Raw genomic sequence first — 125,178 nt, forward strand, 5'->3', positions numbered from 1 at the left:
ACCACACATGTTTATGTTTATTTTGATTACATTATTTTCTTGAAAAAATAGCAAAGAGGGCAGATTCAAACTTTTATTAGGGGAGGGGCTTGTTCACATTTACTAACTCTTTTTTTTTTATTATACCTTTTACGTTTTTTTAGGCTCCATAGGAGGCTGTAACATGCAATCTTGCGATACATGCATACACTGTTCAATGCTGAGCTGTGGCTAAGCTTTGGCTCAGCATTGACCAGTGTTATTGGTGCTCGGATCCAGGGGGTTAGAAATTGGCCTGTTGGGAATGCTCTTATGGTGGAGCCTTGATGCGTTGATGTTGCATGTAGCAGTGAGCTTATTCTTAATTATTAGCTTTTCTTAATTTTTTTGAATGTCCAAAAAATCTCTTGTCTGTGGACTATATTTACCGTATTTTTCGCCGTATAAGACGCACTTTTTCTTCCCCAAAACTGGGGGGGGGGGAAAGTTGGTGCGTCTTATACGGCAAATACACCCCCTATCGCGGCGGTCCCTGCGGCCATCAACGGCCGGGACCCGCGGCTAATACAGGACATCACCGATCGCGGTGATGCCCTGTATTAACCCTTCAGGTGCGGCAATCAAAGCTGACCACCGCGTCTGAAGGGAAAGTGACACTAACCCGGCTGTTCGGGACCGCCGCAATTTCACCGCGGCGGTCCCGAACACCCCGACTGAGCTGGGTGGGTTAGTGGGTTAGTGGGTTAGTGCTTACAGGACACCGGGAGGGACCTTACCTGCCTCCACGGTGTCTTCTCCGTTCAGGGCTCCCCTGTATGGCCGGTGCTCTTCTTCCTCGTCATCACGTTGTGGCGTACGTGCGTCGGTGTGCGTAATGACATGATGGCGGCGACGGAGAGCGAGGATACCCGGCCGGCAGCAGAGACGTTCCGGAGCGACGGGGACACGGCGACAGCGATGGAGCGGCATCCAGGACAGCGGTGACGGGTCCGGAGCGGCGGGGACACGTGAGTATTACCTCCTATGCAGTGGTCTTCAATCTGCGGACCTCCAGATGTTGCAAAACTACAACTCCCAGCATGCCCGGACAACCAACGGCTGTCCGGGCATGCTGGGAGTTGTAGTTTTGCAACATCTGGAGGTCCGCAGGTTGATGACCACTATTGGGTTCAAAATCTAAATTTTTTTAGATTTTGCACCTATAAATTGGGTGCGCCTTATACACCGGTGCGTCCTATAGGACGAAAAATACGGTATATGTAAAATGCATGTGGATCTTGTTTTGATTCAAAGACCCTGAGCTGGGGCAGTGACCTGCATATGATGAGGAACAGGCCGCCTCTATGGCAATGCCTACCTTTTGCAAGTATAACTTGTCCTTGAAAGTAAATCAAAAAAACATGCGTCAGAATGTATTAACAAAAAGTGGTGTCCGACACGTCTTCCAATGTATCTCTATGGGAGAGCATTGGTGTATCTCTGGCTCTCCCATTGAGATACATGGAGAGGTATGTCAGCCACCGCTTAGTGCTGCGGTCGACAGTATACCGTACACAGAGTGGAGGCTGCTCTGTGCATGGAGAGAGCCGCAGGGTTGGGCAGGAGATCACAGGTGGTCTGGCACCCTGGGACCAGACACTCATCCCCTATCTACAGGATTCTGTAAATAGGGGATAGGTACTTATGTACTAGAGTTCCACTTTAAATTGTTAATTGGTTAGCCAGTCAGAATGAAATGTCGGTGACTAAATGGGATAAGGGGGGTTCCATTGTTGTTTGGTCCCAAAAAAATACATACCTTATTCTAGGATTTTTTTTTTTATATATATTTGACTACGATACAGGGGTTCATGTAGTTCACAATATAGTGTCTGTACCTGTGATTATTGGTGGTCTCACAATTCTGATGTGATCTTTGCCCAGATTTTTATTTTTAGCAGCATAGAAAATTTCTGTCTTCTCAGGTTTTCCAAGGTTGCAGTGCGGCTTTACATAGAAACATAGAATGTGTCGGCAGATAAGAACCATTTGGCCCATCTAGTCTGCCCAATAATCTGAATCCTATCAATAGTCTCTAGCGCTATCTTATATTACGGATAGCCGTGTGCCTATCCCTATCTTATATGAAAGATAGCCTTATGCTTATCCCATGAATATTTAATCTCCTTCACTGTATTTGCAGCGACCACTTCTGCAGGAAGGCTATTCCATGCGCCCACTACTCTCTTAGTAATGTAATACTTCCTGATATTACTTCTTGTGGTAGTTTTTCTTCTTTTAAATCTCCTCTCCTCCTTTACCGTGCTGATTACCTTTATGTATTTAAAAGTCTCTATCATATCCCCTCTGTCTCTTCTTTCTTCTATACATGTTAAGGTCCTTTAACCTTTCCTGGTAAGTTTTATCCTGCAATCCATGTACTAGTTTAGTATCTTCTCTGAACTCTCTCTAGAGTATCTACAGTATATCAGTATATCCTTCTGGAGATACGGCCTCCAGTACTGCGCACAATACTCCAAGTGAGGTCTCAACAGTGTTCCGTACAGTGGCATGAGCACTTCCCTCTTTCTACTGCTTATACCTTTCCCTGTACAGCCAAACATTCTGCTAGCATTTCCTGCTGCTCTATTACATTGTCTTCCTACCTTTAAGTCTTCTGAAATAATTACTCATAAATCCCTCTCCTCAGATACTGAGGTCAGGACTGTGTCAAATATTCTATATTCTGCCTGAGGGTTTTTACACCCCAGGTGCATTATTTTGCACTTATCCACATTAAATTTCAGTTGCCAGAGTTCTGACCATTCTTCTAGTTTACCCAAATACTTTTCCATTTGGCATATCCCTCCTGGAACATCAACCCTGTTACACATTACATCACTAGTCAGGTGTTCAAAGGAGCCTGTCTAGGGACAGTTAGTGATTAGAAAGATAGAGATATACAGTGTAAAAAGAGAGAAAAAGATAAAGAGATACAGATTAGAAAGAGAGACCTTGTGTATGTATGTGAACAGGAGTCAATCCCCATGCAACAAAATCCATAGGGTCTCCTATACAGGAAAACAGCAGATAAGAAAACATCCTTCTCACAGCCTCTGAAGGGCTTATCTTTTGCTACCACAAATCCAAAGCCTTTTTCAAGGCTCATACCTGTATATATATATATATATATATATATATATATATATATATATATATATATATATGAATTGAGTAGTGTTCCTTAACCAGCTACAGTGGCAAGTGCCGTGATCTGTATCTAGCATGTAGTTCTGGTGCATTTCATTTTGTTCTGCAAGCACCTTCAGTACTCATTGTGCTATCAGCTCTGCCAGGCAAAAAGCGTGTTGAAGTTACATGTATCTAGCCTGTAGTCTCAATACAGTTGTGTTGCATTTTATATTGTTCCACAAACACCTTCAGTACTCATTGTGCTGTCATCTCTGCCAGTCGAAAACCGTGTTGAAGTTACACGTTTCTAGCATGCAGTGTTAATACAGTTCTGGTGCATTTCATATTGTTTCACAAACACCTTCAGTACTCATTGTGATGTCATCTCTGCCAGTCAAGAAGCGTTTTGTAGTTACACATATCTAGCATGTAGTGGTAATACAGTTCTGGTGCATTTATGATTGTTCTGCGAACAACTTCAGTACTCATTGTGCTGTCATCTCTGCCACGCAACCATCTTGTTGACTCCACAGCCTTCAGGCAACTAATGGGGTGTGCGTAGCCCAGGTGGCACGTACCTAGTCGCTATTGTTTTGCAAAGAAAGCTGTCCCTGCTTTGCACAATCTTGTGGCGGAGAGGGTGGGCTACTCCATGAACTTGCCTTTGTGCAGAACAGTGCATGCCACGGTTGATATGTGGAGTAATAGCTATGGCCAGAGGCTGTCACATGTATTGGTCTACTATACGTAGTCAACTAATAAGCTTGTAATGTTTACTAACCCTATCTAATTGAAATTAATTTGCACGTATCATTGTGTTTGTTACTCATTTATGTTTATAACCTTGTAATCAATAAACCTACATATTTTTATAATACCTGTGCATTATTGCATATTGCAAAACTGCATCCTTAGCATCAATGTCATCCCGTAATAAAGAACTTGATATCTGAGGAAATAGTCGGACTCATGTTATGAATTGTATTAATTAGGTTTGTCCACAATTCACCAGGTCAAAATTTTGATAAATTTTGCTCATCTTAACCCCTTAAGGACCCAGCCCAAATATACCTTAAGGACCCGGCCATTTTTTGAACATCTGACCACTGTCACTTCAAGCATCAATAACTCTGGGATGCTTTTACCTCCCATTCTGATTCCGAGATTGTTTTTTTGTGACATATTCTACTTTATGTTAGTGGTAAAATTTTGTCGATACTTGTTTCATTTCTTGGTGAAAAATTCCAAAATTTGATGAAAAAATTTAAAATTTTGCATTTTTTTTTTACTTTGAAGCTCTCTGCTTATAGGGAAAATGGATATTCCAAATAAATTATACATTGATCCACATACACAATATGTCTACTTTATGTTTGCATCATAAAGTTGACATGTTTTTACTTTTGGAAGACATCAGAGGGCTAAAAGTTCAGCAGCAATTTTCCAATTTTTCACAAAATGTTCAAAATCTGAATTTTTCAGGGACCAGTTCAGTTTTGAAGTTGATTTGAAGGGCCTTCATATTAGAAATACCCCACAAATGACCCCATTATAAAAACTGCACCTCTCAAAGTATCCAAAATGACATTCAGTAAGTGTGTTAACCCTTTAGGTGTTTCACAGGAATAGCAGCAAAGTGAAGGAGAAAATTCAAAATCTTAATTTTTTATACTCGCATGTTCTTGTAGACCCAGCTTTTGAATTTTTACAAGTGGTTATACGATAAAAAGCCCCCTAAAATTTGTAACCCAATTTCTCTTGAGTAGGGAAATACCTCATATGTGTATGTCAAGTGTTCGGCGGGCGCAGTAGAGTGCTCAGAAAGTAAGGAGCAACAATGGAATTTTGGAGAATGAATTTTGCTGAAATGATTTTTGCAGGCATGTCGCATTTAGGAAGCACCTGTGGTGCCAGAACAGCAAAAAATACATAGTTACATAGTTAGTACGGTCGAAAAAAGACATATGTCCATCAAGTTCAACCAGGGAATTAAGGGGTAGGAGTGTGGCGCGATATTGGGGAAGGGATGGGATTTTATATTTCTTCATAAGCATTAATGTTATTTTTTTCCAGGAATGTACCCACATGGCATACCATATTGGAAACTACACCCCTTAAGGAACGTAACAAGGGGTACAGTGAGCCTTAACTACCCACAGGTGTTTGACGACTTTTTGTTAAAGTTGTATGTGTAAATGAAAAATAATTTTTTTTACTAAAATGCAGTTTCTTCCCTAAATTTTACATTTTTACAAGGGGTAATAGGAGAAAATGACCCCAAAAATTTGTAACCCCATTTCTTCTGAGTATGGAAATACCCCATGTCTGGACGTCAAGTGCTCTGCTGGTGCACTACAATGCTCAGAAGCGGAGGAGCGCCATTGAGCTTTTGGAAAGATAATTCGTTTGTAATGGTAGTTAGGGGCCATGTGCATTTACAAAGCCCCCCGTGGTGCCAGAACAGTGGACCCCCCCCCCCACATGTGACCCCATTTTCGAAACTACACCCCTCACAGAATTTAATAAGGGGTGCAATGAGTATTTACACCCCACTGGCGTTTGACAGATCTTTAGAACAGTGGGCTGTGCAAATGAAACATTGTATTTTTCATCTTCACGGACCATTGTTCCAAAAATCTGTCAGACACCTGTGGGGCATAAATGCTCACTGTACCCCTTATTACATTACGTGAGGGGTGTAGTTTCCAAAATGGGGTCACATGTGGCGGGGCATTGTTCTGGCACTATGGGGGCTTTGTAAACACACGTGGCCTTCAATTCCGGACACATTTTCTCTTCAAAATCCCAATGGCGCTCCTTCTCTTCTGAGCATTGTAGTGCACCCGCAGAGCCCTTTACATCCACATTTGGGGTATTTATATACTCAGAAGAAATGGGGTTACATATTTTGGATGGGCTTTTTTCCTATTTTCCCTTGTGAAAATGAAAAATTTTGGGTAACACCAACATTTTAGTGAAAAAAAAATTCTCTTTTTTCATTTTCCCATCCAACTTTAATGAAAATTCCTCAAACACCTGTGGGGTGTTAAGGCTCACTATACTCCTTGTCACGTTCCGTGAGGGGTGTAGTTTCCAAAATCGGATCACATGTGGGTATTTATTTTTTTGCGTTTATGTTAGAACTGCTGTAAAATCAGCCACCCCTGTGCACATCACCAATTTAGGCTTCAAATGTACATGGCGCTCTCTCACTCCTGAGCCTTGTTGTGCGCCCGCAGTGCATTTTACGCCCACATATGGGGTATTTCCGTACTCAGGAGAAATTGCATTACAAATTTTGGGGGTCTTTTTTTCCTTTTATTGCTTGTGAAAATAAAAAGTATGGGGCAACACCAGTATGTTAGTGTACATTTTTTTATTTGTTTACACTAACAGGCTGGTGTAGACCCTAACTTTTCCTTTTCATAAGGGGTAAAAGGAGAAAAAGCCCCCCAAAATTTTTACTGCAATTTCTCCCGAGTACGGGAATATCCCATATGTGGCACTTTCCTTGAAATACGACAGGGCTCCGATGTGAGAGTGCGCCATGCGCATTTGAGGACTAAATTAGGGATTGCATAGGGTTGGACATAGGGGTATTCTACGCCAGTGATTCCCAAACAGGGTGCCTCCAGCTGTTGCTAAATTCCCAGCATGCCTGGACAGTCAGTGGCTGTCCAGAAAGGCTGGGAGTGGTTGTTTTTCAACAGCTGGAGGCTCCATTTTGGAAGCACTGCCATACAATACGATTTTCATTTTTATTAGGGGGACAGTGTAAGGGGGTGTATATGTTTTGTTTTACCATTTATTTTGTGTTAGTGTAGTGTAGTGTTTTTAGGGTACATTCGCACTGGCCAGTTACGGTGAGTTTCCCGCTAGGAGTTTGCGCTGCGGCGAAAAATTAGCTGCAGCCCAAACTTGAAGCAGGAAACTTACTGTAAACCTGCCCGTGTGAATGTACCCTGTACATTCACATGGGGGGGCAAACCTCCAGCTGTTTCAAAACTACAACTCCCAGCATGCACTGACAGACCGTGCATGCTGGGAGTTGTACTTTTGCAACAGCTGGAGGCACACTGGTTGGAAAACCTTCAGTTAGGTTCTGTTACCTACTAACTCAGTATTTTCCTACCAGTGTGCCTCCAGCTGTTGCAAAACTACAACTCCCAGCATGTACTGATCACTGAAGGGCATGCTGGGAGATATAGTTATGGAACAGCTGGAGGTACGCAACTACAACTCCCAGCATGCTGAGACAGCTGTTTTGGCATGCTGGGATTTGCAGTTTTGCAGCATCTGGAGGGCTACAGTTTCTAGACCAGTGCACAGTGAACTACAAACTGTGGACCTCCAGATGTTGCAAAACTACAAATCCCAGCATGCCCAGACAGCAAACAGCTATGTGGGCATGCTAGGAGTTGTAGTTTTGCAAGATCTGGAGAGATATAGTTTAGAGACCACTGTATAATGGTCTTAAACTGTAGCCCTCCAGCTGTTGCAAAACTACATATTCCAGCATGCCCAAACAGCTGTCTGGGCATGCTGGGAGTTGTAGTTTTGCAACATCTGGAGGGCTACAGTGTAGAGACCACTTTACAGTGGTCTCAGACTGTAGCCCTCCAGATCAACTTACCGGCTTCCGTAGGATCCAGGGAGCCGTCCTCTTCTGACACACAAGGTCGCCGCCCGCCGATCACCGTCGCCCGCAGCCTCCGGATGGGTAAGTGATCTTAGGCGTTCGGTCCGGCAGGACGGGGAAAACTAAATTTAACCTCCCCCGCCCCCGATCTGCTATTGGTGGTTGCGTCTAGACCACCAATAGCAGGGATAGGAGGGGTGGCACCCCTGCCACCTCACTTCTATACCTTCAGGGGGATCGTGGGTGTCTTAGACAACCGCGATACCCCTTATATTTGGTATGACCCGGAATCGGCGCAAATCGCAAGTGTGAATACACTTGCGATTTGCGCCGATCGCCGACATGGGGTGGTCTTATGACCCCCCTGGGCATTTGCGCGGGGTGCCTGCTGATAGAAATTCCCACGGGCGTATGGATACGTCCTGGGTACTTAAGTACCAGAAAGCCAGGGCGTATCCATACGCCCTAGGTCCTTAAGGGGTTAAAGGGGTACTCCGCTGCCCTGTGTCGGAAGCTCCGCTCCCCAGCGTCCGGAAGTTTATTGTTCCGAACACTGTGTGCGGGCTTCCCCGTTCAGGGCTGCCCCTCGTGGCGTGATGGCCATCGGGCCCCCTTCCCATAGACTTTCGCTGAGGGGGTGGGCGTGACGTAACGAAAGGGGCGGTCGTGATGTCACGAGGGGCGGCCCTGAACACGGAAGCCCGCACACAGCGTTCGGAACAATGAACTTCCGGACGCTGGGGAGCGGAGCTTATGACACAGGGCAGCGGAGTACCCCTTTAACAATTTAAAATTTTTCATAATTAAAATTTTTTGATGACCACAATTTATCATTCATAATTGAGTTATCACCGCACAACAGGGCAATACATGTCTTTTACGGTCCACGGGGTAAACATCCAGAACTAAGCTCCATCACAACGAGGCCAGGGAATTGTAATGACACCTCCATGGTTGTGCCGATCAGATTCAACTGCTGACAACCCGCATATACTCCAGCTCCATGGGCATCTTGCACCCCACGGGGAGGAGCATAGCTTATTCTCCTCCTCCCCCCACCCTCCTTTCATCGCTGCAAGAAGATTGAAAGCCAGGGCTGCTGGCCAAATTCAAATACATTTCTTTGGATACCTGCTACCTCCAGCTAGGCCTGGGCTGCCTAGCTGGGGCAAAATTAAAATTTATTGTGTTTGCTTTTGCAAACACCCTGCTGCCAGCCAGGGCTTCTTGCCATATTAAAATAGTTTTTTTGGCAAACCTGCTACTTTCAGCCAGGCCTGGGCTGCCTGACTGGCTGGGTAACAATTCAAATAGATTTTAAAGGTTTCTTAACCTACTGCTGTTTGCAGGCTGCTATTACTTCCTCTAGTGACCCACTGTGACATGCTGAAGGTTGCTATTGCAACCTCCTTCCCACCCTCCAGCCAGCAAGGCCTGGGTCACCTGGCTGGCCAAATTCAAATTGATTTTAATGGTGTCTCAACCTGCTGCTTTATGCTGACTACTACAACTTCCTCCAGTAAGCCATTATGTCATGTTTTTCTGGTAGTTTCAGCCATGTCAACGCATACACAACCCATGCATGTCAGCATCATCAGTCCAGGAATCATACAATTGTATTTTTTGTATTTTTAGTTGTCTACTACTAGTTACATCAATCTACCATCACCCTACTTCCAGCCAGGCCTACACATACACAACCTATCATCTACTAAAAAAAAGGAAACATTTTTGGCATGCCTGGAAAGAGCCACTGCGTCTTCCTGTGCTTCCGTGTGCATATTAACACCAGCAGGCATCTACCGATAACCATGGATACTTTATGCCGCTTTATTTTAGTGTGAATAAGCCTAAAAAATGGCCGAGCTTTAATAGTTACCATGGATTACTGCATGTCCCCATAACTGTGCCTTAACCCCTTAAGGACCAAGCCCATTTTAACCTTAAGGGCCAGGTCAATTTTATTTTTGCATTTTCGTTTTTTCCTCCTCGCCTTCTAAAATCCATAACTCCTTTATATTTCTATCTACAGACCCATATAAGGGCTTGTTTTTTTGCGTGACCAATTGTACTTTGTAATGAAACCTCTCATTTTACCGTAAAATGTAGGACGAACCCCAAAAAAGGGTTTTGTTTTCACACTATACACTTTACGGTAAACCTGACATGTGTCCTTTATTCTGTGGATCAATACGATTAAAATGATATTCATGGTTAGATACTTTTATATTTTTGTACCGCTTAAAGAAGATCTAAAACCAGTCTAAAATCAGTAATCTAAAATCACCCTATCTAAAATCACCCTATTTTGACAACCTATAACTTTTTCATTTTTTCATATATTGGGCGGTATGAGGGCTAATTTTTTGCGCCGTCATCTGTACTTTTTATCGATACCACATTTGCATACATAAAACTTTTAGATAATTTTTTATTAATTTTTTTTTATAAAATGTGACAAAAAAGCTGCATTTTTTTTACTTGTTTTTATTTTTTACCTTTACGCCATTCGTCATACGGGATGATTAACATTATATTTTGATGGCACGTACATTTACGCACGCGATTCCAAATATGTTTATTTAAAAAAATTACGCTTTTTGGGGGTAAAATGGGAAAAACGGACAATTATCATTTTTTGGGGGGAGGGGATTTTTCTTACTTTTTTTTACTTTTTCTTTTTACATTTTTCAACTTTTATTTTACACTTTTTATGTCCCCATTGGGGACTATCTATAGCAATCCTTTGATTGCTAATACTGTTCAGTGCTATGTATAGGACACAGCACTGATCGTTATAATCGGTCATCTTCTGCTCTGGTCTGCTCGATCTCAGACCAGAGCAGAAGACCCCAGGAGACGGCTGGAGCAAGGTGAGGGGACCTCCGGCTGCCATTCTGGATGATCGGATTGCCACGGCAGCGCTGCGGGCGATCCGATCATCCATTCAAAGTGCCGCACTGCTGCAGATGCCGGGATCTGTATTGATCACGGCATCCTGGGGGTTAATGGCGGACATCCGCATGATCGCGGATGTCGGCCATTACCAGCGTGTCCCTGGCTGCTACTAGCAGCCGGAACCTGTCGTGTATGACGCGAGCATTGGTGGTCATACAAAGGACGTAAATGTATATCCTGGTGCGGGAAGTCCCGTCAAACATGTTTAGGGGCTTATTTCATTGCTGGTTCGAACCAAGCCGAGCCGAACTCTTGATTTCTGAAAAGTTTGGCGAGTCCCGCGAACTGAACTTTTCAAAAGTTTGCTGAACTCTAATGTTAACCATTTTATTGCCTGCAGAAGTACCCACTCTGTGCATAGCAATATCTGTCATTGTGGGCCTTATTATGTGGGTAAGACAAAGAGACATTTTTTAAAACATATACAAGAACACTTGCATTCATTGGGTACAGGTACTTAAGTCCCTCTGACTTGAAATTTGCTAGGCTTTATAGAATCTTGGGTGCTCGCGGGTCACAAAACTTGTTTGCTCCAGTAAGAGGCCAAATGGATCATCTGGCTTAATGCCGTGTGCCCTTTGGGGTTAAATGAGCAAAAACGATCTAAGCCAGTTTCTGAGTACTCTAAGCCAGAGTCCAACACCTCATCCTTATTGTAAAATATCTGTTTTTAACAGTATTTCAGTATTGATTGTATATAGGTTGCTATAGTTTTTTCTTCACTTACCTTTATATAAGCTTGATTTGAATGGGGTGACGCTAAAGGGCCGTAAAAAGCAGTATTGTGACCTGAAATGCCTCGTCCACATCTGTGCCAACACTCTTCCCGGCCTACTAGCCAAAGTTTGTTTGCTGCCTGTCTACATAAAGCTGCAATAAAGCATATTATTGACACACTGATCGGTGAGTGCTACATCCTTTCTTTCTTTTGAATGTCATATGAATTGACTATTCTTGTGTTGAATGTTTAGCACCCCATTATAGCATGATTTTCGGCTAGTGCTTACTCTCCTGTATGGACGAAGGAATTGCATACCTCCTGTGCTGATATGATTTTTCTTTGTTGTGTTTATTGAGAAACAAATAATTGCATATAAATGCAAATTGGTTCATAACCTTTACCTTCACAGTGAGGACATTCATTGTCCAACCATCTGAAACTTAAAGTTTGTTGTTCAAGTTTGTTGTTCACTCTTACTGTAAATGGATGGGAAACTTAATAGTCAGAGCTGGCCCTACAATGGGTCCTGCTGGGTCCATTGGACCCAGGCGGCACCTTCCCAGGGGCGCTTCGAGAAGATTTTTGACCCCTTCACAACCCATGACAGACCTTGAGCCTTCTCCATACCCAGCGGCCCCCAGCTGATTCAGTAGCTGGGGTCCACCACTAATAGCTATTAACCCTTTTGATCGCTGCTATTGCCACTGTGAAAGCTGACAGCGGCATCTAAAGGGAGCTTTAAAACATCTCTGGGGGTCTAGTGGTGTGGATTGCCCCACGCAGCATGATCACGAGGGGGAGATCCACTGTAGAAATAGCCGAGGGCTTACCTCTCTTCCTCTGCTATCCATGGCTCTTTATTTGATAGTACCTGGCTCTACCAAATGATCGCAGATCACACAGATCAATTAAGTTCTATGGAACTTCATTGATCTGTACAAGGAATCTAATGAGTCCTCCTGAAAAGTCCCCTAGGGGACCAATAAAGTGTAAAATAAAGAAATAAAAAAAAGGTAATAAAGTGCAAATAAACACATTAACCCCTTCCACATTAAAAGTTCAAATCACATCCATTTCCCATATGTTAACATAATAAAAATAAACATATTAGATATTGTTGCATGTGTAATTGTCCAAACGATTAAAATATAACATTAATCCTGTACAGTAAATGGCGTGAAAGTAAAAAAATACAAATCCCAGAAGCGTTTCACTTTTGGACCCAGGCAGCACAATGGAGGGGGATTGTTATTTTAGACACCAATAAATTATTAGACCCACAGACAAGGGAGGGGGAATTGTTATTTTAAACACAAATAAATATAATGAAGAATGTGCAAAACAATTAAGTGACTCAAACACGTATACACAATTACAAGGTAGCTAGTACTACCATAAACATTTTTAGGTAATGTCCCAGCAGCATGAGGAGAACATATAGTGGCTGAATGACACAGCCTAGAGGTGGCGACAGCATGAGGAGACCATATAGTTGCTGAATGACACAGCGTGGAGGTGTTGGCAGTATGAGGAGACAATATAGTGGCTGAATGAAACAGTGTGGAGGTGTTGTTAGCATGAGACCACCATATAGGGGCTGAATGACACAGCCTGGAGCTGGCGCAGCATGTGGAGACAATAGGGCTTTACAATCCCTAAGATTAAAAGATTAATTTTAAAATTTAAATTAACAATTATTTATTGCTACCATAAAATGTTTTAGGTGATGTCCCAACAGCATGAGGAGACCATATAGTGGCTGAATGACACAGCCTGGAGGTGGCTGAAGCATGAGGAGACCATATAGTGGCTGAGCGACACAGCGGGGAGGTGCCGGCAGCATGAGGAGACCATATAGTGGCTGAATGGCACAGCCTGGAGTTGGCAGAAGCATGAGGAGACCATTTAGTGGCTGAATGGCACAGCCTGGAGTTGTCTGTGTAATGGAGCTGGATATGGATCCTCTAACCTGTGCGGCTGATGACTCGGACCGTATCGGGGAGCGGAGTCTAAGGTGTCACTGGTCTTCACCAGAGCCCACCGCAAGGCAGGATGGGCTTGCTGCGGCAGGCGACAACCAGGTCCCTACCCCTGACATGGCTCGACCACACAAGTAGCTGGGCAAGGCGAAGTACCAGAGGATAAGGCAGTAGTGTAGTCAAACGTAGCGGGAAGGTCAAGGCAGGCGGCAAAAGTATGGAGTCAAATAACGTAGCGGGAAGGTCTGGATAAACGAGTAAGGCAAACAGGCAATAAGGACTGCTTAATCTCAGGCTTGGGGCACTGAAGATCCGGCAGGGAAGTGTGGGAGGTGCAGGGACTTATAATGGGGTGTCAGGTGCAAACACTAATTATGGGTGCACTGGCCATTTAAATTTCAGAGGTCCGGCACGTGCGCGCGTCCCCGTCCCCTAGGGCAGGTGCACGTGCCAGAGCTTTGAAATTTAAAGGGCCAGTGCGCCCATAATTAGTGCCGGAGCTGAGACAGAGAAGCAGCAGGGCGGGGTGAGTGATGGGCTGGGATTCTCATGCAGGCTCATCCCGCGATGCAAATCCAAGCCCCGCTGGCAGACGAGGACCCCTGGACACTGCACTAACGGCTGGAGCTTGCGGCCGGAACACAGTGCGTGACAGGCTAAAGCATGAGAAGACCATATAGTGTCTGAATGGCACAACCTGGAGTTGGCAGCAGCATGAGGAGACCAAATAGTGGCTGAATGACACAGCCTGGAGGTTGCGGAAGCAGGAGGAGACCATATAGTGGCTGAACAGCACAGCCTGGAGTTGGTGGCAGATGGGGAGACCATATAGTGGCTGAATGAGACAGCCTGGAGGTGGCAGCAGCAGCATCAGGAGTCATGAAAGTGACCCGGTGACAGAGTGGTGCAGTGAGTGGCAAGACCAGTACCCGGTGACGAAAATGGGTGAAAAATTGGCTGATGTGGAGGAATGTTTGTGACTGGGTAGCAGCACCTTAAATCTGTTTGGCACAATCCATATTTGTGAACTGTTGGTATGGCACCATGGACAATCTACTCTGATGCATCAGGCATTGGTGGTTGGAAATCCTGGCTGATCCATGCCTGATTCATCTTCACAAAGGTCAGTCTCTCCACATTTTTTCGTGGACAGACGAGTTCTCCTTGGGGTGACTATGGGACATGGTAGAGGATGAGAAGATGGAGTTGCACACTGTCGCAGGACCAACGGCCTGAGAGCATGGAGGCGGATGTGGCGTGACCTGTCCAAGTTGCTGTTGTGGCTGTGCAAGAACCACATTCACCCTGTGGGTTGTAAAGGACATGTATTGTCCCTGACCATAGTTACAGCTCCACACGTCGGCGCTGCTGTGCACTTTGATACACTTTGGCAGAGTGCGGTGGTGGGTGTTAATACCAGTACCCGGTGACAAAGGTGGGTGAAAGAAGGAAAACTTGGCATCAGATGTGTGGCATCAGGCGGGTGGCAGGATCAGAATAGTAGCAGGTACTAGACAGGTAGGCAGAAGAAAATGGTATTTTTTTGTCAAAGTGTTGGTGTGCAAAAGTAAGTATTGCGGATATGCATTACGTAAAATTTAACTTTTCTTAGGATAAAATACATGGACCCCAAATTTTTCTGAAATCTAACAATAGGAAAGGTGTGCAAAAACACTATGTGCCACCTACACCACCAAGTATTGATGTGATGCAAAGACCACTAAAAGGTGGAAGGGAACAACGTATGGTCCATTGTAACAGGTGGGGGTAAAAACTTCCCCTGTAAGGCTCTACTCTCGCATTATTAATTCCCTTATTGGCAAGTGTTACTCGTCCCTAAAAGGGCGGCCCCACACAGGAACCTCTGCCTATTTCCACCTAAAAACACTGCCATTTCCCATGGTTTTTAGTTGAAAACAGGGAGAGCTTCCTGTGTGGGGCCGCCTTTTTTAGGACGAGAAACACTTACCAAGAAGGGAATTAATAGTGCGAGAGTAGGGCCTTACAGGGGAACTTTTTACCTCCACCTGTTTACAATTGACCATACATTGTTCTCTTCCACCTTTTAGAGGTCTTTGCTTTGCATCAATACTTGGGGGTGTAGGTGGCACATGGTGTTTTTTGCACACCTTTCCTTTTGTTAGATTTAAAAAAAAAATTGGGTCCATACATTTTATCCTCCGAAAAGTTAAGTTTTAGCTAATGCATATCCTCAATTCTTACTTGTGGTCTAATGCAGAGGAATTTCTGTGGTAGCACAATGAGAGAGTCTGGAGGTGGTAGCATCAGCATGAGGAGACCATATGGTGGCACAATTACAGAGCCTAGAGGGGGCAGCATCAGCATGAGGAGACCATAGAGCAGCACAATGAGAAAGCCTGGAGGTGGCAGCATCAGCATGAGGAGACCATATTGGGGCACAATGACAGAGCCTGGAGGTGGTAGCTTCAGCATGAGGGGACTATAGAGCAGCATAATGAGAGAGCCTGGAGGTGGCAGCTTCAGAATGAGGAGACCATATGGAGGCACAATGACAGCTGGAGGTGGCAGCAGCAGCATGAGGGCCATGCCAACTGAGGGTTGAGACTGAGGAATCCACCAATTGTTGACTGGAAGTGTCGGATGTCACTTCGCATAAAGTGGTACCAAGTGAACCGATCAATCCCAGCTGCTGGGTTGCTGGTCGAGACTAGTGATGTCACGAACATAACATTTTCGGTTCGCGAACCTCGAACGCAAACTTCCGCAAAAGTTTGCGAACCGGGCGAACCGCCATTGACTTCAATGGGCAGGCGAATTTTAAAACCCACAGGGACTCTTTCTGGCCACAATAGCGAATTAAAAGTTGTTTCAAAGGGACTAACACCTGAAGTGTGGCGTGCCGGAGTGGGATCCATGGCAAAACTCCCGTGGAAAATTACATAGTTGATGCAGAGTCTGGTTTTAATCCATAAAGGGCATAAATCACCTATTATTCCTAAATGGTTTGGAATAACGTGCTTTAGCCCCCTTTAGACATCACATAGTCAGATTCCCCCCTTTAGACAGCACATAGATTCCCCCATATTAGGCATCACATAGTTATATTCCCCCATGTTAGTCAGCACATAAGATTCCCCCATAGTAGGCAGCACATAGCTAGCGCCCCCTTTGAGGCAGCACATAGTGGGATTTGAACCCAAGGCCCCAGCACTGCAAGGCAGCAGTGCTAACCTCTGAGCCACCATGCTACCCTTAGCATACATGTAATATCCATGGTTGCTAAAATGGACAGAGATGTCAGCAGAGAGTACCAGAAAAATTAGGCATGTACACATTCCTGAAAAATTGGGTATTGTTGCAGCCTCTTCTTTAACAGCGGCCAGAAAAATTGCAGCACCATAACAAGTGCAGCAGCAGAGGCCAGAAAAATTAGGCATGTACACCTGGCTGGAAAATTTGGTATTCTCGCAGCCGCTGCTGTAGCAGCGGCCAGAAAAATTTCTGTTTGTTTCGCCAGGCAGAAAGTGCCCTAAAACATTGCGGCTTAAACCCTAGTTGGTGGCGGATAAGTCACGCAAGTCATCCGGCATTCAAAGTTCAAATACAGCAGCGTGTGGACCATTTTTAGCCCAAGGCAGCTCATCTGATCAGGCCTTGTTCAGTCAAATGTATCGCCCAGTGTCAGTCCCTTCGGGATCCATCCCTCATTCATCTTAAGAAAGGTGAGGTAATCCAGACTTTTTTGACCAAGGCTACTCCTCTTCTCAGTGACAATACCTTCTGCTGCAGTGAAGGTCCTTTCTGACAGGACACTGGAAGCGGGACAGGCCAGAAGTTCGATCGCAAATTGGGATAGCTCAGGCCACAGGTCAAGCCGGCACACCCAGTAGTCAAGGGGTTCATCGCTCCTCAGAGTGTCGATATCTGCGGTTAAGGCCAGGTAGTCTGCTACCTGTCGGTCAAGTCGTTCTCTGAGGGTGGACCCCGAAGGGCTGTGGCGATGCGTAGGACTTAAAAAGCTCTGCATGTCCTCCATCAACAGCATGTCTGTACAGCATCCTGTCCTTGCCGGTGTGTACGTGGGAGGAGGAGGAGGATTACTTTCCCCTCTTCCCCTGTTAGATCCCTGTTGTGCTGTGACATGACCCTTATATGCTGTATACAGCATACTTCTTAATTTATTTTGGACCTGCTGAATCCTTTCCTCCTTGCTGTAATGTGGTAACATGTCAGGCACTTTATGTTTATACCGGGGGTCTAGTAGTGTGGACACCCAGTACAGGTCATTTTCCTTCATCCTTTTTATACGAGGGTCCCTCAACAGGCACGACAGCATGAAAAACCCCATTTGCACAAGGACGGATGCCGAGCTACTCATGTCCCGTTCCTCGTCCTCAGTTATGTCAGGGAAGATATAATCTTCTTCCCCCCAGCCATGTACAACACCACGGGAACCAGATAGGTGACAAGGAGCACCCTGGGATGCCTGCTGTGGTTGGTCTTCCTCCTCCTCTTCAAAGCTACATTCCTCCTCTGACTCCTCTTCCTCACAATCCTCTTCCAGCATTGCCGCAGGTCCAGCAATCGATGCTGATAAGGCTGTTTCTGGTGGTGATGGTGTCCACAACTCTTCCTTTTCATGCTCATCTACTGCCTGATCCAGCACTCTTCGCAGGGCACGCTCCAGGAAGAAAACAAACAGTATGATGTCGCTGATGGTGCCTTCGGTGCGACTGACCAGGTTTGTCACCTCCTCAAAAGGACGCATGAGCCTACAGGCATTGCACATGAGCCTCCAGTAACGTGGCAAAAAAATTCCCAGCTCCGCAGATGATGTCCTAGCACCCCGGTCATACAAATATTCATTGACGGCTTTTTCTTGTTGGAGCAGGCGGTCAAACATTAGGAGTGTTGAATTCCAACGTGTCGGGCTGTGGCAAATCAAGCGCCTCACTGGCATGTTGTTTCGCCGCTGGATATCTGACAAGTGCGCCATGGCTGTGTAGGAATGCCTGAAATTGCCACACACCTTCCTGGACTGCTTCAGGACATCCTGTAAGCCTGGGTACTTGAGCACAAAGCGTTGTACAATCAGATTACACATATGTGCCATGCACAGCACATGTGTCAACTTGCCCAACCTCAATGCCGCCAACAAATTTGTTCCGTTGTCACAAACCACCTTGCCGATCTCCAGTTGGTGCGGAGTCAGCCACTGGTCCATCTGTGCGTTCAGGGCCGACAGGAGCTCTGGTGCGGTGTGACTCTCCGCTTTGAGGCAAGTCAACCCCAAGATGGCGTGACACTGCCGTATCCGGGATGTGGAATAGCACCTGGGGAGCTGGGGGGGTGCCGGTGATGTGGAGCAAGACGCAGCAGTGGAACAGTACTCGGCCGAGGATGTTATGGAAGAGGATGGAGTAGGAGGAGTAGAGGAGGTGGCAGCAGGCCTGTCTGCAAGTCGTGGCGCTGTCACCAACTCCTCTGCAGAGCCATGCATTCCATGCTTGGCAGCCGTCACCAGGTTTACCGAATGCGCAGTGTAGGTGATATACCTGCCCTGACCATGCTTTGCAGACCAGGTATCAGTGGTCAGATGGACCCTTGCCCCTACACTGTGTGCCAGACATGCCATAATTTCCTTTTGCACAATGGAGTAAAGGTTGGGGATTGCCTTTTGTGCAAAAAAAATTTGTCCGGGTACCTTCCACTGCGGTGTCCCAATGGCTACACATTTTTTAAAGGCCTCAGACTCCACCAGCTTGTATGGTAAAAGCTGGTGGTCTAGCAGTCACGACAAGCAATCTGTCAGACACCGGGCTAGGGGGTGACTTTGAGACATTGTCTTCTTGCGCTCAAACATCTCCTTGACAGACACCTGACTGTGGGCAATTAAGCAGGAACTGCTCAAGGCGAGAGACGGAGAGGCGGATGGTTGAGAGGGTGCAAGGAGGATGGCGGCTTTGACTTTGTGTGTTGCTTGTACTGACGTGTTGATCCCATAGGCGTTTGTGATGTGACATCATGTGCCTTCGCAAAGCAGTTGTGCCTAGGTGGGTGTTGGACTTCCCATGACTCAGTTTCTTCTGGCACAGGTTGCAAATTGCCATGCTGTTGTCAGAGGCAGACACACAAAAGAAATGCCACACTGCTGAGCTCTGCGATGACGGCATTCTGGTGGTGGCAACAGCATGCGTTGATTGGTGTCCCGTCTGGCTGACCCCGGATGCCGATGCATGTTGTCTGACTGTGCCAATAGCTCCTTGCGACGACCTCCCCCTGCTTCCAACTCGTTTCCTCCTCCTCTCTGTCTCCCCATCTGAACTTTCCCCCTCTTCTTCTCTTCTAGCGGGCACCCACGTGGCATCCACGGACACATCGTCATCATTAACACCTTCACCGCTATCTGACACTTCAAGAAAGGAAGCAGCAGCGGGTACAACATCATCATCACACCGTACGTCCATGTGTGTAATGCTGCCTGACTGAGACATATCCCTGTTAACTACATCCTCTGGCAATAATGGTTGCGCATCACTCATGTCTTCAAACTGATGTGTAAATAACTCCTCTGACGGATCAAGTAAAGCTGCTGTGGTGCTAGCGTTGGTGGTGGCGGCGGCAGGCGGGCAAGTGGCAGCATGAGAGGTGCCCGAAGCTAAGCTAGAGGAGGAGGACGGTGCGTCAAGGTTCCGAGCTGTAGTAGATTCGGTGTCTTGTGATAGCCAGTCAACTAAGTCCTCAGAACTTTGGGGGTTCAGGGTACGTGGCCTCTGAACACTGGCCATTCTAGGGCCAAAGGGAATCCCAGCACCACAACGGCCCCTGCGGGGTGGCCTTCCTCTGCCTGTCATTTTTTGGGTTAAATTTGCACAAGTGGCACACCAAATGGGATTTTCACTAGCCTGCAGCATGCTGAATGAGGGTAAAATGGCATCCGTGCAAGAGGTAGGAGGGTCTGGAAGGGAGGGTGTGCTGCTGATTGGCTGTAATGTGTCTGCTGACTCTGACTCACAGGGTCAAAGTTTACTGCAATGTTAAAGTATAGGGGGCGGATCGAACTTCGCATATGTTCGCCCGGCAATACGAACGCGAACATGCTAAATTCGCCGGGGACTGTTCGCCGGCGAACAATTCGCAACATCTCTAGTCGAGACACGACCGCTAGCTGACACTGGGAGCTCAGTACCTGAACTTGGGACAACTGACATGGAAAAGGACTTAGTTAACAGTAAATTTAGCTGTAGTGACCAGTGTCGGGCAGCTGCTGCCAAGGCAAATACAATCATGGGGGCATCAATAGGGGCATAGATGCCCACAACAAGGAAATAATTCTACCGCTGTAAAAATCACTAGTCAGACCACACATAGAATACTGTGTACAGTACTGGGCACCAGTGTACAAGAAAGTTATAGTGGAGCTGGAGAGGGGTCAAAGACGGGCAATCAGAGTAATACGGGGAATGGGAGGACTACAGTACCCAGAAAGATTATCAGAATTAGGGTTATTTAGTTTAGAAAAAAGAAGGCTTAGGGGCATCCTAATAACTATGTATAAATATATCAGGGGACAGTACAGAGATCTCTCCCATGATCTATTTATACCCAGGACTGTATCTATAACAAGGGGGCATCCTCTACGTCTAGAGGAAAGAAGATTTCTACACCAGCACAGACGGGGGTTCTTTACTGTAAGAGCAGTGAGACTGTGGAACTCTCTCATGGAAAAGGTGGTCGTGGTTAGTGTTGAGCGGCATAGGCCATATTCGAATTCGCGAATATTCGCGAATATATGGACGAATATTCGTCATATATTCGCGAATATTCGCATATTCGTAATATTCTCGTTTTACTTTCGCATATGCGAAAAGTCGCGTATGCGAAAATTAACATATGCAAAAATTTACATATACAAAATTAACATACGCGAAAATTCGCATATGCGAAAATGTGCATATGCTAATTTTCGCATGCCAATCTCACACAGTAGTATTAGAGCCTTCTTTACATCACACAAGCTGGAAGCAGAGAGGGATGATCACTGTGATGTGTACTGTGAAAAAAAAACAAAAAAAATACGAATATTCGTAATTATGAATTTTTAGCGCTATATTCGCGAAATTCGCGAATTCGTGAATATGCGATATTCGCGAATAATATTCGAATTGCGAATATTCGCGAGCAACACTAGTCATGGTGAACTCGATAAAAAAGTTCCAAAGGGGTCTGAATGCATTTTCAGAGAGTAATAACATTACAGGTTATAGATAATAGATTTATAGGGACAGAACGTTGATCCAGGGATTTATTCTGGTGCCATATTTGGAGTCGGGAAGGAATTTTTACCTCTAGTACGAAGGTTTTTTTTTGCCTTCCTCTGGATCAACTCAGTTTGGACTCATTAGGGATATAGGTTGAACTTTGGACTCTGGTCTTTGAACTCTGTTACCAGTTGTTTCTTATGGAAGCCAAAGAACTTGTTCCACAGTGTATGAATGCATGTTAAAGTTTATTTAGAAGTGAGATTACAAGTAACAGAGATTTTAGAGAGATAAAGGAGCAAGAAATAAAATAAGGTTCTGTTCACACTGAAGATTTCCTTCTGGACAAATCCTGGACATAGATTCTCAGGGCAGCAGGCGCTCCCGTTGCTAGCACAGTGCAGACCTGCTCTGTCACCATTGACAGCTATGTAGCACCCACAGAATTCCTGCAAAAGAATGAACATGTTCATTCTTTGTAGCAGAAATTCTGTAGCCTAGCTTTCACAACGGAAATTCATCTGCACAATTTCCACAGCAGAAATTCCATTGTAGAATTATTGACAGCAACGGGAGGCTCCTGTAAAGTGAATTCCACACTTGGAAATTCCAGGCAAAAATTCTTAGTGTGAACGGGCCCAAAGGCATGCACACTGAGTTTTTTTCCGTATGGGACAGTCACAAAACCTCGACCTTTTAAGGACGATTTCTGGCTGTCTGCCATTAGGGAAGTCTCCTTACAATTTATGTAGCACATTAACAATTTTGCATGAATAACATATAATCAGCTTTGCATGCATTATCTTGTCTAAAGCAATAAGTCTACCTAGAAAATATCAGCATGGAACCATCACAAACCTTCACCAGTTCCAGGGTACATCATTGGACAAAACAACTAAATTTAGTCTGGAACATCTAGTAAGGTTTATGTGATAAACTCAATATACCAGGAGAGCATATTAATCCCCCGACCTATGATGGCCCCGACATACGATCATTTTAACATACGATGGTCTATCAGAGGCCATCGCATGTTGAAGGCAGCATCAACATACAATGCTTTTGTATGTCGGGGCCATCGCATAAACGTCTATCCGGCAGCACAGACTGCTTCAGCTGCTGCCGGTTAAAGGTTTAATGTGCCCTGTGTGGTCCGGTGAGTGTCACTCATCTGTCCCGACGTTCCGGACCGTCCGCTTCGGGCTCCGCTGCATGGCCGTCGCTCTCCTTCATTGTCATCACGTCGCGGCGCACGCTGTCCCATCATCCAATAGGAGCGGCATGCGCAGAGACGAAATGACAGCGATGGAGAGCGACAATCCAGGACAGTGGTGATGGTCCGGAGTGGCGGGGACACCCCTGGGACGTGATGGCGGCGATGGAGAGCGACAATCCAGGGCAGTGGTGATGGTCCGGAGCGGCGGGGACACCCCTGGGACGTGATGGAGGCAATGGAGAGCGACGATCCAGGGCAGCGGTGACGGTCCGGAGCGGCGGGGAAACATGAGTAGAACTTTCTATATTATTATTGCACGGATCCCTCAACATACGATGGATTCAAGTAACGATGGTTCATTTGGAACAAATTACCATCGTATGTTGAGGGATCACTGTACAATATATTAGATGTATGCAGATATATTATACTGTATGATTAGCAAAAGCAATATTGATAATTTTTTCTATCATTACAATAGTAATATATTTAGAACTATATGTGAATAACATTGGTTTTTCCTAATTTGTAATTGTAGTCATCTCTTTTATGTATTTTTCTGGTTTGCTGATGTGTCACGGGCCGTCAGGCTCTCATTGAGGTTTACTCTGTAAAAGAAAAAACAAGAGAAGAATACAAAAAATTAACTGCAGTGTATCTGGTTGTATTAACACACAATGCTGGGAACAATTCAACATTGTCACCTAATAATTTAAATATTATGATCCTGATTTATCCAAATGTGTGAGGAAAAAAAACTTTTGACGTTTTCCATAACAACCAATCACAGCTCAGCTTTTATTTTACCAGAGCTCATTAAAGGGGTTCTCCGTTGCTCAGCGTTTGGAACAAACTGTTCCGATTGCTGGAGCCGGCGCCGGGAGCTCGTGACGTCATAGCCACGCCCCATCATGACATCAGGCCCCACCCCCTCAATGCAAGTCTATGGGAGGGGGTGTGACGGCCGTCACACCCCCTCCCATAGACTTGCATTTAGGGGGCGAAATGTGACGTCATGAGGGGGCGGGGCTATGAAGTCACGAGCTCCCGGCGCCGACTCCAGCATTCGAAACAGTTTGTTTCAAATGCTGAGCAGCGGAGAACCCCTTTAATGTCTGATGTTTGATAAATGTTGTATTGTTCATGTCCAAAACATGTTGTACAAATAAATATACCTAATCCCTCATTGTTTCATGAAGTCAGAGCACTGATATATTTGTATATGTTATATATTGTACACTTTTAAACTGTCAGTATGACCTCTGAGTCACTGGGGATGGGGCAGAGACAGAGATATCCGGGGACATTTATCATCGTTGCTTTGGTAAGCGAGTTCTGTAGTTATTTTTTTCTTGCTTTGGTTTTGCCTATGTATGACATATTTATTATACTATCACAGGGGGTTGATAAATTTGGCTTACATAAGCAAAAACAAATAAATAACTTCAGAGCACCACTGGGAAACACCACCTACTTTTTTCCCTAAATTTTCTTAACTATTTTTTTTTCTTCTCATTTCAGATCCGTGTATGCAGAGGACTTCTTTGTCTTCAGTGGATTACAATGACCAGTGATGCCCCTCACATATAATGCCCCCATCATGCGCCCCTCACATATAATGCCCCCATCATGCACCCCTCACATATAATGAGCCCCCCATCATCCACCAGCAACACCCCCCCATTCCCCCTACCCCCTTATGGTAATATTATGAGCTGACGGATGATGGGTTGCTACTGCTGATGGGTAGTGTTGCTCGCGAATATTCGCAATGTGAATTTTATTCGCGAATATCGCATATTTGCCAATTCGCGAATATTCGCAAATATAGCACTATATATTCGCAATTCCGAATATTAGTTTTTGTTTTTTTCACAGTACACATCACAGTGATCACCCCTTTCTGCTTCCAGCTTGTGTGATGTAAAGAAGGGTCTAATACTACTGTGTGAGACTGGCGTACGAATTTTTGCATATGCGGAAATTTGCATATGCTAATTTTCGCATATGCTAATTTTCTCATATGTGAATTTTCGCATATGCTAATTTTCACATATGCCAAAATAAACGCGAATATTACGAATATAGCGAATATATGACGAATATTCGTCCATATATTCGCGAAATATCGCAAATTCGAATATAGCCTATTCCGCTCAACACTACTGATGGGGGAAAGAATTAGGTAGGCAGCAGTTTCCCCACATTAGGTAGCACAGTTTCCCCACATTAGGTAGCCTTAGCATAGATTCCCCACATTAGGTAGCCTTAGCATAGATTCCCCACATTAGGTAGCCTTAGCATAGATTCCCCACATTAGGTAGCCTTAGCATAGATTCCCCACATTAGGCAGCCTTAGCATAGATTCCCCACATTAGGTAGCCTTAGCATAGATTCCCCACCTTAGGTAGCCTTAGCATAGATTCCCCACATTAGGTAGCCTTAGCATAGATTCCCCACATTAGGTAGCCTTAGCATAGATTCCCCACATTAGGTAGCTGTAGCACAGATTCCCCAACTGGACAGCGCTACTTACATCTGCCTGCGGGAACTTCCTGGCAGAAGAGTGAGCTATAAGTGACGTCATTGCACGCGCTACGCAGGATGTCGGCATCCCTGTACGGTGCTTGCGATGACGTCACTCACCGCGCGCACCTCCACCAGGAAGTCCCTGCAGGCAGATGTAAGTAGCAGTAGTGCCCTGTCATATGTGCACCGGGTCCCATGTAGCAGTGTTTGCCGAAGTGTGTGAGCAGTCTAGCAGTGTTTTGCCCGAAGCAGGGCTAAATGGCTGAAGAAATCACCTGCCCGGTGCCCGGAACTGCATGTCCCGGGCGTCGGGCGATTCAAATTCCAGATCCCTGGTGTGGGCCACAAATTTTCATTTCAAGCAGGGAGTTTGAGACCCCTGCCTTCCAGTGAGTACATGCTGGGAGTTGTAGTTGTGGCGGGTGGTTGATGCAGGCCAGTGGCCTGGGCAGTGGAGGGCTCCCAGAAATATGAAACTACATTGTAATTTCATATTTCCCGGGCGATGCCGTGACAACCGGCCAATCACGCCACTGCCCAGGAAATATGAAATTACAGTGAATTTCATATTTCTGGGTGCCTGTCGACTCCGCTGCCTCAGCCAGCATCAACCACCTGCTGCAACTACAACTCCCAGCATGTCCTCACTGTAAGGGCATGCTGGGAGTTGTAGTCTTGCAACAGGTAGTGCGGGTGCGAGATGTACAGCGGCAGTAGCACTGGGGCAAGAAGAGCAAAGGCGGCAGGGTAAGATGAGCAGCGGTGGTGGGGAGATGAGCGGCGGTGGTAGGGGGAGATGAGCGGCGGTGGTAGGGGGAGATGAGCGGCGGTGGCAGGGGGAGATGAGCGGCGGTGGTAGGGGGAGATGAGCGGCGGTGGCAGGGGGAGATGAGCCGCGGCGGCAGGGGGAGATGAGCGGCGGTGGTAGGGGGAGATGAGCCGCGGCGGTGGTAGGGGGAGATGAGCGGCGGTGGCAGGGGGAGATGAGCCGCGGCGGCAGGGGGAGATGAGCCGCGGCAGCAAGGGGGGATGAGCGGCGGCTGGGGGAGATGTGCAGGGGCCCGCGGACCTTTATGCAGCTGTGATTTCATATTTCCCGCCAGAGCCGTGATCTCGGCTCCCGGTAAGAAATACGAAATACTGCTCTCCAAAGCCAGTTTTGTAAGCCAGGTCCGGGCTAGCTTCCATATACGCTGCTTGGAGATGGTTGCAACTTTTTGTGCAACTTTTCCCTGACCACTGCAAAATGAAAACTGAAATTTGCTTTGGTAGGCTAATTTGTAATTTTTAGCTTACAGCCAAAAGTTGCACAAAAAAATTGCTTAAGCGCACATGCGACTTCTTGTTTGACTTTTGTAAGCAAAAAAAAGAGCTCTAAATCCCTTGATCTCCCCCATGGTCTTTCTATATGCTTTTCAATAGAATTGTGTCTTAAAGCCCCCTCCCCCCCCCCAAAAAAAAAATAAAAAAAGGAGAGCGTTTTACTTAAGGAACCAATAGGTAATTTCTTACTGGATGCCTTGAATGAAGTATGGATGTGGAAACTGGAGTATTGGGTCAAGCTTTAACTTCTTAAAGGGGATGCCTGGTTTTTTTTTTACAAATATGCAAAGGCTGCTTACTTAAAAAAACAAAAAAACAAAAAAAAAAAAGAACTGTACATAGCTCCCACGCTCCTCTGCTGCCTTCGGTATTGCTGCCCTGGTCCCCGCTGCTCCCCTCTTTCTGGTTCTACGTGTCAGTACGTCAAATTATCTCTCGGCCAATCATCTCTCAGCCGCATTGATGTCCTTCCTCATCCAGTGATTGGCTAAGTGGTAATGCAACATATTTGGCCACAGCACGGTCTCACCACCAGTCTTCTTCCTTATGTTGGGCCCAATATTTTATATTGCTGTTCAGCCAATCACTAGCTGCAGTAGGACATTACTATGGCAAGAGATTGGCTGAGCAGGAACGTGGCACATTGACCCCCAGAACCAGCAGGGGAGCACGGGAGGAATGTAAATTTTTTTAGGCAGGCATATTTGTAGAAAACACCTTTGTGCCGTATTAACCCTTTAGGGATGAGGACAATTACAAATTTAGCAAATAATCTTCAGCAGTCTTAAAGTTATACAGATTGGTAAATTACTTCTATATAAAAATTGTGATCCTTCCAGTACTTATCAGCTGTTGCATACTGCAGAGGAAGTTGCATAGTTCTTTTCTGTCTGACCACAGTGCTCTCTACTGACACCTCTGTCCATGTCAGAATTTGTCCAGGGCAGGACAGGTTTGCTATTGGTATGTGTTCCTGCTCTGGACAGTTCCTGATATGGACAGAGGTGTCAGCCAAGAGCACTGTGGGCAGACAGAAAATAACTATCCAACTTCCTCTAGAGCAGTGGTCTTCAAACTGTGGCCCTCCAGATGTTGCAAAACTACAATTCCCAGCATGCCCGGACAGCCAACGGCCACAGTTTGAGGACTGCTGCTCTAGAGCATACAGCAGCTGATAAGTACTGGAAGGATTAAGATTTTTAAAGGGGTACTCCGGGGAAAAACTTTTTTTTTTTTTAAATCAACTGGTGCCAGAAAGTTAAACAGATTTTAAAATTACTTCTATTAAAACATCTTAATCCTTCCTGTACTTATTAGCTGCTGAATACTACAGCGGAAATTATTTTCTTTTTAAAACACAGAACTGTCTGCTGACATCACGAGCACAGTGCTCTCTGCTGACATCTCTGTCCATTTTATGAACTGTCCAGAACAGCATATGTTTGCTATGGGGATTTCCTTTTACCCTGGACAGTTCCTAAAAATGGACAGAGATGTCAGCAGAGAGCACTGTGCTCATGATGTCAGGGGACAGCTCTGTGTTTCAAACGGAAAAGAATTTCCACTGTAGTATTCAGCAGCTAATAAGTACAGAAGTACATGAAGGATTAAGATTTTTTAATAGAAGTAATTTACAAATCTGTTTAACTTTCTGGCACCACTGTTCCAAAGATCTGTCTAACGCCAGTGGGGTGTAAATGCTCACTGCACCACTTATTAAATTCTGTGAGGGGTGTAGTTTCGAAAATAGGGTCACATGTGTGGGGGGGGGGGGGGTCCACTGTTCTGGCACCACGGGGGGCTTTGTAAATGCACATGGCCCCTGACTACCATTCTAAATGAATTCTCTTTCCAAAAGCTCAATGGTGCTCCTCCTCTTCTGAGCATTGTAGTTCACCCGTAGTGCACTTCAGGTCAACTTATGGGGTACCTCCATACTCAGAAGAGATGGGGTTACAAATTTTGGGGGGTATTAACCCTTGCAAAATGTGAAATTTGGGGGGAAACACACATTTTAGTGAAAAAAAAATATTTTTTTTACATATGCAAAAGTCGTGAAACCCCTGTGGGGTATTAAGGTTCACTTTATTCCTTGTTATGTTCCTCAAGGGGTCTAGTTTCAAAAATGGTATGCTATGTGTTTTTTTTTTTTTTTTTTGCTGTTCTGGTACCATAGGGGCTTCCTAAATGCGACATGCCCCCCGAGCAAAATTTGCTCTCAAAAAGCCAAATATCACTCCTTCTCTTCTGAGCATTGTAGTTCGCCCGTAGTGCACTTCAGGCCAACTTATGGGGTACCTCCATACTCAGAAGAGATGGGGTTACAAATTTTGGAGGGTATTTTCTGCTATTAACCGTTGCAAAAATGTGAAATTTGGGGGGAAAAACACATTTTAGTGAAAAAAATTTTTTTTTTTACATATGCAAAAGTCATGAAACACCTGTGGGGTATTAAGGCTCACTTTATTCCTTGTTACGTTCCCCAAGGGGTCTAGTTTCCAAAATGGTATGCCATGTGTTTTTTTTTGCTGTTCTGGCACCATAGGGGCTTCCTAAATGCAACATGCCCCCCAAAAACCATTTCAGAAAAACATACGCTCCAAAATCCCCTTGTTGCTCCTTCGCTTCTGAGCCCTCTACTGCGCCCGCCGAACAATTTACATAGACATATGAGGTATGTCCTTACTAAATTGGGCTACAAATATAAGTATACAATTTCTCCTTTTACCCCTTATAAAAATTCAAAAATTGGGTTTACAAGAACATGCGAGTGTAATGAAGATTGTGAATTTTCTCCTTCACTTTGCTGCTATTCCTGTGAAACACCTAAAGGATTAAAACACTTACTAAATGTCATTTTGAATACTTTGGGGGGGGGGGGGGGTGCAGTTTTTATAATGGGGTCATTTGTGGGGTATTTCTAATATGAAGACCCTTCAAATCCACTTCAAACCTGAACTGGTCCCTAAAAAATTGTGAGTTTGAAAATTTTGTGAAAAATTGGAAAATTGCTGCTGAACTTTGAAGCCCTCTGATGTCTTCCAAAAGTAAAAACATGTAAATTTTATGATTCAAACATAAAGTAGACATATTGTATGTGTGAATAAAAAAATATTATTTTGAATATCCATTTTCCTTACAAGCAGAGAGCTTCAAAGTTAGAAAAATGTAAAATTTTCAAATATTTCATCAAATTTGGGTTTTTTTCACCAAGAAAGGATGCAAGTTACCACAAAATTTTACCACTATGTTAAAGTAGAAAAAACAATCTGGGAATCATAATGATAACTAAAAGCATTCCAGAGTTATTCATGTTTAATGTGACAGTGGACAGATGTGCAAAAAACGCTCTGGTCCTAAGATGTAAAATGGCCTGGTCCTTAAGGGGTTAAAGGGGTTATCCAGGAAAAAACTTTTTAATATATATCAACTGGCTCCAGAAAGTTAAACAGATTTGTAAATTACTTCTATTAAAAATTCTAAATCCTTTCAGTACTTATGAGCTTCTGAAGTTAAGCAAATCCCCATAGCAAACCTCTTCTAAACTGGGTGTTTCCCGAGACAGGTGTCATCAGAGAGGATTTAGACAGAAAAGAACAACCTTAACTTCAGAAGCTCATAAGTACTGAAAGGATTAAGATTTTTTATTAGAAGTAATTCACAAATCTGTTTAACTTTCTGGAGCCAGTTGATATATATATATATATAAGTGTTTTACTGGATAACCCCTTTAATTTTAAACAAATTGTTTTCCACCAGAGTGCCCCTTTAAAGGTTACACAACCTAATTAAAGGGGTACTCTGGTGAAAACCTTATTCTTTTAAATCAACTGGTGGCAGAAAGTTAAACATATTTGTAAATTACTTCTATTAAAAAATCTTAATCCTTCAAGTACTTATTAGCTATTGAATGCTACAGAGGAAATTCCTTTCTTTTTGGAACACTGATGACATCACGAGCACAATGCTCTCTGCTGACATCTCTGTCCATTTTAGTAACCATGCAGAGCAGATGCATAGCAGATGCATAGCAGATGCATAGCAGATGCATAGCAGATGTATAGCAGATGTATGCTAAGGGCAGCATGGTGGCTCAGTGGTTAGCACTGCTGCCTTGTAGTGCTGGGGACTTGGGTTCAAATCCCATTAAGGACAACAATAGATAAAGTGTTATTATTATTATTATAATAACGTCAGCAGAGAGCACTGTGCTCGTGATGTCATCAGAGAGCATTCCAAAAAGAAAAGAATTTCCTCAGTAGTATTCAGCAGCTAATAAGTACAGGAAGGATTAAGATTTTTTTAATAGAAGTAATTTACAAATATGTTTAACTTTCTGCCACCAGTTGATTTAAAAGAAAAAAGGTTTTCACTGGAGTACCCCTTTAAATGCTATGGTTCCTATTGCCCAATGGCCTGTATTGGAGCCTGTTAAATTGGGAGGAGAGCTGGAGGACTGTGCAGAAAATAACAAATGTAAAATAAATGTTAGGTGATACACTTAGTATGGAAATAAACAGATTTCAGTATAGCAGAATAAATGGTAATGTAGATGTAGAAAAGTACTTAGGGGGAGATTTATCAAAACCTGTGCAAAGGAAAAGTTGCCCAGTTGCCCATAGCAACCAATCAGATCGCTTCTTTCATTTTGCAGAGGCCTTGTTAAAAATGAAAGAAGCGATCTGATTGGTTGCTATGGGCAACTGGGCAACTTTTCCTCTGGACATGTTTTGATAAATCTCCCCCTTAGTGTATTATGGGATGCCTTGGTAACAAGTGCCAGGTAGCTGCTATTGAGGCAAATAAAAATCATAAGATGTAGAAAATGGGTCTATATGTGCATGGTAAAGAACATGATTCTTCAGTAAAATATAAAATTTTGACACTTACTCGCTTTGACACATTTTGGATAATCCATGTTTCCTTGATTACAGACAATTCTCATATTAGTGTTAGGAGGAGCTTTATATCCAGGTTGACACATAAATTCTGTGGTTTGTCCATGTTCACTGGTAATCAATTTATCATTTTTCCATCTTAGCCGTATATTATTTGTCTTCATGTCTTTTTCGGTTGTAACACATTGCTCTGAAACAGAAAATGTTACCCTACTATTTTAATTTCCTTTCATATAGCACAATGGACAAAATAATTTGCAATAACTTTTTATATAAAGTAGACAATAACATTCTATTTATATCTGTAATATACATTGCTTAAAAATTTGCATTTTTTGGGGGGTGATAAGTGTTCTGTACTTCTTACCTTAAAGGGGTACTCTGCCCCTAGACATCTTATCCCCTATCCAAAGGGGATCTCGGCTGCAGGACCCACCTGTTGCGGCTTCCGGCAGAGCTGGAGGCTCTCATCCTAACACCTCCCGACCACGTTGACGAGAGATTGTGATGTCACGACTCCGCCCCCGTGTGACATCACGCCCGGCCCCCTCAATGAAAGTCTATGGGAGGGGGCGTGACAACCTGTCAAAGCTGTCACGCCCCCTCCCACAGACTTGCATTGAGGGGCGCGGTGTGATGCCACAAGGGGCGGAGTCGTGACATCATGATCTCACATCACCGTGGTCGGGAGCCGAAGCCTCCAGCGTTTCTGGAGGCCGCAACAGGTGGGTCCTGCAGCCGAGATCCTGGGGGTCCCCAGCGGCGGGACCCCGGCGATCTGACATCTTATCCCCTATCCTTTGGATAGGGGATAAGATGTCTAGGTGCGGAGTACCCCTTTAAGAGGTCTTTCCACTTTCCAGAACACTGTCTTGTCCCTGCAGCTATTGCCTGTGTGTCTCTGTACCAAGACAACATACAGTAGGTATGGGCAGGACAAGCATTCTCTGTGCAAGCTTCTGACTTGTCAATGAGTCTGCTGTGTGAGCTGGGGGCAGGTCACAGAGCCTCAGTGCACAGAGCAGCCATTTATCAGCTCTTAAAAGTGAAGAAGGAAGTTCTTGCATGAAATGCAAGTGCATGCAAGGAAACGCCCCCTCCTCCACGGTGCACTGCATGCAGGTTAAGCAAATAAACAAGGGAATTAGAAGCCATGAAAAGGATAAAAAACAGGATGCAAGCACAATGACAGGAGCTTGTAGCTTTTTTTTTTGTGACAGGTACACTTTATGCTAGAAATCAATAGAGTAATGTGAAATGCCATACCCATATTTTTGGGTATTGTTTTCACCCTTTAGCGACATTTTTAGGTTCAGTGGCAGCTTTTGAAAATCATAGCATGCTTTCGCTGTTTGCGGTTTTTTCCCCTCTGTAGACTTATATGGGTGGAAAAAAACTGTCAGAAAAAAATATTGTGCGTATATATATTGGCATGCCCCCGCCCTACCCCCAATACTCTACAAATCACATGACTTGGAATAAAAAAAATGTCACACTAATTTTGTACTTTTGGAAAGAAAATGACGCAAATAATGCATTTTGCCGGGGCCGAAAACGTCACACTGCCGCTCAGCCTATCGGCGGCCGAGTCGGGACTTCGCTGCAGCCGGTGATTGGCTGAGTGCAGTATGATTTGCCGACCACCAGCAACCAGGAAGAGGATCGTGGCGGAGACCGGAGCGGGTTACCGGAGGCACCGGGGGGAGCGGAGGAAGGTATGTATCTCTTTATTTTTTTTACTGTCGGCAGTATGGAGGACAATTTTTCTGGAGTACTCCTTTAAGTATTAGGCTGCCAGCACACACTGCAGTTTTTGAGCCAAGGCCAGAAGTGGATCCAGCAGGAAGTAGAATTACAGTATGCACCAGTGAGACCTGATTGGGAATAGACACAGATATTTTCCTTTTTCAATAGTATTGTGATTAATTTACACAACTGAAAAAGGTAAACATATTGCTAGGTGTCCAGTGATATAAGCCAAGTGTCCAGTCTGCGGTGGTTGAATGGCTATGAAGCCTGGCCCTATAGCCAGTATCTCACTGTCTGTTTTAAATAAAATATGGATGTTACATGTAAAAAATTAGAGTCATTAAGGCAAGCTTTAACCCCTGACCCCTTAAAGTGATATTTGGGATCCATGCATTTTTTATATTGTGCTGAGACTTATGAAAATTAAAAAAAAATTAAAAAAATGCATACAAGCAGTATGGGGGCTGCTATGAAAATTTAAATAAAATGCATTCAAAGCTACCTGGGTCCCCCAGGGCTCCCCCAGTGAAATCTTTAGGCACCCTGGTATCACTCTTCTTCCTCCTTCTCAGGCAGACTTGTCTTGGCATTAAGGTGGCATTAAGATGTTTTAGGGTGAGCCCAGAGGGACCCAGGTAGGTTTGAATGCATTTTATTTAAATTTTCATAGCAGCCCCCATACTGCTCCTGAATATCTTATCAAAGGGAACCTCTCATTTATTTTCAGCATACATAACCAATGGCAGCATGGAATGTATGAAAATAGCATTTTTGGATGTTTGCACTCCTATCCGTAGGTGTAAATAAATTAACTTTCCCATCCATTGATGTCACAAATCAACCTTTCCCATCTACAGAGCCATAAAATGCTAATTTTTTTTTTGCAGGATCAATTGCACCCCTGAGCCACCTATGGGACCCCCTGAACGGGATCTGTCACTTATCTCTGAGCACTCTGGCCCCAACTTCCGTGACCATCTGGCCTTGGGAGTGAGGGTTTTCTCCACCAATCACTGAGTCTTGACAACTTTGTGGCCGGTAATTGTTGGAGCAGGCCCTCACTCCTGAGACCAATTTGTCTCTGAAGCTGGGGGGTTGGAGCACTCAGAGGTAAGAGTCACGTTTCAGTTCTGGAGATCTCGGGGATCCTAGCTGTCAGACCCCCTGTGAACAAACAAGTATCCCATATACTGTGGATAGGGGATAAGTTTTATTCTTTGGACCCCCCCCCCCCCCTTTCTGGAATATACATTATGCTGGGGATTAGTGTTAATGGAGTAGTGTGCCCTTATACATCTTATCCCCTATGCAAAAGATAGGGGATAAGATGCCTGATCGCAGCGGTTCCACCACTGGGGACCCCCGTGATCTTGGCTGCGGCATCCCAGACATCCAGTGCATGGAACGAACTTTGATGACTGGCGATGCAGGGTGGAGGCTCCTGACGTCACAGCCATGCCTCACTCATGATGTCACGGCCATGCCCCCTCAATGCAAGTCTATGGTAGGGAGTGTGGCGGCCATTATGCCTCCTCCCATAGATTTGCATTGAAGGGGCGTGGCCATGACGTCATGAGCGGGGCATGGCTGTGATGTCAGGAGCCTCCGGCACTGAACCCAATGCTCCAAATGAATGAGGGGTGCAGCAAGGAGATCGTTGGGGTTCCCCACAATCAGACATCTAGGGGCGGAGTGCCCATTAAAGGGTGGTAAAGTCCTGTTTAATGCAATGGTTCCTATTGATTAGGGATCGACCGATTATCGGTATGGCCGATATTATCGGCCGATAATCACGATAATCGCACCGCCCCCACCGCACCGCGACCGCCACCCCCTCGACCCGCCGCACCGCACCTCCGACCCACCGCACCGCGTCGCACCCCCCACCGTGATGCTAGGCGGTATACCGGTATGGATTTTTTCCCATACCGCTATACCGGTCGGGCCCCTCCCCTACCCTCCGAGTGAATAAAAAAATTAAACTTACCCGTAATGGGGGTGGTCCAGGCCATCCTTCCTTCATGTAGTGTCCGGGGGCGTTTCGGGTGGAGGGTGGTCCGGTCCGGTCCGGGCTGTCCTTCTTCTCCGGCGGGCCTCTGCTCCACTCCGGGCAGCTCCGGCCTAGTATGCTGCATAGACGCCGCTACACCGTGACGTCAGGTGCGTCGCTGCGCACGGGCGTCACTGCGCAGCGACGTCTATGCAGCGTACTAGGCCGGAGCCTGCCCGGAGTGGAGAAGAGGTCCGCCGGAGAAGAAGGACAGCCCGGACCGGACCACCCTCCACCCGGAACGCCCCCGGACACTACAGGAACGATGGATGGATGGCCAGGAGCACCCTGGCAGGTAGGGGAGAGAAGCGGGTGGTGGCGGCGGCGGCCTATGGCCCCGCAAAAGCCACTGCAGATCATTGATTTAAAGCGCCCGCTTTAAATCAATGATCTGCAGCGGTGTCGCAGGGGGTTAAATAGCCGATAACTTATACCGAAATATCGGTATAAGTTATCGGCTATCGGCCCTAACCTGCACCGATTATCGGTATCGGCCCTAAAAAAACGATATCGGTCGATCCCTACTATTGATCACTACATTTAAAGGGTTAAATGACATAGATTTGAGCACTCTGGGGCGTGGACTATTGACTTGGGGGGGGGGGGACTGGAGGTTTGTGTAGAAAAGTAACAAATGTGAAAAAAATGGTGATAAACTTAGCACAAGAGAATAGGCTTGACTGTTGTGCATTCAATGGTAACAATTAGCAAAATGGAGGTAGAAAAGTCGTTGGGGCATTAGAGGATGGCAAAATAAGCTTGGTAACCAGTGCCAAGCAGCTGCTACTGAGGCAAAAAAAATATATATGTAAAAAAGATTTTGGCACTTACTTGCTTTGATGCATTTAGGAATGTTCAGCTTGTTATTATCACAAACAACTCTCATCTGGGTGCCAGGAGGAACGTCGTATCCCATTTTACAAGAAAATTCCACGGTTTCACCAAATGCACTCTTAATTTCTTTATCCTTCTTCCACTTTAGCTCTACATTATTTTCATCCATATCCTTTTCATCTGTAGTACACGGTCCTGAAACATGAAATAATCATTAATCATTTATTTTTATTTCCTGTCATAAATTTAAAGCCAAAAATGTTGGCAATTATATAAATATTCAATTTCACTATGAAAACTGTTGGTTCATTTTAGAGCCACAAATATATCAATGCAGAAAATACATAAAAAATGAAACGACAGAAATATTCAAAGTAAATCTAGTAATAAATTATAATTATTAACCACATTGTACATAAAATATTCTCTTCACAGTATTAGACAAGGTCAGTATACGAGACTCCAGTAACACAAGTTAAAGGGGTTATCCAGGAAAAAAAACTTTTTTATATATATTACGGTAACTGGCTCCAGAAAGTTAAACAGATTTCTAAATTACTTCTATTGAAAAATCTTAATCCTTTCAGTACTTATGAGCTTCTGAAGTTAAGGTTGTTCTTTTCTTTCTAAGTCCTCTCTGATGACACGTGTCTCGGGAACCACCCAGTTTAGAAGAGGTTTGCTATGGGGATTTGCTTCTAAACTGGGCGTTTCCTGAGACACGTGTCATCAGAGAGGATTTGGACAGAAAATAACAACCTTAACTTCAGAAGCTCATAAGTACTGAAAGGATTAAGATTTTTTTAATAGAAATAATTTACAAATCTGTTTAACTTTCTGGAGCCAGTTGATATATATAAAAAAGTTTTTGTCACGATGCCGGCTGGCAGGAGGTGGATCCTCTGTGCCAGAGAGGGATAGCGAGGACCGTGCTAGTGGACCGGTTCTAAGACACTACAGGTTTTCACCAGAGCCCGCCGCAAAGCGGGATGGTCTTGCTGCGGCGGTAGTGACCAGGTCGTATCCACTAGCAACGGCTCACCTCTCTGGCTGCTGAAGATAGGCGAGGTACAAGGGAGTAGGCAGAAGCAAAGTCGGACGTAGCAGAAGGTCGGGGGCAGGCGGCAAGGTTCGTAGTCAGGGGAGATAGCAAAGTTCTGGTACACAGGGTATAAACACACAAAAACGCTTTCACTAGGCTCTAGGGCAACAAGATCCGGCGAGGAAGTGCAAGGGAGTAGACTAGATATAGCCAGGAAACAGATGGGAACCAATTAAGCTAATTGGGCCAGGCACCAATCATTGGTGCACTGGCCCTTTAAGTCTCAGGGAGCTGGCGCGCGCGCGCCCTAGAGAGCGGAGCCGCGCGCGCCAGCACATGACCGCAGGAGACGGGAACGGGTAAGTGACCTGGGATGCGATTCGCGAGCGGGCACGTCCCGCTGTGCGAATCGCATCCCCAACGGCCATGACAGGGCAGCGCTCCCGGTCAGCGCTGACCGGGGAGCTGCAGGGAGAAAGGCGCCGTGAGCGCTCCGGGGAGGAGCGGGGACCCGGAGCGCTAGGCGTAACAGTACCCCCCCCCTTAGGTCTCCCCTTCTCTTTATCGGGTAACTGCCTCCCCTGGGATGAGGACACCGGGAAAGGAAGGAGGGATTCCTCAACGGCAGGCAGAACCGCAGGAGTAGGAATGGGGAGAGAGGGCAGAGGGCGAGACCTGGCACGGGGCAGTGTGACACCAGGACGAGGGCCATGAGGGGACACAGAAGCTTGCCTGGGAGGGGGGGGAGGGGCATTTCCTGTGGCAGGCAGAGTCCTTAATGACCTTAGGGGGACCGGATACAGGAGGAACCACAGAGTTACGGCAAGGGTTACTGGGAACCGGTTTTAGACAGTTCTTGGCACAAGAGGACCCCCAACTCTTGATCTCCCCAGTGGACCAATCCAGGGTTGGGGAATGAAGTTGAAGCCAGGGAAGTCCAAGGAGAATTTCCGAGGTGCAATTGGGGAGGACCAAAAGTTCAATCCTCTCGTGATGAGATCCGATGCTCATAAGAAGGGGCTCCGTGCGGAAACGTATGGTACAGTCCAACCTGGCTCCGTTGACCGCGGAGATGCGGAGTGGCTTGACAAGACGGGTCACCGGAATATGGAATTTATTCACAAAGGACTCCCGAATAAAATTCCCAGAAGCTCCAGAGTCCAGACAGGCCACGGCTGAGAGGGAAGAGCTGGCTGAAGTGGAAATCCGAACAGGTACCGTGAGACGTGGAGAAGCCGACTTGGAACCAAGAGACGCCACACCCACGTGAGCTGGGTGCGTGCGTGCGTTTCCCAGGCGTGGAGGACGGATTGGGCAATCCACCAGAAAATGTTCAGTACTGGCACAGTACAAACAAAGATTCTCTTCCTTACGGCGATTCCTCTCTTCCAGGGTCAGGCGAGACCGATCCACTTGCATGGCCTCCTCGGCGGGAGGCCTAGGCGCAGATTGCAGTGGAGACTGTGGGAGAGGTGGCCAGAGATCTAAGTCTTTTTCCTGGCGGAGCTCTTGATGCCTCTCAGAAAAACGCATGTCAATGCGAGTGGCTAGATGAATGAGTTCATGCAGGCTAGCAGGAGTCTCTCGTGCGGCCAGAACATCTTTAATGTTGCTGGATAGGCCTTTTTTAAAGGTCGCGCAGAGAGCCTCATTATTCCAGGAAAGTTCAGAAGCAAGAGTACGGAATTGTATGGCGTACTCGCCAACGGAGGAATTACCCTGGACCAGGTTCAGCAGGGCAGTCTCAGCAGAAGAGGCTCGGGCAGGTTCCTCAAAGACACTTCGAATTTCCGAGAAGAAGGAGTGTACAGAGGCAGTGACGGGGTCATCACGGTCCCAGAGCGGTGTGGCCCATGACAGGGCTTTTCCAGACAGAAGGCTGACTACGAAAGCCACCTTAGACCTTTCAGTAGGAAACTGATCCGACATCATCTCCAGATGCAGGGAACATTGGGAAAGAAAGCCACGGCAAAACTTAGAGTCCCCATTAAATTTGTCCGGCAAAGACAGGCGGAGGCTAGGAGTGGCCACTCGCTGCGGAAGAGGTGCAGGAGCTGGCGGAGGAGATGGTTGCTGCTGCTGTAGCTGAGACTGAATCTGCTGTAGCTGAGACTGGAGTTGCTGAGTCATGGTGGTCAAGTACGACAGCTGGTGATCTTGTTGGGCAATCTGTCGGGCTTGCTGGGCGACCAGTGTGGGGAGGTCGGCGACAACAGGCAGAGGAACTTCAGCGGGATCCATGGCCGGATCTACTGTCACGATGCCGGCTGGCAGGAGGTGGATCCTCTGTGCCAGAGAGGGATAGCGAGGACCGTGCTAGTGGACCGGTTCTAAGACACTACAGGTTTTCACCAGAGCCCGCCGCAAAGCGGGATGGTCTTGCTGCGGCGGTAGTGACCAGGTCGTATCCACTAGCAACGGCTCACCTCTCTGGCTGCTGAAGATAGGCGAGGTACAAGGGAGTAGGCAGAAGCAAAGTCGGACGTAGCAGAAGGTCGGGGGCAGGCGGCAAGGTTCGTAGTCAGGGGAGATAGCAAAGTTCTGGTACACAGGGTATAAACACACAAAAACGCTTTCACTAGGCTCTAGGGCAACAAGATCCGGCGAGGAAGTGCAAGGGAGTAGACTAGATATAGCCAGGAAACAGATGGGAACCAATTAAGCTAATTGGGCCAGGCACCAATCATTGGTGCACTGGCCCTTTAAGTCTCAGGGAGCTGGCGCGCGCGCGCCCTAGAGAGCGGAGCCGCGCGCGCCAGCACATGACCGCAGGAGACGGGAACGGGTAAGTGACCTGGGATGCGATTCGCGAGCGGGCGCGTCCCGCTGTGCGAATCGCATCCCCAACGGCCATGACAGGGCAGCGCTCCCGGTCAGCGCTGACCGGGGAGCTGCAGGGAGAAAGGCGCCGTGAGCGCTCCGGGGAGGAGCGGGGACCCGGAGCGCTAGGCGTAACAGTTTTTTCCTGAATAACCCCTTTAAACTTGAAGAATGCCGATTTCCCGGGCACCTGACGCAAAACCGGTGGACCTCCCGAACATCACATGCCATTTATAATGTGTGACAAAGAGGAATCCTGTATCGACACCAAGAGAGGAATTTATCGACTAGCATATACCTGCAGAATTTCTTGTTCGGTGTGTTTTTATTTTCTGCATTGCGCATTTATTTATTTTATATCATATAATTTTGTGTTATTTTTATGTTGTCTGCGTTGGCTTCATCATTTTTCTTGTTGTGCGATTCCAAGGGGCATGGTTAGCAGATACACTGGTTGATGTAGCCAATATATCAATTGTGCAAAAATTATTTTTGTGCAAATTTTTGCACAAATGTGCTCCAGTGACCAGCAGGCGTAGTAATGTGTGTGAGCTTTTCACCCTGTTTTGCACTATCCTCGGGCTTCCTGTCATTAAAGGGGTACTCCACTTCCCCAGCATTTGAAACATTTTGTTCAGAACGGTGGGAGCGGGCTGCAGGGGCCTTGACGTCACGGCCACGCCCCTCATCACATCACGCCACGCCCCCTCAATGCAAGTCTATGGGAGGGGGCGTGGCATCCGCCATGCCCCCTCCCATAGACTTGCTTTGAGGGGGCATGGTGCGACATCACGAGTGGCGAAGCCGTGACGTCATGACCCCTGCAGCCCGCACCCACCGTTCGGAACAAAATGTTTCAAATGCTGGGGCAGTGGAGTACCCCTTTAAAGCAAATTTGTGAAGTGAAGTGCAAAAAATATAAATTTGATGCACCAACTGGGAAAGCCACACACATGCCCAGAAGGTTCTTCATTGCGCCAAACTCTGTGCTAATTACAATTTTGCCCCCAAGTAAACCTGCAGCATTTGCATTTGTAAGAGAGATTAACTACCCTACAATTCTCTAGCTATTCAATGGATTATAGGGTTAAAGGGGTACTTGTGTGGAAAACATTTTAATTAGTTAAACAGATTTTTTAACCCCTTAAGGACTCAGGGTTTTTCCGTTTTTGCACTTTCGTTTTTTCCTCCTTACCTTTTAAAAATCATAACCCTTTCAATTTTCCACCTAAAAATCCATATTATGGCTTATTTTTTGCGTCGCCAATTCTACTTTGCAGTGACATTAGTCATTTTACCCAAAAATTCACGGCGAAACGGAAAAAAAAATCATTGTGCGACAAAATCGAAAAAAATACGCCATTTTGTAATTTTGGGGGCTTCCGTTTCTACGCAGTGCATATTTCGGTAAAAATTACACCTTATCATTATTCTGTAGGTCCATACGGTTAAAATGATACCCTACTTATATAGGTTTGATTTTGTCGCACTTCTGGAAAAAATCTTAACTACATGCAGGAAAATTTATACGTTTAAAAATGTCCTCTTCTGACCCCTATAACTTTTTTATTTTTCCACATACGGGGCGGTATGAGGACTCATTTTTTGCGCCGTGATCTGAAGTTTTTATCGGTATGATTTTTGTTTTGATCGGACTTTTTGATCACTTTTTATTCATTTTTTAATGTTATAAAAAGTTACCAAAATACGCTTTTTTGGACTTTGGAATTTTTTTGCGCGTACGCCATTGACAGTACGGCTTAATTAATTATATATTTTTATAGTTCGGACATTTACGCATGCGGCGATACCACATATGTTTATTTATTTATTTTTTTTACACTGTTTTATTTTTTTTATGGGAAAAGGGGGGTGATTCAAACTTTTACTAGGGAAGGGGTTAAATGAACTTTTTTTTGCTTTTTTTTTGCAGTGTTATAGGTCCCATAGGGACCTATAACACTGCACACACTGATCTTTCATCCTGATCACAGGCGTGTATTAACACGCCTGTGATCAGCATTATCGGCGCTTGACTGCTCCTGCCTGGATCTCAGGCACGGAGCAGTCATTCGTCGATCGGACACCGAGGAGGCAGGTAAGAGCCCTCCCGGTGTCCGATCAGCTGTTCAGGACGCCGCGATTTCACCGCGGCGGTCCCGAACAGCCCGACTGAGCAGCCGGGATACTTTCAGCTTCACTTTGACCGCCGCTTCTAAAGGGTTAATACCACACATCGCCGCGATCGGCGATGTGTGGTATTAGCCGCGGGTCCCGGCCGTTGATTAGCGCCGGGACCGTCGCGATATGATGCGGGATCGCGGCGCGATCCCGCTTCATATCGCGGGAGCCGGCGCAGGACGTAAATAAACGTCCTGCGTCGTTAAGGGGTTAATTACTTCTTTTGAAAAATCTTTACCCTTCCAGTACTTTTTAGCAGCTGTACGCTACAGAGGAAATGCTATTCTTTTTGAATTTCTTTATTTGTCTTGTCCACAGTGCTCTCTGCTGACACGTCTGTCCGTATCAGGAACTGTCCAGAGCAGGAGAAAATCCCCATAGCAAACATATGCTGCTCTGGACAGTTCCTGACACGGACAGAGGTGTCAGCAGAGAGCACTGTGGACAAGACAAAAAAAAAATTAAAAAATAATTGAATTTCCTCTGTAGCATACAGATGCTAATAACTACTGGAAGAGTAAAGATTTTTTTTTTTTTTTACTGCAGTATGTTTGTTTTCAATTTACATTGTGTGTCCTCACCTTAAGGGGTTATAAATATCATCCTATTATGAATTTGTGTGGAAGGGAAGTATCACACAACACCTATGGGTCCCAGAAAACCACACTTATTTTCAATACTTGGTCCCACAACTTCCATCCTGCCTGATAAGGCTGCTACAAACTGGTTGATAATGAATGGAGAGGTGCCCATTCATGTCTACAAATCTCCATTAAAGGGGTACTCCCATGGAAAACTTTTTTTTTTTTGTTAAATCAACTGGTGCCAGAAAGTTAAACAGATTTGTAAATCACTTCTATTAAAAAAAATCTTAATCCCTCCAGTACTTTTTGGGGGCTGTATACTAAAAAGAAATAATAAAAAAAAAAAAAAGAAATGCATTTCCTCTGATGTCATGACCACAGTGCTCTCTGCTGACATCTCTGTCCATTTTAAGAACTGTCCAGAGCAGGAGAAAATCCCCATAGAAAACATATGCTGCTCTGGATAGTTCCTAAAATGGACAGCAGAGGTCAGCAGAGAGCACTGTGGTCATGACATCAGAGGAAATGCATTTCTTTTTTGGATTTCTCTTTAGCATACAGCCCCTAAAATGTACTGGAAGGATTAAGATTTTTTAATAGAAGTGATTTATAAGGTTAAGTTTCCACTTAGTTTTTTTTCTGGCAGTTTTTGGAGATCTGCCACTGCAGTTTTTGAGCCAAAGTCAGAAGTGGATCCATAAGGGAGGAGAAGTGTAAGTCCTTCCTTTATATGTCCTATTCCTTTTGAATAAACTTCTGGCTTTGGCTCAAAAACTGCAGTGGCAGATATCCAAAAACTGCCAGAGAAAAAACTAAGTGGAAACTTAGCCTAAATCTGTTTAACTTTCTGGCACCAGCTGATTTAAAAAAAAAAAAAAAGTTTTCCATGGGAGTACCACTTTAATGTGTATGGGAATCACCCACTCATCTCCATCCTGGAGATAGATGGGCCTCAGAGTTGGGCCTTGGTTCTGTAGATAGTTGTGGGGTCTCTAGTGTTTGTATTTTTTGGGAAGTGTCGTTTTAGGGGTCTGTTTTGGTGTGATGGTCTGGTCCGGAATTTGAATTTATTTTAGGGCCTGATATTGAGTGAACTGTTTGGTTTTTCCTTCGGTTATAATATCACAGTTCAAGGACTACATATGGATTGTCAGACAGTGGCAAGTAGTATGGTCAGGGATTGCCATATTTCCCCAAGGTACTTGTCATATGTAGGGACCAGGTTTCAGGAGGTGTATATCTTATGCAGGAAAAGCTGGATGAGATATGGGAAATCCAGGAAAGAGTTAAAGGGTACCTCTCATCAAATAAACTTTTGATATATTTTAGATTAATGAATGTTGAATAACTTTCCATAGCTTGTTAATGAAAAATATGCTTCTTTCTATTGTATTTTTCCCGATCAGTCCTGTCAGCAAGCATTTCTGACTCATGCTGGAGTCCTAAACACTCAGAGCTGCCAGCCTGCTTTGTTCACAGCCAAACAGGCTGTGAACAAAGCAGGCTGGCAGCTCTGAGTGTTCTCCTTTGTGAACAAAGCAGACTGGCAGCTCGTAGTGTTTAGGACTCCAGCATGAGTCTGAAATGCTTGCTGCCAGGACTGGTAGGGAGACCCCTAGTGGTCATTTCTTCAAAGTGGAAAATTAAATAGAAAGAAGCATATTTTTTAATAACATGCAATTGTAAAGTTATTCTGCCTACATTAATCTATAATATATCACTTTTTTTTTTGATGAGAGGTACCCTTTAACCTGTTCAGGACCCATGACGTATGCATACGTCTTCACACCCTGGGTCTTAAGGACCCATGACGTATGCATACGTCATGGCGTTTTCCGGTCTCTGCCGCTCGCCGGGCAGAGATCGGAACTGGATGCCTGCTGAAATCCTTCAGCAGGCATCCAGGGCAAACGCCGAGGGGGGCCATGTAGGCCCCCCATGTCGGCGATCGCCGCAAATCGCAAGGGAAATCGCCCTTGCGATCTGCGGCGATACCGGGCTGATCGGGTCTCTGGGACCCGACCGCCCGGTAATTTCGCATGATCCCGGCTGTCACAGACAGCCAGGACCATGCTGAAGTATCGGAGCGAGGTGGCAAACCTGCCACCTCCTCCGATCCCCTGCGATCTGTCGGTTAGTTAACCGACCAATCGCAGGAGGGGGGGGCGGTTACTTCCTCCCGTCCTGCCCGGCCCCTGTAAGTCCGGAGAGGACGGGAGGAAGACCGGAGGACGCGGCGGGGGACGGGGGAGTGCTGGGGACCGGCCCCGGTACTTACCTCGTCCCTGAAGACCCGGATCCCTGCGATGAAGACGGCGGCGGCGGCGACAGGTGAGTAGATCTTCAGCCGCGGTCGGGCCCTTTACAGCAATGCACATCGCCGTAAAGCGACATGCATTGCTGTAATAGGACCCTGTAAACTACAACTCCCAGCATGCCCAGACAGCCCTTGGCGTCTGGGCATGCTGGGAGTTGCAGTTTTGCAACATCTGGAGGTACACAGTTTGGAGACCACTGTGCCCTTCCAGATGTTGCAAAACTACACATCCTCAGCATGCCCTTACTGTCCAGGCATGCTGGGAGTTGTAGTTCTGTAACATCTGGCCCTTCAGATGTTGCAGAACTACAACTCCCAGCATGCCTGGACAGTTTTGGCATACTGGGAGTTGTAGTTTTGCAACATCTGGAAGGGCACAGATTGGGAACCACTGTATTAGTGGTCTGCAAACTGTAGTCCTCCAGATGTTGCAAAACTACAACTCCAAGCATGCTGGGAGTTGTAGTTCGGCAACATCTGGCTCTAAAGATGTTGCCGAACTACTACTCCCAGCATGCCTGAGAATGTTTGGGAGTTGTGGTTTTGCAACAGCTGGAGGCACACTGGTTGGGAAACATTGTTTCCTAACTCAGTGTTTCCCAACCCGTGTGCCTCCAGCTGTTGCAAAACCACAACTCCCAAACATTCTCAGGCATGCTGGGAGTTGTAGTTTTGCAACAGCTGGAGGTCCCCCCCCTGTGAATGTACAGGGTACATTCACATGGGCAGGGGGCTTACAGTGAGTATCGGGCTGCAAGTTTGCGATGCAGCAAATTTTGCGCGGCAGCTCAAACTCGCTGTAATCCCCCCGCCCGTGTGACTGTACCCTAAAAACACTTCACTACACTAACACAAAATAAAATAAAAAGTAAAAAACACTACATATACACATACCCCTACACAGCCCCCCTCCCCTCCCCAATAAAAATGAAAAACGTCTGGTACGCCACTCTTTCCAAAATGGAGCCTCCAGCTGTTGCAAAACAACAACTCCCAGTATTGCCAGACAGCCGTTGACTGTCCAAGCATGCTGGGAGTTTTACAACAGCTGGAGGCACCCTGTTTGGGAATTACTGGCGTAGAATACCCCTATGTCCACCCCTATGCAAATCCCTAATTCAGGCCTCAAATGCACATGGCGCTCTCACTTTGGAGCCCTGTCGTATTTCAGGGCAACAGTTTAGGGCCACATATGGGGTATCGCCGTACTCGGGAGAAATTGCCTTACAAATCTTGGGGGTCTTTTTCTCCTTTCACCCCTTATGAAAAGGTGAAGTTGGGGTCTACACCAGCATGTTAGTGTAAAAAAAATAAACTTTTTACACTAACATGCTGGTGTTGCCCTATACTTTTCATTTTGACAAGAGGTAAACGGGAAAAAAGCCCCACAAAATTTGTAACACAATTTCTCCCGACTACGGAGATACCCCATATGTGGGCGCAAAGTGCTCTGGGGGCGCACAACAAGGCCCAGAAGGGAGAGTGCACCATGTACATTTGAGGTGATTTGCACAGGGGTGGCTGATTGTTACAGCGGTTTTGACAAACGCAAAAAAAACAAAACCCCACATGTGACCCCATTTCGGAAACTACACCCCTCACGGAATGTAATGAGGGGTCCAGTGAGAATTTACACCCCACTGGTGTCTGACAGATCTTTGGAACAGTGGGCTGTGCAAATTAAAAATGTTGTACAGCCCACTGTTCCAAAGATTTGACAGACACCAGTGGGGGGTAAATGCTCATTTTATGCCTTGTTACGTTCCTCAAGGGGTCTAGTTTCCAAAATGGTATGCCATGTGGGGGTTATTTTGCTGTCCTGGCACCATATGGGCTTCCTAAATGCGACATGCCCCCCGAGCAAAATTTGCTCTCAAAAAGCCAAATATGACTCCTCTTCTGAGCATTGTAGTTCGCCCGTAGTGCACTTCAGGTCAACTTATGGGGTACCTCCATACTCAGAAGAGATGTGGTTACAAATTTTGGGGGGTATTTTCTGCTATTAACCCTTGTAAAAATGTGAAATTTGGGGGGAAACACACATTTTAGTGATTTTTTTTATTTTTTTTTTACGTATGCAAAAGTCGTAAAACCCCTGTGGGGTATTAAGGCTCACTTTATTTCTTGTTACGTTCCACAAGGGGTCTAGTTTCCAAAATGGTATGCCATGTGGGGGATTTTTGCTGTTCTGGCACCATAGGGGCTTCCTAAATGCAACATGCCTCCCAAAAACCATTTCAAAAAAACGTACTCTCCAAAATCCCCTTGTCGCTCCTTCGCTTCTGAGCCCTCTACTGCGCCCGCCGAACACTTTACATAGACATATGAGGTATGTGCTTACTCGAGAGAAATTGGGCTACAAATATAAGTATACATTTTCTCCTTTTTCCCCTTGTAAAAATAAAAAAATTGGGTCTACAAGAACATGAGAGTGTAAAAAATGGAGATTGTGAATTTTCTCCTTCACTTTGCTGTTATTCCTGTGAAACACCTAAAGGGTTAAAACGCGGACTGAATGTCATTTTGAATACTCTGGGGGGTGCAGTTTTTATAATGGGGTCTTTTGTGGGGTATTTCTAATATGAAGACCCTTCAAATCCACTTCAAACCTGAACTGGTCCATGAAAAATTGTGAGTTTGGAAATTTTGTGAAAAATTGGAAAATTGCTGCTGAACTTTGAAGCCCTCTGGTGACTTCCAAAAGTAAAAACACGTAAATTTTATGATGCAAACATAAAATAGACATATTGTATATGTGAATAAAAAAAAAAAAATTATGTGGAATATCCATTTTCCTTACAAGCAGAGAGCTTCAAAGTTAAAAAAATGCAAAATTTTCAAATTTTTCATAAAATGTTGGGATTTTTCACCAAGAAAGGATGCAAGTTACCACAAAATTTTACCACTATGTTAAAGTAGAATATGTCACGAAAAAACAATCTCGGAATCAGAATGATAACTAAAAGCATTCCAGAGTTATTAATGTTTAAAGTGACAGTGGTCAGAATTGCAAAAAATGGCCGGGTCCTGAGGTGTAAAATGTCTGGGTCCTTAAGGGGTTAAATCTCTTGCAAAACTTAGCTAGCTAGGGACTTATGGTAAGGCCCCTTTCACACTACAGGTATCATCCTGTAAAAAAAAAAACTCCATTATTTCTCCCGGCAAAAAGTCCTGAAAATGTCCGGCAAAAAATCCCATCCATAAGTCTTATTTTCAGACCTGGATATTTATGGAACAGAAGGCAGGAATGGCAGTGGTGCCTTTAATTCAGGTTTTCAGACAAGTCCTGATCAGCACAGGTGCTGAATCCAGCTGTCCACTGGGGGATAAAACTAGATGAAAGCCAGTCTGCTAGGAAGGCTGAGAGGAACCTCAGGAACTGGTCACAGCAGGAAAAATTAACAGCTTTAAAACAGGATTAGATACATTCCTGGAACAAAATAACATTAATGCTTATGAAGAAATATAAAATCCCATCCCTTCCCCAATATCGCGACCCTTCAATTCCCTGGTTGGACTTGATGGACGTATGTCTTTTTTCGACCGTACTAACTATGTAACCTAACCCATAGGTTTGAATTGGACTTTGGAACACTGCAGCCTCAAAGATCAAAACTGTGTGACACGTGGTAGTGGTGTGAGGTGACACCTTTAAAGTTTGTTTTGTAAAGTGGGCAGATCTAGGTCACTTATAAAATGTTTAGGTTTTGTGTCAATGTCAATCCGGCTGTATACTTTGTTTTTTGACAATAATCTGCAGAAGAATCCCTGCATTTGAACAGTGTCAGTGTCCTAGATTGGTGTTTACTGCTGTTTGCCCATTGTTACCGAGCTAGACTCCCATAGGATCCAAAGAGGCGTTCTGCCATTCCCCTGTGCATGTTATAGAGGGGGGGGAGGGGGGGGGTCCTTTGCTTGGGACTCACCACTATGTGCCAGAATAAACAGCTATTCTGACCAATTGTATGGATTGAATCAGTTTATAATGTTACATTTTCTCTGCAATGATTGGCTTCACTGAGTAATAGGACTGCGCATATTTGATGCGCAGGATTTGAAGCTGCAGATTTATGTTCTTTGGGAGAAATTCATCAAAACCTGTGCAGAGGATAAGTCGAATAGTTGCCAATCGCAACCAATTAGATCGCTTGTTTGATTTTTGAAGGCCTCTAAAAAATAAAACAAGTGATCTGATTGGTTGCTATAGGCAGCTGGTCAACTTTTCCTCGGCACAGGTTTTGATGAATCTCCCCCTTTGTGTGCACACTGTGATGAAGTATAATGGACATACCTAGACAACTGGGTGCTTCTTCCCAAACATTTTCCACACACTTAATAACCTTGTTTCCTTTAAGAACATAGTCATTCGGGCATTTATATTCCATAGTTTCACCAGGCTGATAGTTTTTCTTTAGCTCCCCCACAGTCTCTCCGAATAGGATTGCCGGTGGGTGACCACAAACTTTAGCAGTTTCTGAGGGAAAAAAAAGATAATTGAGCGAATATACATGTATATTTGGATATAATAATTGCAAAACATATCAATTTATATTCGTTTTTTTCCCTTAAGGATAACATAATTGAAAGACTTGTCTGTATTGCGTCAATGTCTGTGGTGTTCTACTGCTATGACTTATGATTTTATTTCAAAAATCGATTGCACAATACAAAGACACTTCCTCGTTTCCTCTCTGAAGTTTGGCCATGTGGCTGTGCACATGCTTTCCCACAATCCCAATTACTAAGAGGCTTACTCAGCCTTACATCTGTAAAGGGGTTATCCAGGGAAAAACTTTTTTTTATATATATATATCAACTGGCTCCAGAAAGTTAAACATATTTGTAAATTACTTCTATTAAAAAAATCTTAATCCTTTCAGTACTTATGAGCTTCTGAAGTTGAGTTGTTCTTTTCTGTCTAAGTGCTCTCTGATGACACGTGTCTCGGGAACTGTCCCGTTTAGAAGAGGTTTGCTATGGGGATTTGCTTCTAAACTGGGCGGTTCCCGAGACACGTGTCATCAGAGAGGATTTAGACAGAAAAGAACAACCTTAACTTCAGAAGCTCATAAGTACTGAAAGGATTAAGATTTTTTAATAGACGTAATTTACAAATCTGTTTAACTTTCTGGAGCCAGTTGTGATATATATATATATATATATATATATATATATATATATATAAATAAATATATATATATATATATATATATATATATATATATATAAACGGGATGAGTATTTAACTATAAATACTCATCCCGTTTAGTTGGTCTAAGGCCTCTCATCTCAGCCAAGCCAGATTACCCTGCTCTGTACTGACGAGGGGCAAGAACCCCGAAACAGCTGTCTGCAGATGGGTGCTCTTTCCTTCTGGAGAGAGAGTTCTGGCTTGGCATTAATCCCGATTAGCTTTTTATATTCCGTAACTGGAGCTAAGCTGATATCGGGGGAACATCGCCTGAAAAGGTGATGTAATGAGCTGATTTGCATATTCCCCTATTTATATATATAAATCGTGAAAGGGGTGGGGCTATGACATCACGAGCTCCCGATGCCGGTTCCAGCGTTCGGAACAGTCTGTTCCAAACACTGATCAGCGGAGTACCCCTTTAACTAGTCCAAAAAGACCCAGGCCTAGGGTGTGACTATATGTGGGGGCGGCTGGGGATAGGAATTATCTTAGGACAGTACTTCTCAAAGAGGGGGGTGTCCCAAACGCTAGACAGAGCCGCCTCACCTCACACCTAGGAATGATTTATAACAACCTGAGCATCGCTGCCAGATCAGTGTTATCTAATGAGGAGACAGACACGTCCTCCATCAGCTTCAGATAACATTGGGGATGCTGATGGAGACTCTTCTGATTCAATAATGCAGAGCTGGCGGCGATGATCAGTTTGTCAAAAATTCTATGTGTGAAAGGGAGGTGGCTATCACCATTCACTAATTCACTATGGGGGGAGATTTATCAAAACCTGTCCAGAGAAAAAGTTGCTGAGTTGCCCATAGCAACTAATAAGATCGCTCCTTTCATTCTTCAGAGGCCTTTTTTTTAAAAAAATGAAAGAAGCGATCTGATTGGTTGCTATGGGCAACTCAGTAACTTATCCTCTGGACAGGTTTTGATAAATCTCCCCCTATATGTATAGAGGTCGCCCCCTCTCCCACTTCCCTGCATTCTTGAGGCAGCTTTCAGTGGCACCTCTGGAGTACCCCCCTCCCTACACTTTGTCAAGGACAGAATTGTCATAATCTTACTTTTAAAGTTTGGCTGTTGCAGCCATGATTGTACTAACTGGAATTTACTGGGGAAGGGGTGGATCTTAAAAAGGAAAAGGGTTTTGGTTTTTGTTTGACTGATTAATGGATTCAAAAAGTGGGATCTTGATAAGATTATGGGGGTTCATGAGTTTAGTCAGGCCTAGAGTAGCACAAAACCTTAACCCCTTAAGGACTCAGGGTTTTTCAGTTTTTGCACTTTCGTTTCTTTGCACTTTTCATTTTACCCAAAAATTCACGGCAAAACGGAAAAAAAAATCATTGTGCGACAAAATCAAAGAAAAAACACAATTTTTTAACTTTTGGGGGCTTCCGTTTCTACGCAGTGCATATTTCGGTAACGATGACACCTTATCATTATTCTGTAGGTCCATACGGTTAAAATGATCCCCTACTTATATAGGTTTGATTTTGTCGGACTTCTGGAAAAAATCATAACTACATGCAGGAAAGTGTATACGTTCAAAAATGTCATCTTCTGACCCCTATAACTTTTTATTATTCCACATACAGGGCGGTATGTGGGCTCATTTTTTGCGCCGTGATCTGAAGTTTTTAACGGTACAATTTTTGTTTTGATCGGACTTTTTGATCACTTTTTATTCATTTTTTAATGGGATAAAATGTGACCAAAATACGCTTTTTTGGACTTTGGAATTTTTTTGCGCGTACGCCATTGACCGTGCAGTTTAATTAATGATATATTTTTATAGTTCGGACATTTACGCACGCGGCGATACCACATATGTTTATATATTTTTTTATTTACACTGTTTTATTTTTTTATGGGAAAAAGGGGGTGATTCAAATTTTATTAGGGAAGGGGTTAAATGACCTTTATTAACACTTTTTTTTTACTTTTTTTTTTGCAGTGTTATAGGTACCATAGCACACACTGATCTCCTATGCTGATCACTGGCGTGTATTAACACGCCTGTGATCAGTGTTATCGGCCCTTGACTGCTCCTGCCTGGATCTCAGGCACGGAGCAGTCATTTGTCGATCGGACACCGAGGAGGCAGGTAAGGGCCCTCCCGGTGTCCTGTAAGCTGTTCGGGACGCCGTGATTTCACCGCGGCGGTCCCGAACAGCCCGACTGACTAGCTGGGATACTTTCGCTTTAGAAGCGGCGGTCAGCTTTGGCCGCAGCTTCTAAAGGGTTAATACCGCACATTGCCGTGATCGGCGATGTGTGGTATTAGCCGCGGGTCCTGGCCGTTTCGTCCTGCGTCGTTAAAGGGGTACTCCGGCGGAAATCTTTTTTTTTTTTTAATCAACTGGTGCCAGAAAGTTAAACAGATTTGTAAATTACTTCTATTAAAATATCTTAATCCTTCCAGTACTTATTAGCTGCTGAATACTAAAGAGTAAATTATTTTCTTTTTGGAACACAGAGCTCTCTGCTGAATCACGAGCACAGTGCTCTCTGCTGACACCTCTGCTGCCAATTTTAGGAACTGACCAGAGCAGCATATGTTTGCTATGGGGATTTTCTCCTACTCGGGACAGTTTTTAAAAATGGACAGAGATGTCCATTTTTAATTCTCAACCATTCAAAACAAATAGCAGATGTGTTTTTATGTATTTTCTTCTCTGCTGAACCAGATTGTACATTTTATATGGATTGTAGTAAAAACAATCTATTTTCACCCATAAAACACAGAATCATTTAGAAAGTTGATATACATATGAATCATTTTGCACTTACCTTGATCAGCAAACCACCATTTGCATTTCACGTGTGGTTTTTGATCAGCGGTGTATTCTTTGTGGCAGGAATACTTTACTATCTTGCCAGGTGGAATGTGACTTCTTATTTTCTCAAGCTCTTTCTTGAAATCTATAATAAAAGTAAATTAATAAAGAAATTAATTAAGTCTCAATATTTCCTACATAGGAGAAAAAAAAAGATAAAATCCTAACTTTGCATTAGTGAGTTCGTAAATAAGCGTACGAGTAACCTCCTCCCTTAAATTGATCAGTTGCAGACGTATTGTTCAAAGATGTTTTACCTTATCTTACTTCACATGACGGTTATAAATAACGCTACATGGTGTGAACATATTCAGGTACAGAAGCAGACGATGCTAAACATTTAAATGATAACAAAGCAGAAAGGTTGACTGCAGCGCACCAGCGTATCCAATAAAAAGTTGTAGCTTTATTCCATAGATACAGTAACCGGTACAATAGTCATTGTAGCTATGGAATAAAGCTACGACTTTTTATTAGATATGCTGGTGCGCTGCAGTCAACCTTTCTGCTATCTGTTTGTTGGACCCAGGAACCGGGCCCCTGCGACCGCTTGCACCCACCATCTGTGCTTTACTACACTGGTGTGCTGCTCTTCTCTTCTATTTTGTATCCATCTATTTATCTCATATTTATCGATCTCATATCTATCTCATATCTAGCTATCATCTATCTATCTCATGTCTATCTACCTATCTATCTAGGAACAAAAAGATGACCGCAGCACTTCAAAGTACATATACTCGAGTATAAGCCAGCCCGAATATAAGCCTAGGCCTGTAATTTCACCCCAAAGACCTGGGAAAAACTTATTGACTCAAGTATAAGCCTAGGGGGGGGGGGAGAATACATCATTCCCCCTCCCCCTGTCACCCATCATCCCCTCCCCCGTCACCATCCCGAGTCCCTGTAATCATCCAGACCCCCATTATCCCCCCTTGTCATCATCTAGACCTTTGTCATCATACATACCCCCCTCTCTTGTTCTCTACTCACTTCCCCAGTTGTAACTCTGTTGGTCCTTCCCTAGCAGCCATCCATCGTCGCCTATCTAAGCTGCAGGGACTGTCCGGATTCCAAGGGGAGAGTTGAGCAAGTCCGGGCTGTCCATCTTGACCGGGAGGCCCTCTTCTCCGCTCCAGGCCTACCCCGTACTAGTGACGCTGCATTGATGATGCTGCGAAGGGACGTCCCTGTGCGGCTGCGTCAATGCAGCGTCACTAGTCCGGGGAAGGCCCAGAGCGGTGAAGAGGGCCTCCCGGTCAAGATGGATGTCCCAGACAGGCTCACCCTCCCCACTGGAATTCGGACGGTCCCTGCAGCGTAGTTGGGTGTGATGGACGGCCTGGCCCATCCCCCTCGCCACCCCCACCAGTATGCCTGCAATTTTTTTTCTTCACTCGAGTATAAGCCGAGGGGGATGTTTTCAGCACAAAAAATTACGCTGAAAAACTCGGCTAATACTCGAGTATATACGGGTATCAAAAATAAAAAGTGACTTTTATTACATGAACAGGCAAGTGTACTGGCACAATATGTAGCACTTTATGGGTGTATATACATGAGACTCAATGATGCACAAATATGAGTAGGGGTGCAGATTGTTGATTAAGAATAAGCACTTAAATTTGTTGTGAAGATACTATATGAACATATTTTTATACACTGATGTTTCCATAGACTTGCATTGAGGGTGTGTGACGGCACACAGGGCGAAGTCGTGACATCATGATCTTCCATCCCCGTGGTCGTGAGGAATTAGCCTGAGAGCCTCAAGAGCTTCCGGAAGCAGTTACAGGTGGGTGCTGCTTGCTATATGGCGGGGGTCCTCAGCGGTGGGACCCCGGGGATAAGATGTCTAGGGGCGGAGTTCCCCTTTAACTAAAATGTATCACTTATCCACAAAATAGGCGATAAATGTCTAATCACTGTGGCTCCCTGCGATCTCCAGGACAGAGCCTGGCTAGTTGCCCAATCCCCATAGAAGATCCACCCCCACCCTTGGAGATGGGACTCCCATTTCAGTCAGCAGACGAGTTTGAATACAAAAATCAGCTTACAAGGGCAACAAAAAAAACCATCTGTGTGCACCTCTATGATGTATCAAACAGACTCTAGCCCGTGATCTTAGGCTTTGGTTTCTCTGTTTCTAGCTGTCTACCTCCTGAGGAACCCCACTCTTTATACCTTCTGGGGGGAAATGCATAGAGGTTTTTCTTGTTATTTCACTGCGTCTTACCTTATCTATTGATATTTACATTTTTTGGGGGGGCATTATGTTTATTTCACATCTTGTACATATCTTTTATGTATTTCTTTGATATTGAGCATAACATGATGCATCATCGTAGGATTTAGGTGCACTACATCGGAGGGGGCGCCTGAGGGGGACATAATGGTTAGACCACTATAAATAGGGGTGTCCTTTCTAGGACACAGGTATTTCTCAGGTATTAGACATTTTATTGTATTATTTTTCCATGCCATGATCTAATGACCACTCTGTCGTGGGTATCTGTTTCATTTACTTGAGGCTTGTTTCTGTTTTGTAGTGCGTGTATTCCTATCTCCTATGTCTTTCGTGCATACTCGCCTGCTTGGTTAGCTTTGTTTCTAACATGATATGTATATAATTTTTTGCTATTTACCGTATTTTTCGCCGTATAAGACTCACTTTTTCTTCCTCAAAACTGGGGGGAAAAAGTCGGTGCGTCTCATACGGCGAATACACCCCTATCGCGGCGGTCCCTGCTGCCATCAACGGCCGGGACCCGCAGCTAATACAGGACATCACCGATCGCGGTGATGCCCTGTATTAACCCTTCAGACGCGGCGATCAAAGCTGACCGCCGCGTCTGAAGGGAAAGTGACACTAACCCGGCTGTTCAGTCGGGCTGTTCGGGACCGCCGCGATTTCACCGCAGCGGTCCCGAACAGCCCGACTGAATAGCCGGGTTAGTGCTTACAGGACACCGGGAGGGACCTTACCTGCCTCCTCTGTGTCTTCTCCGTTCAGGGATCCCCTGTATGGCCAGCGCTCTCCTTCCTCGTCATCACGTCGTTGCGCGTAACAATGTGATGACAGCGACGGAGAGCGAGGATACCCGGCCGGCAGCAGAGACGTTCCGGAGCGACGGGGACACAGCGACAGCGATGGAGCGACATCCAGGGCAGCAGTGACGGGTCCGGAGCGGTGGGGACACGTGAGTATTACCTCCTATGCAGTGGTCTTCAATCTGCGGACCTCCAGATGTTGCAAAACTACTACTCCCAGCATGCCCGGACAGCCGTTGGCTGTCCGGGCATGCTGGGAGTTGTAGTTTTGCAACATCTGGAGGTCCGCAGGTTGAAGACCACTATTGGGTTCAAAATCTAAATTTTTTTAGATTTTGCACCTATAATTTGGGTGCGTCTTATACACCGGTGCGTCCTATTGTTTATATTTAAGTTATGTTTTTAAAAGGGTCTTTTGTTGCACTTGTATGTTCACATCTCGGAACTTCAATGCGGAATTCCACTTGGAATTCTGCACAGAAATTCTGCTGCAGCAGAGTCCCGTTGAACTCTGCTGGAGCAGAATTTCCATGCCAGATATTTCTGGCACGGAAATTTCAAATTCTGTGTCTTTCAGCAAATCCGTACGGAATAACGCATAACGAATGGAATAACGCATAATGAATAATGCATAACCTATATATGAGACAGCGCATTCCCGTGTGGTCCTAGCTCTGGCATGTTATACTGGCAACCACAGTCTCCGGAATGTCCGCACAGAGATCTTACATGCAGACATTACAACATGTGAACATAGCCTTAGAGAAGTGGCTTTTTATAGAAGCAATCTAATTGGCTGCCATTGACAACTGCTCTGCTTTTGCGCTGAACAGGTTTTTGATAAGTCTCCCCCATAGTATTTTTAACCAATACCAGCGGTGGAACTGACACAAAGAAAATGGACAGATTTTCACCTTTTCTATGTCTGGTTAAAAATGCTGAGCAAAATACTATGTGTAAACACAAACCCTTAAATTTTAGCTTTAAAATGAATAAAAAATAAAAAATAAAAAAATTCTGCTTTCACATTCTCCTAATGGGACACTGAGTGCAGAATGATGGGGTAAACTTGATTTTGTATATTTTAGCTCAAGGCCTCAACAATGTATTCAGAAAGTCTTAAGTCCCTTTTACTTGTTTCACAATCTGCTCAGCAATTCCTCCTCCATAACACAATGCTACTAGAGTAGACAGAATTTTCAGGGTGAAAATAAAAGTATAAAATAAATATTACCGTATATACTCGAGTATAAGTCGACCCGAATATAAGCCGAGGCCCCTAATTTCACCCCAAAAACCCAGGAAAAGTTATTGACTCGACTATAACCCTAGGGTGGGAAATAGATCACCCCCCCCCCCCCCCCGTCATCATCCAGACCCCTGTCATTAAGACCCTGTCATCATCCCCCATTCATCATCACCGCCTGTCATCATCTCCCCCCTTCATCAATACCCTGTCATCATCCCCCTGTCATCATCCCACACCCCCCTTCATCATCACCGCCTGTCATCATCCCCCCCCCCTTCATCATCACCGCCTGTCAATGTCTGAACAGTGGTCATCAACCTGCAGACCTCCAGATGTTTCAAAACTACAACTCCCAGCATGCCCGGACAGCCATCGGCTGTCCGGGCATGCTGGGAGTTGTAGTTTTGAAACATCTGGAGGTCCGCAGTTTGAAAACCAATGCGGCCTTCGTCATCATCCAGACCCGCCCCCCCCCCCCCCCCTCTTTGGTTTTGTACTCACCTCCCCTCGGCGGGAAGGAAGGGTGAGCTGGTCCGGGCCATCTGTGCTGCAGGGACCGTCCCGTGGGGAGGGATAGTTGCTCTGGGCTGTCCATCTTCTCCCGGGGGGGCCTCTTCTCTGTGCTTCAGGCCCGGAATAGTGACGTTGCCTTGACGACGACGCACAAAGACGTTGAGCATGAACGTCCCTGTGCTTCGTCGTCAAGGCAACGTCACTATTCCGGGGCAGGGCGCGGAGAAGAGGCCCCCCCAGTGAAGATGGACAGCCCGAAATGACTATCCCTCCCTACCGGACGGTCCCTGCAGCATAGATGGCCCGGACCAGCTCACCCTTCCTTCCCACTGAGGGGAGGTGAGTACAAAACAAAAGGGGGGGGGGGGCTGGATGATGATGAAGCCGCAGTGGTCTTCAACCTGCGGACCTCCAGATGTTTGAAAACTACAACTCCCAGCGGCTGTCCGGGCATGCTGGGAGTTGTAGTTTTCAAACATCTGGAGGTCCGCAGGTTGAAGACCACTGAGGGCGGAGAGTTCACTCGAGTATAAGCCGAGGGGGTTGTTTTCAGCACGACAAATAGTGCTGAAAATCTCGGCTTATATTCGAGTATATACAGTAATACTTTCTTTCAACCTATTCTCCTTTTGGTTGACTGCACTGTGTAAACCTGGTCTTATACATAAACTCATGATAAGGTAAATAATGTCTCACCCTCGTCCATCTGTGGAGCTGCACATCCGATCATGGCAGATATGAGCAGAAGTAAGAATCCTGATGCAGACATTCTGAGATCTCCGGAACAGAGCAGAGATTTCTCCAGATTGTTGCTTCTCTCTGCAGAACCGAATGCTTCCACTAGGGAGGTAAAATGGGGAATATATTTATACATTTTTATGAAAGTCAACATCCTTGTTATTATACTGAAATTGATTAAACCATGCAGCACCTGATGTTTGTAAGAGCAGAAAAGTAAATACATTATATAAGGCCTGGGATGAAATAATCATATCAGACTGAGCATACATCATACGGATTCAAAATGAGATTTTGGAATATGTGGGAATTTTTGCCTTTTCATCCAAAGGCGCATTTGTGAGATCAGACCCGGATGTTGGAGGAGAGACACTGGCATATGATGTCCATTCCAGTTCATAATAAAGGTGTATGATGGCTTTGAGGTCAAGGGGTCTGTGCGGCCAGTCAGGTTCTTCCACTCTGAACTCCCCCAACCTTTCCTTTATGGACCTTGCTTTGGGCACTCAGAAAAAGAGGGCCAAACCTAAACTGTTCCCACAACTCTCTGGCACAATGCAGTCAGGCAGGTAGCATTCTCCTGGCAGTCGCTAAATTCTGACTCGTTCATCAGATGACAAAGAGAAATGTGTCACCACTCCACAGAACATTTTCACTGCTCCAGAGTCTAGTAGCACCTTGCTGTGAAAAAAAAATAGTATGACAAAAAAAGACTCCAGCTCACCATGGGTGCCATTAGGTCAAGGAGATACATCTGCAGGGAGCACGAGAGCGGAAAGCCGAGCCATATCCTTGGTGAACCAGCTGATCCAAGTAGGAGAAATGGGGAAGAGGGAACTCCAGCTCCACAGTGGCTAAAATTTTGCCTTTAATGGTACATGTTAAAAAGAAATCCAAAAATGAACAAAAAAGACAAACAGTGCTCTGGTGAGTTAAAAACCCACATCCACCAAGGTGGACGTGGGTTTTTAACTCACCAGAGCACTGTTTGTCTTTTTTGTTCATTTTTGGATTTCTTTTTAACACGGACCATTAAAGGTTAAATTTTAGCCATTGTGGAGCTGGAGTTCCCTCTTCCCCATTTCTCCTACTTGGATCGGCACCTTGCTGTACAACATTGGGCTTGGTGATGTATTGCTTACATGCAACTGCCATGAAAACCTTTACACTATAGAAAAGACCAAGTTGACTACCATTTATATAATTAAAAATTACCTTTTATTAGATTGCACTTAAAAACAGTATCTCAATAAAGTAATGATGTAAGCCAAAATTACAGACATAAACCAGCCAGAGTTACAAAAACAGCTACAATGTTATATTTCCATAAATGGAAATCCTCCATATGTAGTGATGACATTAGTATCAAGTATGGCTCAGAGACTAGGCATCATGGGAAGCACCATGTGGCATGTTCCTGTCCCCATATGGGGATCACTCCCACCCTTATTGTCACTGTAGCTAAATGTTAAGTATTAGGATCTATAGTCACTCACCCATATCAGTAGCTGGATTTGCGCCTGGACCCCGAGCGCGCTTCGCTCCTTCCTCAGGGATGAGAGTCTAAATAGTTGCCGCACTAGCATGCGTGAGTATAGAGGCAACTGCAGTTATAGCTGGTTGGAGCTATATAGTGTAATGCTATGAAAACCTACTGTATGCCTTGAAGCTCCTGACTGGGCACATTTTTTGTCATGACTTTAATTCCAGATGCGATTTGGTCTAGACAGATCCTGAGTCGGTAGAGTGTTGGCAACTTTTATACACAATGCTCCTCAACACTCGATCACTAAAGTATGAGCAGGCTCAGCAACATCAATTAGAAAAGGGGTGCTGCTATACGTATCAAATATAACACAATATCCAGAAGAAAAAGAAACACGTAAAACAGCGCACACCCATATAAGGTAAATATCAAAAAGTTCTCTTTATTAATACATTTATCAAAAAGACAGACAAGATCATTAAAAACACTTAAAAAGGCCAAAAGCAGCCAAAGCACAAAACGGGGTGAGCCCCCTCAACAAGGGAACCCCACCCAGGGCACCTGCCTATTACAATGCGTCAATAAGGTCACTATGATATACACATACGCTGCCACATAGTAATATATTCATCTCAATAGCCCATATACAACCTGTATTCTCATGTAGCATAGGTATGATAAGATGACACAGGACGGTTAATGGAGAAGTTACCAGGAAGGTGCCCCCCTAAAGACCCCACGCGTTCTGTTGCCCATCGGCAACTTCCTCTGAGGAAGGGCAACTTCCCCTGAGGAAGTTGCTGACGGGCAACGGAACGCGTGGGGTCTTTAGGGGGGCACCTGTCTGGTAACTTCTCCATTAACAGTCCTGTGTCATCTTATCATATGTATTAATAAAGATAACTTTTTGATATTTACCTTATATGGGTGTGCGCTGTTTTACGTGTTTCTTTTTCTTCTGGATATTGCCTCAACACTCGATGACCACACTTTGTAAAGAAATGTGGTCACCAAAGAAATGCGGTTCATCAGTGCTTCCATTTAAAAAAAATACAACTCACATTTGATGGTGAAAGGGCCGGACTGGCCTACTGGGATACCAGGAAAACTGCCGGTAGGCCTCTCACCCTGTGGGCTGGCCCAGGGGCCTAATCTCACTAACTGCCCTGTTCCTATCTATGTGGAGTCCTTCATACATTTAAGACATAGTGCTGTGAGCATGATTCTACATATTAATCAATGTCTAACACCTTTTAGTAGTAATATACACATTGTATGCCATTGTACACTCTGTGTCACTGAGAGGAATGTCTCATGGCATCACTAGCATGGGCAGTGCATCACTGAACATGGCCGTACTAGTGAAATGCCCAGAGACTGAGTGGATCAGATGACTGTGTTACAATGCAGCCAAGGAAACCAGTATCAGTGAAATGCCCAACAGCTAAGCAGATTACATGGACCAAGGATGGGGTAAGCAGAGACTCTGTAGCACAATGTAGGGATTTCACTGTGGGGTAAGTGCTGGGATCATTCTTGACACAGCCACAGGACACGTTCCTACTTCATTCAGCGGGCAAACAGTTTCTTTGTGCAAGTCCGGCCCCTCACCAGCTTTATTAGATAGGTTGCAGGATAAACAAAAACATAACACAGGAATCAAAACAAAAACCTAGACTGTCCAGCCACTAACTGTACCATACAGCATGCCCTGACTATAAACTGTAGGGCTTTTCCCTGCAAGGTAAAACATGCGTACTGCAACCTTTTACTCTCTGTTCACACACAGCATTTGCGGCCTCTTGCCTTTTGTTCACAGCCCCCTTGTCTGTCTCATACAAGAGAATGAACACTTCACCTGTGTTACCACAAGTTGTCACAGTCCTCTTCACTGTTGTGGGTCACTCACAGTGACTGACTGTGCGGGTAAAACACCCTTTCATTGCCCTCAATCCTGACTCAATACCACAGCAAGTATTCAGTTTTATGCATACAAATACACTCAGGCTCATAGATTCCAAATCTTAACAATTTTGTGCTATGTTTAACTGAACTTAATTTACAATTACAAAGTGACTTTAAACCACCAGAGATCTCACACCTGTCTGACATAGATGAATTGAAGAAGTCAGTCACTGGTGCCATTATGTACCCTAATTTGTCTAGAGTGGAAGCAGTAGCTTTGGAGAGCCTGGTCCATTGCTACACTCAAAACATTAAACCCGTAGACAAATGGGGTGGGATCATGGTTATGAACTGGATTTAGTACAAGAAGATGTATTGACAATTATTGGACCCTATGGCTTATCAAAAATTTTAAAGGCATCCAGTAAGAGATATTACTCCTAGTGTTGGGCACGAATATTCGTAATGCAAATTTTATCGCGAATATCGGTACTTCATGATTTTGTGAATATTTAACCCCTTAACAACCGATCGCGGCGATGTGCGGTATTAACCCTTTAGAAGTGGCGGTCAAAGCTGGCCGCCGCTTCTAAAGTCAAACTGAAAGTGACCCGGCTGCTCAGTCGGGCTGTTCGGGACCGCCGCGGTGAAATTGCAGCGTCCCGAACAGCTGACCGGACACCGGGAGGGCCCTTACCTGCCTCCCCGGTGTCCGATCGGCGAATGACTGCTCCGTGCCTGAGATCCAGGCAGGAGCAGTCAAGCGCTGATAACACTGATCACAGGCGTGTTAATACACGCCTGTGATCAGGATGAGAGATCAGTGTGTGCAGTGTTATAGGTCCCTATGGGACCTATAACACTGCAAAAAAAAAGTAAAAAAAAAAGTGTTAATAAAGGTCATTTAACCCCTTCCCTAATAAAAGTTTGAATCACCCCCCTTTTCCCATAAAAAAAAAAAAAAAGTGTAAAAAAAATAAAAAATAAACATATGTGGTATCGACGCGTGCGTAAATGTCCGAACTATAAAAATATATAATTAATTAAGCCGTACGTTCAATGACGTTCAATGCAAAAAAATTCCAAAGTCCAAAAAAGCGTATTTTGGTCTCTTTTGATACCATTAAAAAATGAATAAAAAGTGATCAAAAAGTCCGATCAAAACAAAAATCATACCGATAAAAACTTCAGATCACGGCGCAAACAATTAGTCCTCATACCGCCCCGTACGTGGAAAAATAAAAAAGTTATAGAGGTCAGAAGATGACATTTTTAAACGTCTAAATTTTCCTGCATGTAGTTATGATTTTTTCCAGAAGTGCGACAAAATCAAACCTATATAAGTAGGGTATCATTTTAACCGTATGGACCTACAGAATAATGATAAGGTGTAATTTTTACCGAAATATGCACTGCGTAGAAACCGAAGCCCCCAAAAGTTACAAAATGGCGTTTTTTTTTTTTCGATTTTGTCGCACAATGATTTTTTTTCCGTTTCTCCGTGCATTTTTGGGTAAAATGACTAATGTCACTGCAAAGTAGAATTGGCGACGCAAAAAATAAGCCATAATATGGATTTTTAGGTGGAAAATTGAAAGGGTTATGATTTTTAAAAGGTAAGGAGGAAAAAACGAAAGTGCAAAAACGGAAAAACCCTGAGTCCTTAAGGGGTTAAATATAGTGCCATTTAATTGTAATGAGGAATATTCGTTTTTTTTCCACCAATTGTTTATGCAAATTATATGCAAATTTTTAGGCAAATTTTCACATGGAAAATAAAGTGAACGAACATGGCGAATATGTGAATTATGCGAACATTGGACAAATAATCGTCAATATATTTGTGAAATATAGCGTATTTGAATATGGTCTCTGCTGCTCATCACTTATTACTCCCAAATTGGTCTTGTGACGTGTCTATGGTAAACTTAGAGGTTTCTTGGTTGTTAAATATCCAATTATACCACTCTTTCTATACTCTTTACATTGCCCAAAATCCATAAATCCTTCATTAATCCACCAAGGAGATCTGTAACAGAATCTGCCATCCTAGCCTCACTAAACATCACTAGTTAATCCACATCTATTAGTCACACTAGTAGCATGAATGCAATAAAAAGGTGTTAGACAACTTAGAGTATTCAACGGCAGCCAGAGATCTGTCAACCTCGAAAATGGGGTGCTATCTATGTCTCTTCTGTATAAATTGCCTACTTATGACAAAAGGTAAAAACTTCATTCATCCAGGCTTGTCCTGAGAGTATGTGTTACCAGGACCGGATCATCATGGGCGCTCATGGAGTGCCTTCTCCGGGCTCCTGGCCCACAGGGGGCCCCCGTCACATTCAGGACATACCTGTGTCCCAAAAAATCTTTTCAGGACACAAGAATGTCCCGGCAGTTACCTCTCTGTGGCGGCCCCCGCGTTAACTTTAAAAACGCAGGGGCTGCCGGGAGATGGCGCAGGCAGGAATGTCACTGACGTGCTGTGCGTGCACCTATAGACAAAAAGAAGAGCAGAGCATCGAGGAGGACACACGCATGGTAAGTGACCAGCGGCAAGTCATCTTCAGTGTTCCAACCTCCGTTCCTATGGTCCCGGGACCTACTGCTATAGGCAGTAGCAGCAAATTGTGACCCCGGTCCCCAGACCGGTGGAGCGGTGGTCGGAACACTGAAGTGGGGCAGTAAACAGGCATACGGCCTCCAGCCATAGATAATATGGCTGAAGGCTGTACGTCTGTAGGGGAACTGTACTGAACATAATGTGGGGGAACTGTACTGCACCTAATGTGGGGGAACTATACTGCACTTAATGTGGGGAACTATACTGCACCTAATGTGGGGGAACTATACTCCACCTAATGTGGGGGAAACTATACTGCACCTAGTGTGGGGGAAACTATATTGCACCTAATGTGGGTGAAACTATACTGCACCTAATGTGGGGGAACTATGCTGCACCTAATGTGGGGGGAACTATGCTGCACCTAATGGGGGAACTATACTGCACCTAATGTGGGGGAACTATACTCCACCTAATGTGGGGGAAACTATACTGCACCTAATGTGAGGGGAACTATATTGCACCTAATGTGGGGGGAACTATACTGCACCTAATGTGGGGGAACTATGCTGCACCTAATGTGGGGGGAACTATGCTGCACCTAATGGGGGAACTATACTGGACCTAATGTGGGGGAACTATACTGCACCTAATGTGGGGGGAACTATACTGCACCTAATGTGAGGGGGACGACGACTATACTGCACCTAATTGTGGGGGGAACTATTCTGCACCTAATGGGGGGAACTATACTTCACCTAATGGGGGGAACTATACTGCTCCTAATGTGGGGGGAACTATACTGCACCTAATGTGGGGGAAACTATACTGCACCTAATGTCGGGGAACTATACTGCACCTAATGTGAGGGAACTATACTGCACCTAATGGGGAACTATACTGCACCTAATGTGGGGGAAGCTATACTGCACCTAATGTGGGGGGAACTATACTGCACCTAATGTGAGGGGAACTATACTGCACCTAATGTGGGGGAACTATACTGCACCTAATGTGGGGGGAACTATGCTGCACCTAATGGGGGAACTATACTGCGCCTAATGTGGGGGAACTATACTGCACCTAATGTGGGGTAACTATACTGCACCTAATGTGGGGGGAGACTATACTGCACCTAATTGTGGGGGGAACTATTCTGCACCTAATGGGGGGAACTATACTGCACCTAATGGGGGGAACTATACTGCACCTAATGTGGGGGCACTATACTGCACCTAATGTGGGGGGGATTATACTGCACCTAATGGGGGAACTATACTGCACCTAATGGGGGGAACTATACTGCACCTAATGTGGGGGGAACTATACTTTACCTAATGGGGGGAACTATACTGCACCTAATGGGGGGAACTATACTGCACCTAATGTGGGGGCGAATTATACTGCATCTAATGGGGGAAACTATACTGCACCTAATGGGGGGGAACTATACTGCACCTAATGTGGGGGGAATTATACTGCACCTAATGTGGGGGAACTATTATGAACCTAATGTGGGGGGAACTATATTGAACCTAAAGTGGGGGGAACTATACTGCACATAATGTGGGGGGAACTATACTGCACCTAATGTGGGGGGAACTATACTGCACCTAATGTGGGGGGAACTATACTGCACCTAATGTGGGGGGAACTGCACTGCACCTAATGTGGGGGAACTGTACTGCACCTAATGTGGCGGAACTGTCAGGGGGGCATCATAATGAAGTGCTCCGTCTTCCAGGCAGCCTTAATCTGGGCCTGTGTGTTACGACACTTTTTGACATGTGATTCTACTTGGGTTATTTTTTTTTTGTGCTGATTTGTCCTTGAAAGCTGCTCTATGTGGGACAGACCACATGGAGTCTGAAAAAAGAATCAATAACCAAAAATATAGTATTAGAAAAAAAGGAGTTGATATGTGTGTTTATGTAAGATGTGTGTTTGTATAGTAGATGTGTATGTATGATGTGTATGATAGATGCGTGTTTATATTATACAGTAGATTTGTGTATGAATGATGTACGATACATGTGTGTATGTAAGATCGTTGCGTGTATATGATAGATGTATGATAGATGTGTGTATGTAAGATAGATGTGTATATGATAGATGTGTGTATGATAGATCTGACAAAGTACTGCGTTGTCTGCTCTCTTACTGATGACCGCTAGTACACACCTGTGCTGACAGACCCACCGGTCCCACTCCGGCTTCACTGCACAGATCCAAAAGGAGAGTGTCCGGCACTACTTATGCATAAAACGCTTGCTTTATTGTTGCCTTGGCAAGGAGTCACAACATAGAGAAGGAATGTTTGATGCGATTCACACCGTCAGGTGCTTAAATCATAGAGTTAATTCCTGAATACAGCATGCTGATAAAATAACCAGGTATATGGTCACTTAACCTATTATGTCATAACTAGAGATGAGCGAATCGAAGTTGACGAACCCGAATTCGTTATGAACTTCATGAAAAATTAGATTTGTAACGAATGCGAATATCGCCGCGATTCGATCGCGCGAATCGCTTCATTAAACTCCATTTTACAGCGTTCCAGGCTATTGGAGACCTAAGATGGCGGTTCCACATGTGAGTACATGGGGCAGGGGATTATGGGAGGGCGGAAAACAGCGGCGGGAATGAAGGTAGGCAAGCTGACCCGGAATCACATGTGAGATGCAGCCTATCAGTGTTCACTGACCCCTGTGATGTCACAGGCCCTATATAATCGGACGCCATCTTGCCTCTCTTCATTTAATCTATGCACTCAGATGGAGAGGATGGGACTGTGTGTGTGTGAATAGCTCATACCACAGCATTACACTGCAACTACTAGTCACATCAGCATTAGGGAAAGGCAGGAGTGCAGAGTGCTGTGCTGTTACTCTGAGAAGGATCATTGATAGCTAAACCTCCTATTCACGTTAGATGGCAGATAGCTGTCAGCTGCGTCATACAGATCTCCAAGCTGCCTGAACTATCTGAAGCATCTCATCTCCTCATTTTTTCAGCCCAATTGAGTTTTTTTTTTGCTCCACAAAACTTCTGCTGCTCAGAATTGTGTGACAGAGTGCAACTTAGGGTTTAATCCCTGGATTTTTTGTTTTTTTGTGGTGCTGCACTGTTGGGTCCTGCTGCTGTTCAGAAATACGTGATTGTTCAGTGGACTGTAGTGCATTTGTACCATTTTGTATGTACCATTTTGTACCATTTTTGTACCATTTTGTATGTCAAGGTGCTCAATACCGTCAAAGTCCAAACAATAGTATCCACCGGCTGGTGTTTTTAAAAAAAATTAAGAGTTTTTCTGCGTATATTTACGCATATTACTGCCCTCATCAGTGCATACCGCATACGTACATCCAAGTAGTGTACCATCTTTTACCTGTTAATCTGTAAAGGGCCTACATACTGTGAAAGGACAGCCATAAATAATCACCTGCTGCTGTTCTAGACAAATACTGTTTAAAGAGTAGTGTAGCGTATTGTAATACCCTCATAAACACACTAAGTATGTCAGGCAGAGAAGTGCCAGGACGTGCACAGAGGAGTGGCAGAGGCCTAAATATTTCAGGCAGAGTTGGCAGCAGACTTGGGGCGAGTGGCAGCAGGAGTCGCAGCGAGAGGCCTGAGCTCCCGTTATCAGCCAGCGGTCGTGTCTCCACCAGCAACCCATCTGCCGTCGTCGATTGGTTAACACGCTCATCCACATCATCACAAGTGACATCTGACACCCGCAGTCAACAGTCGGTGGGTTCCTCAGACACAACCCTCAGTTGCCATGGCCTGGGAGCATTCCCTGCTGTGCTCCCATTGCCTTTGTCTTTTGCTGTTCCCTCTCCTAAAGAAGTATCTTATGCTGTGGGTTCAGCTCCACTATTTACTGAGAACGATCTAATAGAGGACAGTCAGCAGCTACTGGACAGCCAAGAAGGGGAGGAAACATGTGCCGCTTGCTCCGCTAGGCGGCCAAGTAGTGATGCGGAGAGTGACGTGGGAGGCGGTGTTGCAAGTGTTCAGGGTCCTGAAGCAGACACTGTTGGGGAACTTGAGGAGGACATCAGTGACGTGCACACACCTGTTGATGATGATTAAGCCGATCGCAATTGGGAGTCGAGTGCAGAAGGGGCTTCATCATCATCAGGAGAAGATAGTTGCAGGTTGCCCTTGAGGCAGCAAGGCGGTAGCACGGTCGGCAGTCAGCGTGGTGGCAGTAGTGGAAATTCAGGAGCCAAACGTGCCCGGGGAGACGACCTGCTTCGCGGCAGCCTATCTTTCCGGGAGGTAGTGGAACATGGGTTCCTGGAGACGGCGCCAGTAGCAGTCAATTAGTGCGGACTGCGGGTGGGAAAATCAGCTACTCAGCGGTGTGGAAGTTTTTCAAAAGGCATCCGGAGTAGTTTCACATAGCCACATGCAAGTTCTGTCGACAGAAGGTGAAGCGTGGCCAGGGTCCCAATGTCAGCACCACAGCCCTGCGTCAACACATGCTTCGCCACCATAAAGCGGCCTGGGAGAACCGTGGCTCCGATGTAGTGGTCCAGCCTGCTGCATCACCCAGTGGCCATCCGCTCCCTCCTTCATCCAGCCAAGGCTCCACCACCTCAGCCGAAGGGAGCTGTGTGTCAAACCCTCCTTCTGTCGCACCTGCTTCTCCCGCTTTTAGTCAGCCATTCCGCCAACAATCCATCGGCGAAGCCATGTCCAAGAGACAACAGTATGCGCCCACTCATCCAACGGCGCAGAATTTGAATGTGCTCCTGTCCAAGTTGCTTGTGTTGCAGTCCCTCCCTTTACAACTGGTGGACTCTGCAGCTTTCAGGGAATTGATGGCTTGTGCCGAGCCAAGGTGGAGAGTCCCAAGCCGTCATTTCTTTGCAAAGAAGGCAGTACCAGCCCTGCATAAGTTTTTACAAGAGAAGGTGAGCCAGTCCTTGAGCCTGTCGGTGTGTTCAAAAGTGCACGGCAGCGCCGACGTGTGGAGCTGTAACTATGGGCAGGGACATTGTCTTTTACGGCCCACTGGGTAAATGTGGTTCCTGCACAGCCACAACAGCAACTTGGACAGGTCACACCGCTTCCTCCTCCATGCTCTTGCTCACAGGCAGTTGGTCCTGTTACAGTGTGCGACGCCACCTCCTCATCCTCCACCGTGTCCTCGGCCTCCACTGCACGTCCAAATCTCAGTGGCCCTTCATCGTACCACGTGTGTAGGGCACGGCGGTGTCAAGCTGTTCTTCACATGGTTTGCCTTGGCGAACGGAGTCACACAGGGGAGGAACTGCTAAAGTTCATTTGTAAAAAAATCTGAGTATGGCTTACTCCATGAAATCTGGAAATGGGAACCATGGTGACCGACAATGGTAAGAACATCGTGTCCGCGCTGCAACAAGGAAGTGTGAAACATGCGCCCTGCATGGCACACGTGTTGAATCTGGTTGTCAAGCACTTCCTCAAGTCTTCCCCCATTTGCAAAACATCCTGAAAATGGCAAGGAAACTGTGCATGCACTTCAGCCACTCGTACACCGCCAAGCACACCTTCCTTGAGCTGTAGCGTCAGAACGGTATCCCACAACATAGTCTTATTTGTGACGTTGCCACACGTTGGAATTCCGCCCTCCATATGTTGGACAGACTATACGAACAAAGAAAAGCCATCACCGATTTCTTGATGATCCAAGTAGATAGGAGTACTCCCCTGTGTAACTTCAATGTGAACCAGCGGCAGCTCATACGTGACACCTGCCGTTTGCTGAGGCCCTTTGAGGAAGCCACATTATTTTTAAGTCGCTTGGATTATGCCATGAACGACGTAATTCCACTCCTATATTTCCTACAACAAATGATTGAAACCATGGCGCATAGCAACGAGAGCATCCCAGCATCAGCTAACGGTCATGTCTAGACCAGCAACCCATCTGCCATTATTGACTGGTTAACTCGGTCATCCACTTCATCACAAGTGACATCTGACACCCCCAGTCAACAGTCGGTGGGTTCCTCAAACACAACCCTCAGTTGGCATGGCCCGGAGCTGTCCCTGTCCTCCAATTGCCTCTGTCCTATGCTGTTCCCTCCCCCATAGAAGTATCCTAAGCTGTGGGTTCAGCTCCACTTTTAAGCCAGGACAATCTACTAGAGGACAGTCAGCAGCCACCTCCCAGCCAAAAAGTGGTGGAGACATCCGCCGCTTCCTTCGCTAGGCGGGCTATTAGTAATGAGGAGTGTGACGTGGGAGGCGGTGTTGCGAGCGTTCAGGCTCCTGAAGCAGACACTGTTGAGAAACCTGAGGAGGACATCAGTGACGTAATGACACAACTCGATGATGATGAAGCCGATTGCACTTGGGAGCCAGGTGAAGTAGGGGCTTCATCATCATCATCATCAGGAGAAGAGGGTGGCAGGTTGCCCATGAGACAGCAGTTGAGCTAGCAAGGTCGTAGCATGGTTGGGAGTCAGCATGGTGGCAGCAGTGGAAAGTCTTGAACCAAATGTGCCCGGGGTAGACCACCTGCTTTGCGGCAGCCTACCTGCCCGGGAGACAAGGGAACAGGGATCCCTGGAGTTGGCGACAGTAGCAGTCAGTCAGTGCAGACTGTTGGGGGAAAAATTAGCTACTCTGCGGTGTGGCAGTTTTTCGTCACATATCCGGAGGATGTTAATCTTTTCAATTGTGAGGCCCTATGGTCTCTTCAGGTTGTCTCGTCACCTCGAGGCTCTTTCATTCTGTCACCAAATGGTCTCCTCTTGCTGCTGCCACCTCCAGGCTTGGTCATTCTGCTACATTTTGGTCTCCTAATCTGGTGCCACCTCCAGGCTGTGTCATTGTGCCGCCATGTGGTCTCCTAATCTTTTTAAAATCTTTAACTTAAATTTTAACATATATCTTTAATCTTTTCAATTATTGTGCCCTATGGTCTCGTGAGGCTGCTGCCACTTCCAGGCTGTCTTTCTGCCACAACATGGTCTCCTCATGTTGTCGCCACTTTCAGGCTGTCATTCTGCCACTACATGGACTCTTCATGCTGCCGCCACCTCCTGGCTGTCTCATTCTGCCACCATTCGATCTCCACTGGCTCATGTCAGTTTTTTTTATAGGTTTTCGACCCAAAAAAATTCATATCGATCAATGCAAGTCTATAGGAGGGGGTGTGACGGCCGTTACGCCCCCTCCCATAGACTTGCGTTGAGGAGGCGGGGTGTGACGTCACACGGGGCGGAGTTGTGACATCACGATACTCTGTCCCCATGGTCGGGAGGCATAACACTGAGAGCCTCCAGCGCTTCCAGCAGTGCTTACTGGTGGGTGCTGCATGCTAGATTGCAGCAGGACCCCTGCAATCAGACATCTGATCCCCTTATCCTTTGGATAGGGGATAAGATGTCTTGGGGCCGTAGTACCCCTTTAAGGCCACTAATTTGTATGTACCACATGCCTGAGAATATTGTAAAACTGAAACATTGCATCTGACATGGAATGAAACACACATTTTATTTAAATTGATCTTGGTGCGCCATTGTTCTTCTACATGTTCGGGACAGGAACCCTCTTTTCAGAAAGCTTCAATAGTGCTGCAAGTATTTTGCTCTAAATTTTGTGACAATCAGACAGGTTTGCCGGTAATGAAAGGGTGTTTTCCCAGTCCCTTATGCTAGGTGAGCTAGCAGCAGAGCCCACACCTGCTAGCTTTCTTTTTGAATTTATTTTCTGTCTGACCACAGTGCTTTCTGCTGCCACCTCTGTCCATGTAAGGAACTGTAAGTGCAGTAGCAAAACCTCTCCTGCTCTGGACAGTTCCTGACATGGACAGAGGTGTCAGCAGAGAGCACTGTGGTCAGACAGAAAATAAATAGTTTTCCACCGGAGTACCCCTTTCAATCTGATTTGAGTCTGTTTGTCCTCTATAGACATCCAAACACCTGAACCATTTGATCCCAAATTTGGCACAATGATATATTGGGTGCATAGGAACTTGTTTGCATTGGCTTACTATTGTTCTTTGTTTTAAGGCAATATCACATATTTGTATGCAGAGAAGATTTTTAACCCCTTCGCAACTCATGATGGACCTAGTTCATCATAGTGATGTTGAGGATGTATGGAGTGGGCTCCTGACTTGAGCCCGCTCCATACCCAGTGACCCCCAGCTGATTCCTGTACCTGGGGGCTGCCGCTAATAGCCAGCATGCAACAATCACTGTAGCCGGCAATTAACCCTTTAGATCACTGCTGTCAAAGCGGACACCGGCGTCTAAATGGACCTTTAAATGCCCCCTGGTGGTCTAGTGGGGTAGATCACTCTACATTTGATAGAGCCTGGCTGGACCAGGCTCTATCAAATTATCACAAAGCACACAGATCAATAAAGTTCTATGGAACTGCATTGTTCTGTATGAGGAATCTAATGATTCCTCCTAACAGTCCCCTAAAGTGTTAAAAATTAATAAAGTTTAAAAAAAACACACATTAACCCTTTCCATATTAAGAGTTCAAATCCCCCCTTTCCCATTTTCCATATATAAAAAAAACATTAAAACATATCCCTGCGTGCATAATTGTCCGAACTATTAAAATTCAACACTACTAATCTCGTACGGTAAATAGCGTAGTAAATACAAAACCCCAGAATTCCTTGTTTTGATCGCGTCCTCCATTTTTTTTTTGGGCAGCATTACACTCCTGGACCCAGGCAGCACAATGTCTCGGGCCGACCCTGTTTGGTCTCCTCTGCACATGCAAGCAAAGGGGATTGTGGCAACCCCGATTTCAGACCCGAACAAAAATCGTGTGAAATCGGATGCGGATCAAATCGAATGTGTGTAATGGATCCGATTTTTTAATGGAGGTCAATGGATCCGACTTTATATACGATTTCATACGATTTTAAGTTATAAAAATCGTGTACTCAGGTTGGATGGAGAAATTGGAGAAATCGTGATGTGAATGCAGCCTTACTTTATAAAAAATTAGCACATTTTTACTCTCGGTACACACTGCATTATACCAGTGTTGCTTTGTGGGACAACCCATTTCACATGGGCTGAGGAATGTATAATGGCAAATGAGCTTTCCTAGAAACGATGATTGGTCCTTGTAAAAGAGCCAATGAATGAGCTTGTTCACCAGCTAAACAGGTGATGTGTGACCAATAATAAGGAATTTAAGGGCTGTACAATAAATCTAGCTCAGCAAACGAACACCAATCACTGAGTTCACCACTTTTTATTGAGGAAAGCCGTGGCCTGTGTAAAAAGGCCCCTAGGGTGTGTTCACACGTTCAGTAGTTCAATAGTTGTAACAAATGACCCTTTAAAAACCTGAATGTGCGAACATGCAAGTATAATTCTATATCAAATAAGGATAAAGGATATTTTAACGTTTTAACTTACATTTTTCAATCTTTATAGGTTCTTTTTGTTGTTCGGTGTGACCACTTGATGATGGTTGATCTTGTGAGGCTCAGCTTTGTGTATTTATTATTATGTGTATAATTTTGTCAACAGCAGCATCACATGAAATGTGTGAAAGCAGTCAACTAGCTTTCATGTGATGTAGTCTATAGCAGGTGATACATACAACAGTTAAATGTGTAAACAGTAGTTAGCTGTTATTCCGGCCATTTTCTCTTTTTATATTTTGTTATATATTTTTATTCTTAATTTTTTTTATACACACACATTGTGTCATTTAAGACCTTTAGGGGCATTTTAGCTCTATAATGCTTTTCTTGCTCACTGACATTTACTGCAGGGTTGATCTGGGTCTGCAGTTACCTGGCACCCAGCGAGCATGTGAATCAGATGGTGCCTGATGAGCTGCATACACCGCGCTCATTGGGCACTATGTATGCAGCAATCGGGAAGGCACGGACAGCTTATTACTGTGACTGACAGCTGACTCTTATGGACTCCATGCCCTTGCAAATTCTGAAAAGATTTTTTTTTTCACGTTCAATTGTTTTTTATTGAGTTTTTTAAACAGAATATAAACACTCAATACATATTCAAAGGAGAGTAGACGCAGCTACCTCAAAGGTAAGTCTTGGTAGGTTACCATGTGTCGCTATCGTGCAACAAGCTTGTATGAGAAAAATTATATAAGGCACATTTGATAGAGAGAACAATGATGTATGGGTTGTAAAACACACGAAAACACGAACCAAAAGGAACACAAAAGGATGCGGGTAGCATCCATAGAACAATACAACAAAGTACCTGAGAATGGATCAAAAGAGCAAAATGTTACTTCCAGGTGTTACGTGTAGCAATTGGTATCCCAATTAGGGCGTGCGACCCATGAACAATGGTAAGTAAATATAAACTGGAGTTATGCCATCCTAAGGTTAGTCTGATAAGAAAATGATAGTAAGGCTATGTGGTCTGTGCAAGTACTTATTTGTGGCAGGTGAGCCTCTAGAAATTATATATTCGAAGGCGTAGGTGGTGCAACGTTTCTGGAGGACATTGTCAATGGATAGAATTGTAGGGGTTTTCCAATGTATTGGAAGAGTAATTTTCACTATAATGCTAATTATGCAAAACAAACCTATGTTGTCCGGGGTAAAGTGTGAAGGCCTAGGAAATGGAGTATAGATTGGGGAGACCAATCCGTGGTGCTCAGTAAAAGGGAATTCAATCAATCTTTAACCTCTACCCAGTAAGATAAAATTAGAGAGCAGCTCCAAAGAATGTGTGATAGAGTTCCTCTCCAGTCACATCCTCGCCAGCATTGATCGGAAGACATCTTTGTCAGTTGATCAGGTGTGAGATACCACCTTAAGATCATCTTATAGGCAGATTCTAAATGAGTTGTACTCTGGAAGGCTCTTTTAATGTGTTGAAAGGCTGTTTGCCAGTCTTTTTCCTCGACTGTGAAGTTGAGTTCCCTGTCCCAATATTTGAGAGGGTAATTTTTTACACATTCATCTGAACGTGTAAGTGCAGTGCATATAGGTTTAAGTCCTTTTAATGATGAGGATAGATAATGAAATGTGTATCTGTCTATTGACAGCTTGGAGGGGAGGAGAGATTGTAGAAAATGCCTAACCTGCAGGTAAATAAGGAAATCAGTATTGGGGAGCATGAAGATCTGAGAAGGGTCTGACACCGTTCACATCCATAAGTTGTCCGGTATAGTTGACACCTTTGAGATGCCAACTTTTTAGGTTGAGGTCAGAGATTGAATGTTACAATATGGAAAGAGGCATAGTTTGTGGAGCTGGAAGTCCTCTCGCGAATAGTGTGGAAAGATAACTCTTCCACACACGGTATGAGGCCCTGATTCAGAGGGTGTGAAAGGTGGGCGTCTGGGAGATTCCACAAAGGAAGAAGCATCAGATCTTTGGGTGATAAAGGTCGGGTGTAGAAGGACTCAAGTCCCACCCAGGGTGAGTGGCTAGAATAGGACCACCAATTTTTCGAGAAATCAGGGTCGCCTGGTAGTAATTGGCAATGTGCGGAATACCAAGCCCCCCTGAGTCCACGGACTTAACCAGAGGGGAATTAGTTAATCTGGGAGTCTTATTAGACCAAAGGAAGTCAGACAATAATTTCTGGGCTGAATGGAAAAAAGAAGTGGGCAAGGAAATAGGGATGGAGCAAAATAGAAACAGTAGTTTAGGGAGTAAGAACATTTTGAAGGTGGCTATCCTCCCCACCCAGGATACTTCTGATCTGGAAAAGTGCTGAACTTCTGCTGTCAGATCATGTAAAAGTGGTTCATAGTTGCGATGAAAGAGGGTAGAATGTGGGTAAGATAAATGGACACCTAAGTAGGAAATGTCATGTAGTCTCCACTCGATTTTATACGTTTGCTTGAGAGTATCTAATGTGTGATTAGGTAAATTTAGGGGCAGGGCTTGAGTCTGTGAAATGTTCAGTGAATAATAGGAAAGTTGGCCAAACACTGTAATGTTGTGGAGAACTGCTGCAAGAGAGCTCTGGGGGTCAGTTAGCATCAGGATCACGTCATCCGCATGTAGGGAAACCACGTGTCTTTGAGTGACCATCACAACTCCTCGAACCTGTTCATCTAGCCTGAGGGCTTGTGCGAGGGGCTCGATAGATAAAATATAGAGTAAGGGGGAGAGGGGGCAGCCCTGTCGGGAACCATTGGATATTTGGAATTCCTGTGATAGTTCTTCATTTATTAAAACTATTGCTGTAGGGTAAGTGTATAATGTTTTTATGGCAGAAAATATGGGACCAGAGAATCCCATAGTTTGTAAAACCAAGAAGGCATACGACCAGCGTAGCCTGTCGAAGGCCTTCTCGGCATCTAATGCTAGTAGTAGCGCTGGGGTAGAAGTCTCCTCAATGTGATAGAGAATATTAAGTAAACATCGGGTATAATCTGCTGTTTGTCAGCCCGGTACAAAACCAGATTGGTCTGAGTTTATCAGGTTTGGTAGGATGGGAGCTAATCTGAGCGCTATAATCTTGGAATATATTTTGGTATCCTGATTTAATAGGAAAATGGGCCAGAAATTTTAAGGTAAGTCGGTAGGTTTTCCCGGTTTGGGTATGGTTGTGATTAGGGCCTGAAGGTTTTCCTTCGGGAAAGAGCCTATGGATAACGCCTCATTACAAAACTCTTCCACACTCTCCCAACCATTGGCAGAGAGAGACTTGTAGTACATGCTGGTGAAACCAACGGGTCCAGGGGCTTTATTAGACAACAGAGAGGCTATGACCCTCTTGACCTCTGTAGGCATGATGGGGGTGTTTAGTTCTGAGAGTTGCTGTTCAGTTAATGAGGGTTGGTTAAGTCCACCTAGATATTGGTTAACAGTAAATGCGTAGTTTGGCGGGGATGTTGTGGAGTCTTTCAGGTTATATAAAGATGCATAAAAGGCATTAAAGCCTTCTGCGATATCCGATGGAGTGATCAATTTAACTCCTGTTGTGGGATGTATAAGGGAAGGTATGCGGGACTTAAGCTGTCTGGCCTTCAGTTTGTGTGCGAGCAATTTACCTTCCTTATGATCCTGTGAGTAATAACGAGCCTGGGTCTTCCGATGAGCCTTCTCATAGGAGGCCAACATGTGGGTGCGCAATTCAGAGCATAAGGCACTGAGATCTTCAGCAGCTTTAGGTGAGGGGTGAGCCCTCTTGGAGAAGAGAGGTTAGTTTTTGCTCCCTAAGTTTCTTGAGGACTGATCCATATTTAATACATAGAACCTTGATTACTGCCTTGTGACAATTCCAGAGTGAAATCACACTTTTAAAAGTAAGCAGAAACATCCTCTTATTTTCTGAGAGTACTCCCGGTGGGACAGCAAGTAGGTGCTAATACACCACAAGTAGGAGGTTGATGAGGAAACTGAGTCATTTAGTGTAAGAGTAACAGGAGAATGATCGGACCACGTGATATCCTCTATAGTGGATTCTTTGAGATGTTGTAGCAATTCTCTATCTATGAAAAGCATATTGTGTATTGTGTACCTGGGAGAGAAAAGTAAAGTCCCTTTCATCACCATGGTTAATGCGCCATGCATCATATAACTCATTTGTCCATGCCCAGTCTGCTAGAGACATGGATTGCGTCCGGGAGGAGGCGGTGGAGTCTAAAGTCGAGTTCACAACTAAATTAAAGTCACTTCCCACTATTAGTGATCCTTAGTTACATTTACTGGCTCTGTGTATAACTCTGTTAAGGTTGCGTAGGTGATTGCGGTTAGGTGCATATTTGGACACTATCATAAGGGGAATATGGTTGACCGTACAGCACAGAATAAGAAGGCGGCCATTGGGATCTGAAATAACCTCTTTCATTGTAAAGGAGACAGTATTACCAATAGCTATAAATGTGCCTCTAGATTTAGATGAGAAATGGGAGTGATAGAGATGTGGGAAAGAGGGGAACTTTACTCTTGAAGCATCCTTTTCCAATAAGTGTGTCTCCTGAACACAAAGGATATCACACCTAAGGGAGCGGGCTTCCTTCCACAAGTGGGATCTTTTGTCAGTGGAATTCAGACCATTCGCATTGATACAGGCTATTTTAACTACCATGGGTTGAGGAGTGAAAGTATGTCAGAGTAAGTATCGAACATTTATGTACAATGAAGTGGCGTGCCTCCCAGCTAGCATGCACCACTCCAGTATGGAGCAAGGGTGGCACTACATATGCACGGGTCACGAAATAACAGTTAGTGCATATCACATATGAATCAGGTAAAAAACAGTCAGTCCACACTGTAACCAGAAGACAGAAGCCAATGACACGAGGCCTAAGTCACTGAATTGTTATCCTATTAGTTACCACCTCTACTTCAAGTGTACAGCCATTCTCTATTGATCTGAGATAAGGGTGCTGCTCCAGGTTGTTGTCTCAAAGGGGCAGGTTGAATATGCAGATCCGACAGAAGGGCAAGACCTTCGTTTAGCAAGCGGATCACGTGAATATTGTTATCTTTGCAAATCAAAAGTCTCATGGGGAAGCCCCATCTATAGGGAATGTTTGCCAATCGTAGTGCCTGTGTAACAGGTTGAAGGTTTTTCCGTGCCTGGAGGGTAGCCGCAGACAGATCAGCATAGATAGAAACTTTATGATATGGGGCAGGCAGTCCTCTATTTCTTCTGTAGTATTCCATTACTCTTTCCTTAATCGTAAAAAAGTGTATCCTCGCTAGGACATCTCTGGGGAAAGAGTCATCCAAATGTTTTGGACGAGGCACTCTGTGCACCCTGTCTACTTCAAGCTCATGTGTTGTGCAGGATGGGAGCACTGCTTGTAATAAAGAGTGGACATATTGGGGAATATCACCAGGCTGAACCGACTCAGGGATGCCACGTAATTTAACATTATTTCTCCTGCTCCTATCTTCCAAATCAGAGATTTTCGCTTTCAGCATGATCACTGTCTCCTCTAAGGAGGTGTGAGAGTCAATTAAGGTATTCTGCGAGTCAGAGAATTCTTCTAGCTTGTTCTCAATGTGATCCACCCTGCCCCCCAGCTCCACCACTGCCGAATTCACTGGACCAAGCATGCCCCGACACAGTAATTGCATCTAAAGATGTACTCACAGCTGGGAGAGGAATCAGGACATCTCCCCATTTAGTGTCACCTGTATCCCCAGCAGCTGTAGCAGGCAGCAGCCTTGCTCTCTGCTTGGCCGGGCTGGAGAACGGGGAAGCAGATGGCGTGGATGCCGAGAGGTCCGGAGCAAGAGGAGAAGCACTTTTCCTCACCGATCAGAGGTCCTCCGTGCTGCGGGCAGAAGCTGGAGATCGGTGATCCGGAGTTCTCGCCTGTGGGAGATGAGATGCAGTCGCGAACAGTGCTAGGTCCGAGCTCGACCTCCTGGGATGAGAGGAGGCAGGGGAGTGCTGGTCTTCGAGTGAGCAAGGAGGAGAAGCGCGGGAGCCTGGCGTGGCACCATCTTGCTGAGCCCGCTCGGCATGGTGAAACAAAATTTTTGGAGTGTTCCCTGCTTCGGAACTCTCTTTCTGCGGCCGGCCATGATGAGCAGTAGTTATTAGCTGGTGTGTTTCTCAAGGTAGGAACCGCTGGTTAAAGTCGCTTTAATAGGCCTCAAACACGGAGCCTACTCACTATGCGGCCAGTGTCCTCGGCAGCCAGGCCACACTCCCAAGATTTTTTTTAAACATCCTTGCAGAGCTATTTGCTGACCACCCAAATGTTTTAATGCATTCCTGTCACTTTGTTGCATCTGATGGGCATTAAAGGGGTACTCTGCTGCTCAGCGTAATGAACAAACTGTTCCAAACGCTGGAGCCAGCGACGGGAGCTCGTAAAGTCATAACCCCACCCCTCATGATGTAACACCCCGCCCCCTCAATGCAAGTCTATGGGAGGGGACGTGATGGTCGTCACGCCCCCTCTCATAGAATTGCATTTAGGGGGCAGGCAAGATGTCACACGGGGGCAGAGTCGTCACCTCACAATACTCCGTCCCCGTGGTCGGGAGGCATAACACTGAGAGCCTCCAGTGCTTCCAGCAGTGCTTCCAGGTGGGTGATGCACAGGGCCGGACTGGCAATCGGGCCCACCGGGCATTTGCCCAGTGACCGTGCCATCCAGTGGGCCGTCTGCCTCAACGCAATGTATAAAAACTTTTTTTTTTCTAAGTTTGCGGCTCCAGCCGCTCTTACCCCTCGTCCTGCTGCAGCAGATTTGCTGGAGGCAAACGTGCACCGTATAGGCACGATGTCTGCTTGCTCCTGGCGCCCAGGAAGAAGTGGAGGCTGGCAAGCAGATGGGTGTCGGCGCTCCTTTTCTGCCTCTGACCCCAACATCTGCGGCAACATATTCCTGGCGGTGGTGGCGTAGCGGAGGCCCCCGCTGCCCCCGCGGGGGGGTTCCTTCTATGTAGGGGCCCCCAGCAGTGCCCCCTTCCAAACTAAAATGCTGAAACCCCCCGCCCCAGGCACCTCCCAAACCCCCGGGCTGCGCTACTGTAGCACGGGCCTTTGCTTTGGCCTACCCAGGGCACTAGAGCTTCCGTGCGGCTTAGCGCTGCCTCATACCCTGGATCCCCGGGACCTGATCACCCTGAACTCACGGCGTATGCAGGTGAAGAGGCTGAGGACTGGGGGGGGAGGAGGTTATGTATCATGTGTATGTATGATGTTTGCATGTATGTGTTATGTGAGGTGTGTGTATGATGTGTGTATGATTTATGTGTGAGTATATGTATTATGTGTGTATGTTTTATTGTGTTTGTGTACAGGGTGTGAGTAAGTATGTAATGTTTGATTCGTATGGAATGTATGATGTGTGTACAGTGTGTAAGTATGTATCTAATGTATGATGTATGTACAGTGTGTAAGTATGTATGTAATGTATGATGTGTATGGAATGTGTGTACAGTGTGTGAGTATGTAATGTTTGATGTGTATGTAATGTATGATGTGTGTACAGTGTATGAGTATGTATGTAATGTATCATGTGTAATGTATGATGTGTGTACAGTGTGTGAGTATGTATGTAATGTATCATGTGTTTGTAATGTATGATGTGTGTACAGTGTGTGAGTATGTATGTAATGTATGATGTGTATGTAATGTATGGTCTGTGTACAGTGTGTGAGTATGTATAGAATGTATGATCTGTGTACAGTGTGTATGTATGTAATGTATGATGTGTGTACAGTGTGTGAGTATGTATGGAATGTATGATTTGTATGTAATGTATGATGTGTGTACAGTGTGTGAGTATGTATGGAATGTATGATGTGTATGTAATGTATTATGTGTGTACAGTGTGTGAGTATGTATGTAATGTATGATGTGCATGTAATGTATGATGTGTGTACAGTGTGTGAGTATGTATGTAATGTATGATGTGTATGTAATGTATGATGTGGGGGTGGCGGCTGGTGTATGTATGATGTGTGAATATGTATGATGTGCGTATATATGTATGATATGTGTGTAGAATGTGTATGTATGATGTGTGTGTGTATATGTATGCTGTGCATAAGATGTGTGTATGATGTGTTTATGTATGAAATGTATGAATATGCATGATGTGTGTATGTATGATGTGCATGTATGTATGATGTGTGTAAGCTAGACAGATGTATGTATGTGTTATGTATGTATGTATTTATGTGCGATGTGTGTATGTATTTTACGCATTTTACATGTGGAAATTCAGCACAATTAACACCATTTGAACATGACCTCAGGGGTCTGCAGTGGACAGAGAGCTCTGGAGGAGGTGAACGGAGAAAGGCAGAGGAGTCTGGAGGAGTAGGGAAATGGGGGTCTGGAGGAGGACAGAGGAGTCTGGAGGAGGAGGACATAGAGGTCTGGAGAAGTAGGGAAAAGGAGGTCTGGAAGAGGAGGACAGAGGGGTCTGGAGGAGGAGGACAGAGGGGTCAGGAGGAGGACAGAGAAGTCTGGAGGACAAAGTAGGATGGAGGAGTTAAGTAGGGTCTGGTGGAGAAGGATGAAGGAGAACAGGGGGGCCCGCAGAAGGGGTTTGAGGAGGACAGATTGGTCTGGAGAAGAAGAGAAAACAGAGGTATTGAGGAGGACGCAGGAGGAAAGATAGGTCAGGAGAAGGATGGAGTACAGAGACGTCAGGAGGAGTAAAGAAGGGTCTGGAGAAGGAGAATAAAGGTGGATAGAGGGGTCTGGAGGAGGAGGAAAAAGGAGTCTGGAGGAAGAGGGTTGAGGAGGAAAGAGGAGTCTGGAGGAAGAGGACAGAGGGGCCTGGAGGATGGAGGAGGACAGAGGGTCTGGAGGAGGAGGATAGAGGAGGACAGAGAGGTCTGGAGTAGGAGGGCAGAAGAGGATGTAGGAGGAGGACAGAGGGGTCTGGAGGAGAAGGACTGAGGAGGACAGAGGGTCCTGGATGAGGAGAACAGTGGGGTCAGGTGGAGGAGGAGGATGTAGGAGTAAAGAGGGGTCTGGAGCAGGAGGGCGGAGGAGGATGGATGAGGAGGATAGAGGGGTCTGGAGCAAGAGAGTGGAAAAGGATAGAGGAAGACAGAGGGGTCTGGGGCAGGATGGTGGAGGAGGAGGACAGAGGGGTTTGGAGGAGGAGGACAGAGGGGTCTGGAGGAGGTGGATGTAGGAGGACAGATGAGTCTAAAGGAGGAGAGTGGTGGAGGACAAAGGGGTCTGAGGAAGGTGAATGGAGAAGGACAAAGTGGTCTGGAGGAGAAGAGAAAAGAGAGGCCTGGAGGATGGAAGAGGACAGATGGGTCTAGAGGAGGACAGAGGGCTCTGAAGAAGGAGGATGGAGGAGGAAAGAGGGGTCTGCTGGAGAAGGGCGGAGGAGGACACAGAGTTGTCAGGAGGAGGACGATGGAGGAGTAAAGAGGGGTCTGAAGGAGGATGGAGGAGGACAGAGGGGTTTGAAGGAGAAGAGAAAAAAATGGTATTGAGGAGGAGGAGGACGACAGAGGGGTCAGAAGGAAGATGGAGGAGTAAAGATGGGTCTGGAGAAGGAGGACATAGGGGTCTGGAGCAGTATGAGGGAGGAGGACAAAGGGGTCTGGAGGAGGAGAATGAAGGAGGACAAAGGAGAATGGAGGAGGAGGACAGAGGGGTCTGGAGGAGGAGGACAGAGGGGCCTGAAGGAGGGGATAGAGGAAGACAGTGCAGGGGTGGGATTAAGCTGATCTGAGAAGAAACAGTGTGTGGCAGTATTATTATAATGGGTACAATGTGTGTCAGGGTTCTTTTCAGGGGTCACAATGTTTGGCAGCGTTATATTAATTATTTTTTTAATGTAGAGGATAAGGATCTGCTGGCAAAGTGAGCCAACGATCTCCTGATGTCATACTCTGCAGAGAAGATGTAGCTGGATGAAGTCCTGGTGTCTGGACCAACAGAGAAGATGTCACTCAGGTCACTGATATATTCTATTCTCCTGACTGTCCCATCAGATGTAGTGGCTGATATTGCGTATTCTCCTGACTGTCCCATCAGAGCCGTAGTCAATTTTAAGTTCTACAGGGATGATGGATTAAACTGTTCCCCAATCTGTGGCTCTACAACTCCCATTATTCCTGAGGTTCTCCAGACATGATGGGAGTTAAAGCTGGAAAGCCGCCTAAACTGAGGTGATCAGTCGGGGGTCTCAGCAGTCGGAACGCCACCCAAAAAATGGGCTGCTTATTCTAAAATGCCCGGGCCTATTTTTGGTCCCAGTCCGGCCCTGGTGATACATGCTATATTGGGGACCCTCGCGATCAGATATCTTATCCCGTATCCTTTGGGTAAGGGATAAGATGTCTTGGGGCTGGAGTACCCCTTTAACACCTTGAGGATCAAGCCCATTTTCACCTTAAGGACCAGGTCAATAACTCTTTTATATTTCCATCTACAGACCCATATAAGGGCTTGTTTTTTGCATGACCGACTGTACTTTCTAATGAAACCTCTCATTTTACGATAAAATGTACGGTGAACTCCAAAAAATATTTTTTTAGGGAGGAAATTTAAATGAAAACCACAATTTTGCCCATTTTGGAGGGTTTTGTTTTCACACTGTACACTTTACGGTGAAAATGACATGTGTTCTTTATTCTCTGGGTCAATATGATTAAAATGATACCCATGACTAGATACTTTTATATTTTTGTACCGTTTAAAAAAAATCTAAAACTTTTTGTACAAAATTAGTGATCTAAAATCGCCCTATTTTGACCACCTATAACTTTTTCATTTTTCTGTAAATAGGGCAGTATGAGGGCTCCTTTGTTGTGCTGTCATCTGTACTTTTTATTGATACCACATTTGCATATATAAAACTTTTAGATAATTTTTATAAATTTTTTTGGGAATTAAATGTGACAAAAAGCTGCATATTTTAAAATTTTTCGATTTTTTACGTTTATGCCGTTCACTATACGGGAACATTAACATTATATTTTGATAGTTTGGACATTTACGCACATGGCGATACCAAATATGTTTATAAAAAATATTTTTGCGCTTTTTGGGGGTCAAGTGGGAAAAACAGACAATTATCATTTTTATTGAGGGAGGGCATTTTTCACTTTTTCTTAACTTTTTATTTTTACATTTTTCAACTTTTTTTAAAAATAATTTTTATGTCCCCATAGGGGACTATCATTTGATTGCTAATACTGTTCAGTGCTATGCATAGAGCGTAGCACTGATCAGTTTTATCGGTCATCTTCTGCTCTGGTCTGCTCGATCTCAGACCAGAAGACGCTGGGAAAAGGACGGAGGCAGGTGAGGGGACCTCCGGCCGCCATTACAGATGATCGGATCACAGCGGCAGCGCTGCGTGCGATCCGATCATCTATTTTATCATGCGCATCTGAACCGATCACGGCATCTGAGGGGTTAATGGCGGACATCCATGTTATCGCGGATGTCGGACATTACCGGCGGGTCCCTGGCTGCTGATAGCAGCCTGAACCTGCCATGTATGACGCGAGCACCGCTCTGATGCTTGCGGTCATACACAGGACGTAAATGTACGTCCTGGTGCGCGAAGTACCGCCAAACCAGTACATACATTTACGTCCGCGGTCGGTAAGGGGTTAAGGCCACTAATTTGTATGTACCACATGCCTGAGAATATTGTAGAACTGAACCATTGCATCTAACATGGAATAAATCACACATTTTATTTAAATTGATCTTGCTGCGCCATTGTTCTTCTACATGTTGGGGACAGGAACCCTCTCTTCAGAAATTGTGCTGCAAGTATTTTACTCTAAATATTGTGACAATCAGACAGGGTTGCAGGTAATGAAAGGGTGTTTTCCCCAGTCCCTTATGCTAGGTGAGCTAGCAGCAGAGTCCACACCTGCTAGCTTTCTTTTTGAATTTATTTTCTGTCTGTCCACAGTGCTCTCTGCTGCCACCTCTGTCCATGTAAGGAACTGTCCAGAGCAAATCCCCAGAGAAAACCTCTCCTGCATTGGACAGTTCCTGACATGGACAGTGGTGTCAGCAGAGAGCACTTTGGTCAGACAGAAAATAAATAGTTTTCCACCGGAGTACCCCTTTCAAACTGATGTCTGTTTGTCCTCTATAGACATCCAAACACCTGAACCATTTGATCCCAAATTTGGCACAATGGTGTATTGGGTGCATGGGAACTTGTTTGCAATGGCTTACTATTGTTCTTTGTTTTAAGGCAATATCACATATTTGTATGCAGAGGACATTTTTAACCCCTTTGCGACCCCTGATGGACCTAGTTCATCATAGTGATGCTGAGGATGTATGGAACGGGCTCCGGACTTGAGCCCGCTCCATACCCAGTGACCCCCAGCTGATTCCTGTAGCTGGGAGCTGCCGCTAATATCCGGCATGCAACGATCGCTGCAGCCGGCAATTAACCCTTTAGATCACTGCTGTCAAAGTTGACACCGGCGTCTAAAGGGACCTTTAAATGCTCCCTGGTGGTCTAGTGGGGTAGTTCACTCTACATTTGATAGAGCCTGGCTGGACCAGGCTCTATCAAATGATCACAGAGCACACAGATCAATGAAGTTCTATGGAACTGCATTGTTCTGTATGAAGAATCTATTGATTCCTCCTAAAAGTCAATAAAGTGTTATTGACTTTTATAAAAGTGTTAAAAATGAATTCATAAAGTTTAAAAAAAAACAACACACACATTAACTCTTTCTATATTATGTGTTCAAATCCCCCCTTTCCCATATAAAAAAAGCATAAAAACATATCACTGCATGCATAATTGTCCGAACTATTAAAATATAACACTACTAATCTCATACGGTAAATAGCGTAATAAGTACAAAACCCCAGAATTGCGTTTTTTGAGCGTGTCCTCCATTGTTTTTTTTTTTCTTTGTTTTTTTATGGGCAGCATTTCACTCCTGGACCAAGGCAGCACAATGTCTTGGGCCGGCCCTGGTTGGTCTCCTCTGTACATGTAAGCAAAGGGGATTGTGGCAACAGCAGAGTCACAGTTCAGAGAGGAAGCTAGGTGAGTGTAAGTTACTTTACCAAAAATCAGCACATTTTTACTCTTGGTACACACTGCATTTTACCAGTGTTGCTTTGTGGGACAACCTATTAAAGACCCTTTCACATGGGCTGCGGAATGTATAATGGCAAATGAGCTTTCCTAGAAACGATGATTGGTCCTTGTAAAAGAGCCAATGAATGAGCTTGTTCACCAGCTAAACAGGTGATGTGTGACCAATAATAAGGAATTTAAGGGCTGTACAATAAATCTAGCTCAGCAAACGGGCACCGATCACTGAGTTCACCACTTGTTATCGGGGAAAGCCGTGGCCTGTGTAAAAAGGCCCCTAGGGTGTGTTCACACGTTCAGTAGTTCAATAGTTATAACAAATGACCCTTTAACCCCTTAAGGACTGAGCCCTTTTTCCCCTTAAGGACTCAGCCCCTTTTTGCAATTCTGACCACTGTCACTTTTTGCATTAATAACTCTGGGATACTTTTAATGATTATTCTGATTCCAAGATAGTTTTTTTGTGACATACTCTACTTTAACACAGTGGTAAATTTTCATCGTTATTTGCATCCATTTTGGTGAAAAATCCCCAAATTTCATGAAAATTTTGAAAAAACAAAACAAAATTTGTAACCAAATTTCTCTTGAGTAAGGAAATACCTCATATGTGGATGTAAAGTGCTCTGTGGGTGCACTACAAGGCTCAGAAGGGAAGGAGCGACAATGGGATTTTGGAGAGGGAGTTTTTCTGAAATGGTTTTTCGGGGGCATGTCACATTTAGGGAGCCCCTATGGTACCAGAACAGCAAAAAGAAAAACCAACATGGCATACTATTTTGGAAACTACTCCCCTCAAGGAACATAACAAGGGGTCCACTGAGCATTAACACGCCACAGGTGTTGGAAGACTTTTCGTTAAAGTTGGATGTGTAAATTAATTTTTTTTCCACTAAAATGCTGGTTTCCCCCAAATTTTACATTTTTGCAAGGGGTTATAGGAGAAAATGCCCCCAAAATTTGTAACCCCATCTCTTCTGAATATGGAAATATCCCATGTGTGGACGTCTAGTGCTCTGCTGGCGCACTAAAATGCTCAAAAGAGAAGAAATCACATTTGGCTTTTGGAAAGCAAATTTTGCTGAAATGGTTTTTGGGGGGCATGTCGCATTTAGGAAGCCCCTATGGTGCCAGAACAGCAAAAAAAAACAAAACACATGGTATACTATTTTGGAAACTACACCCCTCAAGGAACGTAACAAGAGTACATTGAGCCTTGTCAAATTTCTGCTAAATTTGGACATGAAAATGAATTAGATTTTTTTCACCAAAATGCTGGTGTTACCCCTTTGTAACCCCATTTCTTCTGAGTAAGGAAATACACCATATGTTGATGTAAAGTGCTCTGCTGGCAAACTACAATGCTCAGAAGAAAAGGAGCGCCATTGAGCTTTTGGTGAGAGAATTTGGCTGGGATAGAAGTGGGAGGCCATGTGTGTTTACAAAGCCCCCCGTGGTGCTAGAACAGTGGACCCCCCCCCCACATATGACCCCATTTTGGAAACTATACCACTCACGTAATGTAATAAGGTGTGGTCTTTTTTCTTATTCTCCCTTGTGAAAATGAAAAATGTAGGGTAACACCAGCATTTTAGTGACTATTTTTATTTATCTTCACATCCAACTTTAACAAAAATTTGTCAAACACCTGTGGGGTGTTAAGGCTCACTATACCCCTTGTTACATTCCGTGAGGGGTGTAGTTTCCAAAACGGGGTCACATGTGGGTATTTATTGGTTTGCGTTTATGTCAGAACTGCTGTGTAATCAGCTACCCCTGTGCAAATCACCAATTTAAACTTCTCATGTACATGGCATGCTCTCACTTCTGAGCCATGTTGTGCGCCCGCAGAGCACTTTACGCCCACATATGGGGATAAATTGCGTTACATAATTTGGGGGTCTTTTTTTCCTTTTACCGCTTGTGAAAATTAAAAGTATGGGGCAACACCAGCATGTTAGTGTAAAAATTTTTATTTTTTTTTTTTACACTACCATTCTGGTGTAGACCTCAACTTTACCTTTTCATAAAGGGTAAAAGGAGAAAAAGCCCCCCAAAATTTGTAACAAAGCGAGAGAGCACCATGCGCATTTGAGGCCTAAATTGGGGATTTGAATCCGCCACAAAAATATCCTATGGCAGTGTTTCCCAAACAGGGTGTCTCCAGCTGTTACAAAACTCCCAGCATGCCTGGGCAGTCAGTGGCTGTCCGGTAATACTGTGAGTTGTTTTTCAACAGCTTCAGGCTCCGTTTTGGAAACAGTGCTGTACATTACTTTTGGGGGGGGGGGGGAGGGGGGGGGCTACAACTGTGTAGGGGTATGTAGTGTTTTACTTTTTATTTTGTGTAGTGTAGTGTAGGGTAGTGTTTTTAGGGTACATTCACATGGACAGCCCCATTCACCTTTTTCTTCCGGGTCACCAGAGACCCGATTGACCTGGAATAGCCACAAATGGCTGGTCTGAATTGACCGGCGATTTGCGGTGTTCGCCTATATGGGAGGACCTCAGGACCCCCCTGGGGGATATGCCAGGATGCCTGCTGAACGATATCAGCAGGCATCCCAGTCCCATCCCTGCTCCGTGAGCGGCAGGGGCAGGAAGGATGCAGGGCATACCCATACTCCCTGAGTCCTTAAGGACTCGGAAACGGGGTTAAAAACCTGAATGTGCGAACATGCAAGTACAATTCTATATCGAATTAGGATAAAGGATATTTTAACGTTTTAACTTTAATTTTTCAATCTTTATAGGTTCTTTGTGTTGTTCGGTGTGACCGCTTGATGATGGTTGATCTTGTGAGGCTCAGCTTTGTTTATTTATTATTATGTGTATAATTTTGTCAACAGCAGCATCACATGAAATGTGTGAAAGCAGTCAACTAGCTTTCATGTGATGTAGTCTATAGCAGGTGATACATACAACAGTTTATTGTGTAAACAGTAGTTAGCTGTCATTCGGGCCATTTGCTCTTTTTTATATTTTGTGATATATTTTTATTCTTAATTTTTTTATACACACACATCGTGCCCCTTATAAGGTCATTTAAGACCTTTAGGGGCATTTTAGCTCTATAATACTTTTCTAACTCACTGACATTTACTGCAGGGTTGATCTTGGTCTGCAGTTACCTGGCACCCAGCGAGCATGTGAATCAGATGGCCCCTGATGAGCTGTATACACAACGCTCATTGGGCACTATGTATGCAGCAATCGGGAAGGCACGGACAGCTTATTACTGTGACTGACAGCTGACTCTCATGGACTCCATGCCCTTGCAAATTTTTAAATGTCCTTGCAGAGCTATATTCTGACCACCCAAACATTTTAATGCATTACTGTCACTTTGTTGCATCAGATGGGCATTAATAGTTACAACGAAGCCAGTCTTATGCAACAAGATGGGGAGAGAAAAGTGAGCCGGGCATTGAACCCCTAACCAAGAGGTTCCCCCACCTCTATCTATCCATCAAAACTTTGACATGTCTGTGTCAAAAGTTTTTCACGTGACAGTAATGCTCTAAAGCATTACTGTCATACTGTCATGAAAAAAACTTTAGACATATTGATCAGACATGTCAAAAGTTGTTGATCGCACCAGGTCTCACTCCTAAGACCCGCTGCGATTGTGAGTTATTATCAGGGGGGAACTCAACTTCTCGGCCGAGAGATGTTCATTTCTCTTTATAGAAATCTTGCAGTTGGCGAGTGGTTAAAGGGGTTATCTGGTGCCAGTTGACATTTTTTTAAATGTCAACTGGCTCCAGAAATATAAACAGATTTATAAATTACTTCTATTAAAAAATCTTAATCTTTCAGTAGTATGAGCTGCTGAAGTTGAGTTGCTCTTTTCTGTCTGAGTGCTCTCTGATGACACCTGTCTCGGGAACTGTCCAGAGTAGAAGCAAATCCCCATAGCAAACCTCTTCTACTCTGTGCAGTTCCTGAGACAAGCAGAGATGCCAGCAGAGAGCAATATTGCCAGACAGAAAAGAACAACTCAACTTCAGCAGCTGATAATTATTGGAAGGATGAAGATTTTTTAATGGAAGTAATTTACAAATCTGTTTAACTTTCTGGAGCCAGTTGAAATATTATTTTTTTCCTGGAATACCCCTTTAATATCACATGTATATTTACAGTGGGCAATATGTAATCTGAATGTACTGTTTACTAATGTTCCTTTTCATGGTGCAGTGTTCGAGAAGCAATTGTTCACAGCAAACCACCACTTTTTCATGTTTTGTGAATGAACCTCACTGCATATGACTTGGAAGCCACATCTGCCTATTTTATCCTATTATATTTTCTTATACTTTGCAAGTGTCAATAAGTTAAGAGCAGAACACTATACTGTCTTTTAATGTCCAAAGTGTTACAATTACAAAAATACAAAAAATATTGTACATTCCTAAGGCAGATAAGGGTCATTGAAAATAATGAGCAGAATCAAGACAGGTTACGGTCCGGGGGCAGTTGTAGTAATAAACTTATTTAAATAGCACCAACATATTCCACAGCACCTTACAAGTCAGAGAGTACACAAACAAGCAAAAGTAGACTTCATGGTTCGGCTTATACTCCAGTGAACTCTCCACCTGTCAATCCTGGGCCTTCATCATCATCATCCAGACCCCCCCCCCCCCCCTTTAGTTTTCTACTCACCTCCCCTTGGTGGGAAGGAAGGGTGAGCTGGTCCGGGCCATCTATGCTACAGGGACCGTCCGGTGGGGAGGGTTAGTCGTGTCCATCTTCACCGGGAGGCCCTCTTCTCCACTGCGGCCCTGGACTAGTGATGTTACCTTGACGACGACGCACAGGGACGTCCGTTTCTGCACATTGACATCCCTGTGCGTTGTCGTCAAGGCAAGGTCACAAGTCCGGGGCCCGGAGCGTAGATGGCCTGGACCAGCTCACCCTTCCTTCCCACAGAGGGAAGGTGAGTAGAAAACTAAAGGGGGGGTCTGGATGATGACGAAGGCCGCAGTGGTCTTCAACCTGAGGACCTCCAGATGTTTCAAAACTACAACTCCCAGCATGCCCAGACAGCCGATGGCTGTCCGGGCATGCTGGGAGTTGTAGTTTTGCAACATCTGGAGGTCCGCAGGTTGAAGACCACTGATGAAGGGATTGACAGGCGGTGATGATGAGGGGGGGGATGATGACAGGGTGATGATGACAGGCGGTGATGATGAAGAGGGGGATAATGACAGGGGTCTGGATGATGACAGGGGGGGATGATGTATTTCCACCCTAGCCTTATAGTCGAGTCAATAACTTTTCCTGGGTTTTTGGGGTCAAATTAGGGGCCTCAGCTTATATTCGGGTCGGCTTATACTTGAGTATATACGGTAAATGAACTTTTTAAAAACATTGGGGGAGATTTCTAAATGTTATGTGATATGTTATTTTTAATGATGTTTTTTTTTTTTTTTTTGCAACGATTTTGACAGTCGTGCGCTTTATTTATCAAAAAGGCGCACGGACCTTAGTAAATTCAGCGCAAATATTTTTTTTAGCTCACAATTTGCTGTGAGATGTAATTTTCTTCTCGGAACATTGACGTTCTCATTGTCACTCTGCTGTGAGAGTTCGTGTTTACCCAGCAAAGGTAGTTAGGAACCCAGTTAACTCTCTGTTGTTTTAGTGTTTTTTTTTTATTTTATTTTTTTACACCTTCTTGTTTTTGTAAAATTCTGTTTCGTTTTATTGTTGTTTTTTATTTTTAATCCAGGTTGCCCATAATGTTGGTGGCCGATCTTCGCAAATCTTGGAGCCAGATGGGAGTTCTGGCTTGACTTCAAGAAAGAGGGCCTTTTGTGATAAAAAAAAAAAAGACAAAAAAGAATTCTGATCGTGAAATAGAGATTCTAATAGATAAAGTAAGTACTGCCACAACTATGGGGCAGTTTTTTCACATCTTATTTGACTAAAAGGTGGTGATGTTGCCCTTAGCAACTCATTTCCAGGCTAATTTTGTATCTTCCAGTCCTCTGGAAAATAGAATGAAACCAGTGTATTGGTGGATAGGGTCAACTGCATAACGTTGCCCCAACCTGTCGTTTGCTAAATGTGTCCCAATTTGAGCATCATACTTATAGTGTGCTTAATTTATTTTGGAGTGGCATTTGTCCTCATTTGGAGTTTGGCCATTTGGATTCTCAAAATCTGTACAGTGAAAAAGTTGCCCATAGCAACCAATCAGATCACTTCTTGTATTTCTTACAGGCTTTTTTTTTTTAAATAAAAGAAGCGATCTGATTGGTCGCTATGGACAACTGTGCATCTTTTCCTCTGCACAGGTTTTGAGAGATCTCCCCCAGTTTCTGTATTTTGCTTTCCCTGTGGGAACTTTAGAGACTTAGGCTAGGTTCAGACTACGGAATCTCCGGGCAGAAAATTTCCGCCCCGAGAGTGCGGCCAGTGCTGACTGAATCAGTCGGCGCTAGGACCGCGCGGACACTGCAGTCTCCAATAGACTGCAATGTGTTCCGTGCGGATTTCCGCCTCAAGAAGGAGCAACTCCTTTCTTCAGGCGGAAATTTCCAAGCGGATTTTCCGTTCACAAATTCCGCTTCACAAATTCCGAAGTGTGAATTTGTGAACGGAAAATCATTCACTACACGGTACATTTTAGCAAGCGGAATTTCCGCCTGCAATTTCAAAGAGGAATTACAGGCGGAACTTCCGTAGTCTGAACCTAACCTTAGAGATTTTGCCATGTGCACTGAGGTGCTGAATGCCATTGCTTTCAACGTGACTCTGAGAGTGATGCTTTTGGGTCTCAAAAAATAAATAAAAAATGGGGGGCAAAACATTTTAAAATCTAATTGGTGAGGAGCGGAAATAAAGTAATAATGGAATAAAAGTTAAACAATACAATTCATCCAAAGTGGAAATAAGTTGACTTACTCATTAACTTGGACTAACAAGTCTGTACACATATTAACATCCATAAAAGTTTTTTGAGAAACACTATACAGTTGTCTCTCGACATACGATGGTAATCCGTTCCAAACGGACCATCGTTTGTTGAAACCATCGTATGTTGAGGGATCCGTGCAATGTAAAGTATAGGACAGTGGTCTACAACCTGCGGACCTCCAGATGTTGCAAAACTACAACACCCAGCATGCCCGGTCAGCCTACGGCTGTCCGGGCATGCTGGAAGTTGTAGTTTTGCAAAATCTGGAGGTCCGCAGGTTGAAGACCACTGGTATTGGAGGTTATACTCACCTGTCCCCACCGCTCTGGACCCATCACTGCTCATCACCGCTGCTCTGGATGTCGCCTTCCATCGCTGTCGCCGTGTCCCCGGGGTGTCCCCGACGCTCCGGCAAGGTCTCTGCTTCCCCGGCATCCTCGCTCTCCGTCGCCGCCATCACGTCGCTACGCATCGCTCCTATTGGATGACGGGACGGTGTGCGCAGCGACGTGATGACGACGATGGAGAGCGCCGATGATGCAGGGGATCCCGAAGAGGACGCGCCGGAGCCCCGAGGACAGGTGAGTGATCGTCAGCACAGGGCACGGGGCACAGTAAACGGCTATCCGGTGGCAGCTGAAGCAGTCTGTGCTGCCGGATAGCCATTTATGCGATGGCCCCAACATACAAAAGCATCGTATATTGATGCTGCCTTCAACATGCGATGACCTCTGAGAGGCCATCGTATGTTGAAATGATCGTATGTCGGGGCCATCGTAGGTCGGAGGGTCACTGTACAAAGATTAATCACATCTTCACTTTATTTAGGATACCCTTCAACCTGATCCCTCTGCCAATAACTGTTCTATATGACATGGTCATATAAGGCATATAACGTTGATAAGTCTCCCCCACTGGGGGAGAATTATCAAAACATGTGCAGAGGAAAAGTTGACCCATAGCAACCAATCGGCTTGCTTCTTTTATTATGGGCAACTGCTCACCCCATTGTAAATTGACTGCTGTGCTTTTATTCCCATGTTTCATCAGAACCACATCTCTTTATTTATCAGGACCCTCACGTCTCTTATTTGAGCTGTTTAAGGGTAGGGTCAAACGTAATGAATTTGCAGCGTATTTTACATTGTGGATCCGCCGGTGACCCGACCCATTTTGTGCCTCCAGCTGTTGCCACCGCTGTTCCCCCGCCTCGCTCCACCCCTGGCCTGCTCGCAACGGTAATCCGCTGCTACGAACAGCCACACAGGGGGCCTGCGAGTCGCCAAGTCCACTCCGTCACGTGTGATCCTACCCCAATAGTATGCTTTGTAATGTCTGATTTTCTTAATACATGTAGATTAAAAATCATATATGTACAGGAGATCTTGGAAACAATGATCCTCACCTTGTCTGGTTGTACTGTTGAGGCTCACCTTCATGCAGGCATATAACTTAAAGATAAAACCATGGATTGCTGCCGCTGACCCTCCCAATATTTGTATCTGAATGTTAATGTTACAGGATGAATGTATTCTGGACCCCTGTCTCGGAAAGATGAGTGCTGTGGCTGGCTCTAGCACACTCACATAGGTATGAAATGAAAGATTAAAGGGGTATTCCAGGAAAAAACTTTATATATATATATATATATATATATATATATATCAACTGGCTCCAGAAAGTTAAACAGATTTGTAAATTACTTCTATTAAAAAATCTTAATCCTTCCAATAATTATCAGCTGCTGAAGTTGAGTTGTTCTTTTCTCTCTGGCAACAGTGCTCTCTGCTGACATCTCTACTTGTCTCGGGAACTGCACAGAGTAGAAGAGGTTTGCTATAGGGATTTGCTTCCACTCTGGGCAGTTCCCGAAACAGGTGTCATCAGAGAGCACTTAGACAGAAAAGGATTAAGATTTTTAAATAGAAGTAATTTACCCAATTTGTTTAACTTTCTGGAGCCAGTTGATTTATATATATATATATATATATATATATATATATATATATATATATATATAAAAGTTTTTCCTGGATAATCCTTTTAAGGATCACTTACTATCCTTTGCTTTTTCATGTGAGTGTACCAGCGCCAGTCACAGCACCATCTTTCCTAAAGGTGGATCCAGCTTTTCCATTACATTTGTCATGACTTACTTGCTGCAGTACATTTTAGATAGTTTATGTTCACATTTGGCTTACACTTCATGTTCTGGCTCATTTCTTCTTTACATTGTCCATTGTCCACTACAGGGCTTATATAGTAAAAAATATTTTAGGTAATTATTCTTAATTGTTCTGAGACACAAAAACCTGGGAAAGAAATTGTCATTTAAATTGTTACTGGTGTATGTTTATTTAGCACAACACGCGCTATGAAGAATAAAAAGCATGTATACTAAACTGACAGAGGTCTAGGGCTTATACTTCTTAATACTGCAGTCACCACATTATGGTCCAATACCCATTCCACACAATGAGCACAGTGCAGTTTCGTATGGGGACTCAGAGGTGATGACATCTCTTTTTGGAGTTTTCCACTTTCCCAGACAACTTGCCTCTGCACACAAACTAACTGTCTAGCTGAACCCCAACGCATCTTAAAGTGCCCTCCACAACGTAATAATCACCTCACACAATATTAGTAATAATTATAATAACAGCCCTCACAATTATGTTGTCCCCTTCTTGCCCCCACAAAGTGATGTTGTCCTATTTGTGCCTCCATATACTGAGACTGCTACCTTTGTGCTCCTATACGGTAATAATGTATTGTCTGTGCCCCAAAAAAGTGTTGTCACATCATTTGTGTCCCCAAATGCTGCCCCTTTGTGCACCCTCACAATCTGACTCCAACTTTGTGTCTTTAAAAGTAATAATACTCCCTCCGTGTCCCTATAATTTGATGATCTTCCCTTTTGTCCCCACAAGGTTAGAATTTCTCTTTTATATACCTATAAGGTAAAAGCATCCCTTGTAACCCTCCGCAGGGTAAAAGCAGTGGAGTACCAAGGGGGTGGCGGGGGTTGTGGCCCACCCTGGTTGCCACTCACAAGGGGGATGCCAGGGGCAGAATGACCGGCAGGTCCGATCCAACGTTGTCCGAGGGCCCAGCCGGGCTAAGTCCCAGATCCCCAGCAGACAGCGCTGCCTTCTTCGGTATGTACGATACACGCACATACAGGAGAAGCTGTCCCCTATGTCTTAGCCACATCTGTAGCTTACACAGAGGAGCCGTGACCTCTGCCCCCACTCAGCACAGGCGCCGATGACGTCACTCATTGGCACCTGCACTGTGGAGGGGAGAAGATGCGGGCCCCAGCTGCTGAGGAGATCGCTGCGTTGGACATCAGGTTAGCATCATTTTTTTAAAACTCTGCCCAAACCTATGGGGAAGAGGGGGGGGGGGGTTAACGCTGCCTACACCTTTGGGGAAAGGGGGGGGGGGTAACTCTGCCTATAACTATGGGCTAAAGGGGGGGTAACTCTGCCTATACCAATGGGAAAAGGGGGGGGGGTGGGTAACTGTGCCTATACCAATGGGGAAAGGGGGGGGCGGTTAACTCTGCCTATACCTATGGGGAAGAGGTGGGAGGGGGTTACTCTGCCTATACCTATGGGGAAAGTGTGGGTAGGGGGATAACTCTCCCTATACCTATGGAGAAAGGGGGGTAACTCTACCTATACCTATGGGGAATGGGGAAGAGGGGGGGTAACTCTGCCTATACCTATGGGGAAGGGGGGGTAACTCTGCCTATACCTATGGGGAAAGTGGGGGGGGATAGCTCTCCCTATACCTATAAGGAAGGGGGTAACTCTGCCTATACCTATGGGGAAGAGGGAAGGTAACTCTGACTATACCTATGGGGAAAGTGTGGGTAGGGGGATAACTCTCCCTATACCTATGGAGAAAGGGGGGTAACTCTACCTATACCTATGGGGAATGGGGAAGAGGGGGGGTAACTCTGCCTATACCTATGGGGAAGGGGGGGTAACTCTGCCTATACCTATGGGGAAAGTGGGGGGGATAGCTCTCCCTATACCTATGGGGAACGGGGTAACTCTGCCTATACCTATTGGGAAGGGGGTTTAACTCTGCTGTCTATACCTATTGAGAAGGGGGGTTAAGTCTGCTGCCTATATCTATGGGGAAAGGTGGGTGGGCTAACTCTGCTGCCTATACTTTTGGGGAAGAGGGGTTAACTCTGCTGTCTATACCTACAGGGAAGGGGGGCTACCTAACTTTATACCTGGATGCCTAACTACTTACCTACATGCCAAGCTATCTAACTACCTACATACCCAGCTACCTAACTATGTACATACCTGGCCTTCACACATGGCTGACTAACTACCTAGCTAGCCCTCTACCTACTTGGCTTGTCACCTACCTACATATCTGGCTTCCTGATCTACCTACCTGTCACGATTCGGCTGGCAGGAGGTGGATCCTCTGTGCCAGAGAGGGATTGGCGTGGACCGTGCTGGTGGACCGGTTCTAAGTTGCTACTGGTATTCACCAGAGCCCGCCGCAAAGCGGGATGGTCTTGCAGCGGCGGTAGCAACCAGGTCGTATCCACCAGCAACGGCTCAACCTCTCTGACTGCTGAAGATAGGCGCGGTACAAGGGAGTAGACAAGAGCAAGGTCGGACGTAGCAGAAGGTCAGGGCAGGCAGCAAGGATCGTAGTCAGGGGCAACGGCAGGAGGTCTGGAACACAGGCTAGGAACACACAAGGGAACGCTTTCACTGGCACAATGGCAACAAGATCCGGCGAGGGAGTGCAGGGGAAGTGAGCTATAAGTAGGGAGTGCACAGGTGAGAATACTGATTAGGCCTGCTGCGCCAATCAGTGGCGCAGCGGCCCTTTAAATGGCAGAGACCCGGCGCACGCGCGCCCTAAGGAGCGGGGCCGCGCGCGCCGGGAGAACACAGACGGGGAACGGGTCAGGTACGGGAGCCGAGATGCGCATCGCGAGCGGGCGCGTCCCGCATCGCGAATCGCATCCCGGCTGGGAGTAATATCGCAGCGCACCCGGTCAGCAGGTCTGACCGGGGCGCTGCGAATGAGAGAACGCTGCGAGCGCTCCGGGGAGGAGCGGGGACCCGGAGCGCTCGGCGTAACAGTACCCCCCCCCTTGGGTCTCCCCCTCTTTTTGGAGCCTGAATACCTGAGGATAAGACTTTTGTCCAGGATGTTGTCCTCAGGTTCCCAGGATCTCTCCTCAGGGCCGCAATTCTCCCAGTCGACCAAGAAGAATCTTTTACCTCTGACCGTCTTGGATGCTAGAATCTCCTTCACAGAAAAGACGTCAGAAGATCCGGAAACTGGAGTGGGAGAAACAACTTTGGGAGAGAAGCGGTTAAGGATGAGTGGTTTAAGGAGAGAGACATGGAAGGCATTGGGAATACGGAGAGAAGGAGGAAGAAGGAGTTTGTAAGAGACAGGGTTGATCTGGCACTTGATTTTGAAAGGACCAAGATAGCGTGGTCCCAGTTTATAACTGGGGACACGAAAGCGGACATATTTAGCGGAGAGCCATACCTTGTTTCCGGGAGCAAAAAAGGGGGGAGTTCTTCTTTTTTTATCAGCAAATCTTTTCATCCGGGATGAAGCCTGTAAAAGAGAATTTTGGGTCTCTTTCCATATGGTGGAAAGATCACGAGTCACTTCATCCACAGCGGGCAAACCAGAGGGCAAGGGAGTAGGGAGGGGAGGAAGAGGGTGACGGCCGTACACCACGAAAAATGGGGATTTAGCAGAAGATTCGGAGACTCTCAAGTTGTATGAGAATTCGGCCCATGGTAGAAGATCTGCCCAGTCATCCTGGCGGGAGGAAACAAAATGCCGTAAATAGTCACCCAGGACCTGATTAACTCTTTCTACTTGCCCATTGGATTGGGGATGATAAGAAGAAGAGAAGTTTAATTTGATCTTGAGCTGTTTACAGAAGGCCCTCCAGAATTTAGACACGAATTGGACGCCTCTATCTGAGACGATATGCGTGGGCAAACCGTGAAGGCGAAAAATGTGTACAAAAAATTGCTTTGCCAACTGAGGCGCTGAAGGAAGACCAGGAAGAGGAATAAAATGTGCCATCTTGGAAAATCGATCAACGACCACCCAAACAACTGTGTTGCCACGGGATGAGGGCAAGTCCATAATAAAGTCCATACCAATCTGTGACCAAGGCTGTTCAGGAACAGGCAGAGGATGAAGGAGACCAGCAGGCTTCTGGCGAGGAGTCTTATCCCGGGCACAGACCGTACAGGCCCGCACGAAATCAATAACATCAGTCTCCAGAGTCGGCCACCAATAAAATCGAGAGATGAGTTGCAAGGATTTTTTGATGCCCACATGGCCTGCGAGGTGGGAGGAGTGTCCCCATTTGAGAATCCCGAGACGCTGGCGTGGAGAAACGAAGGTCTTCCCTGGAGGAGTTTGCCTGATGGAAGCTGGAGAAGTGGAGATCAGACGGTCCGGAGGAATGATGTGTTGCGGAGAGACCTCTACTTCAGAGGCATCAGAAGAACGAGAGAGGGCATCGGCCCTAATGTTCTTGTCAGCAGGGCGAAAATGGATTTCAAAGTTAAAATGGGCAAAGAACAACGACCACCTAGCCTGGCGAGGGTTCAGTCGTTGGGCAGACTGGAGATAGGAGAGATTCTTGTGATCAGTGTATATGATAACTGGAAATTTTGATCCCTCCAGCAGGTGCCTCCATTCCTCAAGCGCCAATTTAATGGCCAGTAGTTCTCGATCCCCGATGGAATAGTTTCTCTCCGCCGGGGAGAAGGTCCTAGAAAAAAAACCCACAAGTAACAGCATGCCCGGAAGAATTTTTTTGTAGAAGGATAATCTTTCAAGAAGTGTTCGGTACTGGCACAGTACAGGCATAGGTTCTCCATGCGGCGTCGTGTCCTCTCTTGAGGTGTCAAGCGAGACCGGTCAACTTGCATAGCCTCCACGGCGGGAGGCACAGGAACGGATTGCAGAGGACCAGAGGAGAAAGGAGCCGGGGAGAGAAACCGCCTCGTGCGAACAAAGTCCATATCCTGGCGGAGCTCCTGACGCCTTTCGGAAAAACGCATGTCAATGCGGGTGGCAAGATGAATAAGTTCATGCAGGTTAGCAGGAATTTCTCGTGCGGCCAGCACATCTTTAATGTTGCTGGATAGGCCTTTTTTAAAGGTCGCGCAGAGGGCCTCATTATTCCAGGATAATTCGGAGGCAAGAGTACGGAATTGGATGGCGTACTCGCCAACAGAAGAATTACCCTGGACCAGGTTCAGCAGGGCAGTCTCAGCAGAAGAGGCTCGGGCAGGTTCCTCAAAGACACTTCGGATCTCCGTGAAGAAGGAGTGTACAGAGGCAGTGACAGGGTCATTGCGGTCCCAGAGCGGTGTGGCCCATGACAGAGCTTTCCCAGACAGAAGGCTGACTACGAAAGCCACCTTAGACCTTTCAGTTGGAAACTGGTCCGACATCATCTCCAAGTGCAGGGAACATTGCGAAAGAAAGCCACGGCAAAACTTAGAGTCCCCATCAAATTTATCCGGCAAGGATAATCGTAAGCCGGAAGCGGCCACTCGCTGCGGAGGAGGTGCAGGAGCTGGCGGAGGAGATTGTTGCTGGAGCTGTGGTAATAGCATCACGGTCAGTTGAGACAGCTGGTGACCTTGTTGCGCTATCTGTTGCGACTGCTGGGCGACCACCGTGGTGAGGTCGGCGACAACTGGCAGTGGGACTTCAGCGGGATCCATGGCCGGATCTACTGTCATGATTCGGCTGGCAGGAGGTGGATCCTCTGTGCCAGAGAGGGATTGGCGTGGACCGTGCTGGTGGACCGGTTCTAAGTTGCTACTGGTATTCACCAGAGCCCGCCGCAAAGCGGGATGGTCTTGCAGCGACGGTAGCAACCAGGTCGTATCCACCAGCAACGGCTCAACCTCTCTGACTGCTGAAGATAGGCGCGGTACAAGGGAGTAGACAAGAGCAAGGTCGGACGTAGCAGAAGGTTAGGGCAGGCAGCAAGGATCGTAGTCAGGGGCAACGGCAGGAGGTCTGGAACACAGGCTAGGAACACACAAGGGAACGCTTTCACTGGCACAATGGCAACAAGATCCGGCGAGGGAGTGCAGCGGAAGTGAGGTATAAGTAGGGAGTGCACAGGTGAGAATACTGATTAGGCCTGCTGCGCCAATCAGTGGTGCAGCGGCCCTTTAAGCGGGGCCGCGCGCGCCGGGACAAGACAGACGGGGAACGGGTCAGGTACGGGAGCCGAGATGCGCATCGCGAGCGGGCGCGTCCCGCATCGCGAATCGCATCCCGGCTGGGAGTAATATCGCAGCGCACCCGGTCAGCAGGTCTGACCGGGGCGCTGCGAATGAGAGAACGCTGCGGGCGCTCCGGGGAGGAGCGGGGACCCGGAGCGCTCGGCGTAACACTACCTATTTACCTGGCTACCTTCCTACCTGCCCTTTTACTGTGCAGGACACCAAGGAGGGCATTATTACAGTTTGTGGGTAATGCAGAGTTTGACATGTTTGTCCTGCAGATGTTAAGAGATCCACATGGCGGTTTTATCCGGACAGAGAAGAAAAGGAAAGAGGACGCTGCTGATCAGAAAATACGTAATTGGGGGGGGGGAGGGGGTGTAATTAGGGGGGTGTTATAAAGGGGTGTTGCGGGTGGGGGGAGGGGGACATGCCAAACAAACGGTACGACCGGGTGCCACATGCTCTAAGTACGCCCCTGGGTAATAGTATCCCCTTGTTTTCCCCACAAAGTAATTATACCCCTGCATTTCCTAACGGCATATTTACATGTATAAAATCTGTGTTTATTTGGAAGCAGTATCACAACCAATTTCTGTATGCAAATCAGTGCATTTCCACTGAAAATCCATCTTAAAGGAGATCTCCAGTATATAAAAACGTATTCCCTATCCTAAGGATAGGGCATAAGTGTCAGATTGCGAGGTCCAATAGCTGGGACCCTGCACAATCTCCTGTATGGGGCCCTGGCTCTCCACCTGAATGGGGCGTGCCAACCACCAAAATGATGGCTCACACACCCCCTCAATGCATTTTTATGGGAGAGTCGGAGCACTACATTTGGTAATCCCTGACTGTCCCAAAGAGATGCATGGAGGGGGGTGTCATCCACAATTTTGTGTGGTGCTCCATTTAGAAGGAGAGCTGGGATGCTGTAAGGTAGATTGCAAGGGGTCCCAGTGGTTGGACGCCCGCAATCTGACAATATCCCCTTTCCCCAGTATAGGTGATAAGTTTTTATATCGCAGAGTACTCCTTTAAATGGAAAACAGCTTTCAATTTACCTCAGGGGCACATAGAGGGATTAATCCTAAGACCTTGTGGGGACATAAAGGGGGCGTTATTACCTTGTGGGGACAAAGGGAGGAGAACCATTTTATGGGGACACAAAGGGGACAACATCATTTTATGAGGGCTCATTATTATTGCTAATATGTGTGAGGGAATAATAACTTTGTGGAGGGCACTAAAAGGTGCATTGGGGTACAGCAAGATAGTTAGTTTGTGTACAGAGATGAGTTGTGGCTGGAAGAGTATAGAAGTATAGACTCTGGACCCCTGGCAGTTTAACAGTAAAGTATACAAGCTTTTCATTCTTCACAGTACATGCTGTGCCAAATAAACATACAGTAACATACACCAGTAACCATTTAAATTAATATTTCTTTCCCAGGTTTCCATGTCTTAGAACAATCAAGAATAATTACCTAGAATAGTACTCAACTAACTTTTAGACGGGGTCCGCTTATCCATGTCTGCCATCCGGAACACGTCCAAGCAAAACATTAAGACCTGGTTCACACCTAGCGGCCGGAGTGCCATGCAAGAAATTGGCGCTGTCTGTTGTAGAACATTGTTATTACTCTAATAATAAGTCATAATCATTTCCTAACTGCCACACACTGTGCCCCTGGATATATAACTGCCACACACTGTGCCCATGAATATAATACTGCCACATGCTGTGTATCTAAATAAAATGCTGCTGCACACCGTGCCCCTGAGTATAATGCTGCCACACACCGTGCCCCTCAGTATAATGCTGCCACACACTGTGCCCATGAGTATAATGCTGCCACACACCGTGCCCCTCAGTACAATGCTGCCACACACTGTGCCCATGAGTATAATGCTGCCACACACCGTGCCCCTCAGTATAATGCTGCCACACACTGTGCCCATGAGTATAATGCTGCCACACACCGTGCCCCTCAGTACAATGCTGCCACACACTGTGCCCATGAGTATAATGCTGCCCCACACCGTGCTTAAGAGTATAATGCTGTCACACACCGTGCTTATGAGTATAATGCTGTCACACACCGTGCTTATGAGTATAATGCTGCCACACACCGTGCCCCTCAGTACAATGCTGCCACACACTGTGCCCATGAGTATAATGCTGCCCCACACCGTGCTTATGAGTATAATGCTGTCACACACCGTGCTTATGAGTATAATGCTGTCACACACCGTGCTTATGAGTATAATGCTGTCACACACCGTGCTTATGAGTATAATGCTGCCACACACCGTGCCCCTCAGTACAATGCTGCCACACACCGTGCCCCTCAGTACAATGCTGACACACACTGTGCCCATGAGTATAATGCTGCCCCACACCGTGCTTATGAGTATAATGCTGCCACACACCGTGCCCCTCAGTACAATGCTGCCACACACCGTGCTTATGAGTATAATGCTACCACACACTGTGCCCATGAATATAATGCTGCCCCACACCGTGCTTATGAGTATAATGCTGCCACACTGTGCCCATGAGTATAATGCTGCCCCACACCGTGCTTATGAGTATAATGCTGTCACACACCGTGCCCATGAGTATAATGCTGCCCCACACCGTGCTTATGAGTATAATGCTGTCACACACCGTGCCCATGAGTATAATGCTGCCCCACACCGTGCTTATGAGTATAATGCTGTCACACACCGTGCTTATGAGTATAATGTTGCCACACACAGTGCTTATGAGTATAATGCTGCCACATGCTGGGCTCTCAAATATTTTAAGGCCACTATGCTCTAAACCAAATTATACCTCTGTGTTGCTTTAAACAATAAATGAGATGTCTGTGCCCCCTCAGTGAATCATGCAGACTGTGTGGTGTCTGGGGTGTTGCAATGGTGTAGCAGGCTCTGGTGGTATTAACCCTGTGGGTAAGGTGTCATTAATAGTGTTGAGCGGCATAGGCCATATTCGAATTTGCGAATATTCGCGAATATATGGATGAATATTCGTCATATATTTGCGAATATTCGCATATTCGCAATATTCTCGTTTTATTTTCGCATATACGAATATTCGCATATGCGAAAATTACATGCGAAAATTGGCATATGCGAAAATTGGCACACCAGTCTCACACAGTAGTATTAGAGCCTTCTTTACACCACACAAGCTGGAAGCAGAGAGGGATAATCACTGTGATGTGTACTGTGAAAAAAATAAATAAATAAATAAATAAATATTCGTAATTACAAATATATAGCGCTATATTCGGGAATATTCGCGAATTCGCAAATATGCGATATTCGCGAATAAAATTCGTATTGCGAATATTCGCGAGCAACACTAGTCATTAACCCCTGATTTGTCGTGACGCCAGGATGTGGTTGTTCTCTGCATAAGGCCCTGCCAACAACCAACCCAAAAACGGCAGGCAATAAAGGAATGTCCACAGCAGGAATTATGAGATAACTGGAACTTTTACTTAAACTTCTTATGAAACAGTCTTTACTGTTATGCAGTTTATCTAGAGGCAACCGCCATGCAGGATACCTCACAGGCTTGCTGGGAATTGTAGTATTGAGATTTATGCAGGACACTGTGCTACTAATTGTATACTTGAGTTGAGTAGTAGTCATTAGAATTGTACATAGAGCTTAATAACTCACGGTTTTGAAGTGGTTCTGCAGGTTCTTTAGGCTTTGGCCTAGCTGAGATGAATTGAGTAGTATATGCTGATTGTGCTTGGCTGAAATCCAGGAGATAAGAGAGAGAATTTAGAGACTACAGCCCATTATATACTAAGGAGGCTGGACTAAAGCCCATTGGTTGCACAGCCTGTAGGTCCTGTACCCAGGGAACTCTGGGTACATCATATGACAGTATCACATGACCCAGAAAGGTCCTATACATTTGTACAACTTAATACACTTTGAACAATATGCACAATACATTTACAATGCATTAATATGAGGGGAGCAAGGGGTGAGCCCTGCAGGAGAGCCCTATGGACTGCAGGGACTCTTTCTGAGGGGACTTAGGAAGGGTACAGGACCATGTCCTGTACCGGTACACTACATATGTCTGCCCCTGATGTGAACTGTGCCACTATGTCAGCCCCCCTATATGATTTGTGCTTCTGTCTGCCCCCCATATGATATGTGCCTCTATGTCTGCCCCTCTATATGAACTGTGCCTCTACAGTTTGTCTGCCCCCTATGTGAACTGTGCCTCTATGTCTGTCCCCCCATTTGAACCGTGCCTCTATGTCTGCCCACCTATATGAACTGTGCCTCTATTTCTGTCCCCTCATATGAACTGTGCCTCTATGTCTGCCCCCCCCTATGAACTGTGCCTCTATGTCTGCCCACCTATATGAACTGTGCCTCTATGTCTGCCCCCCCATATGAACTGTGCCTCTATGTCTGCCCACCTATATGAACTGTGCCTCTATGTCTGACCCTCATATGAACGGTGCCTCTATTCCTGCCCCCCTATATAAACTGTACCTCTATGTCCTGCCCACCTATGTGAACTGTGCCTCTATGTCTGCCCCTCTATATGAACTGTGCCTCTATGTCTGCCCCTCTATATGAACTGTGCCTCTATGTATGTCCACCTATATGAACTGTGCCTCTATGTCTGTCCCATCATATGAACTGTGCCTCTATGTATGTCCACCTATATGAACTGTGCCTCTATGTCTGTCCCATCATATGAACTGTGCCTCTATGTCTTCCCACCTACATGAACTGTGCCTCTATGTCTTTCCCCTCATGTGAACTGTGCCTCTATGTCTGTCCACCTATATGAACTGTGCCTCTATGTCTGTCCCCTCATATGTACTGTGCCTCTATGTCTGCCCCTATATGAACTGTGCCTCTATGTCTGCCCCATTTATGAACTGTGCCTCTGTCTGCCCCCTATATGAACTGTGCCTGTATGTCTACCCCCTATATGAACTGTGCCTCTATGTCTGCCCCCTATATGAACTGTGCCTCTGTCACCCCCCTATATGGTCTGTGCCTCTATGTCTTCCCCCCTATATGAACTGTGCCTCTTTGCCTTCCCCTCTATATGAACTGTGCCTCTATGTCTGCCCCCTATATGAACTGTGCCTCTATGTCAGCCCCTCTTTATGAACTGTTCCTCTATGTCTTCCCCTATATGAACTGTTCCTCTATGTCTGCCCCCTATATGAACTGTGCCTCTGTCTGCCCCCTCATATGAACTGTGCCTCTATGTCTGCCCCTCTATATGATCTGTGCCTCTATGTCTTCCCCCTATATGCACTGTTCCTCTTTTTCTTCCTCTATATGAACTTTGCCTCTATATCTGCCCCCTATATAAACTGTGCCTCTATGTCTGCCCTCTATATGAACTGTGCCTCTATGTCTGCCCTCTATATGAACTGTGCCTCTATGTCTGCCCTCTATATGAACTGTGCCTCAATGTCTGCCCCCAATATGAACTATGCCTCTATGTATGTCCCTATATGAACTGTGCCTCTGTCTGCCCCCTATATGAACTGTACCTCAATGTCTGCCCCCAATATGAACTATGCCTCTATGTATGTCCCTATATGAACTGTGCCTCTGTCTGCCCCCTATATGAACTGTGCCTCTATGTCTTTCCCTATATGAACTGTGCCTCTATGTCTGCCCCCTATAGGAATTGTGCATCTACAGGGTGGGGCATTTATATGGATACACCTTAATAAAATGGGAATGGTTGGTGATATTAACTTCCTGTTTGTGGCACATTAGTATATGTGAGGGGGGAAACTTTTCAAGATGGGTGGTGACCATGGTGGCCATATTGAAGTCAGCCATTTTGAATATAACTTTAGTTTTTTCAATAGGAAGAGGGTCATGTGACACATCAAACTTATTGGGAATTTCACAAGAAAAACAATGATGTGCTTGGTTTTAACTTAACTTTATTCTTTCATGAGTTATTTACAAGTTTCTGACCACTTATAAAATGTGTTCAGTGTGCTGCCCATTGTGTTGGATTGTCAATGCAACCCTCTTCTCCCACTCTTCACACACTGATAGCAACACCACAGGAGAAATGCTAGCACAGGATTCCAGTATCCGTAGTTTCAGGTGCTGCAGAATGGGCAAAACAAAAATTGGAACAGGACCCTCAGTTTACGCAGAAGATTTTGTTCAGTGATGAGGCAAAGTTTTATGTGAATGGTGAAGTTAACAAACAAAACCACCACTATTGGTCTGACACTAACCCACATTGGATAGATCCCTCCAAGACTGTTGGAACACAAAAATTTATGGTATGGTGTGGTATATGGGGTACAAAGATAGTGGGGCCATTCTTCATCAATGGAAACCTCAAGGCCACTGGATATGTGAAATTGCCACATGATGATGTGTTTCCCTCTTTATGCACTGAAGCTGGCAAGTTCCCTGAGTTTTTCCAGCAAGATGGTGACCACCACATTATGGGTGTCAGGTCCGAGCATTCCTAGATGAACAGTTTCCTGGAAAGTGGATAGGTAGTCGTTGGACAGTTAAATGGGCCCAAAGGTCTCCCGATCTGACCCCCTTAGACTTTTATCTTTGGGGTCATCTGAAGGCAATTGTCTGTATGCTGTGAAGATACGAGATGTGCAGCACCTGAAACTATGAATACTGGAAGCCTGTGCTAGCATCTCTCCTGCGGTGTTGCTATCAGTGTGTGAAGAGTGGGAGAAGAGGGTTGCATTGACAATCGAACACAATGGGCAGCACATTGAACACACTTTATAAGTTGTAAATAACTCATGAAAGAATAGAGTTACGTTAAAACCAAGCACATCATTGTTTTTCTTGGGACATTCCCAATAAGTTTGATGTGTCACATGACCGTCTTCCTATTGAAAAAACAAAAGTTGGATTGAAAATGTCCGCCTTCAAAATGGCCGCCATAGTCACCACCCATCTTGAAAATTTTCCTTCTCACATATACTAATGTGCCACAAACAGGAAGTTAATATCACCAACCATTCCCATTTTATTAAGGTGTATCCATATAAATGTCCCACCCTGTATGTCTGCCCCTATGTGAACTGTGCCTCTATGTCTGCCCCCTATATGAACTGTGCCTCTCTGTCTGCCCCCCTATATGAACTGTGCCTCTATGTCTGCCCCTATATGAACTGTGTCTCTATGTCTGCCCCCTATATGAACTGTGCCTCTCTGTCTGCCCCCTATATGAACTATGCCTCTATGTCTGCCCCTATATGAACTGTGCCTCTATGTCTGCCCCCTATATGAACTGTGCCTCTGTGTCTGCCCCTATATGAACTGTGCCTCTATGTCTGCCCCCCTATATGAACTGTGCCTCTATGTCTGCCCCTATATGAACTGTGCCTCTATGTCTGCCCCTATATGAACTGTGCCTCTATGTCTGCCCCCTATATGAACTGTGCCTCTGTGTCTGCCCCTATATGAACTGTGCCTCTATGTCTGCCCCCCTATATGAACTGTGCCTCTATGTCTGCCCCTATATGAACTGTGCCTCTATGTCTGCCCCCTATATGAACTATGCCTCTATGTCTGCCCCTATATGAACTGTGCCTCTATGTCTGCCCCCTATATGAACTGTGCCTCTGTGTCTGCCCCTATATGAACTGTGCCTCTATGTCTGCCCCCCTATATGAACTGTGCCTCTATGTCTGCCCCCTATATGAACTGTGCCTCTATGTCTGCCCCTATATGAACTGTGCCTCTATGTCTGCCCCCTATATGAACTGTGCCTCTGTGTCTGCCCCTATATGAACTGTGCCTCTATGTCTGCCCCCCTATATGAACTGTGCCTCTATGTCTGCCCCTATATGAACTGTGCCTCTATGTCTGCCCCCTATATGAACTGTGCCTCTATGTCTGCCCCCTATATGAACTGTGCCTCTATGTCTGCCCGTCTATATGAACTGTGCCTCTATGTCTGCCCCCTATATGAACTGTGCCTCTATGTCCGCCCCTCTATATGAACTGTGCCTCTATGTCTGTCCCCTCATATGAACTGTGCCTCTGTCTGCCCCCTCATATGAACTGTGCCTCTGTCTGCCCCCTATATGAACTGTGCCTTTGTCTGTCCCGCACTGCTCCACTGACCTCATCTTGTCTGGCCTATTTAGAGCAGATGATGCAGGCCAGCTCAGACTGGGACCAAAAATAGGCCCGGGCATATTAGACTAGGCAGCCCTTTTTTTTCTGTGGGGGGCCCATCAGTCAGATACCCACCAAAATAAAATGGGCTGCATAGTTTAAAATCCCCTTGCTTAAAGCGTCTCTCCAGTTTATGCAAAGCTACAACTCCCATCATGTCTGTAGATCTTCAGGCGTTATGGGAGTTGTAGTTTTATAACAGTTGGGGAGCCACAGATTAGGGGTACGTTTCACTCATCATCACTGTAGAAATTACAAATGACTCCAGCTCTGATAGGATAACCGTGAAGAATACACAATGGTATAATGACTCACAGGAGACGTCTTCCCTGTTGTTCCTTTTCTTTTCTTCTTAATTTGGTCCAGACGCTAGGACTTCTTCCAGCCACATCTTCTCTCTGTAGAGTTTGAAGCCCGAACATCACTGTTTCCTCATCCTCTGAATAAAGACTAGTCATGTTCCTTCACACTTTCCTACCCCCCAGCCCCCTTCTACTCCGCACACCCCTTCTGTCATACTCCTTCATACTTTCCACCCCCCCAGCCCCCTTCTCCTCTGCACACCCCTTCAGTCATGCTCCCTCATACTCCCCCCCCCCTCAGCCTCCTTCTCCTCCACACCCCCACCTTAAGTCATGCTCCTTCACAATTGTTGCCTTTTTGGAGGGTCTGTAGGCTGTAGAAAAGAGAGATACTCAAGGTTCCTCTCCTCGGAACGCCGATGCCAGGTCAGGGATGTCCGTGATTTTGGGGGCGTGCCGGTGCACAGACGTCTGCTGATCTCTAAGCTCACTCCACTTGGGGCCGGGGGACTGGCCAGAGGGAATCCCCCCTGCAGGGTAGGAAAGGGGAGGTTAGTGAACTACTATTTAATCGGCAGCCACGGCTCTACCTATTAGAGAGCAGGGCAGGCAGATGGCCCGGCCCACCAGGAAAAGCCTTGAGTGCCCGATGGCCAGTCCGGCCCTGAATTTCAGGCAGTGCTAATTGTGCTGCCTGCATCATAGGAGAATCTCTGGCTGGGCAGGGGGCACAGTGTTCCCTCACACCGGTGACGCTCAGCTGTTCCTTTGTATCGGTGTCTTAAAGACACCTATGCATATGAATGCGGGGACAGCGGTTTAGGGAGGTCCGGATGACTGGCGGCCGCGGTCCAGATCTGGACGGCGCTCCGCCAGTTGGGTACCACTGACCAGAATATTCATTACCATATAAGCCCTATACTAGACAATGGACAGTGTAAAAAAGGAATGGTGCAAAAACATAAAGTGGAAGCCAAATGTGAACACAGAAACATAAACTAAAATAAAATCTAAAATGTACTGCAGCAAGTCATGGCAAATATAATGGAAAAGCTGGATCCACCTATAGGACATGTGAGTGTGCCCAGCATTTGTAACCAAGATAGGGTCCAGCTTTCCTTCTACATTTGTCCTGTAACACAGGTGTCCCCAACCTACTCCTCAAGGCCTGCACACATTTAGTTATTTTTTTTTAAATTTTTACCCCAATGCACCTATTAGCGCCCTCTACAAAGTAATATTCCCCTCACATAATATTAATAATAATTATAATAATGAGCCCTCACAAAATTATGTTGTCCCCTTTGTGTCCCCATAATCTGATTGTCCTCCCCTTTGTCCCCACAAGGTAATAGTACTCTTCTTTTGCCCTATTTTGTGCCCGCTCAAATAATCACCCTTTGTGCCCCCAAAGTAATACGCCCCACTTGTGACCCTCCACAGGGTAATTGTACCCCCTATATGCCCGCTAAACTCATTATACCCCCAGTATTTCCTAAGAGCATTTTAAGGCTATGTTCACACCTCGGAATTCTGAATGTGTTTACAGCCTTGTGAACTTCAATTGGATTCCGCATTCCCAATCACAGTGCATCATACTTTCCGCTGCAATTTGGATGTGGAAGCCCACTGAAGGGAACATTTTTTTTTTTCTCTGCAAAATGTGGAATGGATGCAAATTTTGTGCCGAATTTGCACAAAATTAGTGTGGATTCTGCACGAACCTGCACCTTTTTTAATGCACGGAGAATTCATGCAGAATTTCCACATGAATTCTGCAGAAATTCTGCATATATGCAGAAAGATGCAGAATTCCACGTCCGCATCATTTGGACAGGAATTCTGCATCTTTATGCAGAAATTCCGCAGTGTGGACATAGCCTTTCACAGCTACAATCTGCACTCTTTTGGAAACAACATTAGCACCAATTTTGCAACCAAATCAGTATATTTCCGTGCACCATGGGCAGATGAAGGAAAACAAGCTGATTGTAATTACCATAGTCAAAGGTGGCCGGTATTGGTAGCTCAAACTTATTTTTTCTGCCCAGAATAAGCAGTGAGTGTCTGGCTATTGATGTTAGCTGACACTTACTGTTCTGAAACAAGCGCGCTTCAAAGCCACTTAAAGGCGTACTTCGCCCCTAGACATCTTATCCCTTATCCAAAGGATAGGGGATAAGATGTCAGATCGCCGCGGTCCCGCTGCTGGGGACCCCTGGGATTCCCGCTGCGGCACCCCGCTGTCATTACTGCACAGAGCGAGTTCGCTCTGTGCGTAATGACGGGCGAGACAGGGGACGGAGCAGCGTGACGGCATGGCTCTGCCCCTCGTGACATCACTGCCGGTCCCCTTAATGTAAGTCTATGGCAGGGGGCGTGACGACCGCCACGCCCCCTCCAATAGACTAGTATTGAAGGGGGCGGGCCGTGACATCACGAGGGGTGGAGCCGTGACGTAACAATGCTCCGGCCCCTGTACTGCCCGTCATTACTTGCAGAGCGAACTCGCTCTGTGCAGTAATGACAGTGGGGTGCCGCAGCGGCATTCCCAGGGGGTCCTCAGCAACGGGACCGCGGCGATCTGACATCTTATCCCCTATCCTTTGGATAGAGGATAAGATGTCTAGGGGCGGAGTACCCATTTAAGGTATACAGATAAGTACCAGGTGACGAGGGCGTACTGTGATGGGGTATACACAAGAGCAAAAGGTTAGCTAAATTTTGGTGCACACTCCTGTGTGCAAGGATCGTGTTCATGTTTAGAAAACCCTGTCCAAATCCTGTGCAGGACCAAAGCAAGGTAAGCAAATTAGTTGTTTTGTTTATATGTTTGTTTGCATTTTAGCCAGAGCAGTGTTCACCTGTATACCTATAACATCTATAATAGTTGTGTTTGGATGTTCTAATCAATGTATATATATATATATATATATATATATATATATATATATATATATATTTATATATATATTTTTTTTTTTTATTGAACCTGGGGGGTTTGCCGTCTCCACAGTTTTAAGCAGGCAATATCTGGATCCTACATAGCCAAAAATTGTAGGCTTCATGCTAGCACAAAGAGAGGCATTATCCATAGTGTAGTGGTTGACCTAAAATGGGATCAACTCATAGTGGCAGGATGGTACAAACTTATTGGCCAAAAGGTATGCAAAGAACCTCTATCTTTTCTCTATAGCAGTATTACAGTTTAAAACGCTTAGCGCTAGCAGTGTGCTTCTGTCATTTTTCTGTCTGAATTTGAATTTCAGCCACAGCAGCATTTAGCTGTAACATCTATAACATTTGTGCATTTATACTATTATCTCTGAATTATTATCATAGGCGTGCGCAGCCTATTGCATTAGGGTGTGCACCCTAAAGCACAAACTCACGCAGCACACGCGTGTGTGAGATATATATACACACACACACTCTTGCTTGCATGCACACATACATAAACATACCTACACTCATAAATATCAATACAAACAAAATGAAAAACTTTATTAAAACTTTTTTTTGGATTGGAGGCTTTTTTTTGGATTGGAGGCTCCATTATACATACACTGTACAGCAATCATACCTCCATTATACATACACTGTGACTGTACAGCAATCATACATCCAATCCATTAATAATGGATTGGATGTATGATTGCTGTACAGTCACAGTGTATGTATAATGGAGGTATGATTGCTGTACAGTGTATGTATAATGGATGTATGCTTGCTGTACAGTGTATGTATAATGGAGGTATGATTGCTGTACAGTGTATGTATAATGGAGGTATGCTTGCTGTACAGTGTATGTATAATGGAGGTATAATTGCTGTACAGTGTATGTATAATGGAGGTATGATTGCTGTACAGTGTATGTATAATGGAGGTATGATTGCTGTACAGTGTATGTATAATGGATGTATGCTTGCTGTACAGTGTATGTATAATGGTGGTATGCTTGCTGTACAGTGTATGTATAATGGAGGTATGATTGCTGTACAGTGTATGTATAATGGCGGTATGCTTGCTGTACAGTGTATGTATAATGGAGGTATAATTGCTGTACAGTGTATGTATAATGGAGGTATGATTGCTGTACAGTGTATGTATAATGGAGGTATGATTGCTGTACAGTGTATGTATAATGGATGTATGATTGCTGTACAGTGTATGTATAATGGTGGTATGATTGCTGTACAGTGTATGTATAATGGAGGTATGATTGCTGTACAGTGTATGTATAATGGAGGTATGATTGTTGTACAGTGTATGTATAATGGATGTATGATTGCTGTACAGTGTATGTATAATGGTGGTATGCTTGCTGTACAGTGTATGTATAATGGTGGTATGCTTGCTGTACAGTGTATGTATAATGGAGGTATGATTGCTGTACAGTGTATGTATAATGGAGGTATGATTGCTGTACAGTGTATGTATAATGGATGTATGATTGCTGTACAGTGTATGTATAATGGAGGTATGATTGCTGTACAGTGTATGTATAATGGACAGGGCCGTCTTTAATTATGATTGGACCCGGGGCAAGCAATTTTTTTTGGTCCCCCCGGTCCCCCACCCCCATCCCACACACACTCGGGATCAGTACAGGATCAGTAATGTAATGTATGTACACAGTGACCTCACCAGCAGAATAGTGAGTACAGCTCTGGAGTATAATACAGGATATAACTCAGGATCAGTACAGGATAAGTAATGTAATGTATGTACACAGTGATCTCACCAGCAGAATAGTGAGTACAGCTCTGGAGTATAATACAGGATATAACTCAGGATCAGTACAGGATAAGTAATGTAATGTATGTACACAGTGACCTCACCAGCAGAATAGTGAGTACAGCTCTGGAGTATAATACAGGATATAACTCAGTACAGGATACGTACGGGGGAGGGGATTATCAGATTATGCATGTGAGGGGAGGATAATAGTGATTATTATAATCCTCCCCTCACATATATGTAACATCTCCCCCTCACATATATAATCTGATAATCCCCTCTTCACATTGATTATCCCCTCACATATATATATATATATATATATATATATATATATATAATATCATACTCAGATTATATGTGTAGGGATTATCAATGTGAAGAGGGGATTATCAGATTATACATGTGAAAGGGAGATGTTACATATATGTGAGGGGAGGATTATAATAATCATTATTATCCTACCCTCACATGCATAATTTCCTCCCTTCTCACATTATATAATAAATCTCCCCTCACATTATATAATAAATCCCCCCCACCCCCACACAATATAATAAATCCCCCCTCACATTATATAATAAATCCCCCCCACACTATATAATAAATCCCCCCTCACATTATATAATAAACCCCCCCCCACACTATATAATAAATCCCCCCTCACATTATATAATAAATCCCCCCTCACATTATATAATAAATCCCCCCCACACTATATAATAAATCCCCCCCTCACATTATATAATAAATCCCCCCCACATTATATAATAAATCCCCCCTCACATTATATAATAAATCCCCCCACACTATATAATAAATCCCCCCTCACATTATATAATAAATCCCCCCTCACATTATATAATAAATCCCCCTCACATTATATAATAAATCCCCCCCACACTATATAATAAATCCCCCCCTCACATTATATAATAAATCCCCCCCACACTATATAATAAATCCCCCCCTCACATTATATAATAAATCCCCCCCACACTATATAATAAATCCCCCCTCACATTATATAATAAATCCCCCCCACACTATATAATAAAACCCCCCCACACTATATAATGAATCCCCCCTCACACTATATAATGAATCCCCCCTCACATTATATAATAAATCCCCCCTCACATTATATAATAAATCCCCCCTCACGTAATATAATAAATCCCCCCTCACGTTATATAATAAATCCCCCCTCACATTATATAATAAATCCCCCCTCACACTATATAATAAATCCCCCCTCACACTATATAATAAATCCCCCCTCACATAATATAATAAATCCCCCCCTCACATTATATAATAAATCCCCCCTCACACTATATAATAAATCCCCCCTCACACTATATAATAAATCCCCCCTCACATTATATAATAAATCCCCCCCTCACATTGTATAATAAATCCCCCCCTCACATTATATAATAAATCCCCCCCACACTATATAATAAATCCCCCCTCACATTATATAATAAATCCCCCCCTCACATTATATAATAAATCCCCCCTCACATTATATAATAAATCCCCCCCTCACATTACATAATAAATCCCCCCACACTATATAATAAATCCCCCACACTATATAATAAATCCCCCCTCACACTATATAATAAATCCCCCCTCACATTATATAATAAATCCCCCCACACTATATAATAAATCCCCCCTCACACTATATAATAAATCCCCCCTCACATTATATAATAAATCCCCCCCTCACATTATATAATAAATCCCCCCTCACATTGTATAATAAATCCCCCCCTCACATTATATAATAAATCCCCCCTCACATTGTATAATAAACCCCCCCCTCACATTATATAATAAATCCCCCCCACACTATATAATAAATCACCCCCACACTATATAATAAATCCCCCCTCACATTATATAATAAATCCCCCCCTCACATTATATAATAAATCCCCCCTCACATTACATAATAAATCCCCACCACACTATATAATAAATCCCCCCTCACATTATATAATAAATCCCCCCCCACACTATATAATAAATCCCCCCTCACATTATATAATAAATCCCCCCCACCCCACACTATATAATAAATCCCCCCTCACATTATATAATAAATCCCCCCCACACTATATAATAAATCCCCCCCACATTATATAATAAATCCCCCCACACTATATAATAAATCCCCCCCCACACTATATAATAAATCCCCCCCACACTATATAATAAATCCCCCCTCACATTATATAATAAATCCCCCCCACACTATATAATAAATCCCCCCACACTATATAATAAATCCCCCCCCACATTATATAATAAATCCCCCCACACTATATAATAAATCCCCCCACACTATATAATAAATCCCCCTTCACATTATATAATAAATCCCCCCTCACATTATATAATAACTCCCCCCCACCCCCCACCCCACACACACTATATAATAAATACCCCCCCCCCCACACACACACACACACACGCACACTATATAATAAATCCCCCCCCACACTATATAATAAATCCCCCCTCACATTATATAATAAATCCCCCCCACACTATATAATAAATCCCCCCTCACATTATATAATAAATCCCCCCCCCACACTATATAATAAATTCCCCCCACATTATATAATAAATCCCCCCACACTATATAATAAATCCCCCCCACACTATATAATAAATCCCCCTTCACATTATATAATAAATCCCCCCTCACATTATATAATAACTCCCCCCCACCCCCCACCCCACACACACTATATAATAAATACCCCCCCCCCCCCCCCACACACACACACACACGCACACTATATAATAAATACCCCCACACACACACATTATACATACTCACATATCCGGCGGTGGGTCCCCTGCTGCGGCCTGGATCCTGGAAGCGGCCGTGTGGGGACTGAGAGGAGCGGGAGACTCTCTCTGCTCCGCTCCTCTCTATGATGCCGCCCGTGACGTCGCACGTCACGTCACGTGACCATCTCCCAGACAGCCATTGCGGTACTGGCTGCCTGGGGATGAGTGACGACGGCGGCGAACATAAAAAGGTAGCGTGCGGCGCAAACCCGCCAGCCTTTATCAGGGCCCATGGGGCAAAAGGGGCGAGCTGCTTTTGGGCCCCCAGGAATTACAGGGCCCGGAGCAGCTGCCCCTTTTGCTCCACGGCCGCGGTGATTAGGGTGTGCCTGGGCACACCCGGCATACCCTGTGCGCACGCCTATGATTATTATGATCATCCCCATTATTCTCACATTATTCTTTCACTATTCCCCCATTTTTATAATCCTCTTATTTTATAACTTTTTTGCACCTTACATCGTTCATTCATTTATTATTATTATTTACATTTATATTTTTAATATTATGATTTATACTATTATTCCTATATTATTATGATTATCCCCATTATTCTCACATTATTATTTTCGCATGATGACTTTTATGTTTGGTGCAAAAATATCTTACAAATATTGTTTACTGTATGGGAGATTTCTTCCATTTCCAAGATTGCTGCCGGGTGCTGTGCACTCCAGTTCGGAGGTGCGCGGCCATTTATCCAGAGGTGACGTTCCCCCGACTCTGGTGATAATGCAACTCTGCATCTGCGCCCAATAATGGTGCTGGCTTTATTGGACCATCCATTTATAAGAGGTATATAAATAGGGTCCTTGTGCCTTCCCACCTCCCAACTCCTGGAGGAAGCAGTGGTCATACGAATCGGAGGGTGAGGTGGGTGAGCATGAGTTGAGGATTAGAATATGCCATTGTAGATTGCCTGTGCACCATATATGATGCCTTACATGGTCAAATGTAGCTTTACATGTATGGCTGACTTATCTTGCCTGGTCCATATTCAGCAACCCACCTTATGAATTATTAATTTATATAGACTTGACATTTAAGGGCCTGTGCAATACATAGTGCCCTATTGACTGTTTCCGCTTATATACATTTCATTACTGTTCCATCTTGTGTCTCCCCACCTGTATTTAAATTTGTCTTTTGTGTCTATGTTTTTATGGGTATTTTCTTGGGATATGTACTGGTTGATTATGTTTAATAAAATAATTATTTAATTATGAATTGGTTTTTGTGATTTTTTTTTAACCAGCTTTTTGGATATTAACATCTATAAAAGTTTTGTTTGAATTTGTTGGCCAATTTTTGTGTTTTGTTGTTGGTTTTTTGTTCTGGCAGCAGCTCTGCAGCCTCGACTGTTGCTGTGACACTTAATGGGGTACTTACAGTGGTCTCTTTCTGCTTATAAGTGGGATGTCTCCCTTTATAAAGGGCTAGAGCTGTATCACTAAAAGAATGCTTTAATATATATGCCATCTTTAACATCCTTGAATGTCTGTGCCATCCTTGAATATCCTTGTGTTTCCTTTGCACTGTAACAATTATGTAACAGTTATGTGTCAATCAGTTTTCCATACATCAAAGATCGCCAGTGCAACAATGTTCCTCAATGTAGCAATCTGGAAACAATATCAGGATACTGTATTTGCTCAGTCAAATAGCGCTGGTTAAAATAGTAAATGCCGGCAATTGATTTAAACTATGCGCATAGAAAAATATTGGAATTCTCTCACCAATCTAGATGTGGGATGAAGATGTTGTAGTAACCGCTCAGTGCATGCTGGAGGCGATGTGTAGCAGCCGACTGTACCCGCTCTCTGGTGGGAGAGCGCACCGCTGGAGTCTCGGCCAACTCCCAATTCTGCGGAGCTTTCGGATGGTGGGCAATGTTCTCAGGGGCTGCTGCGCTTCCACAAGCAGATGCTCCTGAGTGGCGTCCTCGTGGAGATAGCGCGCGTTCCTAGTCTCGGACGGCGCGTTCATGAGCCAGTCTCTGTATGTGATTTCTATGGACTGCAGATAGTAATAGGCATATAGGTGGTCTTAAAGTCTCTAAGGGGGGTCGCTGGACGCGTTTCAGCACCCACTAGGTGCTTTCTTCAGCAGCTTAAGTATATAGGTCCTGGGGGTCCGAGTTGATTCATTATATATGGTTATACTCCGCCTCTCCCAATAATGATGTCACACAAAAAAAGTAAACATTGTAGTAGGTCTTAGGTTGGCAATATTCAGTGAACCAAATAAAGGGGAACACTTACTCAACAGGAACTTATAGTAAAGTTTATAGATGTCTATATAAAAAAACATTAAAATATCTGTATAAGAATGTATATAAGATCTATGTATATAAAAAATATGTATATAAAAATAATAAATAATATATATCTATATAAAAAGTGTGAATATATAAAGAATAAAAATAATAAGAATAAACAATGGAATAAAAAATGGATTCCAAAAAGAGCACTGTGTTGGAAAATAATAATATAAAAGATTATATTGATACAAAATTATATTGATATTAAATTGTACAAATAAATTATATATATATATATATATATATATATATATATATATATGAATAAATCCTGAAGAATAATATGGTAAAAAACACATATGCATAAATAGAGATTATATATAAATAAATGCGTTAATCCTTCCTAAAAGGGATATATGTCTGATAATAGTATTTAATATGAATATTAAATAGTGTAAACCTAAATAATTTAAAAAAATATCTAATTAGGCTACAATAAATTCTAATATAAATTATACACAATATACCAAGATAAATCAATAAATCTATAAAAATATTAGTAAGATATAGTAATAAGATATCAATAAAAAACGGCAATAGAAAACAGCAGTAAGATATGATAATAAAATATAGTAATATCCTAAAAATGAGCATGTCAGGGTGTATTACATATATAATATATTGTTTATTATATATTGTTTATTATCAATTATATATTATTTATTATATTTAGACTGGTCTTACATATTTTATAATTTTATATGATATATACTTTATTAATCTGAAATCTCTCTGACTCTGTGGATACACAAGGGCCCTGTGATCCTGGATTGTCAGTTTGATATTTAATAATTAATATTTTATGATCAATAAACAAACAAGTGTGTACTTTATCTATAGACCTTGAGCCTCAATTATCTTTTTCATTTAGTAGCCTTTTGCAGACACCTTAGGTACAGGTGCCAGTCTGAGCTGCCCAGGTCATTTGTGAAACTTTCCACAAGAGCCTCTCCACCTTTGTAAGATTTGTAAATTACTTCTATTAAAAATTCAATCTTCCAGTACTTATTAGCAGCTGTATACTACAGAGGAAATTCTTTTCTTTTTGGATTTCTTTTCTGTCACGACCAAAGTGCTATCTGCTGATACCTCTGTCCATTTTAGGAACTGTCCGGAGCAGCATATGTTTGCTATGGGGATTTTCTCCTGCTCTGGACAGTTCCTGACATGGACAGAGATGTCAGCAGAGAGCACTGTGGTCGTGACAGAAAAGAAATGCAAAAATATTAGAATTTTCTCTGTAGAATACAGCTGCTAATAAGTACTGGAAGGATGAAGATTTTTTAATAGAAGTAATTTACAAATCTGTTTAACTTTCTGACATCAGTTGATTTAAAAAAAAAAAGTTTTCCACTGGAGTACCGCTTTAACCTCTTAAGGACCAAGGGCGTACAGGTACGCCCTTGGTCCTGCTTTCCTGATATAACGCGGGGTTACACAGTAACCCCGCGTCATGTCGCGGCGGGCCCGGCATCATAGTAAAGCCGGGACCCGCCTCTAATAGCGCGCGGCTAAAAGTGAAACCGAAAGTGGCCGGCTAGCTCAGTCGGGCTGTTCGGGATAGCCACGGCTAATCGCGGCATCCCGAACAGCTGACAGAACAGCGGGAGGGCCCCTTCCTGCCTCCTCGCTGTCCGATCGCCGAATGACTGCTCAGTGCCTGAGATCCAGGCCTGAGCAGTCATGCGGCAGAATCGTTGATCACTGGTTTCTTATGAGAAACCAGTGATAAGCATAGAAGATCAGTGTGTGCAGTGTTATAGGTCCCTATGGGACCTATAACACTGCAAAAAAAAAGTGAATAAAGATCATTTAACTCCTCCCCTATTAAAAGTTTGAATCACCCCCCTTTTCAAAAAAATAAAAATAAACACAGTGTAAATAAAAATAAAAATAAACATATGTGGTATCACCGCGTGCGGAAATATCCGAATTATAAAAATATATCATTAATTAAACTGCTCGGTTAATGGCGTGCGCGCAAAAAAATTCCAAAGTCCAAAATAGTGCATTTTTGGTCACTTTTTATATCATTTAAAAATGAATAAAAAGCGATCAATAAGTCCTATAAATGCAAAAATGGTACCGATAAAAACTTCAGATCACGGCGCAAAATATGAGCCCTCATACCGCCCCATACACGGAAAAATAAAAAAGTTATAGGGGTCAGAAGATGACAATTTTAAACTTATTAATTTTCCTGCATGTAGTTATGATTTTTTCCAGAAGTCCGACAAAATCAAACCTATATAAGTAGGTTATCATTTTAATCGTATGGACCTACAGAATAAAGATAAGGTGTCATTTTTACCGAAAAATGTACTACGTAGAAACGGAAGCCCCCAAAATTTACAAAACTGCGTTTTTTTTTCAATTTTGTCGCACAATGATTTTTTTTTCCGTTTCACCGTAGATTTTTGGGCAAAAGGACTGACGTCATTACAAAGTAGAATTGGTGCAAAAAATAAGCCATCATATGGATTTTTAGGTGCAAAATTGAAAGAGTTCTGATTTTTTAAAGGCAAGGAGCAAAAAACGAAAATGCAAAAACGGAAAAACCCCCGGTCCTTAAGGGGTTAAGGCAATAAGGAGGCGTAAATGAATGTCCAATCCTTTCTGGACTTAACGTCCACACCCTCCTGAGCTGGTCTAGTTACACTGCACTCAGACTGCATGTTCTTGCCTGCAAAACAGATTTTTCTCTTGTCTTTTGTTTATGTTTGCTATTACCTGTGTATCTTGTGTATTTACTTGGCCTGTTTTACTGACTACTCTATTTTGTATTCTGATTTTGTACCACTCTCATTTGGCTTGTTTTAGCCTGATTTTGTGATTGAGCATTCCCTGTTATTGTATGTATTCTAATATGGTTCTAATATTGTGTATACTGTGCTCCTGATGAAAGAGGAGCCCAAGTGGCACAGACATTCAAGGATGTTAAAGATGGCATATATATTAAAGCATTCATTTACTGATAAAACTCTCGCCCTTTATAAAGGGAGACTTCCCGCTTCTAAGCAGAAAGAGACCACTGTTAGTGGGAGACTATTATCAGCATGTAAACATAGTACCATTATCTTGTTTTGTGCTGGAGGTTGTTGTATAAGCAGCAATGTAAGATAGATTCATGTGTCTTATGATATATTAGTAGTAGCAAAAGGAAGAAGTAGCTTGGGGTAGTAGCAACAGAGGTAAACCCTGTGACAGCCTCAACGTGGGGTGGCTGCTACTCGCAGTGTGTATGTATTAAGAAATTCGTATTTACCCTTTACAAGCAACTTTGTCCTCCTTTAGCAGATTATCCCCTTCCAAGCAATTATGTTTGACTCTAGCAGATAAAGCCCCTAAGAGTAGCTGTGTCCATGTTTATTTGGGATAGTACACAGGCATGGCTCATATCAGTTCTGTAAATGGTGTAGTTCAGTCTTTTGGCAGGGGGTTAGGGAAACTTTCACCTGATTCGTGTATTGCTGCCTTGCTGGCCATTGGGAGGCATTGATTACTACATTCATCAGGTTCATGATTCACTTTTGGCAAATTAAAGCAAAAAAATACTAATTAATTCTTCTACTTTATTCTTTGGACCAGCAACTTGATACAAGTGATCTGGTCAAATAAGAGCAGAAGGCTTCACTTCACCCTCACGGCTTGTATGTCCCAGAGAAGAGAACATTCTTACCAGAATTTCATCTCACTCTGCTAAAATTAAAGAAAAAAAACTGTGTCATTTGATAAAAGTCTTATAATTTTACATACTGTGCTTTATTTTTATCATTACTGATACAGTATGCACACTTTAATGTCATTTAATGGCTTTGTTAAATGTGTTGCTAATAAAACTTTTTTTATTTACAAGGTTTGGATGTCTTGCAAGCATATTAATGGGAACATATTTTGTATATGTTTTATAAGGTTTAGTGTTCCTTTAAATAAGATAATGATAGCAACATGGAGGTCAGTAACACTGGTGAGAAGCATCAGTATGGCTGTAACTGTGGTTTTATTAGCAATTGTTTCTTAATTGTCATTTTGTATAATGTAATTTGACTGTAATAACTAACATTTTTAATTGTCTCTCTACTGGACACAAAGGTCACTAAACATTATTGATATGGCTGAAAATAACTTTTTCACAGTGGTTGAATGCATGAGAAAGTTTATTTGGAAGTGAGATTACAACAGAAATTTTAGAGAGAAATAATGAGAAAAAAATAAGGTTTTCCCTTTTAAAGGGGTACTCCGGTGAAAACCTTTTTTCTTTTAAATCAACTGGTGGCAGAAAGTTAAACATATT

General features: G+C 44.7%; 1 protein-coding gene across 5 annotated transcripts; it reads right to left on the reverse strand.

Moving 5' to 3' along the window:
- Positions 1–21,936: 21,936 nt before the first annotated feature.
- Positions 21,937–111,419, reverse strand: LOC130275486 (coagulation factor XIII B chain-like). 5 transcript variants are annotated; one of them, XM_056523528.1, is made up of 8 exons: positions 79,814–80,234; positions 77,760–77,893; positions 58,780–58,923; positions 53,224–53,355; positions 49,525–49,707; positions 36,287–36,484; positions 31,649–31,846; positions 21,937–23,514 (listed from the first exon to the last, which is right to left on the reverse strand). In XM_056523528.1, the coding sequence occupies exons 2-8, from the start codon at positions 77,827–77,829 to the stop codon at positions 23,510–23,512; spliced, it is 930 nt and encodes a 309-aa protein (XP_056379503.1). In that variant the 5' UTR covers positions 77,830–77,893; positions 79,814–80,234; the 3' UTR covers positions 21,937–23,509. The 5 variants fall into 5 exon arrangements, with proteins under 5 accessions (XP_056379503.1, XP_056379505.1, XP_056379506.1 ...); XM_056523530.1 differs by lacking the exons at positions 77,760–77,893; positions 79,814–80,234 and adding an exon at positions 111,276–111,419; XM_056523531.1 differs by lacking the exons at positions 77,760–77,893; positions 79,814–80,234 and adding an exon at positions 110,964–111,032.
- Between the last annotated feature and the right edge of the window lie 13,759 nt (positions 111,420–125,178).

This window comes from Hyla sarda, chromosome 6, assembly GCF_029499605.1.
Source record: "Hyla sarda isolate aHylSar1 chromosome 6, aHylSar1.hap1, whole genome shotgun sequence".
Taxonomy (NCBI): domain Eukaryota; kingdom Metazoa; phylum Chordata; class Amphibia; order Anura; family Hylidae; genus Hyla; species Hyla sarda.

Coding starts and splice junctions, on each gene's coding strand:
- LOC130275486 (XM_056523528.1), bottom strand. CDS start 77,829: ATGTTGGCCTCCTATGAGAAGGCTCATCGGAAGACCCAGGCTCGTTAT. Junction 53,356..58,779: donor AGCTCCACAGATGGACGAGG/GTGAGACATTAT, acceptor CTTTTATTATAG/ATTTCAAGAAAGAGCTTGAG. Junction 31,847..36,286: donor TCCTAAATGCATCAAAGCAA/GTAAGTGCCAAA, acceptor TTTCTGTTTCAG/AGCAATGTGTTACAACCGAA.